This window comes from Conger conger, chromosome 5 (genome assembly GCF_963514075.1).
Source record: "Conger conger chromosome 5, fConCon1.1, whole genome shotgun sequence".
NCBI lineage: Eukaryota > Metazoa > Chordata > Actinopteri > Anguilliformes > Congridae > Conger > Conger conger.
The window spans coordinates 38,875,518-38,993,100 of NC_083764.1; the positions used below are offsets into that span (position 1 = coordinate 38,875,518).

A 117,583-nucleotide genomic window follows, 5' to 3' on the forward strand; every position below is an offset into this window, starting at 1 on the left:
CAACAGCCACAGCGTGGAGCTGCAAGTACTTGGCTTGGGTCCTCATGCGGTTACACGAGCATATGCTGAATATGTTTCGGCATTCAGCTGCGGCCAATCAAATGCACTTGTCTTTATTTCCCATTTGCCTGCGTTTATCTATTTAGGTGATCGCCCTGGGTGAATGAAACAAAAATGGGAGAGGGAGGTGGGGTGGGGTGAGGGCTGTTGGGGGTGTGTGGGGGGGTATGTTCCTATAAATGGCTGGAAACAGTCTCCCGTTGTTGTTGCCGAGCTGCGACGGCTTATCGCTGACATAGCGTACACGATGCGGCGGCCGCGATAAGGGATGTACAAACGCGGCCTTTATATCCGAGCTCAACGCTAAACCTCCACCAGGCCGTATGACTGGCAGGGACATTCTCGGACAACTTATGCATTATTCACAACCGAGTGCCCAATGGTCAGGGATCAATCTGTAGATAAAAGAAAACAGATTTCATCTTTAAAAATGTTTCTTTTCACGGCTACCTCTCGGCAATTCCGGTTTCTGCGTTGCGCTGTGCCCGACGATGCGGAGCCCACTTCTGGCGTAGCGCATACCCCTCTGTCAGCCTGAACACCTTTCCACTGAACATTTTTCCCGTCGTATGTAATTGTGCTATCTACAAACCAAACCCACAATTCCCCGCACTTCAGGTGTACAGGCATGCTAGAGTTTGAACGCATCTCGCCAGGTAATGCACTTCAACGCAGTCGCATTCAGTTAAGATTCAGAAAGTCGACGTGGCTAACCGAATGCTTCGAGAAAAGGGAAACACATTTGTAGTCTGTGGGGAGAGTCAGTGCTGGTAAGAAGGATTCTCGGGGCTTTGTTTCCGGGCCTTGATGTGTGACCAGTGGACCGTTGGGCACTCCTCAACCCCCTGCCCCCCCCACCCCCCCCCCCCGCCCAAACCAACCAACCTCACCCCCCCACCACCCCCCGCCCCCAATCCCGGGCCCATTCTGCCAGCACTCTGCCCACCCACACTGACACAGCAGGGGGAAGTGCTTCAGAGGAGATGGACTCAAAAGCAGGAGGAGGGGGAAAAAAACGCTTTTCAAAAGTTTGCTGTGTGGGAATCGAACAAGAGGCCTCGCTCAAATCCTGTCTCCAGGCAACGGTGGCGATATGCTGGGGGAATATCATTAAAGTTGGAAAACTAAGCAGTCTTTCTGAATTAGTAAACCTAATCACCATGGGGGGAAAAATCAAGGGGGGAGCGATGCCACATCATGTACCCCTGTCTCACTTCCTCCAGGGTATTCATTTTTCAGTTTCCCGTTTAATCGCTGGGTTATTTATTACTGTTTGGTTTTTTTCTAAATGTGATAATGAAAAACGGTTTATTAATCGTATCGTTCGGATTATAAATGATTATTTAAAAAGAAAATGTAAAAGAAAAGATGGGGCTATCCAGACACGGGCTGTTGGTGAACTGTGGGGGCTGCCACCGGTGCAGCTGGCCTTCTGTCAGAAGATTAATAAGGTGCCGTTTCCAGGCCGACCAGAGACTAGGGGCAACTATCCGATGCTGCGGTGACTTCTGGGTAATGGCCTCACTGCAAGCTGGCTCAGTTTACAGCCATGTTTTTGTCCGGTGCGCTTAACGTGCAGAAAACATCTGACAAGAATGATGTCACTACAAAGGGAAAGAGAGTGAGAGAGAGCGAGGGGGTTGGGGGGGGGGGGGGGGGTTGTGCAGGTTCAGCTGGCTAAATAACAGTTAGCTTCAAATGTCATTTAAACTTTTAAATTGACTTTTTTTTTCCATGTTCTACAGTGAGGTAATTGTCCTTGTTCTGAAAATAACTTCTTCTTCAAATACATTTTAATTTAATTCTGTAGTTAAGAAGACAGTAAATATAAAACAGACGTCCTGAAAACTGAATTTGTTATCAGAATGACCTAAATCTTTATATGTACAGTATATACCCCTAAACATAATAAAAGTGTGGCAAACCGATTACTAAAGTAAGAATATTTGAAGATTGGGTTGGGTTTTTACTTTTTAAATTTCTGTCCTCAGAATAAATGATTTACAGTATCAAATTAAATGACTAATTATGGTTGCAAACTCCATATGTGTACATGTTCTTTATTTATGAATTTAATACAGATTACTAAAGTTACAGGAGAAGTATAATGGACTCACGTCTAACTGGAAATATAAATACTTTGCTCTCAGTGGATGGCTAGTGTAATTGTGGTGTACTGTGTTGCTGCTAATGACACACTTCCTTTGTCAATATGGTAAAATATATTATTTCCTCCAAAATTGTTCAAAACTTTTATGATTTAGTGTGGGATTTTTGTTGTTGACTTCTGTCGACTCTTTCTAAGGGTATGCAGTGGTACTGCCCCCTAGTGATGGCTGCACAGAAGTGGTGATACATTCTTGCAAACTTGTTCTGAGTGAATGTGCCACAGTGCTGGCTTTTTGCTGTCTAGGCAAGGTTGGTAGCCCTTTACTTTAGTTAGATTTAGTTTGAATCATTCAGCTATAGGCCCCTGAGATCCTACAGGATCAGCTTACCAAATAAATCAGACATGCCTACATTTAGTCATTTAGAAACAGATTCACAGATATAACAAAACTTTAACAAATATAAATAAATAAACAAACAAGATTGTTTTAAAGCAAATCTTGAGTTCAAGCCACATTTAATTTAATTCAGGGACCATGTCTTTATAGAAGCTTCTTTTTTATAGTGAAAGGAGCTTTGAGTGAGCACAGTTTTTCTGAATCTAGAATAGATTTAACGGTGAAAGAAGGCCTTTGATTCAGGTTTCACTGTGCAGACATACAGTGGGGTAAATGAACCAGGACACAGGATAGATAAGTGGTTATACTGTAATCACGACTCCACAACAAGTATTATTTAACTGCAACACATACAGAAATCTTTAGCGATTAGAGCCCCTTTATAAGACCTTATCAGTACTTGAGCTTATTCAGCATATGCAGCAGACAAAGAAGACAGCAGTGGGCTCTTTAGTAAACTACCTACCTATCATATGGCAATCATATGGCAATATTGTGATAGGCAATCTTTTGACCACATCTTCAATCTACTTCAATTCTCAGTAACTGCTATCTTGGTAAATAATTCCAAACCTGACACAATTTTGCTAATATTTCAGATTTCCCCGGCATGATTTACCACCATTCTCAAATTGTCCCAGTCAGCATTCATGCTAACTCTTGAAAGAAAATGTCACTTTTAATTCGTGAATGCAGTTTGGGGTGGTTAGTTTGGTAATTTTGTAATGAGGTTTTTTCACCTTTTAATTTATGTTAATGTATCACTCAAATCAAGGCAAAACCAACAAACTGAAACATAAAAAAACACATTTAATAATGAGACAAGTTACGGACAAATATTGATTGGATCCCCAGTTACAAGGCGCATGGTCTGGGATATCTGCTGGTGTGTCCTCAGAACTGGTGAGACGGAGGGAAATTAGTGCATTTGCCTGTCAGCAAAGGGCTCGCTTTTCAATCTGGGCCCATGGCCTTGGAGCCATGTTTCTTTCCCCGTGGACACTCGATCCCTCTGGAGCTCAAAGAGAAAGCAAACAGGACTAACATGTAAACTGCACATGAATTCAATTGAGTGTCTATCTGTCACTTACATTGTACCGAGTTGAGATTAGGGCCGCCCTGTAATTATGAAGAAAGGATGGACAGAAAGCTGAATGTTGTACTTGTTGAAAATAAAATCCCAGCAAATTTTTGTCATAGCCCCTATCGTAACATTGAATTTGTGTTCTCTCTTGATACTTTTTAAGTTTAAGTTGTAAGATAATGTATGACTCCAAATCAGCAGGAGTATGCAACACTAGGGCACTTTCTGCATGCTGCTGTCTTAGTTTTTTAGGGGGAGAAACGTCCGATTTGGAGGGGGAGCAACGTCGCTGTTTTCAACATGTCTGAACCACACCTCTCGCACCACCTCAACACAAACAAACACGCACGCACGCAAACACACGCACACATGCACGCAGAGTAAGCACAACTTAGATCACATGACAGCGCTGTGCTCCAAAAGAACTTTCTAAACTGTGAGGGCAAATTAACAAAGGGATGTGGGAACAACAAATTGTTTGTACCTGTTAGGGACAGAAGCAGGGGCAGGGTTTGGTGGGGTGGGGATTGCAGTACACACTCGTGGGAAACAAATAGATGGACCATCCCATCTATTCTCAGGTGAAAGACTGCAGGGTAAATATTGTTTTAAATACTAAAAACCCACATAAAGATGCATAGATTGGACAGAAATGCACACAAAAGGCACAGCTTGAACAAAAATATGTTACTTTTAAATATCACTGTTAACAGTTGCTTCTTTGATTTAGCAAACACAATTCTACCTACAAGAGTAACAGCAGCTTATTGTATCCCACAACAGAGAAAGGTAGCATTTGTTCTCTTCACAACTGTTGATATAACTTTGCAGTTTTTCACGAGTTCAAAAAGGAGAGTACGTTTTTAAACTTGACCTATACGAATGGCGAACGTCATTCTACACCCTGAAAATCCTGTTGGTTCAACAGATCATATAGGTTGGATTACATGGAATAAGACACATTTGGAGTGGGAAGGAAGCTAATAAGTAGGAAGTACTGTAAGTAAACAAGAAGTATGTTTTGATTTTGGAGCAATGTCAAAGCAACAGACTTTGGCCAACGCACACTGAAGACCACCTCAGTTCCTCCTCTCTGTAGATCTTTTACCTAACCATAAAAGTGATTAGGTGTAACTTTTTTTTGTTTTCACAGGTTCTTTGTGGTTCTTTGCTGGTGTTTGTTTTATGTAGTTTATTGCTCATTAGTGGAGCTTTGATCTTGTTTGCATAACTTCCTTTAATGTTCAGCAGGGCTGTGGACAATGTGTCAACTGGGTCTGTACTCCGTGCCCTTGATGTATTTTTTGAGACTGTGCTTTCCCCCTGTAGGGAATTACTGCACGTTATTCCCTGGTCTTCGCTTTGTGTTTTCATTGTAAGTATAGAACAGCTGATGAGCAATATTTTCTGAGACTTTATATTGAACTGTTTACAGTGCAAAAACTAACCAAATTAGCCAAACATATATAAAAAAAGAAAATACACAAAAAAAGAAAATACATCTCCAACGACTAGATCCAAAATGCCAATATAAGACTGCCTGCTAAGCCAATAAACATGCCGTTAAAATGTATTTGTAACATATTAACCCCTTAAGTATTGCCCCTTTTTTGACACAAGCTTAAAAATGACATACCCAAAATAAAATGGTTATTATTCCCTTTTATTGAACCCTTTTGACTACAACAGCAACAGGTCTAGAAGATCATAAAAAATAAGTACAATAAACACAATGATGGTCATTGAGGTCCATTGATTGAAGTTTTTGTCAAATACCCAAATGGAACACATTTAATAATTTCAGTAGGTACTCAAGTCTTCAAGAATAGCCACTCAGGCTTGTCAAAGGATTTTGTTTTTTATCTTACTGCCAGTTTCATTAAAATGCATTTACAAGCAATGTTTCTTGTGAGCTCCTTTTGTGTATTTGCGTGTATGTGTTTCACATAATAATGATAATAATAATAATTAATTTTGATAAAAGTAGTAAGACATGGAATAACCCAAAAAATTTTGGTAAGATTTAACCCAGCAATGTAGTTATTTTCACTCAATGTATGGGTCAAATGATCAACCCAACAGTCCGGGTTAAAATTATACACCGTTGGAAACGTAATGTCATTAGCTAAAATGCTTTTCATCATCACTTCATTTCAATGCCCATAGTCGGTTTATTGATGAGCTGAAGCTATACTGAATTTTCTTACACACGGATGGGGTAACACATTTTCTCTGCAGCTCCATTACAAATGCTGGTCAGAGATGACTGTACTTCGGTTCATCATGTTAAAGAGAGCCTATAGAAAACGTAGATAATAAAATACTAAATAAAAGTACTTTTTTAGAAGTATACAATGGCGAAACGGTCAGCAATGTTAATTCTTCCAGAGAAATTATAACTAAACAATGGACATTCTATCAACGTTTGTTTGTTATGACATTACCTTATTTCTTGTATGTGGATTTCCAAAATGCAGGTGAGGTCCCCCTACACTTGTTTAAATAAGGAACTGTTGTCGCTAAAGCAATGGCATCTTCAAATAAGTTATACAGATACTGTAGGTTTTAATGCTTTCAAGCAGTATATCCTGTTACCATACTGATTGAAAATTACGCCCTGCACCTGCCTTGACCCAGTGAGACTTAATGGGCTACAACAACAACTTAAATTTAGTATTGAACATAGGTACACCTTTGCGTGAAACAGTTTTGCAGCTCATTTCTGGAAGCACAACACATTATTTTGTGGAAAGGATATCAAATTGTACCACAACATCTGCTGTTTCTAAAAATAGTTACTTAATAACAAAATATTTGTGACAGTTAATCATCCTTATAATCATATTAATCATAGGTAATTATTAAAACTTCAGCCCAATTATTCCAGTATAACCAGATTCTAAAATCTGCCAACAGACTGATCAAAAGAATGCTCTCAAACTTGTTCTGTCATTGAGCTATAATGATGTTTAATATGAGGATAATGAAAATGGCTTATGTGGGAAAACATTCTGTGAAATCAAAAATTAAGGTTTTGATTTCAGAAGGTTTCAGGTGCTGATAAAGATAAATTTTAACGGGACAGTTCAGCTGAAGGAGAGAATTGCCAATTAGCAGAAGGGGTTTTGAAGAAACATATGCTAATGTATATTTTCCGAAATGGCTGTCGCCATTTACCTGGGTGGGGCACCATTACACACATGCACACGTGCACACACACAGACACACACCAGTACTCACCGCCTCTAAAATTACAAAGGAAAGACTAAACAATGTAAATATTAATTATATATTACAAATATATCACAAAGCAGGAGTACTGAAGTTTACATTAGGTGACTGCATAAAGGAAAGGAAATCTGATACATTTTAAGATTTCTTGAGAAAAAACAGGTGCGCCGTCCACCAGGTTGAATCTCCAATAAACAAAACTGTCTGTGATTGTCCGGTTTTATTATTTGATGTATTTATTAAAAAGATTTTGCCAAAAACTGTATAGCCTGGGTGTCTCGGTGGCGCAGCCTGTAGAGCACTGACCGCATGCTCATTACGAGCTGCGACGTCGGCGGTTCGAATCCGACCGTCCGACATTTGTCGCATGTCTTCCCCTCTCCCTCGCTCCCATTCTTCCTGTCTCTCTATACTATATACCAGAGGTCACCAACCCTGGTCCTGGAGAGCTACTGGGTCTGCTGGTTTTTGTTTTCACCTTAAAATCAGCACCCTGCTGAGTACCAGGTAACCAGGTGAGGTGAGTTAGCTGTGTAATCATCTGCTCTAATTGATCAATTAAGTGCAGAGTAACAGCGAAAACCAGCAGACCCAGTAGCTCTCCAGGACCAGGGTTGGTGACCTCTGCTATATACTGTCCAATAAAGCTGAAAAAGGCCTAAAAAATATCTTAAAAAAAAAAAAGCATGTATAGCCTACAGATCAATTAATGAGAACATCATGTCCACTTTTAATGAATTTGAGACAGGACAGCCCTGTTCAACAGTGACTGTATAGGGAAGTAAACTTGCATGCCTGGGAAAGTCCAGGGTCTGGTGGGAATATGAATGGCAAGACCCGGGACATTCCCGGGACCATTATGTGGTGTGAACATGGTTCAACATCTTGTGTATATCCACAAGGGGTATGAGTCAAATTCACAAAACCTGGAACCATTACAATTTTATTGTAATTGTAATTTTTTAACCCTTAAAAACTGAAACATGGACTGAAGTGGGCTAAAAACAGCTGTTCTAAACTTATCCAACCCAGTGAACCTTTTTTGTGGTATCTAGGCTGCCTGCTGAACGGTACCTAAGGAAAATGGAAATGAAACACAAGTAATAGAAATGGCTAATAAAATTCCCTGCTGAAAGAAACATCTCACGCTAGGTTTTGAAACAGCTGGTAGCTGGTTGACCAGTTCAGACCAGCTCCGTGCTCAACATGGTTTGACCAGCTCAAGCTATGTTTCGCAAAAAGCTGGTAGCTGGTCATTTCAAGCAGGTCATAGCTGGATTCTACACCAGGGTGGGGACACCTCTCTTCCCTAAAAGCAAAAAAAACCTGAAACGACTGCCTAACCCAAATAACCCCCCGAGAGATTTAAAATTTACCAAAGTAAGTTTCAACACAATAAAGGAAACATAACAAAGCAAAATGAAGTAAAGTCGGTGGAAGGATTTTGCAATCCAGCTGGAATTACCCTAAATAACCAGAGTTACTAGATTCTACCTACTGCAAACGAGCTGGATCACTATCGTAGCCGGATAACGTTAGTTGGATCGTGAAAGAACGAGGTCGAACACACAAACTCTACAGGCTGCGGCAGTTTCGGCAAACCAACTCGGGGTGCTTTACCTTACTCGTTAGCCTTGTAAATTATGGGATTCTGACAGTAAAAACCCGCCCGGGGTGTTTTAGAGCAGGGAGGAGTGGAAAGTGGGTCGGTGACCGAAGCGGTTTGGAATGTGGCGCGGCTCCGGCTGCAGCTGCGTGCTAAACGTCCCAGAGTGCCACCCTGCCTGCTCAGTCGCATCACCATTACCTCTGCCTCTGTCGCCAGGGCGGGGTGGGGGGCCCCCTTCCTAGCCGCGTCCTCCCGTAGCCTCTCTCCTCTCCGCTCCCGGCTTGCTGGCACGGCCTGAGCGGGGGGCCCCCGCGGGCCCCTCGGGTTTGCCATGTGTGCTGACCCTCTGCTGACCCCAAACCATGATACAAACTACAGGACTGTAATTAATCTCTAATTACCCAGAATGCCCCTCTTCCCTTCAGCCTGCCCTCTCAGATGTTCGCCTAATGAATCCAGACACCGCCAGTCCGCTTTCCCGACCCATGGAGGGCAGAGAAAATTGGGAGTGGAGCATTTGAGCCTCATTAAAAAGCCCATGAGGTCCTGGAAATAGGGGGTGGGGGTGGAGGGAGTTTAAATTCAGCATTCACAGGTAAAATATTTTTAAGTTCATCTCATTCAATCACACACAGCAAGGCTGTCAAAAAAGTAAACAGGAGATAACTTAAACTCACAGGTTAACCTGACCTGGGCCAAATATGTATTTTAAATCTCAATAGATGCCAGCCAAATATGGAAATGTTCCGTAGCCCCTGGGAAACTATTCAATCATACGAGAGAAGGGTTTTACTGTGGATATCTCCAAAAACAGATGTTTTTTTTAAAGACTGTTAGTAATCCGTAGGAATTTTACTGGAGTCTAAAGGGTTAAAGGATTTAAGATCTGTATTTGACACTGGTCTGGGTGTAACAGCTCCTGGGAAAAATGCTATTCTGAGCTACGCATGAAGTATACAATTTTATACTTAGCATGCTTAAAGTATGATAACTAAAGTGCATATAATTACATTTTATATGGGAATGTGTCATGGTATATTAGTATGATTGACAGTTCTTCCACACTGGTGCCAACGTCTGTGCAGTGAGCAACATTGTACAGCCTGCACAGATAAAGATGAAGAGTTTTGGCCTCCCTGACAAACGCATATACGCCACTGTTTGCAAGCTGCCACTCCTTGAACCCTATGACCTGGTGTACCAAACAGTGGGTTATATGTACAGTGGGGCCCGTAAGTATTTGGACAGAGGTAGAATTTCTGTTTTTTTACTTCAGCACATTGGATTTAAACAATGAATAAGGTGTGGCAGCTCGCAAACAGTGGCTCGTTTAATCTGTTTTCACATTAATGAACTCAGGGAGGCCAAAGGCCAGGCACCACTCACCATACTGAATCCACTGAATTTTTAATCAGCCTCTCGTTTGAGTTATAAATGTGAAAAATATTTTTCACCAGAAATGGCGAAATTAAATATGGTATTTTTGGCCAAAATTTACCTGCTTATCAAACCAGAAGGCAAATAGCAAGGCTCCTATTTCCATTCATATTTCAAAAGTTATTTTTTCCGCTTTCTCTCATTTCTTTTTCAATCACCCTTCAAATAATTTGCCAATGTTTCCATAGGCCTGTTTGTGCTCTCATCAAAAATTCCAGCTCAGAGGGGAGTTATTCACTTCAGATTGGTTCTGATCTCTCTCACCGTATAAGACTCAGGGATAAAGTCCTTGCAATATCCTGATTTCGCAAAGTGAGGGAAATAGATATGTCTCTCGCATTTTAAATTGAAGATATAAGAGTCAGGTTTGGAATGGATACAGGATTTTGGGCCCCACTAAATTTCCTTTTCCCATAATTTAACGATATGAGACTGACATTATATATGGACCAGCTTGTACCCAGGCAGATATTTTCAACTTTAATCGGACGCTTCATGGAAATATCACCTCAGTGGAAAACACACTACCTGGGATGAATTTAGAATTGGGACTGAGGCTACAGCCAAGAGATTCCAGAGGAGGGGCGCACTCCAGGGCTTACAGTAAGACACGTAATCCACCTCTTGTGGACTCTCCTGTAAGAACAACACATCTCTTTTTCGCTAACAGCAACAGTTTGTTACAGTTCATTACCATTAATAACAAACTACCAACTATGTCAAAGGTGGCCAAAAGTGTAAATCACTACAAATAGATGTATAGATACAGAAACGGCTCAAACAGCTGTTTGGGCTGTTAGTTCTTCTTTCTTAGTTCATGAATATTATATTATATATATTATATATATATATTATATTATTCCTGTTTGGAATTTAACTTTGGGCAAAATAGCTTTCTTTGTTGTTGTATTTTCATGGATAGATACAGCTTATTTTGTGGGGAGAATAAAATATTGCCTGAAGCAAAATGTCACCTTATGCTACACACTGAATAAAAATAAAAAAAAGCTGGGTCATTGTTACCTGGACAACAGAGTCTCATTTTACCGCCAGCCCATTTCCAACCTGTTACCAAATTACTAGGTACTGGGAATGACACTGATAATGTAGGGAAACTGAACTCTCGTCTACTAAAACCAGGGAGTGCCAGCTTGGAAGTAAGATATCTGTTTTTTTTTCTTCATTTTTGCCCCTTTTGGCAAAATATCAATGTCCCAGAGCTTTCTTCTTGGCCAAAAGGTAAAGAATATTTTTTGTTTTTATAAAATTTGCCAAGCCATGCCATGTCACCACTCTAACCTTGCTTCATATTTAATATTAATAAACTTGTATCTAAAATATGTAACAGATTATCAGAAAACCATTGATGTATTCCTGTTAATGATAGCCCTTTGAATGCATTGCCCCCCCCCCCCCCCCCAAAAAAAACAAAACAAAATAAGGCCCTCAGACTAATGAAAAGTTCTTTCTTTCTTTCTTCTTAAAAAATAGTCTTAATCATACTCTTTTGTTTTCTTTGAATAGTTTTTGTTTGTGTCCTTGTACTTCCAGAATCACTGTCATTGAAGTTACTATAAGGTTGTTAATTAGATAGAAAACCAATATTTAGTTTTGCGCAACCTGACAAATAATATAAAATGAATGGTTCTATAATTCAGACAATGAAAATAGCGTAGGATGTGAACTCCTTTCTTTCAGTAAACTTGGGCAGAAGTAACTACAGTACACTGGCGTACTGTACATTTAACCAAATTCAAGGCCAAACTATTCAGAATAAATCTTTCTTACCCATGTCACACAATAATACAACAGCAAAAAATAAATACATAAATAAACATGAGGAGCAGAGCTTTTCGACACCAGAGACTTCCAGCTTATTATGAAGTTTGACAACTAATTTCCTCTCATAATTTCCTTCCTGACTTTTTGATATCAGTATCAGTGAATAATTAAGTCTGAGTGTCTGCTGAACAAATCTAAATTCCCCCAAAAATGCAGGAAGGAGTTGAAGGCCAAGGAAATGGTAGAAAACAATCTCTTTGCTTTAAGGAACATAGATGGCTATGTGCCATTCTCCCTCAAAGGCTCACGAGATTGGAAGTGGGAAGTAAGCTTTATAATCATAGGAACTGCTCAGTACAACACAAGTAAATGAACACTTTTCAGAACATCTAACAAACAAAATTTTAAAGTTATGCCTATGGCCTTGACAATAAGAACAATGCAAAAGACTATGGGAGAGAGAAAAGGTGACACAACCAGGACCGGGGCCAATTTCAGTTTAAATCCCTCAAATCAATAAATTAATTGAACTCAGTTGAATTGCATTTTTTTTTTTATGTTCAATGGCCATTTTTAATTTTCAAATTAAGTATTTCCTGAGCTATCTGGATTGAAATGGATTTGATCCCATCCATGAACAAAACACACAACAATTATAACGAGTGCCAGTGTTTGGGGTGGCCACTATCCTAATGAAATTTGGATAGTTCCGATGTATGAGCACTTGTCCCATGTCCTTAGAAATGAGCCCTTAGAAATGTGCCCCTGTGCTTGTGTTTGTGTGTGCCCGTGTGTTTGGGTGCACGTGTGTGTTGTTTTCAGAAGCCCCATATCCCATCTGGAAGTTTCCTTGCAGCAGTGCTGCTCATAAGTACAGGCTGCTGGGGCATGTCCTGGAGGCCTGGGAGCAGCTGGTGAGCAGGGAATCCAGCGCGGGACAGGGCGGAGAAGAGCGACTGTGTTAAAGCCCACCCACCCCCCTTAACCTGGCTCTGTCCTGTGATCCCAAGGCATCCTGTTCTCAAGATCAGCGCTTTCCCTCCCTCTGTTTAAGGCCGCAGTCTGGCCCCACCCAGTAATGCAACCTGTTCACCCCCACCTCCCCCCCTCCTCTTCCCACAGAGCCCGTGTGCATTGTTAGTCAATCCCCCTGGTAACTGACACATTTTTATTACCATAAGGTACACAGCAGCACCTCGTGTGCGCCTCACTCTATCCGACCTGTCAGTCGGCTAATTTAATACTTCCCATAGGGCGGATATGGTCTCTCCTGCCCATCCACTGACCTGGGGTTTGATTTCTGATAAATAAAATCCTGTAAAACGAGCCTCCGTTGCTCAGGGTGCGGGGGGGTGTGGGGTGGGGGGGCGGGGGTGTGGTTCCCCTTTTAGCAGCGAAATTAATGGACATTCCTGTAAAATATATTCCCAGCGGTGGAAATGTGTGCGCTGTGGTCGCCGGTGAGTCCTCTGGGATAGCACGGGATGTACCTGAGACCTGGCGCCCGTACCTCAGTCCGCTTCTCGTTAACCCCCTCGGCGACCGGTCCCACTTTCGCTTCTGGCTTTCACCCACCCAAACCACCGGTTGCTGCGGCTCTCAACGGGTCTCACTCCGGCTAATCCTCTTATTCTATTGGGGGGGGACGATCATAAGCTGTATTTTCTCCCCCCGGTGTTCGCCCGTTGCGGCGTGTAACACTTAGAAATGCTTTCACTCTTCCTGTTTGCGTTCCTTATATGGACGGCCTGACCGAGATGACGATCTGGGATGGGAGCCGTTTCTTTTCACAGGCTTGAAATCTCCCAGCCCAACTCGCAGCTGATTAATCTGGGTCACCTGGATCTCCATTGTGTTTCACGAGCGGCGGGCTTCCTGCCTGAGAGCGGGCTGAGGTGCAGGAAGTGTGATAAAGCTTTATTTTTACTGTTACAGTTGGCATGAACAATCATCGAGTTCAAGCCTATGGTATGTTCTGCCACACACACACACACACATGCAGACATACACACACACACACACACACATGCAGGCATACACACGCACATGCTCACACACACACACACACACACACACACACACGCAGGCATACACACGCACATGCTCACACACACATGCGGGCATACACACACACAAGCTCACACACACATACACACATGCGGGCGTAAACACGCACAAGCTCACGCGCACACACACACATGCGGGCATACACACAACACACGCATATGCTCACACACACACAGCTTCAAAAACAAACACATACACATACACAGACAAACACAGACAGATGGTTCTACAACCATATACTCATTTACTCAAACACACACACACACACACACACACCCACATTGGCACACACAAGTCCACCCACAGAGCACCTGAAAGACCCCCTTCCCTCCTTCCATCTTGAGAATCTTTCAGGTCTCTGATCACATGGACTGTCTGGAGGCTATAACAGAAAAACCTGAAATGAAAACAAGCCTATACAAACAGTATCTCGAGTGGCCTCAGATTCTAATCCAGAAACTCTAACACAGGGGTTCCCTAACATTGTTCTGATGTGACCCCAAATTAATGTTCACAAACTTATATGACCCCAACACCCCACCCACACATCTTGTGCTTAACACCACCCTTTAGCCATGACTATACTGGAAATATACCACAACCTCTCCTGCCTCATTGCTTTATTATACTTGGGTTGTTGTTGTAGGTGGCCTACATTCACATATTTTAAAGAGAAAGAAATGACATTTTATCTTTTTAAAGATTTTTGAGCGTCCGCATCCTGAAATCGAGCCACCCAACATGGGGACCGGACCCACAGTTTGGAAGTCACTGCTGTATGTTAGGGAAATGTCTGAGTAACACATTTGTTGTCCTCAGCAAATGACAACAGCTAAAATAAGTATTGAGATACAACTGGTTAGAACATTTCATTTTTGTTGAATCTGCGTGTTCAAGCATGTACGTGTGTGTCAGTGTGCGTGTGAGAGCATGTGAGTGTATGTGTGAGTGTGAGTGTGTGTGAGAGTGTGTATATTTGTGTGTGCTTGCCTGTGTGTGTGCACATGTCTGTGTGGGTTTGCATATGTGTGTGTGTGTGAGAGTGCGTGAGTGTGTGTGTGCGTGTGTGTGTGTGTGTACGTGTCTGTGTATGTGTGTGAGTGCGTATGTGTGTGCGTGCACGTGTGTGTGTGTGTGTGTGTGTGCATGTGTGTGTGTGTGTGTGTGTGTGTACGTGTCTGTGTATGTGTGTGCACACGCATGTGTGATGTGTGTCCCCTTCCAGCGGTGGAGAACTGCACTTTGATGCTGGTTCGGGTGACACAGGCTCCAGCACACAGGTAGAGGTATCCCCCAGACGCACAGGGTCCCAGGGGAGGTATCTGGTTGGTCAGAAAGCACGGCTCAGGCACCTGATATCTGCAGTGTGGTCTTTCAGCACAGCAGCCCGAGCATCATGTTCTGTCAACCCATCATTCCTCCCGTCCCCTTCAGCCAAGGCCTCCAGGAACTTCAGCATTCTCCATAAATCTTATGTACGCTACGGATTATGACTTTACGAGGCATAATGCTACAAGGCATCGGAGAAAGACAACAATGACAACATTGTCTTGAAATTTTTATTTTGAGATATGGAGAGGTCTTAGTCGGGGCCAGTTCATGTTTTCAATATTGCCATGTTTCCCACATGGTAATGTCAGGGTCATTTTAACATTTGCCTGGATTCAATCGAAATTTGTTAACTTTGACTTACGATTGAATGTGTCCATATACATTAGCAATGATATATAAACTTAAAAATATGTATTTTTTCATATACAGCTTTGTAAGTTTTGAAATTCAAATCTTTGATTTTTCACCACAAACAGTTTGTTAAGTTCACAAAGGAAGTCAAGGTTAACAGCAAATTTTGATTGAATCTATGGCAAATGTGGGAAAAAAAAACATTGCAATGTTGAAAGGAAGCCCCTATTTTTATTTTCAAGACATTCCAATTTTTCTCATTTTAATGTGGACTATTAGAAGGGCAAATTATATTAATAGTGGGATTCAGTCATTCTCTGTTGTTAAAACTTTGGAGAAAGTAAGAATGATCCAATGAAGTGAAAATGACCTCACTCAGACTTGGTTGTATACAATTGAATGGGCCCTAAATGAATGTATCTAAAAGTTGCCATTTCATATGAATCCAAATGGAGCTTTAAATTCTGTCTTCATGGAATATTTTTGTAATTGACTCCCTATACTCTCAGAAAGAATGGTATGGAGGGTGCCAAAAAAGGTACAAATGCTTGTCACTGGGGCTGTACCCTATAGGTACCCTAGGTACAGAAATTATACCCCTAGCCAGAAGTATATTATTAATTTGTACCTTTTTTGCCTGGAAAAGAGAACATTTCTCGACTTTCAAGGTAATTTGCAATTTGGAAAAATGTATCCTTCAAGAACAAAAATGTCCCTCCACTGTTATTTCTGGCAGTGTAGAAAAGTTGGAAAAGCACATGAGAAGTTTATAAATGATTGGTGCATCCAACCAAAAACTCTCGTTTTATCTCTAATTTTATTTGCCCATCTATCAGGCCTGTGTACCTTTTCTAGTGAATTCTGTCTGGTGGGTTCACCCCACTGTTTAATTACGAGGCAGATACCATCTAGTCTAAATAATTAAGACTGCTGTTTTTATCCTGCGGCCAAAGTTGCTTTGTGCAGATGGTGGGCAGAATTATTCATGCACAGGTAAATTAGGGTGGGGTGGGGGGGGGGCAGTAATCATGGTGCCAAAAATGCCCCAGGGCAGGTGCTGTTTGCCCCACAACAAGCCTATTCATCGTCACACCTGCGGGATAAAGATGTGTTTAACTAACTGCAGCTCACTTTCTTTCTTCACACAGATCATTCTCTTTAGTCCCTCTCTTATCGCACGTGAAGTGTAACCTGACATAATACAAGGATGAAAATCTTATAAGCATAATTGCAATACAAAACAGAGAGGATATTCCGTACAAACCAGCTATTTTCCCAAAACAAAACCCCTCTGCGAATACTAGCACTCCCTTTCAGGGAAAGTGTGTGTGGGGGGGTTGTGGTTTAGCCCTCCAAAATAAATATAATCCCATTGCATTTGCAATTGGCCTACTTCAGATGTTTTAGTTCTCGCCGAAAGCGACCGGCGCGCGCTTCTCATGGGAAAAGCCGTTTCCTGGCGCGAGAGAGGTGTCTGTCAGGAACGTGTGATCTGCGACAGGGCGAGAGCAAACAGCGCTCAAAGGGATGCTAAGCGCGCCTTGCGCAAACACCGGCGCGGAGAGCCGTAAACACCCTCGCTAAACCGCGGCCGCTAACGACCCGACGGTCACGTGGGACCGCGCGGAGCGGCCTCCGGCTACAGCTTCCCCCCTTCCCCTGTCGCTTTATCAACCGCCACAATTAGGTAAGTGAGACAGGCAGCGCATTTTCATCTCCCAGGCCCCAAGGAGGTATTAGGATGAGCGGGAAAGGGGCACTGCCACAGGCCTGCCATATGGTGGCCGGGCCGTAATTACCTCCATTTCCAAAACAGTCCTCTCCCCCAAAGTACTGTAGGTGTTTTTCTTCTTCTTCGTCACACTGTTTTGATATCTTGATAAGACGCTTAATTGCTTCTCAGATACATTTTGCTCCGATACTTCTACAATGTCTTGATAATTGAGTAGATACAGTACATTTATTTATTTATTTGTTTATATATTAATTGCGTGCAATATTTATAGAGTACATTTATAGAGTGCTTGTATTGCATTGGATCACTGCTTTTATTTTGCTTTTTTTTGTGCTTACAGTTCCCACCTGCCCGTCTGGCTTACTATCGCTTGCTGTTATGCAGGGAATCTTTCCTTTGGTGGCATCTCAAAACAAGAATTTAAATAATAATCAATATTCTATCTGAGTATATATTTATTGACTTTGCTGGTTTGAATATGAAGAACTGACATTATTTTCATTCCATAAATGTTTCTAAATAAGTATCAGTAAACTGATTGTATTGACAGTTCAATAATATCTTCAGCTGGATAACGCATAAGGTATACTCATTTTATTTTCATTTTTATAAGGTCACATTGAAAATATATATATCTCAACTCATGGATTTTGAATATCCTTAACAGAAGTTTTGAGGAAATATTCCTCAACGGGTCTACGCAACAAGTTAAGTCTTATATCTGCTACAAATCACAAAATGCGTTCTGATTTATTTCCCTTTGTCAAATCTAGGGTGTCAGGAAGCGTTCTTTTTTTGGGGGGGTGGGGTGGGGGTGGAGGTGTGGTGGATGGGGATAGTAATTTCTCATCCCTCTTATTCCTGCCGGCCTTTTATGTCCCATATTGGTTACAGGGGAACAATGGTGGAATATGAAAAAGGGAGGCTTCGTACACTGATATCAAGTTATTCCTCCATGGGTTCAGTCAGACAGGAGGGGCCTTCTGTCCTTCACGGGCCCCCAGGGGAGGGGGTGGAGACAGCTGAGGGGCCCCCACCCATCCCCAGGAGAACTGACTCGGACCTGGGCGCAGCGGCCCCGGGGCGAAGAGCGGCAGTGAGCCATTGGCTCGGCATCCATTCGACCGGTGTGAAAGCTCACGGCCCTGCCACTCGATCCGTCGGTGATTAACGTGCAGATGAGGGCCTCGGTGTGGAGGTACAGTAAGACCGCCAGGGCCTGTTATTGACTGTACTGAGGTTTTCACTGTTCAATTTAGGGCTTAAAGAGCTTTCAGCCATTCCCAAGCTTCATAAACTTAGCACCACTGGAAAGAGCTATTATAAAGACTTAATAAACAAGACAAGTTAGATGTATTGCCCCCTATAATCTCAGTGCTGAGAACGTTCTATTTTATATCAATTGCCATTTGGTTGGTTGTTGAATTTAACACACGTCTAAAAGCACTCATCTCTATGCTGATCATCAGGTTTGACCTCAATACATTTTTGAACCTTTAAAACCTCATCAGTAAATGTAATGTCTGCCTTGATGATTTTTGATGTGTGACATGCAATACTATGACATAGCAATGCAGTTACAGTTTTTTTCAATTGTTTACACATTTGTCTCTGTGAAATTTATCTCTGTTATAATTGTTTATCTCTGGCTAAATGCAACATTGCTGTCAAAAGCATATCACCTCTTCTCAAAATCAAATTTTTGTATACAAATTATATAAACATGCATCTTCTTCCTGTTTCACTTATTCAGTGTGTGTGGATTCCAGTCATAAACTTTCCATCACCATGCAAAGAAAAGTTCTTCAATTAGATTCAGAAATGGTGAATGTGGTGGGAGACAAATCTTGTGGCCAATAGGTGATCAGATGGGCAGTATTGCAGGGGCCAAGGTTGGCATGGTGTTGGAGAAGTCCTACCCCTCCTCCATGTCTTACTCTTACTCTGTCTCTCATTGTAGCATTGGCATCCATTGTTCACCAATACGGGAGAGCATATGTATCTGTGGCAGTTTTAAGCATGTGTAATTTGTGACTGCTAATCGAAAATGTATTCAACTAGTTTCTAAACTGGTGAGGAGGCAATGTGGTCAATTGGTAATTTGTGTTTAGCATTTTGAATAGTAGGACTTTCCATGTGAATACAAGAAATGACATTTATAAGTAAGTAGAGAATTGTGTGCAAAGTTTAGCAAAAGTGTAATTTAGAATTGTGATTTGAGTGGAAACAGAGAATGTGCTTATAGTTTTGCAGAAACGGTACAGTTTATGGGTTTGATACATGAGTGCAAGGTTTTGGTAATTGTGTTTCAAGTCCCTGTGTTAGTTTGTAAACATTTATTTTTTAATGTGGAAATACAGTTTAATGTGAGGGTGGTGGTGAAGTTCTGAAAGAACAATAAATGACTTCAATAAATGGAAGAAGTTAATCCATCCATCCACCCATTATCTGAACTCGCTTAACTTGAACAGGGTCACAGGGGGGCTGGAGCCTATCCCAGCATACATTGGGCGAAAGGCAGGAATACACCCTGGACAGGTCGCCAGTTCATCACAGGGCACACACACCATTCACTCACACACTCATACCTACGGGCAATTTAGACTCTCCAATCAGCCTAACCTGCATGTCTATGGACTGTAGGAGGAAACCGGAGTACCCGGAGGAAACCCACGCAGACACGGGAAGAACATGCAAACTCGGCCCCGGCCGACGGGGATTCGAACCCAGGACCTCCTTGCTGTGAGGCAGGAAGAAGTTCAGCACATTCTTATTTCATCAATCAAAATGAGGAAACCACCAAGCTGAGCTTCAGTTGTGGTTGGTTTATTTCTTAATAGTACTTATGTACTGTACACACATACATCACATGTATTGTATTAGACATAAATTGCACAAACCAGCATGACGTTGACAATAAAGAAGGATATTGCAATGCATTCCTTTCAAACATTGAAATTAGTGAGCACTTTATTCGGTAGTTCCATCCATCCATCCATCCATTATCTGAACCCGCTTATCCTGAACAGGGTCGCAGGGGGCTGGAGCCTATCCCAGCATACATTGGGCGAAAGGCAGGAATACACCCTGGACAGGTCGCCAGTCCATCGCAGGGCACACACCATTCACTCACACACTCATACCTACGGGCAATTTAGACTCTCCAATCAGCCTAACCTGCATGTCTTTGGACTGTGGGAGGAAACCGGAGTACCCGGAGGAAACCCACGCAGACACGGGGAGAACATGCAAACTCCGCACAGAGAGGCCCCGGCCGACGGGGATTCGAACCCAGGACCTCCTTGCTGTGAGGCGGCAGTGCTACCCACTGCGCCATCCGTGCCGCCTTATTCGGTAGTTATTAGACTTTTTTTTTTTTACTTATTAAGACTTCTGCTACTGTAGCCTATTCACTTAGAGGTTTGACGCATTGCGTGTTCAGAGATGCACTTTTGCATAGCACTGTTGTAATGTGAGGTTACTGTCACCTTCCTGTCATCTTCCAGTCTGGCCCTTCTCCTCTGACCTCTCTCATTAACAATACGTTTCTGCTCACTGGATTCTTTTTGTTTTTCGCACCATTTTCTGCAAACTCTAGAGATTATTGGGAGTGAAAATCCTGAGATACTCAAACCACCCTGTCTGGCACCAACAATCATTCCACGGTCAAAGTCACTCTTTGACCCCATTCTGACATTTGGTCTGAAAAACAGCTGAACCTCTTGACCACGTCTGCATGCTTTCATGCATTCTGTTGCTGCCACATGATTGGCTGATTAAATACTTGCATTAACCAGCTGGTGTACAGGTCGACCTAATAAAGCACTCACAGTGCAAATGCAGCACAACCTTTCCTTATAAACCTCAGCTGCATTTCATACACACAGGCGTATTCTGATTCCTTTAGGGTCAGAGGACTATGGGAGTAGATGGCAAAGTAGAGGTCGGGTGACCTCACGGCTCGAGGGCGTGGTAGAGGTGTGTCATCAAATTTCACTTCTGATTGCCAGGAGGCCTGTCACTCACTTGTTAACAGTACACTGACTGACGAGAGAACCCGACAAACAGAGACACATGAATCCCTCCGTAATACCGAGAACACGTTCAGTCTAATCCTCATGGCCTTTGTCTTGACTTGAGAGACATGCATTTCAACAAGCTTAGCAAAGTCTGGAGCACAGCAGCCATGTTGTATGGAATCTATTGCTTCTATCAATGTCATGAAACTTCTTGCGTTTGTCATTCTACTCCCTCTTGATTTTGACTGCGATCAAATACTGTAAACTGTGTTGAAAGTAACATCTCATTAGTGATAGAAATTCTAGTGGATGGAAACACCATTAATTGCTTGTGGTTTATCCTGCATTGTTGGTTCCCTCTAGTGCTCACAGAGTGCAATACTCACAACAAACCACAACATCTTGCCGTGGCTGTAACAGCCGTAAGATATTGGTCTATAAAAGCATTGCTGAGTCCCTACTACTACAAAATGCTCTTATTAGTATATCAAACTGAAAGTATAGTATAGTAAAGTATAGTATCTGTCAGTCATATCTTATCCGAAAAAGAAGAAAATTTGTCTGCGTGCTCATACCTGTTGGATGTCTAGCTTTCAGGTGTGGTATACCGCATGTTTGTATATCTGAAGGATTCATTTAGTATTGCAGGCATATCCAACTTCAAACACTGGGCCGGTTTCAAAGACACAGATTAAGCATAGTCCTTGGACTAAATTATGTTTTGTATATTTCCTTTCAAAATTTAATTTAGTCTGGGACTGGGCTTAACCTGTGTCTGTGAAACTGGCCGTGAGTCTCGTAACATCCCAATGATATACAATCAGTAAGCACTTTATTAGGTATGAATTTTTTTAGACTTATTAAGTCTTCTGCTGCTGCAGCCTATAAATATAGAGGTTTGACGTGTTGTCAGAGGTGCTCTTCTGCATACCACTGTTGGTAATGTGTGGTTATTTGCGTTACTGTCACCTTCCTGTCAGCTTTGACCAGTCTGGCCATTCTCCTCTGATGTCTTTCATTAACAAGTTGTTTCTGTCTGCAGAACTGCTGCTCACTGGATGTTTTTTGTTTTTCGAACCATTCTCTGCAAACTCTAGAGACTGTTGTGTGTGAAAATCCCAGGATATCAGCAGTTTCTGAGATACTCAAACCACCTTGTGAGGCACCAACAATCATTCCACGGTCAATGTCACTTAGATCATATTTTTCCCCCAATCTGACACATATCTGCATGATTTTATGCATTGCACTGCTGCCACACAAATATCTAGGTGTACAGGTGTTCCTAATAAAGTGCTCAGTGAGTTTATAATCATATAATAAATTAATTATCCATCTAATCCCATCTTTCTAAAAATTATTATATATTCAAATCTAACTAATGCATTTGCATTCCAATATATTACACAGTGCAATGGTGATTTGGATAACTCTTTCTCAGAGGATATCAGCATTCACTAAGTAAACTGTGATGAAAGCACATTACTATTGCATTGAATTATTATAAAAATTCAGTATGAATGTATACAGCCCTTTGTTTCCAAATATCCTTGTTAAAATAAAAATAATTTAACTGAATGCACTTGGCGAATCGGCAAAAATTAGACTCCTGCATTCTTTCCATTGTTCCCGTTTAACTACGTAATGGTATCCAGTGCTATATCAGTACGGAAAGTGCACTGGCACAGTATTGTGCAAGTCATTTGAAAGTTTAGGATTCAATGGCTGGGAAATAATCTTCAATGTGATGGACAGAGCTAAATATTATATTACACTTTATTCAGCAGATGCTTTTATCCAAGCAACATACAAAAACTTCCGAACAGGCAGGATAAGCTAAAATTAACAGATGAACATTTGCACAGTCATGAACATTATTTCCAGTGCACATGGCAAATAGGTCAAGTCAGTAAGGAATTAGGACTAACTACAGTGTGAAGTGGGTGAAAAAATAATGTTAGGTCAGTTATTTGTCACAGCGCCTAAGTGCTAAGCTTACACCAGCCCCCTAACACAGGCACATCCGCCTCTTGGATCCAACAGCTTAGGCCTGAAAGAGAAGGTGAAACGGGATCCCAAAATCGCGCCTTGCAGAGAGGAAGTGGCTCCCGGAGGGCCCCAGCTGAAACCACATCGCCCAGATAAGGTTTCTCCCGTGTTTTTCTTCCCTCGTCAGCTGACCGCGGCCCCAGGCTGGCATTGGTCGCCTGCCATAATGATGTAACCAGAGTGTGTGGGAACCAGCAGCAAGCGGCACAACAGTGTGAAAATTCAGCTCGGAAACACGGTGAACTAGAACAGGGGCTTCACCCCTTCTTCATTCAATTTCTTTTAAAATCTTTTATCTACACGTTTTCTTTTCTTCAATAAATGATTATATATTCAGTTATTGCTGTATTTCGCCATTTTGGGGCCACCAGATTTTGTATGGTTTCGAAAAATTTTAATATTTGTTGCAGGTTGTTACAATGCTAAAGATAATTTCAACAGATTTATTTTTACGTCACATAATTTCTTTGCCGTAATTAATTAAAAAACAAAACAAAATGTATCTGAAATCTTTTATGTATATTGTATAGAGGCATCCTTGTTAATGTTTCTCCTTCGTGGTGAGAATATTTTGTCCACCGCCACGAGACAAAGCCCAGAGCTTGCTGTCACAAGGTCTCCTTCATCATGCATTCAGCTTCAGCATAAAGGGCCATGATGCTGGGGTTTGGAGAGGGAGAATACCCTCTTAATTACTCAGTAGCCTTGGGTTGCTCTCCCAGTCTCTGGCACAAGTCAATTATGCAGGGCTTATACATTCGGGCTGTGCAGGGTCATTGTCTCTCTCTGCCTGCATCCAGATGTTGGCGGACAATAGTTCTGCTTCAACAGCTTCTTGCACTCCCTCATTGTTATTTCAAAACGTAAAAGCGTTTTATTCACCCGTGGAAAGTCCATTAGATCACACGTGTAGTATTAGGAATTTGGACCGCAGGCTTTAAAAAAAAAACATGATTATTTTCTATGAATATTTCATTGACATACAGGACAAATGGGTGTGGGTTTAAAGCACTATTGTACATTCAAGCGACTTTGATCAAGCCACAGCAGAGCATTTGCATTACAACCCTCCTTTGTCTCCACCTGAGAGGTGACACTCTTCTGAAGCTTGTGGCGTGGTGCAATGTCCAGGGAACACACCCGAACCCTAAAAACCAAAAGGCACTATTGTACTATTAGCAACAGGTGTGTATTTCATATAGTAACAAGAACCCACTGTTTCTGCATATGCAGCATTTCATACTTTCCATTTCTGTAAAGAACAGTGAACAAGTGTTGCTTTCTACATGTGCCTCTCTACTCGTCAAGGATTGTTCTCAATCCCCCGGGTAATTGTTTGCTTACCAAAATAACCATATTTCTTTCCATTACATATATTCATGACAGATAGAGGAGTAGAGACCTGGATTGGCAAAAAGTTAAATGCCTGTCGCTTGGTCGGGGAAGGACACCTGGTTGTTTGGGCCGGTCCAAATGAACACGTTCATAGGTGGTTGCAGGGTCGCGTCAAACTCTCAGTTTCTCAGAGGTACACCAGGACCCATCATCTGAGGGGGAGGGGCGATGTGGTGGTGGTGGAGGTGGGGGGAGGAGGGGTGGGGGTGAGTTGTGGCCCCTCAGTAAGACCCCCCTCCAAGCTGAGTAGAGCTGGCCCACTCTTGGACACCTGGTCATTAACATTGCTAATCAGCAGCCATCAATCAGAACTCTGGGTGTCTGGGGGTGTCTGAGAAAGGACTGTGAATGAAGCCCCCCCCCCTCTGGCCCCTCGAATCCATGCACCTCCAGAAGAGGTGGGATAAAAGAGTGTATGAGATGGATGGAGAAGCAGGTTAAGCAGGAGTTTCAGATGTGCAATAGAGGACGAGAGGAAAAGGGGAACAGAGTATGTCAGAATTATACTGAATAAAATATACTGTTACTGAGTTCTCAGTTTAGTAACTGCTTATAATGCAGAAAGTCTAACTTACTGCTCGCAAAACAAAAGTAAAAAGTCTCAAGTCATATCATGCAGCATAGCTTGTTCAGAATTCACTCCATTGCAATATTATGATTTCTTTACAGTATTTTCATTTTTTACAGTATTACTTTTCTTTCAAAACACTGTCAATATGACATACAATAACAGCAATAACCATAACCATTATTTAATGGCCATTAGATACAATAACAAGATTTTTTCCTTCATTAAATGGTGTTTCACTTTCACCTTTTTGTAAAAAAAAAAGAAAAAGATTCTCACTGTGTAAACATGCAATTGCATCTCCACACTATGCTTTGTGTTGCATGTTAAATTATCAATTATGGGTTTTCAAAAAGTCATTTCCCATGTGGACTCTCAACCCCCCCCCCCCCCCTTAAAACAAACTAATAAAATATTTTTCATCAACCATTTAATTTAACATTCACATTGTCATTACCATTTGGCATTTTTAAGGGTTCCTACTCTTTCTGAAATCACAAAATCACAAAGGCAGAATAGGAGGAGGACACAGTTCACGCTCAGGTCATAGAGTAATGTAAACAAAAATCGCAGATAAATTAAGAGACTAAAGACAGAGGAGTTAATTGTAAGAGAATGAGATATGCAGCAGGTGGCTGTCAGAGATAATAGATAAACTGATTCTTTCTGAATCAAACATAATTTTAAACCAACAAAGTACTATAGTATGTAGTTTATGTTTCTATGGTTCTATGGTGTTTATATGACAATTTGATTTGTTTTTAAACAAAGAAATTCACAAAGCAACAGTAATCAGTGCAGCCTAAATTGTTGCTGTAGATACATAGACATAAAATTTCTCATTAGAAAACAACTTCAGTTTGCAGCAGTCCATTTCTGACAGACAGCAGAAAAATGATACGCAGGCACATTTATTATATCGCCATTCATATTGACCTTCCGTCTATGCGAAAATAACTGCTCTGAATGGACTAAATTTTATAAGCTATTTTGTGTATGATATAAACATTTTGATCAGATTTTCAGTAGTCTTATGTAATTATATTTTGATATAGAAAGAGCAAAAGTCTGTATACATGTCAGTATAAAAGATGCACATATATAAGGTGACCAACATTTCACTGGCTAATGTTGGCAGTTTGTATCACTGTATTACCAGTGAAAATGAAATGAAAGATGTACTTGAACATTTTGTGCTGTTGTAGAAAAATGTAAGTTCATACTGACCACTTTTTCTTTCAATAACTTGGAATGAAAGAGCACATGAGTGAAATACTCATGAGTGAATATTAATAAGTCATAGAATTGTCTTATTCCAAAAAATCTAAAGCGGTCGAAAAAACTCAATCCAACAAAGATTTGTGAATTTTTAATAAACGGTGTTAATTTTATAGCAAAAATATGTTTTTCCAAAAAAGTTTTTAAAAAAGGTTAGAAAACATCATCATTACATCTGATAAACATGCCATGAAGAATTTAATGGAAAGGAGGCAAATTCATTCTCTGAAGGCCAAAGCTATTGTGTACCTCAATTTCACTTTACATAAATTCTTGGCTCACTTGCTAGATTTGAGGCTTCCAGCAAGAGGTAGAGTGTAGACTCTGTATCAACACCCTCATTTAATTAGCACTTCATAGAGTAAGACCTTGGAAGAAAAAAAGCTCTATTGTAGAAAATGACCCTCACTGCCAGCAGCCTACGTATGCATTAGGCTTCATCTCAAGTAGCTAATCCTGCCACGATCACAATTAGGAGCAGAATGGTGCAAAATTCCAGTTGCTCGACATCCAGGGAGTCCTTGGACAAGAAAGGGAAGCAAGAAACACACACCATGCTCACCCCCGCACACACACGCACACACACACACTCACACACACACAGCTTCAACGACAAAAAACGAAATGCCTGGCAGCACCAATTCAGACCAGTTGCATCTGACTAATTATTTTAGCTGTTGTCGTTTGCTGAAGACGCTGCCATTGATGTGGAGGGAGAAACCTGGCAGCTTGGATTGATGCAATTACAGAATGAACTGCATGAGCAGACAACATCATGCACCTGCTGACACCCTAGCCATTCTTACCTCATCTTTGGACGCAAGGCACAATTTCCTTTCCTTTTCCGCAATTCCCTCTACCAAAACCAAGAGTGAGGCGGAAAGAGAAATTAAAGTCATAAAGAAGATGTTTTATCAGAAGGAAAGGCAAGGTCTACATTCAATCAAAATGTGTTCTTAACTTTTTCTTTTAAATAACTGAAAGTGCTACAGAACTTCTTTGTTCACAAACACATGCATTTATTAGCGAATCAGCCTTAATGAAAAATGTTAATTGAGTTTGTAGCTGCGTGTTAAGCACCCAGAATTGAACCCAGCCTGGAACCAGCAGACATCTGGAAAGGCTTCTGGGTAAATGAGCAGCAGAACTGAATGGCAGAAATCAGCAGCGCATCCTTCTGCTTCCCCCGCTTCCTCCTCTCCTACATTCTGCCGATTGTGGAGAAGAATGCATGTATGGCAATGATGGAGTTCCTACAGAGAAGGGAGAGGAAAACTCCACGGCGGTGTCTACCAGCGTTGGCCTCAATTCCTTTTCAATTAGTTGAAATTCAATTAATCAGTTGAAAAGTCCTCACAGAACATTAAATAACTTTCAAATAATTAATTGAATTTTAATTCGATTAATGAACTGAATACATTAAAATGGATGCCACCCTGGTGCCGACAGCTTCAGCGCACCTGCACAAGCCAGGAGCACCTTGCTGGGTTATTCTCTGAAAGATTAATAGTATTATTCTCTCACGGATAGAATGTTAGACTGTCAACCCTGTTCCTGTGTTTTTATCCACCCAAACCCATAACTGCATTTTACTAATGATTCCCAGACGCTTGATGATCATTCAAATTTGGCAAGCAAGCTCAGATTAAATAAAAACCAGAAACATCTCTAGCACTCCAAATGAGAGTTAAAATGAAAACTCTTGCTGACGGGAACAGGGCCCGAACTTACTTTGCCCAAAAGTATTATCACACACCAAATTGGGACTTTGAATTCATCTAAAATTTTCTAGGACAGAATCAATAAATATGTAGAACTAAATTCCAGAGAAAGTATTTACATAGCATAGTATTTACATGTATACATAAAGTCGATGGCCCTTACACCATGTGGTAAACCTGAAGGAGCTAACCAAACCAACTCAACAAACTGCAAACATTGATACAGTGACCAGCACTGAGGCAGCCACTAATAAGCTTGTTCACAGCTGATGTTGAGATAATTAAAAAATATTTGAAATGTTGTTTTCAGATACGGTGTTCACAGGGTTTCGTAGAGGGGGGCTCACAGGTGTTAGAATCATCTTTAAAACAGCAAATCTCTACCCCACAGGGAGCAATCCTTTCAAACAACCCCAGATTTTATTCCCAGCCATTAAGGACAGGAAATTCTTCACGTGATTGGTCTTTACAAATCCTGGAGGAGCTTAACCCATAGCCCAGAGGGGTCATTTGTGGATGACTATGTGAATGACCTTGTTAAGTCCCATGGTTCTTTTCACACCCAGTTAAAACCACTGGTTACTGCTTCACACCTCCCCTAAAGGCCCAGTTTATTGGTATGTATTGAAAGCGTACTTCAGAAGCCCAGGGGCAACAACCACCCTCAAAACATTACTTGGTGTTGCGTCTTTGGCTCATTTGTGTTGTTTACTCTGACAATGTACACAAGCACAAATACACAAAACAGCCAGATTACGGAAACACACACGCTGACAAAAACATGCATGCACACACAAAGGCATAAGATACACGAACATACAGTACCTGCACATGAACATGCATGTACACAAGCGCATGTACACAGAAACACATATACAGCACATACTGATGCACAGTGACATAAGACTGAAGATATTAAGTCTGAGTAATGGGAATAAAATGTCATTTTAGACAACAAATTAAACATTGTATTGATTAAATACAGTATTGTGCAAAAGTCTTAGGCACCTGTATAACATTCTGTACAGAAAATACAAAAATAATTCACTGAAAATTTACGTACTATACATTTTACATGACATTTTACTAATTTGGCAGAATTGTTCAAAACTGAATCAAATCATTCTTTTTTGTGGCCACCCTTTTTCCATTAAAACTGCATCACTTCTCTGAGATAGCCAATGCTGTCCTGCAGTTCTATAAGACAATCAGCAGGGAGGTTGTTCCAAGCATGTCAGAGAACTTGCCAGAATTCTTCTGCAGACTTTGGTTGGCTCCTTGCTTCTGTTCTCAGACAGCCTTGATCAAGTTTTTATGTAATAAGTATTCAATTGCTTACAGTAATATGTTACTTTTTTAAATTAAATACAAAAATGTCTCTGTAAAATGTTATCTTTTGGAAAATGAATACTTGGAAATCTCAAATGTGTTCTTTTATAAACAAAATAAACGTACATATAATAAAGTCTAGGGTGCCTAAGACTTCTGCACAGTACTGTATTTGACAACAATAAGTGGCTATGAGAACATACAGTGCAGTCCATATGTATTTGGACAGTTGGTAGAATTTCTGTTCTTTTGACTCTCAGCACATTACATTTGAAATGAAATAAAATGTGAGGTTGAAGTACAGACTGTACCCTTTAATTTGAGGGTATTTACAGTAAACCCATATCAGGTGATGTGTGTAGGAAGAATCCTTTTTTTAGAGGACTAAAAGTAATAGGACGGTAGCTTCTGAAAGGGTGTATTAGATCACTTCCTGAGGCCAGGTATAAGAAAGCTTTCAGTATCTAGTCTTGATTCTAGGCTTTTGATTGCCTGTTATTGGTGTTTGTTAGCATGACGCCCAGAGTTGAGCCAATGACAGTCAAGGAAGACATTATGAGGATGAGAAATAATAACTGTCAGAGACATAGGCTAAACAACAGGCTGAATAGTTTATTTGTCACCATTTCCTCTTGTCACTCTAAGGTAGGAAACACAAATATATACACTCAGTGATCATGATTAGGTAGACCACTACACCAGCTTGTTAATGCAATTATTTAATCAGCCAATCATGTGGCAGCAACTAAATGCATAAAAGCATGCAGACATGATCAGGAGGTTCAGCTGTTTTTCAGACCAAAATTGTCAGAATGTGGAAGAAACGTGTTCTCAGTGACTTTGATCGTGGAATGATTGTTGGAGCAAGACAGGGTGGTTTGATTATCTCAGAAACGACTGATCTCCTGGGATTTACACTCAAATAGCTCTAGAGTTTGCAGAGAATGGTACGAATAACAAAAAACATCCAGTGAGCAGCAGTGCTGCAGGCAAAAATGCTTTGTTAATGAGGTCAGAGGAGAAGGGCCAGGCTGGTCAAAGCTGACAGGAAGGTGACAGTAACACAAATAACCACACATCACAACAGTGGCATGCAGAAGAGCATCTCTGAAAACACAACGCGTCAAACCTCTAAGTGGATCGGCTACAGTGGCAGAAAACTAATAAGTCTAAAAAAATAAGTCTAATAAATAACTAATAAAGAGTGTATGTCAATTGTGTATGGAATTTGAATGTTTGTCGATATCTTTACCAAATGTCGTACACAAGTTGACCTCAAGTGCAATAAATTGAGATATTCAATACTAAACTACAAAAACAAAACAACATGTTTTTTTTTATTTTTTTTTTATGTATCTTTTGTGTACACTGTATGTACATGCTCTGACAAATTTGTTGTCTCATCAAGCCTCTTCAACCATGTATATGCAGTAAAAAGATATTTACACTTTTATAGGACTAGTACAAAATAGGTGGAAATTGCCCTCTAGGGGGACAAAGTGGAAAGGGTTAAGCTCGCACAGTGGCTGGATTTTGAGGGAACTGCTGATTGTTTGGGGGACTGAGAGCCTTTAGACTTCAGGCTGAGAGGTCTCCGAGTGCTGTTGTAGAGGCTGCTGTATCTCCCTAGAGTTACAGAGAGCACTGTGCTAGCAAGGGTCATGACTCATCATTGTGCAGTTCATGAAACTATTGTATAAGTGATATACATTACTAATCAGTTCTTTCCTGTGGTTTAACATTTTTGCATAGATGTCCCTATGGTAATCCAGATTAAATATGTAACATCAAATTTATCAAACTCATCCTGCATTATGAAGAATCAGTGTGCTTATATTGAATAATTAAAGGTACAATAGGTAAGATTTTTGTGTTAAAACATTGTTACAAGACCATTGTAAATCCCTTCCTATCATTGAAAAATGCTCACTGACATATTGACTTGCAATCTGCCTGTGTTTATAGTCCTTAAATTCAGGTTTCAAAATATGCAGTTGACAGACCGACACTCTGTACCAAAACATTGGGGGGGGGGAGCTGGGGGTTCGATGCATTCACAGAGAAGGGGGAGGAATAAACAGTATTATGGTTTGAGGGTGTTTGTTGCTATCCTATTGTATCTTTCAGTGTGATTATACTGTTGCACAGGAAGTACCATTAATAACAGAAAAATTGACAATTTATGGTTCCAATCTGCCTCTGACTGTAGTCTCTGATAGTTTGGCCTGGTTAAGCCAACTTGAACACATTCTTTTGCATCTTTGTCTCGATTTTCAATGCTGATTCTGATATGATACATGCAACTGTTTTGGTGGCACCATTTTTTTCCCTTCCATATCTTCAAAATGCCATGCTGACATAGCCTACACATAATGTTTTCTTCATAGCATCTCCATGATAGTTTATCTAAAGTGTCCTTTCATGTTGCTATTGGCTGGTTCTAGTATTTTGTCTGTATGCCTTGATGGAGGTTAGTATTTTAGCCCGGTGGTGTACTACAGTATGCCCGCGGTCCGTTTTGAGTGACGTCATCGTCATCTTTATCTATTCATAGATAAGAAATGTGAATGCTTGGACCCAATAGGAGATATCGAATTGCCGTGTAATCAGTGTAGTTATCACCGAGACATGCTTCAGGTAATTCACCCCAGTAGAGATGTCACCACTGTGAGAGACTGTTGTCTTAAAACTCTAAAGATGGTAGGGATACCACCAATTTCCCTTGAGATAAGGCATTACATAAAGCATAAAATGCTATGTTTACTGTTAAATTCACTGACTTTTACTGTGTTGCCTACATTTTTAGACAAAGTCAAGGACAAACCATCAAGCAATCAACATCGAGAAGACTTACTGCTCTTTCAGTATGAACTACTGCTTCAACATATTGCCTTCATTTTGTTGGGAGCTCTTTAAATGCATGAAATGATATGGCACTTTAATAAAAGATGCTTTTGAAAGGTTGCAAACGTGAAACCAAAAATGTCAGCATCAAAATCAGCAGTAGATCGACAATGTAATGAAGCTGTTGCTTTCATCGGTGAGAGCTCCTCTTTGTTTACATATTGACGTAAAAGAGGTACAGGACCAGGTGAGCACACGGAAGCCGCCTGATATTTCTCAGTAACGAGGCACGGTACTTTTCTTTCATCACAATCCATATATCTTCAAAATGCCGCGCTGCCATAGCCTACACATGATCTTAAAACCTGAATGTAGGTGGTGCCTAGGGCTAGAGGGATAAAATAACAAGTGCCTTCAATTATCATTCAACATGTGCTGTACTGTGTGCCTGACTTGAGATTGAATTTTATTTGAAGTTTGCTGGAAACACTTAGAAAGTATCTGAAAATTAGCCCTTAGCACTTTTGATTAGCTTCATTTAAAAATATTTATTGAAAATGGCTTATAGCCTAAACAGAGACCACTTAACTGCATATTTTTCCGTGCATTTAAGTGGAAGCCTATTAAGGTACACATGTTGCATAACGTATACATATTACAGTATCTGTTGTACAGATATTGTTGTTGTTTAAAAGAAAATTAACATTGTAGACGAATGAGAGTGAGAATCCTCACTATACTGTACTGTAGCTTGCTGACCTTGTGCCAAAATGCTACTGTCATGTTTCTTTTATGACATGAGAAACTTGCACTCACTTTCAGGGGCTGTTCACAAAAGCAAGTGTGACCCCAGATTTTCAGGTTCATTGTTCATATGTGATTTGAAATGGGACAAAAAATTTTTTTAATGCACGTTGTCACAGTTTTTGTTTTCTAATTAAGAAGGTGCATTTGTGCCCTGGGTTTCTAATCATATTTTTGTGCACCTCAATTGTTTATGTTATCAGGAATTGGTGAATACCTGTAACCATGTTTCTGGAGGGTAACATCTACAGTTGAAAAAACATGAAAACGAATTTAATGTTCTTTATATAGCATTTTCTACATTTGTTTGTCGTTGCAAAACAACCGACCTCACTGTGAAAAGCATCAGGTATTTGAACATCACAATCTTTGTATGAATTCAATCTTTTGTTTGAAACATCAGCAAAATCAGTAATCCATTCCACTATTTCATATTTAAAATTACCTGAGAACCAAAATATGTCATACACATACATTTTTGGTCATAGGTTTCCTTCAACTCCCAATTATCAAAAACTTGAAATACACAAGTCCAAAGAGCTATATTAAATGAAACTGTAATTTAAAAGATACAGTGAATTAAGCATAATAACTATGATTAAAATCATCAAATTCCATGGCCTATTACATGAGAAAAATTCAAAGACATGACTAGTTCTATTTCAAAATTGTCAAACATGAATAGAGTAATTTCTTCAGGCTAATTTCAGAGTTTTAAGCATGTAAATGTATAAATAGGCAATGGGATTGTTTGACAAGCTGCTATTCCAGCTTGATATTAGAGCAGGCTTTTCACACTTCAATTAAATGAGGGCAGAAAAAAATTACAGATTTTAAAATATGAGAAAATGTAGTTCCGTCCTTTCTTGTCTTTCTCATGTTCCAGAAAATGATAAGATGTAGTTGACAATGGAGCCATAACACATAAGGGGAAAATATGTCTTGTCGTGTTCTCAAATTATAGGAAACACAGACCACATGTTATATTTTGCATAGCTCCACAGGACAAATCTATTTGGTTTGCCTTTATGGACACTCACTGAGCGCTTTATTAGGTAGACCTGTACACCAGCTTGTTAATACAAATATTTAATCTGCCAATCATGTGGCAGCAACTAAATGCATAAATGCATGCAGATGTGGTCAAGAGGATCAGCTGTTTTTCAGACCAAAAGTTTTTCTTATGGGGAAGAAATGTGATCTGAGTGACTTTGATCATGGAAGGATTGTTGATGCCAGGCAGGGTGGTTTAAGTATCTCAGAGACTGCTGATCTCCCGGGATTCCATGCACAACAGTCTCTAGAGTTTGCAGAGAATGGTGTGAAAAAAAAAAAAAAAAACAGTTTCCTACCCTCCCAGGACTCAAGTCAAGATATTGGCAAGTTGGCATAGTACACTGGACATTTTTTGAAATGTATATGGTTATAGCCTACATTTACATCAACACTGGTCTTTAGCTTTGACTTGTGGAAATGTTTTTTTTTTCTGCACAGTTTTTCAAGAAAATTCAGTGATTTCCAAAGCATGTTGGTGAAGATAAAGAGGAGAATTTACACTTAATTGTGAAGCATTATTGAAAATAATGTTTATTTATTCCAGATGTCATTCAAGTAAATTATTAATTGGTGTTATTTGTAAGATTCCTCTCACTCATGATTTATCATGAATTACATATATTGGAAGAGAAGCCGCAGAATCAACCACCATACCCAGTTGGAAAGCAGTGTGTTGACACCATTAGAACACCTGCTCCCACTGTCCCCTGTCCAGCCAATCAGAGCTCACTCCATACAGAGAAGTTCACTCTGGTCCCAGAATCCCACAGTTGCTGCTATAGACAGAGGCAATGTGGCAACCCACTCCATGTCTCTTAGAATAAACACCTTGGCAAGAACAAATGTTGAGTCCACTAAGGCTGACTGTGCATTGTAATCTAACATGTTAATTAGGAAAGAATGTGGCTCAACACAATCTGGGGCTGATCCAACATTTAAGTGCTGTGCTTCTCAAACCACAATATACCAATATATTCACGTTTATATTTTGTAAAATAAATGTTTGAATGTAATGGTATTGAACAAATACACGTGCATAAGTGCGCAATATATAATACATCATAATTACCTTAAATGTCCTGCATTTACTGAATTTCTATGCTTTATTCATACATTGACTATAATTCACACACTCATATTCTAGAGAGGAGAATGAATGGGCCATGAATCCAGCAATGTCGGAAAATACTATTTTATTCTTTCTTTATGGAAGCACATTTCACATTTCTGTGTTTTCTGTGTCAAATATGACAATTTTAAATAATATTTGTAAACACTTATCCATATGGATACTTTTTACAAAAGCTTCCCCCCTATTTTAAGGAAACACATTAATTAATATAATATTAATTCAAATCACTATTAATGACAAAACAGAGGCTTGAAAAAAGGCCCAAAAGCCCTTAAGCATGTCTGATGATGATCAAACATAATTCTCTCCCAATCCCCTTTTCTCTACCTCACTTGCACGCGCACACACACACACACACGCACACACACACAGACACAGAACTATCAATGACACATTGAGACTGTGACAAATCCTGTTGCTAGGTTTAACAAACTGGAAAGCATCCAAACGTTCTCTAACTCAGGAGCCATTTTGGTTCAGCCAGCACACAGTCCCACACATAACTAAACAGACATATTTAGAATGCACTGGAAAAAAAAACTCAGGGATGAACAAACACATGGGCTTTGACATTCGGAAGAACTTCAGAGGAAAAAGCTTAGGTGACTGCCCATTGAGACCCGTAAATCGATTTAACGCCCTTAATCTTTCATTGTAATATCTAATTACTCATCCTATTTATGTGTCATCAAACCGGTGACTGAACTCTCCATGGGAACAGTGGGCCCTTAGCAACCCCTTGGCCTGTACCTTCTCCATCACAACGGATCCTTCACCTGCCCAGCAGCAAGCTGCACTAAGAATGTTGTGAGCCTAACTATGGCCCTCCCTCTGAGCAGTGATTAATGTCCAAGCTTCCTGGGGTCTATGAACAATGTGGCCATCCTGGAATATAAGCAATAGTCCTCATCAAGTGTTTTCTTGTTCCCGCTTTGTACTGTATTGTTGTTAATTGTTTAGAAACACATACATCTTTATGAATTTTTATTTACAATTTTGGGGATTTTGGAGGAGTGTGGAAGTTCAGTTCAGCCGAAAATATGACGGAAAGCTTTATGAAGGTTCGAAATAGAATAAATATCAGAGAGCAAAGCAATTAAAAAAGACTTAGTGCTCTTAAAACAGAAAACAATTGTGGTGTTAATGCAATTGCAAGACAAACTTCTCTTCGGTGTCATCATTTTGAACATAATTTGTTTTATTCACAGTGACTAAACCCTTCCATCGGCACTGTTCTAGTCTCGTTCCCAGAGGTCTACCTATCACTAGTGTCTAGTGTGGGAAGCTGTAGTGGATTCCACAAAAATCTTGCAATCTAATTGGTTACAGGGAATTTTAACTCATGGTTGCGTTGGCTTGAATTGCTACCTCCAATTATAATCGGAGCCCCACTTACACATGAGCATGATTCACCAGAATAAGAAAATAAGAATAAGAAAATAAATACTGCCTAATGAACACAGCATACTGTATCCCCAGAGTTGGACAGACTTTTCTCACACCATTGCCTACTTCATGTTGTTGTTATTAATATTATTGGTAAATCATTATTTATTTCAGGAAATAATCATACGATCAAGTATATTTGAATGCAAATATAGTAGATTCTATGTATACTGTATGTGAAACTCATGTCATGGGCACATCTAGACATAGGGTTCTGGAATAATTTATTTTCATTTCATATCTGACTCATACCTTGTTGTTTTCAGAAGCATCATTAAGGGTTGATACTTAATGCAAAGTGATACTTTGTTGATTCATTATTAATTTTCTTGTTCTGCACCCTGTATTCTTTGGCTTTCTCCCACATCAACGAAAGACAAAGTGGCAAAGACATCTGACAAAGTGTCCATCATACTGACTCCTAAACAAAATAATTTATTCCCGTGACCCTGTGAACCAGCCCTGTGTGCAATCTAACTCACTAACACGTTCCTTGTGTCCTGTCCGCTTCCTGGCATCGCAGATCTCTGTGCACACGTCTTTTGTTTTGAGCCCGGCTCTGTTGTTGTATTGCGCTCTCTAACCCAGCTGGACACCTATTCACTGCCTGCTTCTCTTCTATAGGGCTTCAGCCTTGTGCTCAACAGACATGCTAATGCTGGAAAGGCCTGCTACATTCATTGCCAGCACAACGGCTCTTTAAGGATGAATCTTAACAGAACCCATAGAAAAATAGACAGTCTGGAAATATTATAGGCTTGAGGGACCACTCAACCATAAACAAGCTGAAACAAAATGTTTCCCTGCTGCACCTCTCTAAGTGAGAGGCTCCGAGTCTTTCTAATACCCTGTGTTGACACAGTGGATCTCTATTCTACCCGTGAAAGCTTTTGAAATGCAACAAACCTATGAAATGCAATTTGCCTATGAGGAAGGTCACTAGTTCAAGTTTTCTCGAAATGTCAGGTGTCCTTCCTGAGGCTGGAGCTCGCTGAAAAAAACCCCCAAAAAAAACAAGATGCACCCAAACTTCTGTCATCCCAGAATTACAGGAGGAGTGCGAGGTTTAACGGGAGATTTCGTTAAGCGCCCCGTGGGAGATGTCGGAATTTCCGCCAGCATCAGCGAGGGATTAGCGCGTCTTACGGAACGTGCCCGTTTGCTCAGCGGCACAAAAGCACAGCAATGAGTTTGTTCCCATTCGCACGGCCGCCTCTCCCCGAGCGGCTGGTGTAGTCACGCAAGTACCAGAAACCACAACCTGTCCACCGACCACATCAATACGCCCTGCCGATTGTTAGCGTACACCTGTATGCAGCACTCTCACACACACCTGACTGGAGGGCTAAACAAACAGCTTGCTCATTTGAGCAGGATAAGTAGGCTAGGCTATAGTCGTCCTGCATGTTTTGTAAAATTGGACAAATCCATAAATATGCCGTGGTAGTATATAATCTTCTTTAAAAGGATATGGTAAGCTGTGGCTAGCAGCAGGCTGTTCTTAAATTGAACATTCAAAATTGTGAGAAATATTTGGGTTCTAAACTGTGCTATATACAATCCATGTGTGTATGTTCCTGTTCATGTTTTTTTTTTAAAGAGAATTCCTCTCTTATTAACTTTCAATCTCATTCTATGGATGAAGCTCATTATCTCTATTTTTGTTAGGCATTCATTCTTTGGAAATGACCTTTTTCATTTTTTTACATTTATTTCTGAAGGAAATATAAATGTAATTGCTTTATGCCAAAACAAGTTTACTACTTGATCCTATACACCCTTATTAAATGAATAAATGATCAAGGATAATGTTTTTAGATGTTTGATTAAAAGACTCATCTGATCTCTTGTCCCGAAGTATCTACTGAACATAAAATAAATTAGAAAAATAAGTTTCCAACATTTTCTCAACATCCAGACATAAGCACATAAACAGCAAAAACTTGAGCAAAGTTTGCGCAATATTTTTCCTCATACTTACTTTCCTATCCTAGTTGATCGTGCTAGATTGATTAATGTGTACACAGTGACCTTTGGTGGTGAGGAGTTGTATTGCAGACTGGTTGCATACAGGCACAATCCCTGAGTCATTTACTTTTCTCAATTCATGGTGAGAGCAACCATACCACATGTACATGTTTCACACAGCAGACATTAAAAGTTACGAGAAATATGATAAATAAATGTTAATACTAAATGAGAATCTCAGAGAATAAAGACATGTACATGTTTAAAGGATATATACTGCGCAGAACGTAATTCGATTCCATTTCAATTTTTATTTGTATAGCTTTTCACAGTAGTTACCTCAAAATAAACACTGGTCATGTATGGATTTTTAAATGTGCACGATTGCACCTACCATCCATCTCCAGAACTATATACCATTTAGCTATTAGATTGACTAAAGACATTCGTTTTGAGCGTACATTTGAAGATAGAGAGTGTGTCTCAAGTGTGAATATGCCTGGGGTGATTATTCCATAAAATAGTAACTCTAGAAGAGAAGGCTCTTCCTCCCATCATAATTTTAGATATACTTGGAATTTTTAAATAGCCTGTATCTTGAGAGCAAAGTAATCTTGGAGGAGAGTTCGGAATAAGTAACTCACTGAAATATTCTGGAGTATTATAAGATAATAACAGGATCTTATAATCAATTTTGAATTTAACAGGCAGCCAATAAAGGGTTTTCAGACTGATATGCTCCTAAGTTGGAGGCGTTTCAGAGCTGAATTAGTGCAGTCATACAGTAAAACCTTACAGTAATCCAGCTGTAAGGTAACAAATGCATGTTCAGCATCAACATCTTTCTGAATTTGGAAATGTTCCTCAGGTGGTAGAAACTCACTCAGTATGCTTACACTAATTTGGGATCAATTACCAGTATATCAGTCTTCAAGTTTTGGGTCATCCAAGCCTGAACAACTTTTACATTACATGGCATTTAGCAGACGCTCTTATCCAGAGCGCCATACAACAAAGTGCAAACCAAACACAAGAACAAGTGCAAAGAGGACCTGAGAAGACAGTACAGTACAGTACAGTATAGTACAGTTCCATTTAGGTACAATTAGGTACAATTAGGCTAGCTGGACAGCTTCATCTGGCCTAAAATATATGAAAAGTTGTGTATTATCTGTGTAGTATTCTGCTTATGATGTTCCCGAGAGGACCTGGATTGGTGTCCTGATTTATCAGGAAGCAGCACGTGCTCTGCTGTACACGTAGGTATCACATAATGTTAGAATGACCAGTGTCTGATCCAGGATCACTGCTTGTGTCATGATGGGGGATATTGGTATGGTCATCCTGATCTATCAGGAAGCTGCAGGTGCTCTGTGGTACACATAGTATCCATCCCTCCCACCATCCACTGTCACCTGTCGGCGCAACCTACGCCACCTGTCTACCTCCACCCTCTCATCTGCAATCCTCTCCTGTCTCCCAGCTTGTGCCATCAAGCCCCTCCAGCTGGTCCAGAATGGCATTTCAGGCTGCTAAGGGGACTGCTCCACTTTACATACAATCTTTAATTGCTCCCTATTCCCCAGCAAGACCACTCCGATCCGCCAGCTCTGGTTGCCTTGTGATTCCCAAACTACAAGCACCTGGCAGTCGAGCTGCACATTCAATGACTTGCCTATCACTGTCAGGACAGCAGAATCCCTCCCCATATTTCGATGCAGACTAAAAACACACCTTTTCAAACTATATTTTAGTCCGCCCTCCTGATTTCCTCCCCACCCTTCTGAAATCTTTCTTGTCTAATTGTAAAAAAGAAAATTAAAACAATGCACTTACGATGATTGTCTTTTTGTTTAGAACAGCCCTTCATGCTTATTTTACTAGTTGTGGATTTGATGCTTTAACCTGTGGAAGAACCTATGCACTTGTAAGTCGCTTTGGATTAAAAGTGTCTGCCAAATGACTAAAATGTAAAATGTAAAATGTAATATAGGGCTTTGGCAACTGGATGATCTGCTGTGTTGGGGCTTCCGATACTCCCCGTTTAGTACGGGAGATGTATTGTGATAGGGTTGTGCTCATGGAAGCATGCATGGAGGTACCTGAGCAGATTCATTCAGCGGCAAACCTAAAATAATTTAAGGTATAATAGGTATATTACCTAACAGTCAAAAGAGGAATAGCAGCAACAGACACCATCAAACCACAACACTGTTTATCCCTCCCCCTTCTCTGTGAATGCGCTGATGTTAAAATCCCCCGCTCGTCCATGTTCTCATGCACTGTTTTGGAAAGCTGACAGTCTCAAACGGCAATAGCTGGAAGGCCTGAGCCTGCCGTCTTTTTTCGTAATGTTCTAGTAAGAAAATATTCGCCGAACAGGTGACTTCAAATGTTGACTTTATTGCTACACAATACTATTTCGATTTTTTGTCCTGTTTTAGCTAACTAACTATATTATGAGAAAGCAAGTTATTGACTATGTAACTAGCTGGCTATATAACTAAGACATGATTGTCTGAGCAAACATATATAGGTTTAGCTAGACATGCATGAGGCGGCACGGATGGTGCAGTGGGTAGCACTGCCGCCTCACAGCAAGGAGGTCCTCGGTTTGAATCCCCGTCGGCCGGGGCCTCTCTGTGCGGAGTTTGCATGTCCTCCCCGTGTTTTCGTGGGTTTCCTCCGGGTACTCCGGTTTCCTCCCACAGTCCAAAGACATGCAGGTTAGGCTGATTGGAGAGTTTAAATTGCCCGCGGGTATGAGTGTGTGAGTGAATGGTGTGTGTGCCCTGCGATGGACTGGCGACCTGTCCAGGGTGTATTCCTGCCATTCGCCCAATGTATGCTGGGATAGGCTCCAGCCCCCCTGCGACCCTGTTCAGGATAAGCAGGTTCAGATAATGGATGGATGAATAGACATGCGTGATTGAACAGGTAAAGAGATACAAGCAAAACATGTAGCTGCCCAAATATTCATGCCTCTTTACGTATATAATACATTGTTATTGCTCACATATGGATGGTAGTCCCCCAAATCAGTCGTGTCATTTCAGCTAAACCTAAGGCATGGCAAGGTGCCATGCACATAAAAGGTGCACATAAAAGTAATAGCTGATAAAAAAGTCATTTGAAAAGGAGATGTATGGACAACCACCATCTAAAGCTCAACCCAGGCAAGACTGAAATGATACTCATCCCTGCTAATACCTCTCCTCATCTGGATCTCTCCATTTCCCTCGGGGATACCACACTAACGCCATCACCCAGTGCAAGAAACCTCGGCGTGGTGATGGACAGCAGACTGTCCCTTTCCGATAACATTGCGGCGGTGACCCGGTCTTGCAGGTTCTTCCTATACAACATACGGAGAATCCGCCCCTTTCTCACCCCCAACTCGACCCAGCTCCTGGTCCAAGCGATGGTTCTATCCCGCCTGGACTATTCCCTCTTGGCTGGCCTCCCAGCGTCCGCCATCAGACCCCTCCAACTTATCCAGAATGCAGCAGCTCGTCTGGTCTTCAACCTTCCCAAACACTCACACGTCACCCCCCTGCTTACTTCCCTCCACTGGCTGCCTGTCATGGCTCGCATCAAATTCAAAACATTGGTGCTAGCCTTCCAAGCAGTTAAGGGGTCTTCCCCAGCTTATCTACAAACAATCATCAGACCCTACACTCCTACCAGACCTCTTCGTTCAGCCTCCACAGGCCGCTTGGCACCTCCCCCTCTCCGAACCTCCACCTCACGCTCACGACTACTGTCTGTTCTGGCTCCACGGTGGTGGAACGAACTCCCCGTTGAGGTCAGAACTGAAGAATCTCTCCCCACCTTCAATCGCAAGCTGAAGACACACCTCTTCAAGCAGCACCTCTCCCCATCCCTCCCTCCCTGTGAACCTTAATTGTTGTCTCTGTGACTTGCTTTGTGTATCGGTATTTTTAGTTAGCTAGGTAAGCAGTGTTTGGATAGTGAACTTTGGTCACTTTTGCTCAGTTGTTTGTTTCTTTGTTCAAAAAAAAAAAAAATTGGCCCTCGTCCTTACCATTGTTGTACAGGTAGCAGTTGAAATTGTACTTCCCTCTAGGGTCTTTCAGCGAACTTATCCCTGGTTATGGGTATGCACTTTGTTGTACGTCGCTCTGGATAAGAGCGTCTGCCAAATGCCAATAATGTAATGTAATGTAATGTAAGTAGGTGTAATAAAGTAAAAATGTTCATAATAAAGTGTTCAGTGAGTGTATATAAGTATTGTGTCTGCCCATGTTAAGTCTATGAACAATTCATTTTCAAAGATCTCATTCATTTTGAGGTCTCATTAAAATTTCATAAATCTTCCGCCGTTGAAGTATAAAAAGCATGTATGTCTCAAAATGACCAACAGAATGAGGAGTCCTGTGTTAGAATTAGTTGGATTTTGATTGAGTTAAACACACATTGACTCCGGGTTATATCACTGATTATGTGTTCAGGAGCATCTAGTGATGTATTTGTCAACAAACCAGTGGCCACCAGGAACACAGTGATTGGCAACCAAGAACAGGTTGGTGACAACTGGAGAGACAGCTGACAGCTTGGAAAGACTACAAGCAGGGCAGGGCAGGTTGGCAGCCCAAACCGCATTCTCTGGGAGGAAGAGACCCAAAGCTTCGACTCATGGCAAAATACCCCCAGGGGGCCCGAGAGAAGGGGAGGATGAACATCCTAATCGGACAAACAAAACAAATAGTACTGAATAACTGACTACTAGGATGGAATACAGATGTGGTATGGTCTGCAAGAAGAGCCGAGGCCTTAAGATTCACGAGACCTGGATGACGAGTCTTTGATAGAGAGGGAGCATCACAATAAACAGGCTCCTGATGAGGAGGAGCCAGGTCCAGAAGCACCGCATAGAGCCTGGAGCCTCCACAAGGATGTAGATAAGGTGCTAGAAGCAACAGCAAAGGGAGATGTGGATCAGAGGATGCAGGCGATGATAACAGTTATCATCAGCATAGCTATGGAGAGATTTGGTGCAGCGGTGAAGAGGCTAGCTAGTAAACAGTATCTGACAGGAGCTGAAGTCCCTCAAGAAGCAGTACAAAGAGGCAGGTGAAGAGCAATGTCCCCCCCCTTGGCTGAGCTGCAAACCATCCTGAAGAAGAAGCTGATGACCCTCCATCAAGCTGAATGGCACAGAAGTTGCCGAAAGGAAAGAGCCAGAAAGCAAATGTCCTTCAAAGCAACCCCTCAGCTTCACAAAAAAACTGCTGAGGCAGCTTGGATTGCTTGAAGGTGGGGATGGACTTAGGAATCCAAACCACCTACAGTGACCCTGACAGGCAGCAGGAGCTGGGTGAGTGCAGTATCTTCATAGATCCACCACCACCTGTCAAAGATTTTGACACCAGAGAGCCACTCCTGAAGAAGGTCCAGAATGTTGTGAAGAGGGCAAGATCTAGCTCAGCTGCTCCCATACAAGGTCTACAAATACTGTCCCTCGTTACTGAAATGGCTCTGAAAAATCCTGAAAGTCATCTGGAGGACAGGGAAAGTGGCACACCAGTGGAGATTCGCTGAATGAGTCTGGATGTTATGGGGATGCCGGTAAAGGATCCAAGTGCAGACCAGAAATGGAGTGCAAAAACAGGTCCTCAAAAATGGACAATGCACAACAGCCACCACAGGGAAAAAGTAAAACACAAAAAATCCAAAGCTCAGAAGTTACAGGAAACGTGGAACAAAAATATCCTCCAAAAATCAGAACAAGTAAAACACAAATATCCAAAGCTCAGAAGTACAGGGAACGTGAACAAAAATATTCTCTAAACAGAACAGCGCAAAGGTAAGCAGAGCAAAAGTTTGACAGCGTTTCTCACCAGCCTTACGGGCAGATACTCGTACGATCTGACAAAGACTGAACAGAAGGGAAGAACTTAAATAACAGAGGGAGGCTAATAATGGGCAGGAGACAACGAGGAACAGGGGGAACCAATCAGGGCAATGATTATGTAAATGAACCGAAGGGGGCGTGGCTAACAGAGGCAGGTGAGGGCGGGGTCAGGACAAGGAAAACAAGAGCACATGGTGAGGCAGACAATCACAGGCAATACTAAGACAGTCATGACAAACATGAATATGAAAAATAATAAATTACAAAAATAAAGGATAATAAACAATGAAATTAATTCACAAAACACCGATCATGACACTGGATCCCAAAGGAAGATTAGAAGAGAATCAACCAGTTAAGGTTCATCTCCCTGAATTATTATTGAAGGAAAGATTTTCTTCAGTATCGCAGAGAGTCAGCTGACTGTCTTCCTCTCTACAAACGGCTACATTGACACCTCAGTGCAGAAGGGAGGCTTCCCTGGAGTGACGGGGTATCTAGAGTACACAGGAGTGGTGACCCAGCTATGAGAAGCCCATGGGAACAAAGGAGACCTCACAGTGCTCTGGGCCGACCTGTCCAATGTTATGGCTCCATCCTGCACAAGCTGGTCAAGAATAACATGGTGGAATTACATCCTGGAATATTACATTACATTACATTATTGGCATTTGGCAGACACTCTTATCTAGAGCGACGTACAGTTGATTAGATTGATTAGACTAAGCAGGAGACAATCCCCCCTTGAGACAGGTGCGTGGGGGTTGGACCCAAAATGCATGACTCAGAAACAATAGTTAGATAAAGTCCCGTCAGGGCTTTATTCGGGACGAATCCCAGGAGCGTAGTCAAAACAAGCAAAGTCCATACACGTAGCCAAACAAACAGTAAACAAACAAAAAGCACGGTGCCGAGGGAAGAGGCAAACTCGTAGTCGGTAGACGTGCAGGGAGGTCTGGTAGCAGGAGAGCTGTCAGCGGGGCAGAAGTACAGGTGGACGGCAGGCAGGGTCGTAGTCGAGGGTGATGCGGAAGTCGAAACCATGAAACAATCAGCGAGGCAAAGGTACAAAAACGGTAGGCGAGGACGTGGTCAAAAACAAACGATGGTCAACGAAAAATCAATATCAAAGAAATCAATAATCAATGGTCGGTAAACAGGCTTGGATCTTAACGTGTAATCTATGCCGGTAATGCTCAAGCGTTGCTTTGACGTACAAGAGGCAGACAATTTCGCGAAGAACAGTAGTGCGACTGGGCTATAAATGCAGGTGTAGACAGGTGTAGACAATTGGTTAGAGAGCAGCAAGGGAATGGAAAACAGGTGTGATGGATGACAAGTTTAACAAGGTAATTAGTAATCATTAGTAATAAACCTATCCTGCCCTAGCATTAGTAAATTAGTAAATGACATGCACGAGAAACGTAAGGTAACATGAACACATGATTAGTTTGTTAGTTTTACCCAATCCTGATCTAGCCTTAGTAGTTTTAGTAAATAGACAAATGGAAACAATTAGGGTGTGAGTGACAGAAAGAGAGAGAGAGAAAGCCGGAAGGCAAGGTTTGCAGAAAGACATGTAAAAGTGTATGTTTAAACAACGACCAGTCAGCGTAAAAATAAACATAAATCAAAACATAACACTAAACGAACTAAGACGATAACCACTCAACATAACAAGGTAAAATAATCGTAACTAAACATAACTAGACATGACAAGAAAATAAATCGTAACAAGAAACAAACAACATGACGAACCTAGACTAACATAATACAAGAGAAGACAATACGTGACTAAGACAAAATGAATAAACATAAAACATGGCAAGACAAACCTGAAACGTGACACCCCTGTAGCAATGCAGAGTGGGCCCAACAGCTTGCTCAAGGGCCCAACGGCTGTGCGGATAATATTGTGGCTACACCGGGATTAGAACCACCGACCTTGCGTGGACGCTACAGGCCGGCCCACAATATTACAATATTACAACCAGTTCAGCATGAGAGTCGCAATGGGGTCAGTCACATCTGAATGGGCAGTCAGGGCAGTCATGGGCAGTCAGGGCTTCCTGGCAATATTTACCAGCATGGTGTTCTACCAAGGATATTTTTGCTGCTGCTTGTCCACAAAGTCCCCATCTCTACCGTAGAAAGCTTGGAGAGGAAGGTCCGCAATTTCTTCAGGACATGGCTGGGATTACCCAGGAGCCTCAGCAGCATCTACCTCTATGGGAAGAACACCAAGCTTTAGCTGTCCCTGAAGTCCTTGGAGGAGGAGTTCAAGGTGACTCAGGCCAGAGATGCTATAGAGGGACTCTAGCGACCCAAAGGTGGTCCAGGCAGGGGTGCTGGTCAAAGAGGGTGAAAGATCCAACAAAGCTGTCGGCTTGAGAGAGCAGGGGGTCTGGACAAGGTGGGAGCAGGACCATAAAATCACACGGACTGATCGCTGGCAGGTAGAACGCTTGCATTAATTTCCTGGTCCCAGCTGTGAACGATGTCAAATCAAAACTCTTCAGTTAGGGCAAAGTGGAGTCCCCCAATTCCCCGCAATGCCCAAGGGAGAGAGATGGCGGAACACATCCTGAGCTGTTGTCCAAAGGCTCTAGGGCAAGGATGATATACATTGGGCAGATCAGAGCAAAGCCTGACTCTGGACTCCTGCGGCCTCATGCATAAATAAGTCGTACCACTACATTTCACCGTAAATTGTGCCAACAACGAAATGCGCTAAACATTGAGATTTATAAACTTGAAATTATCGTGAAAATGTCCATACCTGTACACGTGCTCCAGATTAGCCACACAAACTATTCCTTGTGGCTGTTCAGATGTTTCAAGGCATGAGATATTATCTCACAACATTCTCCATCTGTCAACAGCCATGATATTTGAAGAGCATAAATGTGTGGCCTACGATCTAGGCAATATATCAGTTTGGCTGTTTAAAACGACAGAAATACACTCACCGAGAAAGAAACTCACTAAGCACTTTACTAGGATTTTTAAATTTACTTTATTACACCTACTTATTCATGTGATTATCTAATCAGCAAATTGTGTGGCAGCAGTGCAATGCATACGAGTCAGGAGCTTCAGTTAATGTTCACATCAACCATCAGAATGGGAAAAAATTGTGATCTAAGTGACTTTGACCATAGAATGATTGTTAGTGGCAGACAGGGTGGTTTGAGTATCTCAGAAACTGAAATCTCCGGAATTTTCACACACACTCGTCTCTAGAATTTTCAAAGAATGGTGGAAAAAAGTTAAAAACATTTTTAGTGCAGACAGAGAGATGTCAGAGGAGAATGGCCAGACTGGTCAAAGCTGACAGGAAGGTGACAGTAACCCAAGTAACCACACATTAGAACAGTGGTATGCAGAAGAGCATCTCTGAACACACTAACATCATAACTCTAAGTGGATAGGCTACAGCAGTTGAAGTCTAAAAAAATGAGTCTAATAAATACCTAATAAAGTGCTCTGTGAGTGTATGTGAATAATATAGACAACATTTCAACAATTATTGAGAAAAAGCCAAGTTTAGACTAGCCAAGTCAAACCATTTCCAAACCATAACCAAATTGAGCATGCATTTCACCTCCTGAAGAAGAGATTGAAGAGAAAACACCCCCGAAACAACAGAAGAGGCTGCAGTAAAAGCCTGGAAAAGCATCTCAAAAGAAGAATGCAACAGTTTGGTGAGGTCAGTGGGTCACAGGCTTGATGAAGTTATTGCAAGCAAGGGATATACTACCAAATATTAACTGTTATTTACTTTAATTTACTTAAATACTCTCTGTTCCAATACTTTTGCTCACCTAAAAATGTGGTGGTCTGACACCAAAGGTGATATGTTCTAACTAGTTTAACACATCTAGGTGTAATTACCAGGAACTAAAAGCTGAAATTCACCTTTTCAGGTGTTTATCTTTTTATCTCAACCACAAATGCATTCAGTGTATTGCAAAAACAAAGGAATTGGCCCTGCTGTTCCAATACTTTTGGAGGGGACTGTAATTTACCAGTAATGAAAAACCTATACATACTGTGTGTGTGTGTGTGTGTACGCGCACAAATTTGTGCTTGTTTGTGTGCGTGAAAATAAACCTAACTACAGGCAGCAGGGCTGCTCAATCCTGTTCCTGGAGATCTACCATCCTGTAGGTTTGCATTTCATCCATAATTTGTCACACCTGCCTCTACTAATTAGCATTTCAACTATATTCCTAGCTGTTCATTAGGATTGGAATGAAAACCTACAGGACAGTAGATCTCCAGTAGATTTCCTTGCCCCTAGCTCCACCCATTGGGAGAGGTTAAGAAAAGATGAAAGAAAAATAAGTAAAGACTGGGAAATCGAGAAAACATGAATTTGTCCTAGCTCCAACATTAGTTTGAAGCCACGTCAGTTACAGACGTGGCAGATCAGTGGCAGACGGAGAGTTGGATCCACAGGTCAATCATTTATTTGTCAGGCTTTCAAAAAAAAACTTCCGCAAAGGATGCACTGATGTTTTCTTGCACAAAGGAAAGATTGGTAGTTCATAACTTCTACTTCTAGCTCCTAGGAGGAACATTTCAGTGGTTGGAATGTCCTTAAAAATGGTGGACATCGATCAATTTCTGGGTGAGGAGCAAGGAAAGGAAAAAGTGGAGAACAATAAGCGATTGGAATGAGCCCGTCTTGTCTTGGACACAATCCCTTTAGCTGTATTTCTATTTACTTCCACTAGAGGGACATCAATGACCATGAAAAGAAAAGTATCATCTTACTGAAAATATTTGTATATTTGTCTAATGTGGAATTTAAGAGTTTATTGTCTGATGATGTACATACGATGATGATATAAAAACATCTGTATCTTGTACAGGAGCTACAAACACACACATGTGCCCACACACAAAATTAAGTACCATGTATGATTCACTGAGGAATCTTTCAGGTAATCGATTTCATATATTTTTAACAGTATGAGAATGTGTCATGTCATTGATCAGTATGAGAATGTGTCATGTTATTGATCACTATGAGAATGTGTCACATTAGCGATGATCTACTTTGCTATATGTATAACCTCTGTATAGCGATAATCTCCAAGTGACAGTCATTAGTGTGCCTTTAAGACGATGGACTATTTTTTCTGTCCTGGGGGTAGACATGGAATTGCCTACTCTCAGGAGATTTGCTCTTCTAGGTCGGAGTTCAATTAGGCCTTTCAGATTTGGCTCCGGATGGATACTGTAGGTCCCTCCTGCTCTATCTTTCTCAATGAGATATGGTGATAGGAATCCAGGCAAGACATAATTTTAAACACACCCCAAAAATATTTGTGGAGCAGCCTACACAAGGAGAACCCACATGTTACTCTGAACAACAATATGCCTATCCCTCTGCTAATCAGTACGGATCCAGATTTATTTCCTTGGTTGCCACAACAAATGTGAATTGTCATACCTTTCATACCTTATTATGTTTGACCCAAAAAGTAAAATCGTCATTGTAAAATTTGTTAATGGTTTAACAGCACACAATTGCTGATTGACGTATGTCTTTCTTGACTCATTCTATGCTATGCTACAAGATTGCAGGCTTCATGCATGCCTCTATATATCACTTATCTCACTTTCTTATTTTTTTGCATGTTTGTCACACTTAAATGTTTCAGATCAAACAAATTTAAATATTAGTCAAAGACAACACAAGTAAACACAAAATGCAGTTTTTAAATGAAGGTTTTTATTATTAAGGGAGAAAAAAAATCCAAACCTATATGGCCCTGTGATTGCCCCCTAAACCTAATAACTGGTTGGGCCACCCTTAGCAGCAACAACTGCAATCAAGCGTTTGCGATAGCTTGCAATGAGTCTCTTACAGCGCTGTGGAGGAATTTTGGCCCACTCATCTTTGCAGAATTGTTGTAATTCAGCCACATTGGAGGGTTTTCGAGCATGAACCGCCTTTTTAAGGTCATGCCACAGCATCTCAATAGGATTCAGGTCAGGACTTTGACTGGGCCACTCCGCAGTTCTTTGGATGTTGTTGTGGGGTAACCTCTTGGATGAGTCGTTGCTGCACTCCTGGGATTCACCACTGTTCCATGTTTTTGCCATTTGTGGATAATGGCTCTCACTGTGGTTCGCTGGAGTCCCAAAGCTTTAGAAATGGCTTCATAACCTTTTCCAGACTGATAGATCTCAATGACTTTCTTTCTCATTTGTTCCTGAATTTCTTTAGCTCTCGGCATGATGTCTAGCTTTTGAGGATCATTTGGTCTACTTCACTTTGTCAGGCAGGTCCTATTTAAGTGATTTCTTGATTGAGAACAGGTGTGGCAGTAATCAGGCCTGGGTGTGGCTAGAGAAATTTTACTCAGGTTTGATAAACCACAGTTAAGTTATGTTTTAACAGGAGGGGTGCAATCACTTTTTCACACAGGGCCATGTATTAATAATAAAAACCTTCACTTAAGAACTGCATTTTGTGTTTACTTGTGTTGTCTTTGAATAATATTTTAATTTGCTTGATGATCTGAAACATTTAAGTGTGACAAACATGCAAAAAAATAAGAAATCAGGAAGGATGCAAACACTTTTTTCACACCACTGTATATGTTTTTTTAACATACTGTACAGAAATAATATTTACTTAAAAATTGTGAGATTAATATTTTAGTATTCATATACAGTACAATTTTAAGGTGCACATAATTATATTCATGAGTTGAAATAAATAACAAAATGAATAAATAAATAAATAAATAAATACCATTTCTGAATTGTTACCTTGAGAAAATCACAAGCTCAAAATTAACAATATTGTTTTTCAAGTTAATTCTTTTGCAATAGGTTGCCTACTGTTTAAAGAAGACAAGGGGCAAATCAGCAATTGTAACCTTCTGCTGATGCACATTAACCAGCTGATATATGTATCCCCTTTCCTATAAGTTACTATTTCATTGAAAAAGAAAGGTTGTTCCTTGCTTTTAGTGTCATTGGTTCAATTCATATTGATTGAGGATGGTAGATTAAATTCCTGGGTCCCCAGTGTGCCGTTTCAATGATGCAGGGAGAGAAGGAAATGAATGTGTAGCTAATGAGACCTGGCACACATGGCATTGAAGCCCACAGCAGAAATTCATATTTCATCTCATCAGCCACTGGGCGATGTTGTTGTGCTGCACTGATATATTAATTCCAGTGCAACTTGCATTTAAATAAGTTTGTTATTCAGACCCAACGCCACTATATTGAAAGTAAAACATTTAATGTTGTCATGTTGTCATGTTCCAGATATTCAACAAATAATGTTTCACTTTTTGAAAACTATTAAAGGCATATAATATGTTTCAACCATCAAAACAGATTTTTACCCTGAACTCCCTGACACACATTTTGCTATTTACCTGGGAGCACTTTATATTTAATTGAGTTTATCCATCCATCCATCATCTTAACCCGGCCCCCCTACGATCCTGAAGAGGGTTGTAGGGGGGCTGGAGCCTATCCCAGCATACATTGGGCGAAAGGCAGGAATACACCCTGGACAGTTCGCCAATCCATCGCAGGGCACACACACCATTCACTCACACACTCATACCCTACCAATTTAGACTCTTCAATCAGCCTAACCTGCATGTCTTTGGACTGTGGGAGGAAACCGGAGTACCCAGAGGAAACCCACACGAACACGGGGAGAACATGCAAACTCCACACAGAGAGGCCCCGGCCGACCGGGATTCGAACCCAGGACCTCCTTGCTGTGAGGCGGCAGTGCTACCCACTGCACAATCCGTGCTGCCCCTAAGTAGCAGAGTAGCAGACTTTGCACCATTGGACTCCACAATAGTTACTACTGTACATTAAATGAATGGCATTTGGCAGACGCTCTTATCCAAAGCGATGTACAGTTGATTAGACTAAGCAGGAGACAATCCTCCCCTTTAGCAATGCAGGGTTAAGGGCCTTGCTCAAGGGCCCAGTGGCTGTACGGATCTTATTGTGGCTACACCGGGGATCGAAACACCTTGCAGATCCCAGTCATGTACCTTAACCACTACGCTATTATTAAGCACATTTTATTGTTGACTTTGTGGGTATCACTTGCATGGGGAACTGACTTTTTTATATCACTTGCACCAGTATGAGGTTTTTTTATGCAATTGTTGCCCAACACATTGTGTATGTAAGAACATAATAATGTAATAGCCTGAAATGCCAGTCACGAGGGTGTCATTCTGATTCATTCTGATTTTAATAATGTTTAAATAGTGTTTAGCAGTGGTCTATAATAATTTTTTTAAATACGTGGGCTTTGTATTATATTAAACCATTAACCTGTTCAGCTGCCCAACCATTTGAAGTGAATACCACACACCACATGCAATAGTCTCAGTTTATTTATGTCACCATAAATGCATGGGAAGGGATAGTTTTACTAGGCAATAGGACTTAACAAACTCCCAATATTTCACAATGAAAGCTCTGAAAGATCCCACAGCTAAAACAAGTTGCTTTGTTCATTCAATCATTCAATCAACAGGATGTATGTAAGTGCTAAGGATTATGAATGTTGATTTCCTTCATAGCCTATGTAATTGCTTACTTTAGTAATTAAGATTGGGAGCTGTGGTGCCTGGGGAAGTCTGGTTTCCTGTCATTCTTGCCAATATGTTCAGATGCGAATGGTGCTTCCCGTATTAAACATAGCCCAGCACACGATTAGCTCATCACCATGTGCAATCCTCCAAATTTTGTGAGATGAGCAAACAATTATTCACATGACAATGACATTTGCATTGAATCAGAGAATACAATGTTTTCTTTCTGAAAAAACGCACGGAGACACATCTTCAAATAGGGTCAGTTAGATGTTTTCATTGTTGGAGTAAATGCTACAATTGCTCATCGCACAATGTATGTTCAATGTCATAATGGAAAGTGTTAGAAGCTCAGTGAATTACATTCCAGAGCTTCCATTGTTTACCCTGAAATGATAGACCGTTGCCATAGTTCCTCCACATATATTAAATGTCCTGATAGACCAAGCATAAATAAACCCCTGATCTGTTAGCATTTCAAAAAATATTTAAAGTAATTAAAGAACATTTTGGACCAGAAAACTTTCATATTTTGATGAGGATCATTGTAACTTAATTCTCATGCGCATTCTAGTATTTCTTGACATGGGTTTTGATGTGTTATCACTTGCACTTTGCTTGAAAGTTAAGCTGCTTATGTAATTACACCTTAGGAAATTTAGCTGCTGCTTGTTATGTTATGTCTAGTTGAACAAGTTCTCAAAATTGCACATACGGTGCCCTCCATAATGTTTGGGACAAAGAATCATCATTTATTTATCTGTAGTCCATAGTCTGAGATTTGTAATAAATAAAAAATCTCATCTGTATACAACTGTTGCAATGTGTGGTTATTTGCGTTACTGTCACCTTCCTGTCAGCTCTGTCTGCAGAACTGCTGCACACTGGATTTTAAACATTTTTTGCACAATTCTTTGCAAACTGTAGAGACTAGTGTGTATGAAAATCCCAGGAGATTTCAGTTTCTGAGATATTCAAACCACCCTGTCTGCCACCAACAATCATTCCACGGTCACTTAGATCACATTTTTTTCCCATTCTCATGGTTGATGGTTGTGAACATTAACAGAAGCTCCTGACCCGTATGCATTGCAATGCTGCCACGCAATTGGCTGATTAGATAATCACATGAATAAGTAGGTGTAATAAAGTTCCTAATAAAGTGCTCGGTGAGTGTATATAGACACCCCATTTCAGGGCACCACAATGTTTTTGACACAGCAATGATATGTAAATTAAACTAGTAAAGTTTAGTATTTTGTTGCATACCTTTTGCATGCAATGACTACTTGAAGTCTGCAATTCATGAATATCATCAGTCGCAGGGTGTCTTCTCTGGTTATTCTCTGCCAGGTCTGCTCATTTGTGTTCAGATCAGGTAATTGACTTGGCCACTGAAGAATTGACCATTTTCTGGCTTTGAAAAACTCATTTGTCATTTGGCATTCGTTGAACTTGTGCAGATAGAACATGTCTATACGCTACAGAATTCATTTTGGTTCTACCATCTGCAGTTATATCATCAATCAAGATAAGTAAGCCAGCACCTTCTGCAGCCATACATGCCCAGGCCATAACACCTCCACCACCATGTTTCACAGATAAGGTGGTATGCTTTCAAATCTTGGGCAGTTCTTATATTCTCATCCATATTTTGCTCTTGCCACCACCCTGATATAAGTCCATCTTCATCTCATCTGTCCACCAGACCTTTTCCAGAACTGTGCTCTTTTAAGTCCTTCTTGGCTAACTGTAACCTAAGAGTGTTTCTGATCTGTTGGACAGGTGGGGATTTTTCTTTATTATGGCGATAATTCTTCTGTCATTAGCTGTGGAGGTCTTCCTTGGCCTGCCAGCCCCTTTGTGAATTGTAAGCTCTCCAGTTGTCTATTTCTTCCAAATAGTTGGTAAGCTAAAGGTTTGGTTGATGTCTCTAACCGTTTTATTCTTGTTTCTCAGTCATAATGGCTTCTTTGATTTGCATTGGCACAACTTTGGTTCTCATATTGATAAACAGCAATAATAGTACCTGAGCAATTACAAAAACCTGTGAATCCATGTGTCCCAAACGTTATGGTGCCCTGAAATGCGAGGACTTTGTATAAACTTTAACAACACTGTAATTTCTAAATGGTTAAACCAAAATGTATTTTTAAAAATCCCCTTTAATAAAATCTGAGAATGTGCACTTCCAAATCTAAAATTGAGGCAAATCAGAGGCAAATCAAAGGCAAATCAAGACATAAATGGGTCTTTGTGCACGTTATGGAGGGTACTGTATATTCTACCACATTCTTCCAATCCTGGTGATCCATCATTAAAAATGTGACATCCTGCCTGCTCGGCCAGATAGCCCAGTAGCTGTCAGAGCAAGACAATGGCGTCATTTCCTGCATGTTGTCAGCCTGCGGTGGAACGGCTACGAGGGGAGCTGTGGCGCAAGCAGAAGGGAAGGCGAGAAAACGCGACCGACAGTACATTCCATCTACCGAGTAAAAAGCCGAAGGGGGATTCCCACGCAACTGCGAAGAAGGGATATGAGAAGAGAAAATGGTTTCTTTAACGCGTATGAGAACAGCCTCTTGACGGAGTAAAATTTTAGCCAGCTGTATGAATTACGAAAGTTTAGCTTTATATTTTTGGAGTTGCGGAGCGATATCGCCGGGATGCTACGCTGGATACGGCAACAGCTGGTAAGCAGTCGTTAGTGTCATTAGTGTTGCCAACTGGGTAACCGACTTCGAAGTAAAAGAAAAAAACTTAGTTCGCGCAAGTTAATGTTTGGCTAGCTAGTTAAGTTAGCTGACTCCGCTGACCACTTAGTCTAGTGTGCTGGGAATAGGGAAAGTTAAACAGTAAGTTAACAGCAAAGCTGTAACGTTAGTTAACGTATATCCACTAACTAGTACTAGCAGTTACGCTTAGAGCTAACCTAATCGCTAGTTAACGTACGATTAAGGCTTTAATGTTCACTAGGTTCTCCTCAAAACACTTCTGCTTAACAGCGTGTTTTTGTGAAACTGCCAACGTTGGAGTAACGTCATTTAGTTTATCTAATATAACTGTTAAGTTATCGTCTAGGTAGAACCTCTACACTACAGCTTGTGAAGTGGCAAATCAGACTAGCTAATAGTTAGCTACTTCATTCAGTTTGCGAAGTCTAGCTGAACATAGAACTGTATGGCAGTGACACGAAACTAATAACGAGTTATTAGTTACGTTAACGTTGCCTGTCAATTGTGCTGAATATTTCAGTGTATTTGTTTGATATTTTTATTTTTTAATTATTATTAACGTTTGCCGTCTAGCTAGGCTGGGTAACCAGCTTCTAAGCTAGTCAACAAACAGAAAGACGCCTTACAGTTATAGCAATGTTACTTTCGTATGAGAAATAACTGCTCTGCTTTTAGAGTAAGTGAGGTGGAAGATTTGTCTCAAACGAACCAATCAAAAACGGTTACGATTCAAGTAGCTAGCTACACGACAGCCGACAACGTTCACTTGAACTCTTGGACGTACAGTACGACCATATTGACACGTCTGTATTTTTCACTGTCAGAGCTGTCCTTTTACTATGAGGCCTCCTTTAAACTTTTGTCATGATAACTACGAGGCCTACTGAAAGTGAAAAGGGAGTAAAATATCAAATGTAGTCAATTAAACTCTGAGGATATATGAGTCCAATAGGGACAATTATAACACAGTGCAAATTATACAAGCTAGATTGTCTGAGCTGCAATTACCATATCTGTGTTCCTTCTAAAAATTAAACTGCCATTTCCTATATAGTGCTATGTAATCAAACAGTATTGCAAACATTGGAAACAGACCCTCAAAATTAGGACAATATAATAGGCAACTTATTTCATGGTGTTAATTTATACCAGCCCAAAGTATTGCACCCACTAAAGCATGGCAGGCCTGTCATTCTGGATTATACATTTGACCTCATTCCATTGATTTTTGCCTCTTGAGTCATTCCACACCAAGTGAACCAATGGCTCTCACCTTATGTTCTCAGATTTAACTCTAAACGGGCATACACATTGTTTTATTTGAGTTATGAAAGATTGCCGTGCTTTCTCCTTTAATTTGTATTATTTTATTTGTTATGCCTCTTTAAAAACGCAGAAATAATAGCAAAAAATACACTCGCATTTTTCATTTTAGAGCATTTTCAGCACCCTGTAAATCCTGTTCTAATAAAGGTATCATCACCAAAATTGGTGGGGGTGTACATCTCCACCCATAGAAGCCATGCATGCCCAATGCTAAAATATGCTGTTATGTTTAGCATATTTATTATGCTAATTGGGGGTTTTAAGTATTTTAGGAAGTGCATAGAGTGAACAATTGTATACATGGGACATACAAATAACGGGATTTATTGACTTGTAGAAGGTACAGTTGTAAAACTGACCTTCGCTGAAGTTGGCACCAGCAACAAATAGACAGAACTTGAGGTGCCTGGATGGCAACGTGGGATAAGTTATATATTATATAAAGCTATAGTAGGGCTGTCTCTTGGTGTAAAGTTCATTTTGCTGCAAATAATCTTTCTGTCTTAACAGACAGCTTGAAAATCTTCATATTTTAGTGTTCGAGGCTCTGTTTATAATATTAACACAAGAATAGGCAAATTCAACACCCTTTTCTAACATCGAGAAAATATTTTGATGCATAGTTTTGGTTGGCTATATATCTCAGTTATGTAGTTTTAATGAAATACAAATTTCCATTACATTACATTAATGGCTTTTGGCAGACACTCTTATCCAGAGCGACGTACAGTTGATTAGACTAAGCAGACCATCATCCTCCCCTGGAGCAATGCAGGGTTAAGGGCCTTGCTCAAGGGCCCAATGGCTGTGTGGATCTTACTGTAGCTACACCAGGGATCGAACCACTGACCTTGCGTGTCCCAGTCATGTACCTTATCCACTACGCTACAGGCTTCCCCCAATATGATTTTATGCAGCGTGAGTCATACAGGTTCACCATTATACTGGAGAAAAAATACAGCCATCTAAAAAAAACAAAAAACATCTCAAATAAGAAAAGTGGCCCTCTATCCTAATATATCTGAGCATGTAGGTTTAACTGCAAGTTCTCAGATCAATGAGTGAGCTTCTATTCAGGGCATCTCCTAGAATTAGTAAGTAGGCTACAGCATGGGTACATGTAAAAACTGTAAATTAACATTGAATACATTTGAGTGTTCTCAGTCTTATTAATTTACTATTCAGTGTATAGCATGATCTGTAATTATAAGTTATATTTCCAAGATAAAGGCATTGTATACACTGGTATAGGCTAACTCAACAGTAGTCTGAGGACCAAAAATATTACGATTTTCAAGCTGTCGGTTAGGTAATTTAGGACATCAGGGAATTTGGGACACCTTAAGTATTTTGAGTTTTTTTCCATAACTAATAACTCATTCAGCATTTTCACCACAAAGGCCTTACATATAAACATATAAGTTATCATGATGACATGGCATTCATAATGTGACCTCATTGCAGTGGGCATGGTGAAGGTCACCCCGGAAGTAGGCAGGAGACAGGGTGCAATAAGTGCAGGGACATTGCATTTGGACCTGTTGTTTGTTAAGATGATAAAAATGTCATGCATGATACAGCCTGTCTTATTATGATGTATATAAAAAATATAATGTATTAATGCAACAAAATAAAGAACAAATATTTGAATTTGATCATTCTGAGACTGTCCCAAATGTATGGTAATTTGGGACATTCAAAAAGTACTGTCTTACACTACCAGTATACCAGTAGTGTTTTTGCAAGGCTGTCGCCACACTTTCCTTACACTGTTTGTTTAAATCAAACCGTTGACACTGTTCTGTCCAAGAAAGCTCCTGTACACAATGACCTTCAAGAGAACACGCTTGGGATAAACATTACAGAGTTGACTCGTCTGTGGAACGAGTAGACCACTTGTGTGAAGCCTCCATGGAGTAAGGTTGTTTGTAATTACTTATTTTGATGTTATGCAATAAGTGTACGATTCAAAATGGGCCATGTAAACTCTATAAAAATTAAACCCAGTGAAACACCAGTCTGTTGTTTTCACAGGTGAAACTTCATTTTGTTTTCAAATGCATTACGGGGAACCTTCACAAAAAATGGAGAATGATAATGGTAATATTAAGAATATCTCTGATTTGGTTCCTGACAAAAAAAATGTAAAATTTTTGTTTCCAAATACAATGGAACAGTGCCCTTGGTGGTAGTTGGGTGCTGGGTCTCTGTTTGCACAGCACTGCAGTATCCTGGGGTGTGGTTGTATTTGCATTCATGCGGATTCCATCGACTGCATGCATCACAGGCGAGGGGGGTGTCTAGGATGCTGCTGCAGGTGTTCTGAACTGTCGGATATCAACAACGTGTTCAAACTCGAATGAAGCAGATTTCTCTGCAGCCGGGGTCCAGAAAAGAGAGAAGTGGGGGGCAGAGAAGATTCATCTGAAGGAGGGTCAGGAAGCGGCAGCTGAAAACAGACATACAGCAGTGCGCCATAGATTCATTCTATATAAATTTGGTCTTTGCTGTCGTGTGTAAGTAAAGGAGCAAATTGGAGATTTCCAAAGTAAAAAAATAAATAAAATTAATAATAATAATGTTACACAGAAATTGGTGAATGAAATACCATATCAAGTAATAGACCACTTTTCAGATACAAACTTGATCAAGCTGTCTGGGATCACGTGGAGAGCAAGCCGAGGAAGAACTGGCAAGTTTTCCAATATGTTTTGGACAACCGGCCAGCCGATTTTCTTATAGAACTGCAGGACAGTGTACCAAGGAGAATTGATGCAGTTTTAAAGGTGAAGGGTGGTCACAACAAATATTGATTTAGTTTTCAACAGTTTACTGTTCTTCATAGCATATTTAGAAACATCTAATTGCGTTACTCGTGAATACTTCTTTGCGTTATTGACAGACAGGTCCATACATATTTGGACATTGACAAAGTAATTGTTATTTTAGCTGTCTTCCACAGGATATTGGAGTTAGAAGTAAATAATTAATATGAGCTCAAAGTGCAGACTTTCAGCTTTAATTTGAGGGTAAATCCAGTGAATGGTTTTATACATAGTTCCCCACATTTTTGGGGCTCCAAAATAATTGGACAAATGAACATAATCATAGATTAAATAGTAATGTTTTTATACTTGGTTGCATATCCTTTGCATGCCATGACTTCCTGATGTCCGTGACCTATCAACATCATCAGAGGCTAATATTTTCAGGTTGTCCTACAAGCGATGCTAAAACTCTTTGCATTCGAATGGATCTCTATGGGAACTCGGGGGTGGGACTAGATTCAGCTGTAAATTATGCTGATACAGTATAGAACACATTTCTTTCTAAATGGCTTTACGTCATCAAGGGTCCAAGGTATGAAATGAGCTTCAAACCGTCATGCTGTTGTCAGATATGCAGCAGATATGGATGGATCACGTCAAGGGTTGTTTCTCCTGAATTATTTTTCCATTGGGTTCAGTAGGACAATTATTCAGGAGAAACAACCCTGGAAGTGATCCATCCTTATCTACTGCATATCTGGCGGCAGCATGACATACTGTACAGCATGCACAGTACAGCTTGATCTCTTTCTGTGCAAAATGCAGTAAGGCACCATCAGAGAAAGAATGTGTCTGCTGAGCTTTCTACTTGTATTACTCGTGGTGGAGCCACTGCAATTTAACTTTGTTAAAGAAATGTTTGCTTACACTCAAATCAATTAATTATGGATAGTGGTTGCACTGAAGGCACAAAGTATTTGTGACTTCAGTTGATTAAGTACTTGTAATAATATTGTGTGCAACCACCATCCATAATTTTATTCAGTAAATCCAACTATAAATCTTTGGAGCGTAAATCTAAAACCATAACCCCATCATGAGCGAAATTGTATGTCATCATAGTTATAGCGTATTTAGAAAAAAACTAGTTTCCTCTGAAGTTGGAAAGCCCAGTTGTGGTCACACGTGATCATGTTCATGATAATTTCAGCTGTGAATTCAGCAGAGAATGTGCTCCTTCAAACAGCTGATGTCAGAGGTGCAACTGTTTCTCATCACATTGCAGTTTCCTGGCTAGCTTAGCACAGGGAGGAGCCAGTAGAGTACACTTCATGTGCAGCTCAATGGATAGACTTCCTTCCAAATCTTGGGCCATGGTAGAGCCAACTATGTGACTCCCTCCAATCCTGGAGCCCACAGCTGGAGCTAGCCCGATCCAGACTCGGTATCAGACCACATGGGGCAGGGCCTATCTAGAGCTGGGCAATAAATGATAGCAATAACTATCAAATATTTTTTTCGCTGCAATAACAATCCTGGCCATCGTGCAGGTTTCTTTTAGTTTTTTCTTCAATCATAACTAGGGTGACCAGATTTCCTTGAGGACCGTGAGGAGAATGCAATGGTAACTTACGATAATGACAGCTAGAATTTGAAACCCCGATGAAAAGTCCCATATTGTAGGTTACAAATATTTATTTTAGGTCCTGATAACTATAAGAAAATATTTGTGTGGTGTTAAGTACCAAAAACAATATCCATCCAGTTTTCCAGAGCCTCTCATGAGCTTTACCAGGAGCAGGCTTTTAGTGACTGTGCCATCACTAAAATACAGGAAAATCTATATTTATCTAGAATAATTCGGACATGTGAAAAGGGGCTGAAATGTGTGCTTTCCTGGGACAAATTGGTCACCCTAATCATAACTCACGTGGTAGTAAACCTCCAAAGTTCATGTGAAGTGATTCCTAGAAAAACAAAATATCACATGTATCTTTTGGGTGTTGATATAGCATCCAATCAGCAGCAAGGCCATGCTGCTTCCATGTGTTTTGTCCACCGTAGAAGGCCTTGGGCATGTTTTAAAGAAAAAGCATACCATAAATGAATACCATAAAATTAACCAGGCACTCTCATCTGTTTATTTATTTCAATTTATAATGAGCATGCCCAAGTCAACAGTTTGGTTGACTTTTAACAAGAAAAAAACACCTGGTGAACTCAATTATGTCAAAAGACCCAGTAGACCGAGGAAGACCACTGTATGACCACTGGATGACCGAAGAATATGCTCTATGGTGAGGAAAACCCCCCTGACAATGACCAAATAGATCACACACACTCCTGGATGCAGGTGTAGATGTGTTAGTCGTATACCTGCTGGTATAGAAGACTACACCAGCAGGACTACAGAGGGTGCACTACAAGATGCAACCCACTGATAAGCCTGAAGAACAGGAAGGTGAGATTACAGTTTGCTAAAAAGCACCTAAAATGATCCCAAGCATACCTCCTTGTTTGTGAAACATGGTGGAGGGGGTGTTATGGCTTGGGCCTGTATGGCTGCCAGTGGAACGGGCTTACTTGTCTTCATCGATGTGACTGCTGACACAAGTGGAACAATTCTGAAGTCGACAGAAATACTTTATACTTTAAAACCAAATGCCTCCAGACTTATTGGACGACACTTCATCATGCAACAAGACAATGACCCAAAACATACTGCTAGAGCAACTAAGGGGGTTTTGACAGCCAAAAAGTTGAAAATCCTTGACTGGCTGAGTCAATCACTGAACCTCAATCCAAATGAATATGCAGTTTACATGCTGAAGAAAAGACTGAAGGAAAAAGGTCCCCTAAACAAGCAGGAACTGAAGCTGGCTGCTGTGTAGGCCAGGGAAGATATCCAGAATCTAGTGTTGCATTCAAAGGATATATGACCAAGTAAACGATTACTTTATTCTACATTACGTTAAACTGTCCAATATTTTTGATGCCCCAATATGGGGTGAGTATGTACAAAAGGTTCTTTAATTTCTAAACCATTCATCCGTTATGGATGAATATACCCTGAAATTAAAGCTGACAGTCTGCCTCGTTGTCATTGTATCCTTTCACACTAAAAAGTACTAGTGTACAGAACCAAAGTGAACCAAAGAACAAAAAATGTGTCACTACCCAATGAATTATGGTGCTCACTGTATTATTTAGTTTTGGGATTTATGTTTTGTCTGTTGTTGGTTTTAGTTATATTTCTATTGAATTGTTTTGATGACGTGCCAAATTATTGTCAATTTGTAATGATATTTTCAAGATGAACTCTATTGTGAACTAGCAGTTTTTTTGGGCCGACAAATTTGTTGTGGTTTCCGCACAATATAAGTTGTTTAACTGATGCTGCCTCTTTCTTCTGTTTTCCAGGGCTTTGCCCCTCCACACCAGAGTGACACAAGAACAGTTTACATTGCCAACAGGTTTCCCCAGCAGGACCATTATGTGCCACAGAGATTTGCAGACAACAAAATCATTTCATCCAAGGTAAACCAGTTTGATGAGCCTGTCCACTCTATACAATAGAGCAGCCACCCAGACTGACTAATACAGCTTGTTTGTTTGTAAATGTACACATCAATTATCTGGATATTTAAGAAAGTAATTTGTGTCACGTGTGTTGCTCAAGGATGCAAGCCGTTGGAATCAACCTTTGAGTTAAAAGTTATTTTCCCTAACGGTTGCAATAGACTAATTGAGCAATAATTGAGCTGAAAACCAGCTTAAGAGTCCAGTGGCTTATGAAACATGTATAAAATATCCTTAGCATACCCTGCCAGTATGCCCCTGAGAAGAGATTTATTCGTAGATTCTTATTTAAAAGTAATTTGTCTTGCACCTCGCCCCAAACCCGCCTCCCTTTCTCTCTTCCTTACAGTACACCATCTGGAATTTTGTCCCGAAGAATTTATTCGAGCAGTTCAGAAGAATAGCCAACTTTTATTTTCTCATCATTTTTCTGGTCCAGGTAGGCGCACTGCCTCAAACTGCTCTGAGTCACTGCCGCACTGGGCAGGCTTGCAGAAGTTTGTTCTTTCAGTCAGGTGATCGACCACAGCGGTCATGCAGCCATCCTTCAGTATGCATTCGGTTTCTCTCTCAGAGAGTTTTACTTCCAAAAACACAGAAGCAGCCTTTTATTTCTCTCTGGTACTTTATCCATTGAGCTGCACATGAAGTCTCTGCAGGAAGTTAGGTTCATGGCGCGGCTTGTAGCGTAGTGGTTAAGGTACATAGTGGTTAAGGTACATGACTGGGACACGCAAGGCACAGCTCTTGAGCGAAGCCCTTAACCCTGCATTGCTCCAGGGGAGGATTGTCTCCTGCTTTGTCTCATCAACTGTATGTCGCTCTGGATAAGAGCATCTACCAAATGCCAGTAATGTAATGTAATTCATACTGCTCAGCGATGTGTCTGTCAGACCTGGGTCAGATACGTAATTTGAAAAATAGGTTGACTGTTCATGTGCCAGCACAATTTTGAAGTACTTGCTAATTCCTGAGAATTTTCAGCAAATAAGGTTCAAGGTATTGGTTAAAGTGGATGTGTCTTTAAAAAATTGCAGTGATATGCGGGAATTCTACTGTGCGAGGGGTCTTAAATAAAGCATTTGGTCTTGGTACGGTATCTGCACAGGAAGGATGTGATACACAGTTTGACACACGTCAAACGTTTATGTCTTCCAGCTCATGGTAGACACGCCTACTTCCCCTGTGACCAGTGGACTTCCTTTATTCTTCGTCATTACTATAACCGCCATAAAGCAGGTAAGAGCTCCTTAATGTGAAGCCGTGGTCCTGTTTGTAACCTTTCAGTACACGTCTAGTACTGAGGCCACATGTCACATGTTTTGCTGTTAACTGAAACTGCTAATCAAAACATGGCTTCGAGGCAAAAACTGTTGTTTTAACTTGCCCAGAATATATGAATGAATTATCTTCATGTCTGTGATTTTAACAAGGCCCAGGAAGGAGTTACAATATCAAGTGTATTACAATATCAGTAGATTTGCTCCAATTGTTCTAACCTGTGTGAACTTTGCAGAACACTGCCTGTAATAGTAATAATAATAATGATGATAATAATAATAATAATAATAATAATGTTATTATGAACAGTAATTATTATAAAGAATTTATTGCCACAGTACATTTCAATATAACTGGAAATATTAGAGTACTGTATGTGGGAAATGTAGTCCTTTTACATGATAAAATGCACACAGAACACGGGTTGTTTTTCTAACCTCAGGGCTATGAGGATTGGCTGCGGCACAAAGCAGACAACGAGGTGAATGGGGCCCCCGTGTTCGTGGTACGGAGCGGGAGCTTGGTGCAGACCAGGTCGAAGAACATCCGTGTGAGTGACCTAGAGGCCCCTGACATGTCACCACAACTCCCTGGCTTTCACTTACAATCTCTCTGTCATTGCAATGAGGAATAAGCCTTAAGATTTACTAGGATAAGATTTTACTGGACGAAAGTTTGCAATGTTTTCCACATGTTATAAAAGTAACATTTTTGGAGTGGCCTTGTACACAAAAATGAGTCCCAGAACTACAAGGAATTTTAAAGGCCATTTCTAATGAAAAAGTCGATTATAGAGTTTGGTAATACCCTGACATTTAATTTTCATTTGATAATGCCATTATATTTGTGGCAGTATTGAGTTTCAGGTTTAGTGAAAATGAGGCACGCCAATGTTTCTCTGAGGTATTATTAACATAACTGATATCAGTAGCAGTGTTTTTGGAGTTTCCATTTCAGTCACACTTTACAATATATGAATTGACACTAATTAATGTCGTTAATTGAATTAATTCATGTACAAATGCATTAGTTAAGAATGAAATATTTTCATTGCTTAATGTATTTAGTTACATGAAAATGTATTTATGCAAAGGTTTGGATGAACTTATAATTATTAACCATCAACCAACCAACAGTAAATTGGCATTAAATAATGTATTTAATATAGTTAATGTTATTAACATGAATTGTATAATGTACAAATAGGCTACATAGACAAAGCTGAACAGTTGAAGTTAAGTAGTTAGTTACCAGCTCCAATACTGTAGTTCATGCTGATTAAGTGTTACCTCCATTTCACTTTTAATTTTGCCTGTCTCTGGCGTTGGCGTGCTTTTTTCACTTTTAATTTGGAAGATTTTGCCTGTCCCTGGCAGGTTGGCGATATCGTGAGGGTGGCCAAAGACGAGACATTCCCCGTAGACTTGGTTCTCTTGTCGTCTGACAGGCCGGAGGGGACTTGTCACATCACCACTGCCAGCCTTGATGGAGAGACCAATCTGAAGGTTTGGAGCTTTTCTGGGCTTAGCCTTAAAAAAACATTTTACTTCCGTCTTCCAGAGGGCTATCAAAACCAGTGGAGTGTCAGAAGCTTTCAGTGTCTGAAATAGCTCTGTGATCATCTCTGCATAAGAATGCAGAATTTTGTTTTCAGGTCACAAGTGTTTCTGTTACAATACACTGTCATTTTAGAGTTTGTCAATGTTTTACTAACGATGGCTTTTGATTACAAGAGCATTCTAGGTGCAGCTAGACTGCCAAAATAAGATTGAGATTTTACTATTGTACAGTCACTTTGGTAATGAGTGTGTGGGATTCAGTTCCTTGCTGCCTTCCACAAAGGGATTTCTCTGTGACAGTTTGTGATGGGGCTGGTACTCAACACAGTTTATTTCATTTCTGTAGTTTAATGTTATTTTATTCACATTAGTGTTCATTTTGGTTGGTACATCCCAATGATATACTGTGCAGTAATTTTACTGCCACCTTAGGGTTTGAATATGTATTTTGCTGGTAATTGCCGACTTTGCAGGAGATGCATTGTTTGTATGCACCGATGAGCCAAAACACTATGACCACCTGCCTAATATGCATGCCGCCAAAACAGCTCTGACCCACTGAGGCATGGACCCGACCTCTGAAGGTGCCCTGTGGTATCTGGCCCTTGTCAAACCAGCTCAGGTCCTTACGCCTGCCCATTTCTCCCGCATCCAACACGACAACGAGAACCAACTGTTCACTTACCGTCTAATATATCCCAGACCTTGACATGAGCCATTGTCACGAGATATGTTATTGGCTTCATCTGTGAGAGGCCATAATGTTTTTTGGTCATTGGTGTTGCAGCAGACCTGGGTCAATTACATAATTGTTTTGTATTAAAATACTTTTCTACGCTTTCCTGAGCTATTCTAGCGAATTGGAACCTATAAAATACACTGCGTCTCAGAGGCAGAAAATGCTGCCTTCTTAGGCAGTATTCTGAGGCAGTAAGGCATTGAGTGCTGTCCCATTCGAAAGTGTGCAAAAAACAATTATGTCTTCTAAGGTGCCTTCATTTGGCCTTCATTATTATCCTTAGGCCTCTTACTTCTGTGAAATGAATGCTTGCTAAACTGTGCACAGAACTGTAAAAGAGCTCGTCCACAAATGCTAGTGTACAGTGAGCTTAATACATTTTAATTACTTAACACACTGAAATAATGTATTTAAATTTTTTAAGCATCCTTGAGCTTTCCATCATCTAGCCAGCTAAATTGCTTGTAATCACTTTACTCCGACATCTTTCTACCTTCAAAGTGTGTCTCATTACCTGCTGTCTAAGCTCCTTCAAAGACGACTTTGAAGGACAGTTGACTCATCGGGCAGCAAGGCAACAAGGCATCAAGGCGCAAGCGCCTTCGATTTGAGACGCAGCAATGCTCTCAAAAAAGTGCAAACCCCACCTTCCGGTCCTCTTGGTCAGTTCAGTTGTGCCAGGCATGATCAAATGAGCACAGAAAAGTATTTGAATCCAGAACGATTACGTAATAACCCGTGGTTTGCAGGAAAACATCAGATTGCGTCATCCCTTGTCCCTCTCGGCAGACTCACCATTCCGTTCCGGAGACGGCCGTGTGCCGGGACGTGTCCCAGCTGGAGTCTCTGTGTGCCGTGGTGGAGTGCCAGGAGCCCGAGGCAGACCTCTACAGGTACATGACATTCCCCACAAAAATAACACCGGGAGTTTAACCCCTGAAAATTTAACCCCTTATGGGTGGATGCGACCTGCGCGTTACATCTCCCTTAACAGACGGATGTGACACCAACGTTGTATTTGATCACATGACCGTTGAAATGCATTGTTATTCCTTGGCCTTTCTCTGGATTTTCTAAAGGGTGCTTTAGTCCATAATAGGTTCAATGTTTTATTAATTTTCTCAAGTATCGCTCAACAACCCCAGCCCTACCTCACACGTCACCCCAAAACCCCACATATTTTTGTCTTATTTAACAAAAACGTTAAGAAATAAGTCTCAGTATCAGTACTAAAATACTTGAGATAGACTTAATTCTTGTTTTTTTGCAGCGTGACCTCTGCAGCATTGTGCAGTTTCGCTAATCCCCTCTGCTTTGTCACTGTCCCGCTCTGTCACATTGTCTGGTGATACATGGGTGCAGGCCGTATTTTTAGATTGGTAGATTAGCCCACCGGCAGTCTCTCGCCTCGTCTTTGTTAATGGTTTACGTCATCGCATAATTTCCATTTCTGCTCTCAGGTTTGTTGGACGGATGATGGTGATGCAGCAAGGGGAAGAGATTGTAAGGTAGGACCTGTTATTCTGCAGTTTTACTGGTAATGAGTTGTGGTAGCCATCCATTTTGGTGAAATTTTTCAGTGAACACAAATTAGCCCATACTAGTTTATCAGCAGAGGTTGAGCAGTGCACCCCCACATGGTTGCAGTTGTGCACTGTAATACTCAAAAACATAAACAATTGCATCTCTTTAGACCCTTAGGACCAGAAAATGTCCTTCTGCGTGGAGCAAGATTGAAGAACACCAAGGAAATCTATGGTATGTGTTCATTTTCTGTCTTGTTGTTCTATGCAAATAGTCCTGCATTATATTCTAATTCAATTGTAAGCTGACCTGGGTCAAATACATAATTGTTTTGGTTTCAAATATTTCTTTTTTGAGCGTGTCTGGTGTATTATGAAAATATTATGAAATACTCAAAAAGTGCAAACCCTGCTTTCTGGTCCCCTTGGTTGGCTCAATTGCACCAGGCAAGATCAATCAAGTATTTGAATCCAACACAATTGCGTATTTGATCCAGGTCTGTAAGTGAGTGTGCTGTCTGCCACTGGATTCTCCATTCAGAGGACTACAAAATGTTTCATATTGTTATTTATATCTTACATTATATTTTGACTTAATTTTTGACGCTTTATTGGCAGTGTAACAACAGCAACATAGCAACAGCATGTCATCGCAGTGTTCGTAGTGTACCTGTCCCAGGGTTCCTCCTAGGAAAATAGCTAGGGGAGAGGGATGTGCCTTCGGGGGTAAGCACTGGTGATGTGGAGCACATTTTATGCATATATAAGCACTCACTCCTTGCACTCCTCCTGGGAATTTTCTAGGTGTGGCAGTCTATACGGGAATGGAGTCCAAGATGGCCCTGAACTACAAGTGCAAGTCTCAGAAACGCTCTGCAGTGGAGAAGTATGTGGAATGGGGCTATGAATTTTAACATGCATACAGCCTGCATTTTTTTTTTAACAGTGCTGTACAATGCTCCCATTTTAGGGGCATTTGATGTGTGCTAACTAGAAAAATACTAATTGGCATGCATTAGTGTTTCCTATTTTCTTTGTCTTATAAGCACGTGCTCCTTGTAAAAAATATTAGAGTACAGCCCTGTCTAAACATCATGTAATCATTCCTTGATAACATCTGCATCAAGACCAACCTCAGCAAAAAACAATATATGCATGACACATGAATACCTGCATTTGCTTTCCATTTTTTAAATTCTTTTAGAGTTGCAATGCAGAGTCTCAGGGTGTGTGTCCGGTTGTCCTAGATGTAGTTTATTGCATAGACCAAATCAATATTTCTTTCAATTTTGCAGAAAGACTAAGAGTGATCCATTATTTTTATTTGCCCTTTGCCTAATTTTTCCACACATCAATAGGTATTTTTATTTTTATTTTTTTATTGTGCCCATGAAAAGAGAAGGAAATGCATTAGGGGAGATTGTAATTTAATTGAGCTGAACAGAAGGTTGTAGAGAACTGTTTTGTTCTGACCGTGGCAAAATCTTTGTTTTGGCTATGTAAAACACATTGGATTTGAAATTAAATTATGAATATTAGGTTAGTGTGCGGACAGTCAGCTTTAGTGTAAGGGGTATTTGCCTCTGTATCCAGTTAACCATGTAGTAATTACAGCCCTTTGTACATAGTCCCCCCATTTTAACAGACCAAAAGTACTTGGACAAATTAGCATAATCCTACATAAATTCATATTTAGTCCTTGGTTGTAAATTCTTTGCATTCGAAGATTGGGTGAAGTCTGCAACCCATAGACATCACCAGGCGCTGGGTATCTTCCATGGTGATGCTCTGCCTAGTCTGTACTGCAGCCATCTTGTTCAGGGACTTTTTGCCTTCAGTTTGGTTGGATCTGACCTGATGAGATGTATATGTACACTTTTTTTTGCGAGCTCAAACCTGGCTCTTCTGTTCTTAAAGCTTACCAGCAATCTGCAGTGAACCCTCTGAGGTTATGCTGGTGTAGTCTCTTTATTTTTTGTCCTTAACACATCTACGCCTACATGTTCTTGATCTGTTTGACAGTTGAAGAGGGGTTTTTCCTGACAACTCAAAGTATAATTTGGTCATCCCCTGCAGTGATATGGATGTACATACCCTGAAATTAAAGCTGACAGACCCTTCAACTGATACTACAATCAGTGTAAAACAGTGACAGTGTAGAAAATATGGTGTGGGTACAATTCTCTTTTTCCATGTTTCAGGTCCATGAACACATATCTGCTCATCTACCTGGGAATCTTGCTGTTTGAGGCCGTTCTCAGCACCATCCTGAAGTACGCCTGGCAAGCCGAGGGCAAGTGGGACGAGCCTTTCTACAACCAAAAGACTGAGCAGGAGAGGAACAGCAGCCAAGTATGCTCCACAGCAGGGCTCACTATAGCATGCACTGTCCACTGACCAGTCATGTTAGCCACTGCATCAGTTGCATGTGCTGTACAGGCAGCTGTTTCAGGGAATAGCAAAAGTATTTCAGGCTACATTTGCTCCTTTATTAGTCTATGATCGCTGAGCCAATGTTGGGGCGACATTGGCTCAGGCAGTAAGGCCGGTGCGATCCCACCCTGGGAGTGTCAAAGTGTCCCTGAGCAAGATACCTAACCCCCTAATGCTCGTGACGAGCTGGTTGGTGTCTTGCATGGCAACCAATCGGCAGTGGTGTGTGAGTGTGTGAATGGGTGAATGAGAAGCATCAGTTGTACAGCGGTTTGGATAAAGGCGCTATATAAATGTCAACCATTTACGATTTGTTGTTTCTATATGGATATTTGTCATACCTCGGTATTTCGTGTTGCAATATCGATCCAATTTGTTAGTGTTCTGTAATCGCTCGTCACATGATATTGGTGGTTTCGGGTGATGACACTCACAATGCTGAATGTGAAAGCAGAAGCATCTAAAATCCAAAAGATATCTTCAAAATTAGGTTTGATATGTGGCTGAATATTACCATGTCATTCTTGGTTGTCTCTTGGCAGTATTCTTTATTCAATACACTATCGCTGGATTATCTTTTAAAATAGGCACTCAACTGAACTCCAATTCTAATCCAGATTAGGAATAGACGCTTTGAAGCAGTTGATAACACAGATAACTGATTGCTTAGTTTCTTGGGTCTGATGTGGTTGCATTTGGTTTTTAACATGTAAACATCCACCTGACACCGTGGCTCTCCATAACAGGAGTTGATGAACATAGTTCTTAGGGATCCCTGTGTGTGTTGGTTTTTGTTACTGCCAGACTTTGTATCACTTAAGGTTGCTGAAGAATATTTTATTTTAGGACATGGTGCAGAAAAAGGGGTTGCAATTGTGGTTGATTTGAAAATGTATTCTCCAGGGTGGGTAACCACGATAGAGTTCCCATGGATCCTTGAAAACCTTGAAAGTTCTCGATATTGAACATGAAAAATTAATTGTAGTGCTGTATTACCCTGGAGAGTAGTTTGGGCATTTAAAAAAAAAAAAAAAAACCTTTTACTATTTTAAGACATTATAACATTATTAATTTGCTTTAATGTATGTTACCTGAACAGTTATAAAATTGTACTTGAGGAATCCTTTATTGTGTAATCAAACCCTAAAAGAACACTGATTCCAGGACAGTAGTTCTGCAGGTTTTACAGGTAACACTGCCCAACACTACTGGGGTCTGAAGCTATTTGAGAGGAATCAATACAGTGATAAACTGAGTTTCTGTCAGGGGTACTGCAGGTCTCACAGGCCAAGTTTGAGTTAGCCTTGCTATCAGCTCTGCAGGGAGTTTCATTCAGTCAGCCAAGTGGTGCCAGTGGGAGTGCCTTGGATATTTGCTGTTTTTTTTTCTTTTTCGATTAGTGGTTGCAGTAGGGTGGCTGGCTGTGAGCTAACACATCAGTGGCAGGCTTCCACTAAGCACAATTGGAGGCTCTCACCCACACAGAAGGCTCAGGAAATTACTCACAAATATTATGACCCTTTTCTCCTCTCAGATTTTGAAGTTTATTGCCGACTTTCTGGCCTTCATGGTTCTGTACAACTTCATCATCCCCATTTCGCTGTACGTGACTGTGGAGATGCAGAAGTTCTTGGGCTCGTTCTTCATAAGTTGGGACCTGGACCTCTACCACAAGGAGAGTGACCAGAATGCCGAGGTCAACACCTCAGACCTTAACGAAGAGCTGGGACAGGTGCCTAATGGCTAATTATCTCATTGTAATTTTCTCTGCCTGACCGGATGGCTGTAGATTGTCACTCCACGTCACCCTGCTTGTCTTCCAGGTGGAGTATGTGTTCACCGACAAAACGGGCACTCTAACCGAGAACGAGATGCAGTTCCGCGAGTGCTCCATCAACGGCGGAAAGTTTGTGGAGGTCAACGGCAAGCTCATACCAGAAGGAATGATGGCCGACTGTCTGGATGGCCCTGTGCCTCAATTGGTAATAGCTGTCTTCCCTGTGCAACTCTTCGGCAAGGACTTCATTATCTAGCAATGTTACAGCCACTAAATCCATATAGCTTAAAGAACTGGAAAGTATAATATAAAGAAAAAATCCGTTATGCAAAGGTGCTCAAAAATTATGAAATAGTTTCAAATATCAAAAAATTGACTATAAAGAGAGCAGTTAACCGTTAAACTAAATCAAATCAATATTTGTTGTGATGACCTTTCGTCTTTAAAACTGCATCAGTTCTCTTATAAAACTGCAGGACAGTTTACCTAAGGAAATTAGCTGGCAGGTTTTTCCCAGGAGAACATTCCTCTGGTCTTCTGTACAGTTTTGTTGTCGCGCTTGTTTCCGGCTCTCCAGGTAATCCCAGATGCCCTCAATTAAGTTTTTAATCTGAAAAGTGGTCTGTTACTTAATATGTCATTTTTTGTATTTTGTTAAATAAAGTATCTCGAGCATTCATTTAAAAAAAACCCCACACAACATACACCAGAGACCAAATTTATACAAAACAATTCTAGAGTGTCTCAGACTAAGGCACTAGCTACTTAAATACCATTATTAGCCTTTTGCGTCAGGTGTCCATCGTGTACTGAGGAGACCTTTGTGTTGGAGGGCGAGCCTGTTCGCTGTGATTTAAGCCTGCTGGTTTCCTGCCTCGCAGGGACAGGAGGAGCAGCTCTTCCTGAAGGCCGTGGCACTTTGTCACACGGTGCAGATCAGCTACGATCAGGTGGACGGACGGAAGGACAGTCCCCAGCACGCCAACGGGGCCTCGTCCCACATGGAGTACTACGCTTCCTCTCCGGACGAGAAGGCTTTAGTGGAAGCTATGAAAAGGTAATGACACGAAACTGGCAATAACTGGGGAAAACATAGCATTCCTCATGGATTATGGAGCTTTTCTATCAGTCTGACTCGATTGTTAGTCAGTGTTGCAATATGGAGGTAGTGCCTCTCTCCACAAATGAAAACCTGTGATGAGATTTAGGTAGAATCGGGGATTGATGTCTTGCATGTTACTTGTAACGTGACTCAGTGGGCAGGAATGTGATGTTTGTGCTTTTTTTAAATGCAGGGTGGGTGTTGCCTTTATGGGAAGCAATGGTGAAAACATGGAAATCCACACTGTAGGAGGATCAGAGAAGTAAGGACCTTTATCGCTTCCTCTGCATGTACACAGGGCTGTATACTGTGAAAACACGACAGATAAAACGTTAGTAGAGGTAGACAGATTGACAGAACGTGACAGTATGTGTGATTAATGGTCATAGTTCAGGCTACATTTATTTTAATGAATGATAGTTTCCAGTACTATCTGATATGTTGTTTTTGTGCAATGTTTTTTTTTTTGGTGCCCAGTCACTAGCTCAAACCATTTTACTTGTGGCAGGTATAAACTGCTCCACGTTTTAGAGTTTGATGCAAACAGAAGAAGAATGAGTGTGATTGTAGAAACCCCGTCAGGTACGTGTGAACTTCGCTTGAGCATTGTTGTGAATATGAGCTCACTGTGTGCGTACGCGTTCATCCATTGGTATGTCCTTGCTTTTAGGGGAAAAGGTGTTGTTCACTAAAGGAGCAGAGTCATCAGTTTTTCCTCACACCAAGAGTGGAGAAATAGCTAAAACACGAGCCCATGTCGATGAGTTTGCAATGGTAAGAAATAATGACAATGGGAGTGAAATTCAGCTAACACTGCAAAAACCTAAAAATAGGTTAATCTCAACAAGTATTTTGGTCTTATATTGAGACTTAAAATCTTATTTCTTTCACTTTTCTGCTAAATAAGACAAAACAATTGCCAATGAGGTAAGACGATTTGACTAATTTCAAGATTTGCCAATGGGGTAACTGAAAGCAAGCAAACAGTAACTGAAAGTAAGCTAATATTTTTCTTCTTGAAAGAAATAAAATAAAGTCAGGTTACAAGACTAAAGCACTTGTTAAGACAGTCATTGTTTTGCAGTGCATCTGTGCTCATTTTCCATTCAGTCCTGTCAACATGTCAGGCAACTCTTTCATAACCTTAACCATAAACACGTTTGTTTATTGCTTGTTTATTTGTGTATATATATATTATCCAAGAATATTAATGCTTGTGGTCTGTTTACGTATTAGCACGTGTGAAACACTGAGCCATGGGTCAAATATACCCAGGACATTTTTGCTATTTTAAAGCAATACAGAGATAAAAATGTATGCAAAGCTACTCAATTGATTATCTTTATCTCCCTTCCAAACAATATGAACTATATATAGTTAACGGTTGCCAATTACTTTTGCTAGGTAAATCATATTTAACAAATAAAGTGTAATTCATTTGTGAAAAAGATGTGATTTGTTTTGTTTTTTAATCCACTATAAGGAAGGCAGGTGGGGCATAAATTATGTTTATTTGTCAAATATTGGACTAAGACCAGGATTCTTGTTTTCGAACTGACATTCTCAATTATTTTTCATCTTTTTCTTAATGTAGTCAAAGAGAAACTTCTGAGACATAAAGCAATTACAGATGGTTGATAACAAATAGAAACACAAAATAAGAACCAGATGTACACTGGGTTAGTCACTGGTTAAGAAATACATATCTCAAATGTGTCACTCCTCTTTTACTAAAAGTTTAAAACAGGTCATTTTGACCCAAACCAATCACAAGGTTTAATGTGGTATAGTAAGAACTATGCTCTTCATATTAGTGTGATGTTGCAGGCAGATAATGCATTAGTTTATAAAAGACAACAAGGGCTCTCAAAATTACTCTGGCAACCCTTCCAGTCACAAAATATTTCTTAGATTGGCTCATTATGAAATAAATTCTTAGACGCCCCCCCAAATAATTCAGAGAAGGGAATCCATTCATCTGCAGCAGCCAGCAGTGTAATTCCAGGCGTATTAAGGAAATCATTAGGCTCTTAAAATAAATGGTGATTAATCTCTCTACTAAGAGCAGAGGTGGAAAATCCAGGTCCAGAAAGTAAAAGTCAGCCCCAGTATTTTGTTCGAATCACCTGGATTTGCTAATTTGCACAATTCTTCAGCCAGGAGGTAGAAGGAGTTAGTGAAACCAGCTCTTTGAGTAAATTGGTGGAATTTTTTTTTTAGCAGGTACTTTCTTAATTGCTACTTCTTCGGGCCCTAAGTTAAGTCATATTTACGAAAGAAATTTTTTTCTTGAATCGAATCGTTTCATTGAATGGTCCGGCTGGATTCGATCGGGTCCTCACCTCCTCGCCCTTGTGTTTCCCATCAGAAAGGCTTACGCACCTTGGTGGTGGCCTGCAGGCGATTCGGCGAGCAGGAGTACCAGGACGTGGAGAAGAGGCTCCACCGGGCCCGCACTGCCCTGCAGCAGAGGGAGGAGAAGCTGGCTGAGGTCTTCAGCTTCATTGAGAGGGACCTGGAGCTGCTCGGGGCCACCGGCGTGGAGGACAAGTGCGTGTGCAGTAGGGGCCGTAGGGGAGAGCAGAGCGGAACTGGGCTGGCAAGGCTGTGCAGTGGTTCCTCTGGGAATCACAACCAAAATGTTATCAAGGGATATTATTATTATTATTATTATTATTATTATTATTATTTTTATTATTATTTTTATTATTATTATTATTATTTTTATTATTATTGTTATTATTTACTTGCTTAAGGACCCAACAGCTTGAACTGCCAACCTTCCGGTCATGCACCTTAGCCACTAGGCTATAGGCTGCTCACAGTAAATGACCAGTAACACTGAATGCTTTAAATGGCATTTTAAAAAGAAAAGCAGATACATTTTTCATACCACTAAAAATTTAATCAAGTGTGTTCAATTGGTTCTTTAGTGCAGGATTAAGAGAGCTTTCAGTATCTAGTCTTGATTCTTTTGATTGCCTTTGGAGTCTGTTTCTGGTATTTGTCAACTCAAGGACCAGAGTTGACAGTCAAGGATGCATTGAGGGTGAATCAAGGGCCCAACAGCTTGAACTGCCAACCATCCATGTCCCAATCAAGCACCTTAACCAATACGCTATAGGCTAAAGACGTTTAAATGGCATTTAAAAAAGAAAAGCATGTACATTTTTAATGCCAACAACTTCTCTAAATTGTGTTAAAATGCAAATCAGTTAAAATGCAAATCAGTTGCAAAAGTATACTTTCACGTTCCGCTTTCAGGGTCGGTATCTGGCTTCCGAATGGCGCGAATGCAATCCTCATTACCCATTGTGCTAGTTATCGTAGCGAGACACATTCAAAGCAGACTACAGTACATTGTTTCCAGTCCATCAAATTATGTTCTTCGATTCTGATAGGTGAGATGATTGTGAAAATTCAGCTTTAGGACACAAATAAGGAGCATGCCTTGGTATACTGAGGTTTACTCTGTTTTAGTTGTGTTCATAGAAAGGGAGATTCAGCTCTGCGGTAAAGGGCAGGCCGTCTGTTATTTCTGCAGCCGCGACAGGGTCAAGGAGCTGCTAATGAGGGAAACAAAAGAGCTGTAATTTACAGTTACCGTTTAAACTCTTAGTTTAAAGTCTTGGCCGAAAACGTAACGGGCTCAAGGGTCTGGGGTGCGTTTTGGAGACGAGCCTGTCGTCAGCGGTGCCAGGAGGGCGGGGTGCAGGCGACAGAGCAACGCCGTGCCGTCAGCGCTAATCCAGTTTAGATCCCGAAGTGAGCTGTGATTAGATCAGCCCCGCCCTCCTTAAAGAGCAGCCAGTGCCCCCGGCCCTGCCGCTGGCAGACGGGTGGAGCCAAATCAATCGAATTACCAGCGTCTAGCATCCTCGCCGTCTGCAAAGCATGACGTCATTTTGTCATGTGCACAGCTTATGCGGCAGCCGGGAGAGTTGCGACAGAGGCAGTACGGTGTAACCCTTTTGAAGATGCGGTTTTCTGGAAGGTTCTTGGAAGTTTCGAGTCCGTGTTTTAGAACTCTGTTGCTTTCATTTGGCAGGAGTGCTCGTTACATCAGTGTTAGGATGTTCAGTTCAGAACATTCTGATTACATGCAGCTAACTCCATAATGTTTGGGACTTAGATGTAGTCTTTCTTGATTTGGCTCTGTACTCCACAATTATAGATTTGTTATCAAACAATTCACATGTGGTTTAATACATATTGGTTTCACCCTGTAGAAATTATAGCTTGTATAGTTTTTATACATACCCCCCCATTTCAAGGCACCAAAATGTTTTGGACAAATGGCATCACTAGCGTTTCTGAATAGTCAAGTGTGTTCAATTGCTTCCTTAGTGCAGGTTTAAGAGAGCTTTCAGTATCTAATCCCGAGTCTTGGCTTTTGAGTGCCTTTGCAGTCTGTTATTGCAATTTGTCAACATGAGGACCAGAGTTGTGCCAGTGAAAGTCCATGATGCCATTATGAGGCTGTGAAATCATAAAAAACAGATGCATATGCCAAACATTAGACTTAATAAGATCAAGTGTTAGGAATGTCATTAAGAAGAAAAAGCACTGGTGAACCTAGTAATCTCAAAGGAGCTGAGTAATTGCAAAGGAGCTGGTCGGCCATGGAAGACCAAAGAATTGTCACTCTGATGAACAAAAACCCCCAAACACCTGTCAGATAGATCTGTCAGCCACAAAATCAGGGTTTCCGCAATTTGCTAAGAAGTAACTAAAAGAGCCTGCATAGTGATGGCAAGAGCAAAGTGTGGAGAGCAAAGGAACTGCCCAAGATCCAAAGCACCCCCCTCCTCTGTGAAACATGATGGTGGGGGAGTTATGGTTTGGGCATCTGTGACTGCCACAAGTGCTGGCTCACTTGTCGTCACTGATGTAACTGATGATAGCAGCAAAATGTGTGCAGAAGCATCTTATCTGCTAAACACAATTAAGTGCATCCAAACTCATTGGGTGCGTGATGTTAGTACTCATTTATGCATCTATACTTCTCCCTAGATAGCCTTAAAACTTAATTTTGGCGAGGTTCCAAAAATGAACGTGAGTGAATTGGGAGCCAGGCGGAAGCTAATGTTGTTAGCTTGCAAATACAATGGTGTAAGCTCCACAAAATGATCCAAAAGTTAAGTGAGTTGAGTGTCTTTGTTTAAAGACATCACTGCAGTGGCCTTCGAGGGATGTGAACCTTTTTGTAACCTTTTTCTTTTGAAGTGAAACCTACCTAAACCTGATAACGGGGGGGGGGGGGGGGTCCAGTCTTATCAGACAATAGCTGACACTTGATCCGGCTAATCGTCGTCTTTAATCAGCAACTTGATTTGTTGAATCAAATGTTTTAGAGCTGGAAGAAAAGCCTGTGGCCAAACTGCCCTTCTCGCATAAGATTGGACAGCCCCATTACTGCCCAGGCTGCATTGTGCTGAAATCCAAAAAGCAGCAAGTGCTTCCGTTTTCTCTCCCTGTGTAATTATTTTTTCCTCAGATGTGAGTCATCATATAATTCTCTTGTGGTGCCCAGCACCTGCTCACAGTCTGAAGAAAATCAGAACATTTTTATAAATATAGAGTTAGTGTTGCTGGATTGTGACAATGATCTGGGCTGTATTATACATGGCAGTGCTCTCTGCCAAAAAAGTTAATTCTGCTGGTTTGTTAGCTGACTTGCGATTGCTTCAGCTGAATGAAAAGAAGTCATTCACAATAGCTGTAGCTCCTGAATGTAACTCTTTATTGCGTGTTCTGAAGAATGCATTGTGGTTGGTAAGGGCAGTTCGTGCATTAAAATGGTCTTACTTTTTTCCAAGTTATTCTTGCCAAAGTATCTTGCCCAAAACAAGCCTCTTTAACTTGGCTGTGCATTGGTACGACATTGTGGGTAGGTATAGCTGACCGTGTATTGCAAAATGCAGTTTTCTTTAAAGGGAAAATTATGCTTTAAATGTAATATTCTTTGGGCCATATTACTGGTCAGATCAATATACAATATCAGTGAGATTTTCAGGTGAAAATACGAAGGAGTATTAAAGGCGTACTATGCAGAATTTTAGCCTTACTGTAGCCGTGTTTACAGAGTCTACTCTGAAAGGTAAAATGGTTGACCGTTAAAGAGCCCTATTTTCAGGTAAAATGGTTGACCGTTAAAGAGTCCTATTTTCAGGTTAAATGGTTGACCGTGGTTGACCACATGGTCCTTCTCAGGCTGCAGGAAAAAGTTCAGGAGACCATCGAGGCGCTGCGCCTGGCAGGGATCAAGATTTGGGTGCTGACCGGGGACAAGCACGAAACGGCAGTCAGCGTCAGCCTGTCCTGTGGCCACTTCTACCGCACCATGAACGTTCTGGAGCTGCTGCAGCAGAAGTCGGACAGAGACTGCGCCGAGCAGCTGAGGGGGCTGGCCAGGAGGTGGGCCCCTGCCTCTGCACCCCTCCCTCCTCCATGGTTTACTCCTCTACTCGCTCTCTGTAAACACGCAGGGTCCGACAGCCCTGCTCCGCCGGAAGTATTCACTGAGGAATCCTTCATTAAACGGGAGAGCTCTAATTAATATCCGTGGGGAATCTGTGGGGAAGTTGTTATTAGGTGCGCTTAGCCACTGTTGTCATGGCGGTGCGGATAACACACAACACAATATAAGCCTGTCGCGAGCTAAGCGAAGGATACTGCTAAGAGGCCATTGTGTCGTGAAACTAATCCTTGAAATTTGCACGGAGGGGTGTGATTGTACATGCTATCTATAGTTGGCCAGATAATATTAGCTCACGCTAGTTTGACAGAATAAGATCGTTTTTTTATCGTCTAAACCACAGGTGTCAAACTGCGGTCCTGGAGGGCTGCAGCATTTTTGGGGTGTTCTGGGCACCCTTGGTTCAGACACTGCGGCCCCCTGGGAATTCAATTTGACACCCCTGGTCTAAGCCACTAAGCCAAAATACTAACTTGGGAAAAGTGACCAGGAACTATATCCTGTGCCATCATGATATCCCATGCTTGAATAGTAAATGTCATTATCAATATATATTTTGTCACAAATCTGAATAGTCTTAGTACTGATGGGGCACTTGCGAGACTAGCAGGTCAAGGGGTGGGCTTTATTTGCAAAGACGGTACATTTTGATTTTGAATCTCGTTTCAGCCTTAAATCCACACCTGGGGTGGATTATTACCTAATTCACTGCTTAAACATTTCTAATTCACTAAAACAAAACAAATAACCGTAGTGTCGCTCATAGGAGCTGATCTCACAGTGAAGCTGTGTACCGTGCAGTTCCCTTGTGTCCCAGAGCGCAGAGACTGTAATGTTGGCTCCCTGTTGCCCCCTGCAGGATCCACGAGGATCACGTGGTCCAGCACGGGCTGGTGGTGGATGGGGCCAGCCTCTCTCTCGCCTTGAGGCAGCATGAGAAGCTCTTCATGGAGGTGTGCAGAAACTGCTCGGCCGTGCTGTGCTGTCGCATGGCGCCGCTGCAGAAGGCCAAGGTATGTCACCTCTGAGCCCAGGCACCGCCCTAAACCACAGCCCCTTCCACAACTCCACCCCGGGCCTAGAGAGGTCCAAAGCCACATCCACATATGATCATTTTAATACTTATTTCTGAACACGGATTTGATAGTGTGTCATTCACTGTCATTTCTTTCTATGTTTATGTATATAATGAGAGAGGTCAGAGGAGAAAGGCCAGACTGGTCGAAGGTGACAGTTCAAATGTAATAAATGTAATAAATACCTAATAAAGTGTATATCTGTGCTAAGGTGCATGGAGTTTGGTGGTTTAAACCCCAGTGTAACCACAATAACCCTAAACCCTGCTTAGTCAAATCAACTGTAAGTCGCTAAGGATAAAACTGTTAAGTAACTGTAATATAATGTCATATTTTATCTGATAATTATTGAATGAAAAATAGATCTCATGGAAGTTTCGGGACAGCCAGTGAAATTTGGCTTCCGAACAATTTGTGTTGCTGTAGTTTGTAAAAATATCAGTGTGATACCTCAGGAATAATTTGATGATAATTCTGTTGTTAATTTGGCAGGTGGTGCGACTGATTAAGACATCCCCTGAGAAGCCCATTACATTAGCAATCGGGGATGGATCTAATGATGTCAGTATGATCCAAGAAGCTAACGTCGGTATCGGTGAGTGTGGAAACTCAATGTCACTTTTGGGAAAAATTATTCACAGGCTGATAAACCTGTTCATATGCTCCTGAAGTTAGAATTGGAGAGATTTCTAATATTATTGTACAGAAAAAACATTAGTTTAACTGAAATGAAACAATGAATATGGTGCAGACAGCACCGTCACCAGTAATTTCAGGGTATTTACATCCATATCGGCTGATATGTTTAGGAATTGCATCCCTTTTTAAACATTGTCCCCCCATTTTAGGGGACCGAAAATAATTGGATAGTTGGCTTCTCGGCTTTTTCTTCCTTAGTGTAGGTAGAAGAAAGCTTTCAGTATCTAGTCTTGATTCTAGGCTTTTGATTGCCTTTAGAGACTGTTATTGGTGTTCGTCAACGTGAGGACTGCCAAGGCCAGTAAAGGAAGCCATTGACTGATAAAAACAGTCAGCGATATAGGCAAAACATTAATGTAATAGCAAAGTTAATAAAAGACAAATGTGAACAGCTACCTCCGCCAAGGAGGATATGTAATGATGTCTATTTGTTCGCTTGTTCGATGTGCTTGTGACATATTGTATCTGGAAAAGCAATGGTCATACTGCCATGAAATATCATGCCATGAAAAATCATGTTCCAAAGATTAAGAAACCTATTGATTTTGGTGACCCCATGACCTTTCCTCTAGTGTCAACATCCGGCCAAACTTTCAAATGTTTATCAACTTATCCCAAAAAGTAATGGCCGGTTTGCTATGAAACCTGCTGGGCCCATTCATGTTCCAGAGAGGAAGAAACCTATCTATGTTGGTCACCTCACAACCTTTCCTTTTAGCATCACCATTAGTCCAAACATCTCAAACAGTAATGACTGTATTGCCCTTTGCTGTGCACATTCATATTGCTGCACTTTCATGGAGGTCTGCACTCAACTGAGTGCATTCTTTCCGGTTTGAAAACAATGCAATTATTTTCAGGTATCATGGGCAAGGAGGGAAGACAAGCTGTGAGGAACAGCGATTATGCAATTGCAAGGTTCAGATTCCTGGCCAAATTACTGCTTGTCCATGGTCATGTTTACTACATCAGAATAGCAACACTTGTACAGTACTTTTTCTACAAGGTAAGTAATAGATTCTCTCTCTTAAGTGATTATTGCCCAGGAACAATTCCAGCTGTATCTGAGCACAACGTTTGATTAATTTAAATATTTTTTGACTTTATAATTATTTGTTTTCCAGAACGTGTGTTTTATAACACCCCAGTTTTTATACCAGTTCTTCTGTCTGTTCTCACAACAAGTAAGTGTCTAAATGCATCACTATCTGTGTCTAAATGTATTACTGTTCTTGTTTATAAAGGCATCACTATGTTACCTATTCATTTCTGTTTCTAAGTATTACAATACATTCTCATCAAAATGTTGCACTATTTCTGTGTCTAAATGTATTACTGTTGAATTTTCTGTGCTTTATTGAATGCGGGTGAACACACTCTATGTGTACATGGCCAAGGACCACAGGATTAAAGTGTTTCAAGGATTATGACAATCCTTGTGGCCTACTGTTGATTTAAATTTTGTTGCAAATCAAATTATTACTTCACCTTGGTACCAAAACCAAGTTTATGACCTAGTGCTTGGTAAATATAACCAATATCTGTACCCCTATTTTATTGAATGTATGAATTTGAGTTTTAATTGGTGTAACATATACACAAAGGCTGAGCAATCGAAAGCAGTTGGCGTTTCACTCTGTAAGCCTTCACACATTAGGAAGGTCTCAGTACATAAGGGACAGTGGGTAGCAGGCAACACTCTCTCACAGTGCCACGGCTGCCTAGCTCAGTTTAGCTGACTGCTGTCGCCAGCTGTACTCAGCCATTCCTGACACAGCCAGTAATTGAGCCTGGCCTGTGAGTAGCAGGCATCCGCTGAACAGGAGACAGGGCTCTACAGTGGTTCCATTTCACAAGTATTTGCTCCTGAAAATTGAAAATCGATGATGCTATCTGGAAAAATTATCATTTTGGAGCACATCTACTAATCGGGATGCATTAGTGTGATCCTACATTTTTCAGCTTAGAAGTACATGCTCTCCTTGAAAAGAAAATATTTGCATAGAGCCCTGGGAGAGCTTGATATGGTCCTCGACTCCAGTCATTGGAGAGTTGCCTGAAATCACCATCCAGGCCAGACCAACGAAAACGAGTTTTACCGAGTCGCTAATTCATCAACTGAGTTTAGTAATAGAGTAGCGGAGCAGCAATTGAATCATGCGGCTTTCCAGGACCAGGCTGTGGGCAGTCGGTTTCGACGAAGCTGAACGAACATGCTCTCCTCCTTCCCCAGACGCTGTATGACAGCGTGTACCTGACGCTGTACAACATCTGCTTCACCTCTCTGCCTGTGCTGGTGTACAGCCTGTTTGAGCAACTGCTCCATCCGCACCTGCTGCAGAGCAAACCAGCACTCTACAGGTAGGACAGTCACGCCATGGGCCTTCACACTGAACTTCCCCGTGTCAGAGTACAGGGAGAAATGGGCCTTATTCTTTAAAAGAGAGGCTTATCTTTGATTGTTCCTGTTTGTCGCACATGGTATGTGGATGAACAGTTGTCCAAGCAGACATTTAAACAGGCAGTGTTTCAACCAGTCGATAGACTGCCTATTCTGATCACGTTTGCTCATGGATATTGGGCTGTTATAAATATTTTTCCTTGACAATTATATGTGCATTTTTGTGTTTTTTCTTTTACATTTTCGATTTCAGTCAGTGATCATCATTTATTCACCGAGGGCTTTATCCACCTACTCAAATACAACCAAGCACTGTATTGTGTCACAATGCTGCTACTGATAGCCTGTTTTAAACTGAAACATTACATGTGCATATGGCTGTAATCTACAGATTATCTCTATATCTTCTCTTCTTCATTCCTCAAATTATGTGTTCTGTTAGATATTTTCACATGGACAATGTAGAATGTTTGCAGCCATGTTGGTCTGGCACTGCAGGGACACTAGCGTTTGGAACAACACTGATTTACTGCTCCAGAACACTGGCATTGAATGGATAAATCCCCGCATTGGAATTGCTGGACATTTTTCGACCTATATATTGCAATGCATTTGATTTCTATAATTTTGCTGATGCTTAATACAAAGCATAATAACCCCACAGAATGTCTGTAGTCTGAATCCGTTCACAGATTTGCTTTTAACTTTTTTCCTTTTTGTGTTTCCCCCACCAGAGACATCAGTAAAAACTCCCTCCTTTCCTTCAGAAGCTTTCTGTACTGGACGCTTTTGGGCTTCTTCCACGCCTTCGTCTTCTTTTTTGGTTCTTACCTTCTGATGGGAGAGGAGACCTCAGTATTGGGCAATGGACAGGTGAGTAGGGTGGGGCTTGGGTACGCCAAGCAATGCGCTGTTCCACGACACCCGACCTCCAATCGACCTTGTACAATGTTGATTCCAAACCCACAGTCTCTCTTGTATTAAGAAGCTCAGTTCCTGCTAAGACCTGACGTGATTGGTCTTCACAGGACACAAGGCTGAGTGCTTAATTGGCAGGATTCTTGGAATCACTGCTTGCCTGTGTGTCTTCCATGTAGACTGAGCTTCTGGTAATTGCATTTCTGATAACGGCATACTCCGTTTTATTACACAGTATGAAGCTGGTCCCATTTTAATCTATCTTAGAGCTAGCAACTGAGCTATCAGAGAATGACTTTCAGTCCTCTGAACTGCATCTGGTAATGAATTGGCCCTGTTGTGGATGCAATGCTATGACCGGTTCTTTACAGAATGTATTTGATTCTGTCTTTTGTTGTTCTCATATTGAGTACATAGTTGTTTTGATTGGCACATAAAAACATTTATCCAGGCAACAGTGTCACTAGGTTTTTTGTTTTTTTTTCTCACAGTCTATTTGCAATAGATGTTGTTTGTTAACCAGGAGTGAACATTTACTTAAGAGCTATAGCCTCACTGTGTCACCCGTCTCTTCTTCTTTTACCCCGCTCTTCCTCCCTGCTGTTGTGACCGGATTTTGAAATCTAGCAGAGAGCTGCTGTGAGAGGATTTATGCATAGCTACAGCAGCCGTCGACGTCTGCGACTCTCACTTTCCCACACGATGCCTCGGGCTTAACTATTTGAAGTCACACATGCACTTCAATTTCTGCCAGCTCTGTGTGACGAGAAACGCTATCAGGTTGTCTTCAGTTTCAGCTGAGACTTAAATTACCCAGATGCTTTATAATCTTATTCCAGGCCAGCTGTAAATCTTGCGGTTTCTTCTCTTAAAGAACCAAATATTGTATTTTTCATTAATGTTCAACTATACTAAGGTGAAGTGTAATGGAAGTAATCTATTCCTGGCTATCAAGGTTTTATTGAATTTTTCTTAATTGTAGATGTCTGGAAACTGGACGTTTGGCACACTGGTTTTCACTGTAATGGTCATTACGGTCACGCTGAAGGTAAGCGTGTTTTCTCTTCACGTTCACGCATGTATACCAGGATGTACAACGTATACCGGGAGATGATATCACATGCCATCACCATCATATATACACGGATTATGTCACATCCGTACAGGGCAGGTGGAATATTATTCAGCTCTCCAGTAATTCCCAGCGAGGTCTCCAGGCCTGCATGTTAATTGTGCTGTATAAACAGCCCCCTTGTGTAACTGCCTGCAGCTGGCCCTGGAGACGCACTTCTGGACCTGGATGAATCATTTTGTCACATGGGGATCCGTCGCCTTCTACTTCATCTTCTCCTTCTTCTACGGAGGAATCATCTGGCAAGTGTCACGCCAATATCATAATTTGAAATAATCTTGGGCAAAAATAAATACTTAAATAAGTGGGGCTTGCATGGTCTTGTTCCACATCCTTAATAACTTAATAAGCTTTTCTAGAAAGATTTGGTACTCAGTGGGTTTTGTTCAATACAACACTTCCATCTATCCTCATTTCATACCTGTAACACCCCTATTATCTTAAAATGTAATATTTTCAATAGCATTTTGAGTGATACCATATTTTTTGAAGTTGATCAACGGATGTATGCAGCAATAGATGAAACCCTGTTTAAAAAGTGTAATAGTCCACAATGGCAATTGGGCACTTCCATCTGAGCTTATAGGGGTGTTACATGTATGTAAAGATTCATGAAGTTAGGATAGTTTGAAGTGTTGTATAAACAAAACAAAACACTGAGTACCAAAGTTAGTTCTTTCTGTAAAGGTTGATTAAGGTTGATCCAAAGACATATCTGAAGTCGAGAGACGAAAATTTCTGACACTGGTTTCCGGGTGGGTATAAATGGCCAAATTGAATATTCCATGGGTCAATTCTCACATATCGGTAATCTGTTTGTCTTCACACAATGAGAAGGTGCTCTCAGATGACTCATTTACAAATACAATGACACTAAAAGTATGTTTTGGAAAAATGTTGATACAGGAGAGATACAAATTCTACATACAAACGTATCCCTACATACAAATTCTCAAAGATTTAGGGCTTTTCTTTACAAATTTATGGACCTGCCACCATCTGTTTCAAACTTTAAATGGCTCTACAAGGCTCTGTGGTGTAACCTCCTGGAGTTGGCATGGAATGGCTGAGAACATAACCGCTTTGAGATAACAGTAGCACTCTATATGAAGCTTGTTTTTCCCCTCTCCACCAGGCCCTTCCTCCACACTCAGGACATGTACAGCGTCTTCGCCAAGCTACTGTCCAGTGGCTCAGCCTGGTTCTCCTTCATCGTCATCATCGTCACCTGTCTGTTCCCTGACATCATCAAAAAGGTCTTCTACAGACAGCTCAAGCCCACCAGCACCCAGAAGTCCCAGGTAGGTCCTCCTTACCGCTCTGTACACTCCATACAAAACGACACCGTCTGCAGGACAAGGAGTGCTGATCTAGGATCAGCTTTGCTATTTTGCTAATAATGGATAAGGTTTGGAAAAACTGATCTTAGACCAGCATTCCTACTATTAGATGCTTCATGAATGCACTTACCCAGTTGCACTTCGTTATTATTAGTGCTGTCAATCGATTAAAAAAATTAATCGAATTAATTACAGGCTTTGTAATTAATTAATCTAATTAATCGAAATTAATCGCACATAATATTTGCCGTGAGAAGCAAAAAAATGTTGTAAAAATGTTTGAATGCAAATGGATTTTAGTAGATGAGTGAATAAATGAACATAATAGACATTATTTACTTTAAAAGATCAACATATTTTATTTCACATCTTTTATTTCACAAACGGCCATAATATTGAAACTAAGATATGACCTAATGCCCATGCAATAGACCGTTCCCCTTATCGCAATGCATCCTGGGTCTTGTATCCAGGAAGCAAGAAAACCCATTGGGTTATATGGGAGTTTGACGACAAATTATGGAAAATCAAATTACATCTTGTGAAAAATCTTTACGTCTTTCAACTCAACCTGACCCCAAGACTCATCCATGAGGTCCGGGTCTAGTTTTGAAGTGTTGCAGAGGCAAGAAATCGCTGCAGAAGTTGCAGATAAATGCACGCATCCCCGCCGGCGGCAGGCGGGGCCGGGGGAGGACGCCCTTACCCAGGCAGCCGGTCTTATGGGGCTCCACCGGAGCTCGCTACAAGAGGGTCGGCGGCAGAGGAGGACCCCGCGCGTTCCTCCTCTGTGCCGACCCTCTCGTAGCGAGCTCCGATGGAGCTACAAGACCCAGTGCCCGGGGAAGAGCATCCTCCCTCGGCCCCGCCAAATTCAACTTCTGCAGCGATTTCTTGCCTCTGCAACACTTCAAAACTAGACCCGGACCTCATGGATGAGTCAGGTTGAGTTGAAAGACGTAAAGATTTTTGCAAGATGTAACTTGATTTTCCATAATTTGTTGTCAAAACTCCCGTTTTTCCACCGGGCTCACTGCTATGTGTTTTGCGTTGAGGTGATATTTTAGGCTCGAGTTACTCCGATGGTACGCGAATTCCTTGCTGCACAAATTGCACAGAACCGTACTCCTGTCAACAGTTCCATCCGGCCGTTTTTTGAATGTATATTTCCCATTCAATACGCCAAGCAACGTGTTCTCATCAGCCTCCATCTTGTTTGCAAAGCTACTGGCCAGTGACGTACGGGGTCAAGGGCATCACAGCGCATAATTAATTGCGTTAATTTTTTTAACGCGTTATTTACTCTATAATTAATTAATCGAAATTAACGCGTTATTTTGACAGCCCTAGTTATTATTATTATATTATTCTATTATATGATTTGTTATTATTATATTCATAGTATTTCTGTAGTAATGTTCATATGATGAAATTATTTTTTATTGTACACCTAAGCTTTTTCCACGTCTTTCAAAATGGGACAAAGTGCATTGTGGTTACATTTAAACAGGGCTTAATTGGTAACTTATCATATTAGGCAAAGTCTGACATTTCTCACCAGCAATGAATGCGTGTCAAGGTGGATTGCACACAAACACTTTACGTGCCGTTAAAGCAGCCATGCAGTTTCCGGAAACGATTCCATGGAACGTTTTAAATCATAAAATCGTACGAGAGAGCAATTTGCTCTGAACGTTGCCGAAGATGGATGTTTCTTTTTACAACTGCCCGCAATCTGCAGAAACATAACCGGCCTCCAGAGGGTTAAAGTAAATGTAATTAGACCCGAGTCTGCCATTTCATTATGTGCCGTGATCCCTGAAGAGCGGTGTGATTTGGTCATGAATTAGAGACGGAGCTCTTTCTCATTCAGACGACAGACAGGAGAGCCAGCTGCCATGTTCAAACAACAGGAACCAAAAGCAAGCAGCTGCAGATGTTATCCCAGTATGTTGGGATGAGACATGATACATATTGAGTCTCTTAGGCATGTTGTAAGAAGAACATACTGTAAGATATGTTTTTTGGAAATTGCTGTAAGCACTACCAAAGCATGTACAGCGCAAACCTGAAAGGGAGGCAGGAAAAGGAATTTTAACATCGTTGTTCAAACAAATGACTCTTAAGTTTCATTTTTCACAAGCTATTTAATTAAAGGGAATGGCTACTCGGTGATTGGATTGCCTGATATTTATGAAGTCATTAAAACTGGGCCTTTTGGGTTCAGTAGCAGCAGTAGGGTAATAGCACTGGTGGTTTAAAATAATCTGGCCTTCAGCTGTTGGGTGGGTTTAAGTCCATTGTACTGGTTATACCTAACCAGTACGCTGGGTTGTTTGCTTGTGCACACGTGTCTTTGTGTGTGTGATAGGTTTCCGAAATTGAAATTTACTACTGCAAATTGAGGTACAAATTTTAAAATTTAGGGGTGGAACAACAACAGAACAAAATCAGTTCAAGCTAGGTTTTGAAACCGCTGGTTGCTGGTTGACCAGTTCAGACTAGCTCTCAGCTTATCATGCTTTGACCAGCTCAAGCTATGTTTTGAAACAGTTGACCAACTACTAGCTCAGACAAGCTAGCTGGTTGACTAGCTCATACCCAGCTAGACCAGCTTTAGGACCAGCCATGCTGGTTTTTACAGCAGGGATACATAATGGTATGGAGGCAAAGCATCTTACCATCACCAGCCTGGTCACATCCAGCATGGAGTCGGAGACATTATCCCCAGTGTAATTTCAGGGCCTGCAATAAATTTGCTGAAGATATGCAAAAGTTTCATGTGGTTACAGTTCCAGCTTAATAAACATATCATTAACATTGTTTTTTATTCTGGGTAAAAAGCTGCCCCAACAATCCCCCCACCTCCCCAAACGGCATCTCCCCCAAAAATAGAAAGAGTTTCTGAATACTTTAAAATGTTGAGAAAGCATCGAATCAACTAATTTGTTTGTGCCATTACGTATCTTACTAAATACTAGTTTTTATACATACTGTATGTCTGCGTACATAATGTATGCTTGTAATTGTGTGTGTACTACATATGTTTGCATGTTTGTATGTTATGCGCTTATGTGTGTTCCATACTACGGTCAGGTGCATATATAGATGCGCACAAATAAGACCGATGGACACACGCGGGTGCAGCCGCGTGATTCCGTACTTCACGTGTACGTTCTGTATGTGTGTATCCGTGCACTGGTTTGCCGTGTTTGTGTGTGCTTGCTTACGTGTGCGTACACGCCTATGTTCACCTGCGCTTACATGCTTGCCTGTACACTGAATGCACTGACTCTGTCCGTCTGCCTGTGTCTATGTGCGCACATATATCTGCCCACGTGCGTCTGACCTGCGGTGTCTCTCTCCCTCCCGTGCTTTCCCGCTCCTCAGACGCACTCCGACGCCGTTGCCATAGGCGACGACCTCATCGCCCTGCAGCCGCTGTCCAGAGCCAGGATTCAGCTGGGGAAGATTAGGTAGAGTCTGACAGCCCCATTACCCCTCCGAGCCCGCCCGAGCGTGCGCGCAGGGACCACAGGGCTGGAACCACGCCCCCCCCCCCCCTTTTCGCGGCGCCGTTTGGACGTCTGGTAGAGGGTTTTGTGCCAGACCTGGGTTAATTGTGTAACTAAATAAGTCATCATTCAAATACTTTTCAGTGCTCAGTTGATCCTGCCGGTGCAATTGAGAGCAGAAGGCGGGGTTTGCACTTTTAAGAGTGTATTTCATAGGTTCAGATACACCAGACAAACTCAGTAAAGCAGAGAAGTATTTCGAAACAATTAAATAGAGTGCAGTCTGTAAGTATTTGGACAGTGATGCTTTGTTTTGGCTCTGTAGTCCAGCACATTGAATTTTCAATTGAGGAATTGTAGCCCTTTTATACATATACATTTGCAACAAAATATTGAATATGATGACTTTATTTCAGTTTGTGTTAATTCGTCCAATTACTTTTGGTCCCCTAAAATTGGGGGGGAAATGCATAAAAAGGGCTTTAATTCCGATGTGGATGTAAAATCCCTCAAATTAAAGCTGAAAGTCTGCGCCTTAACCACATAGTGATTGTTTTATTTCATCTGTGACAGAGTGAAAACAACAAAGTCCTTGTCCAAATACTTACGGACTGTACTGTATCTTACCCAGGTCTGCTGTATGAACATGCTGCCCGGCGTGTTAAAACGCCATTCGGCCCCACTTGCCGACGCACCGTGGCGCAGGCTAACGGGCCGGGTCACGGCTTCCCTGTTCCTTTACATTGTTACAGCGCCCCGTGAAAGCAGGCTAACCTGCCGTATTTAAAAAGAAAGACTGCTCGTCTCAACCCCTGAGGCTCCGTCTCCACAGCATCTGAAAATGGAAGTTACAGTTTGCGAAACTGATTTCCTGCAGTCTGATTGGTTCTACTCCGCTTTAGTGAGCGTCATGTCATAGGTCAGCGGTTCTGCTAGCTTGAGTCGTCACGCTGAATTAGAGCCCCACCTTCACAAGATGGCCGCTCAACGGAGGAACTGACCCTCAGATGCCCGTAGACTTATCTCACATAAGCGGGTCATCTTGGTTAATTGAAGCTTAGGCGTCACATATTGAATCAGAATTTTGTATTCATTTGAAATATGCACTGAAAATGGGCATCACTCTCTGCAATAAGAGCATCTTCAATGTTAATAATTCAGCTTGTGGCAAATGGGAGGTAGTGCTCTCCTGTAGTTTTATTTAGTTTAACATGATTTCAAAACATGTCAAATTATTTGTCTTTAGCTTTATTCATTTTATTGAATTACATACTCATACTCATGCTCTATAAATACTGGTGTGTTTGCTTTGAAAATGAGCTTCCCAGTCATAGATTGTATTTTTACTTGCACATTACAGCTGTGTTGTATGGTGCAACCCCTTTGAATTGATTAAATTATAAATGCTATAAAAATATGGAACCATATAGACCAGGCCCCTGTGTACCAGTCACTTCATTGCCATTAGAGCAAATATTTACATTTTAACCCTTTAAGTTGTAAGATCACATTATTTAATTTGAATATTCTTTATTGGACAGTATCACTACTGGCAATTTAAAGTAATGGATTGACCTTTGCAGAAAAAGAAAAAAACATTCCAAAAAATCCTTTTCAAAGGGTTAAAGAGGTATTACTGATGGAGTTCCTTATGGCTGTATGGAGACTCACCGGTTTTTCGTCCCTCCAGATGGAAGAGTGACAGGTGTCAGTCAGCTCAGAATGTGACTCTGCTGAAAGCAGGGGTTGAGGGGAAGACCGGCAGCAGCTGCTAGCGCCCTCTTCCAGTCGAACTAGGTAGTGCTGCCTGCCAGGTCTGGTGTCTGTGTGCATGTACGTAGGTTGCTGTGCGTACATATCTGTGTGTGTGCGTGTGCGTGTGTGTGCGTGTCCGTGCGGCCTGTTCCCATGCTGCAAATGCATGTGAGCTGCCACTAGGTGAGCCACTGTAGGATCCTTTGCATCCGTTCCCTGCCTACATCGTATTCCCCATTCTACCTCATGTTGCATGCTTATTTTTATTTTCCATTTTCGAGCCAACCCAAAGGGTATCCTCCAGGTTTTGTTTGAAGGCGGCTGTACATTTTAGCCAAATGGAGTCAAACAAGATTTAGCCTTGCATTCATGTATTTGGATCAATAGCTATTTGTAGGTCACCAGCAGTAGACCAGCATATATCACCTGATTAGCAGGGACATATTGTGCTTAAGCCTTTGTGCCTTCAGACATTGTGCTCCAACTGAGTTAGTCTCGTACTGCATTTGAATGCATAAGATAACATAACAAAATTGTCAAGCACTTGTCCTGAGGGTGGGATCCAGCTTAGACTTGAGCTTCAGACAGCGAGTGAAATTGATATTGCTGAAGCAGAATCTTTTTCGAGCTGTTATAGAGCTGTCCTTTATGGTCCATATTCCAGGTACAAATGAAACAAATGAAAAATTACGGGACTTGAGCAGCAAGCCTTATGGAGAGTCGAGGTTCCTCAGTACACAGTGCAGATGCAAGGGCGTTTTCCATTCTGCCACCTCATCTGGAGCAGCTCTCTAACGAATGCCTCTGACAGCTCAAGAAAATATGTCCTCTCGCCGGGAAAAAAATGATAAACGGTTGGACGGCGTTGCCAGTCTGTCATCTTGAATAACCGGGATGTGACGTGCTTCAGGCCGTTATTCCCATAGTTCGTACCACTCTGAATGGGACCGAATTGGATAGAGGTGAGACGTTGTTCAGCGGGGGGGGGGGACATCTATCACGGTAATCTGATTGATTTCCTTGGAGAATCAACGCACCCACCCGCTGCATCGCAAACAAACATAGCCTTACTCAGGGCTCTGCGGTGCTCCCATTAAGACGGAAATGCTCCTGGAAATTGATGTGTGTTAACTGTAAAAATAATTTAAGAGCACATCTGCTAATTGGAATGCATTTGTGTGGTCCTAAATTTTTCAGCTTGGGAGCGCATGTGTTCGTTGGAAAAATAAGTCCTGCTTTTGAATTGTGCTGTAGAGCAGACCGAGTATGAAACTGCACTGAATACTTCTCAAATGTGTAACTTCAATGTACGGTTAGACACATAGGTCTAGTGCAGGGGTCAGCAACCCTGGTCCTGGAGAGCCGCAGGGTGTACTGGCTTGTGTTGTTACTCAATTAATGCTTTTAATGAATGAAAGCAATCGATTACACGGTTAACTCGCATCACCTTGTTTCTAGGGTCTGAATTGTACATCGGTGCTTCTTAAATGGCTTTTACTCCAATATGGTAATTAGCCACACACTTTTTCAAGAGAAGCCTCCTTGGAAAAAAAACAATTACATTGTTCTCCATTTTTCTTTTTGCCATTCATACATGTGTTGTGTCAAGTGCTTGTGTCGTGCCTAGTTCAGACCTTTACCATTTTGTGAGAACTGTGGAGGAGGACTGTGGTGAACATTCAGTGAAACTGCAGTGGCACACGTGAATTGGAGATACATTTTGCACAATTAAATTATTTTAACGAAGGTGGAATCCCCTAAACCGGGGATAACTAGGCAACCTTGGTGCCGAGGGCCAGTAGGTTTCTGGTTTCTGTTTCATTTGAGTTTGATCACAAAAGTTTGATGCATGATTAAATAAATCAAATCCAGTTAAGGTACTCTCCGAGAAAGGAGGTATGAAAAGTGCCAAAAAAGGTTGTTGCTGGGGCAGTACCTACAGGAAGATAAAATTGTACCCCTAGCCAGTGATATGTAATGCATTTTTACTTAAAGGTATAATCAATACCTTTTTTGCTTGGAAAATGTACTCATTTGTACCCAAAGAGAATATTACTGTACTTTCAAGGTACATTTGAGAAATTTGATCCTTGAACAAAAATGTACCTCCACTGTCACTTTAAACCTATTACAGTGTAGTAATAGGTTTTCTGCACTCTAGAACCAGGGTTGCCTACCCCTGCTCTAATGTCATGCACAAAACTTAAAAAAAAAAAAAAAGATGAAAACGAATCGGTCATTACTCGATGCGACGCACACTGCGGTCGAACTGAATCGGCGGGGGGTCGTCCCTGTCCATGGAGCCTAACTGCGCCTCTGTCTCTCCGTAGCTCCTGGACGCCTATCAGCGCGGCGGCGGGCTGGATACGGCGCACCCTTTCCCGGGCCTGCGTGAGCGGATGGGACGGGCGGCAGAGCGAGTGAAGGGCATGCGTGACCCCGCCCTTTCCCTCGACTGCCTCTGCTGCAGGTGCCACGCCCTGGAGGGGGACGAGCTGGGCGCCTGACCCCGCCCTGACTGGAGGAAACCGGCCACGCCGCTGGGCTTCTCGGAAAAAGAGAGATTCTGTGCTGTTCTGGAGTCAGGTGCATAACGTGTGGCAGTAGAGGTCCATGTGGCACTTTTATCATGCGCTTTATACAGTGCGGACCTGGGTCAGATAATTATTTGAATACTTCTGTCGAATTGCCATAGACCCCAGCAGGAATTTTGGTGAAAGTTTTGGTTATTGACGTATTTCTTTTGAATCCCTATGGATTACCAGCACCTGAAGAAGTATTTCAGACATATGTGACCTAGGTCTGGACCTGCTTGCAGGGACCAGCGAACTTTGGGTCTGATTGTAATGCAATTGTAATGTATTGATTGTGTCTGACCAGATCTTTTCCTCATTTACCTTTCTTTACTTGTCTACCAGGGATTGTTTTGGTGTCTCTGGTCATCTGAGCCAATCAGCTTGCTTATATTTTCTCCCATAGACCTTTAGAAGAGTCACGGTTTAAAACATAAAATCTACACTGCACATTGTATTCTTAAAATCAAGGCTACTACTGTTTGTCTGTGTCGTTTCATAGTTCTTAGCTTTAACTGAGAACTGGGCTGATGCCCTTGTTTAATGAGAACTGAGACGCCCTTTAATGAGCTTTGTGAGAGGTTTTCCACTTCGGTGGATGAAGGAAACGTGGCGCGGCTTTTTGGTGCTTTAAAACCGTCATGGCTATCGTCCTTGGCCCTCGGTCAAGTTTTGTGTTTCTTTGCCATTCGTGGGTCGGGAGGAAGTCATAACGCTGAGTCACTGCCAAGAAAACATTGTGAAACCACAGTAATCCCATTAACACTCGGTAGTCTAGAAGTGCCTTAGCGTGCTGTAGCCATTGAGCTGATAGGCACGTGAAAGAACCGACGTTTTTTGCTGGATACAACAGGCATTTATAAATCAACCTCGTAAAGCCCATGTCTTGTATGTGCTGCACGCTTGGAACATCGCAAACATTATTGCCTTGGCTTATGTTTGCCCAATATCATTTGTCCCAGAGAAGTGTAACAATAAAAAAAAGCTTATCTATGGATATGAAAATATAAAATGGTAGCTTCCTAAAGTGGTGATGCTGTTGACAGAAATGCCTTGGTGGCTTTTAAATGCTACAGTAGTGTTTCACAGCCTAAATTAGGGACCATGCTAAGGAGATGCACAGGAAAGCTGTCTCTGAAAGAGTACATTTGTACCTTGAACTTTAAGCCTTATTTATAATGAAAAGGCCAATCACATAGCCTTTGGTGCTATATGTGTTGGTTGGTCAGAAGTTCTTCCTTGCTGTATTTTATTTATTTTTTCAGAGAAATACTTAGATTTGGCTATTTTTCTCCAAGCAGAATGGTAATCACATGAAATTCTTTCTCCTGATACAGTCTTGTATGTTTTCTATTAATGTCTCATCAGTAGCATCATTTGTATGTACTGTGTGTATAATTAATTTGAGTTGATTGGCTGGGTTTCACCTGGGAAGGTCTTTACACTGTGTAGTCAGTTTAGACAATGTTACAGACCACATAAGCAGATATAAACTGAGAAGGGCAGTTGAATTCCCTTTCAAAACGTCATTATATTTTAGCTGTGGGGTCAGCACTTTATCTTGAGAGTTCTGAAAATACACCAACTCTCATACATTATAGTAATTACCATCACCACCTGAAACATATTGTGAATGTAATGGGCTTAAATGTAGTATATGTAAAAATGTAAGAAATGTAGTTGAGGTTCAGTTTTGAATAGGTCATATTCCCTCTGGTGGTCTAAACTGGTATTGACATTTTTCCCTGGTGCCTTACCACTATCCTTGTGGCTTATAACATATTAAATAGAAACGTGTGTGTGTGTGTGTGAGAGAAATACATTTTAGGTAGATGTATTCTGTTTTTAAAGGCATAATTTAATAAAATCATGTATTAGTATTTTTATATTGGCTGTAGTTTATATTTGTATTTCACAGCTGGGACCAATTGCCTTTAAGGCTGATATTTTAAAGATGTGTGAATGTCTTAGGTGACAGATTTCTTTTTTTCTTCTTTTTTTATGACAGAAGATAAGGGTGCATTTCATATTACCAGTAGCGGAATGACACAGACACAGATTAACCATCCTGTACTAACAACCAGCAATGCTCAACTCATTAAATCATCCTCACACACAGGCCTCAATTCAGACCCCTTTCTGTTTGTTTTTCAATAGGCTATCTCATTTCAGCAAGTAGTCAGATTTATTTTGTTCTTACAATACTATGTGTTTGCAGACTGTTGGAAAGAACTCAAAAACTTCCTTGAAGTTATATGTGCTATTTGTAATGTTCACCTCCAGGCCTTCATATGCTCCAATCCTCTTATATACTGAAGGGTTTCAATAGCCTCAGACCTGTTCTGCCTGAAAGACTGGCTCATCCTGGTACCCTTTTGCTGTAGAGGCCATTCATTGCCTGTGTGCATTTGGGCACTCACGTAACCTGCTTGTGTCTCTTGACTGTTGTCTTTTGGGCTTGAAACCCCCTTCAGCCAGTTGCTGAGATTGTGATGCCCTTTGCTGGCACATGCCAAAGCTATTCCTCACCTTTGTTATAGCTGAATGGAAGTTTTTTTTGCAGGAGCGTTTTCATATAAAGGCCCTCAGTCTAGGAGAGATGCGTTGCGTTGCATTTATTGCGTTGGGACCAAGTCACTGTAATGAGCCTCATTTCATAACGACTGTTAAGGATTTTTAGCTTTTAACATGAAAACCACTGCCAGCCACACCCAATGCTGCCAGATACTAAAGATTTAGGTTCCCACAGTGCAGGAGATTTCAACGCTCGTATTGTGGGATATGTGGTAGTTTAATGTTATATACCTCTGATATTTAAGTGTGAAGTCACTTAACGATGCTGCTCAATCAGTAACATGATTCCAGTCACACTTCTGTGTGCTTTATGTACCAAAATTTTCATAAAGCTTTTGTGGTTTGATTTTTTTTCACATGAATATAGCATATCAATCGAATCTATAAATTGTTAGACAACCTGTGTTTAAGGATGTTAAGATTGTAAGTGTATGGCTTAAGTGCTAGATATATTAGCAATAAGTCAACCAGGACAGGTTTTTGACATAATGCTCTGCTTTTTATTTCCCGTTCCATTCATGAGAACAGCTGTATTTATGGAATGAACTTGAATAAAATGTTACTTTGTGGAAACTCACAACTAAATGTCTACTCGTACCACTTTGTATGCATTCATAACAAATGTGTAGACCGCTGTAGTTGCTTTTTACTTGATAAAGCGGTTTTGTCCTTTTTCTTTTAACGATTCCGTACGGGGATGAAACTGCAAAAGATCAAGTGGATAATACAGTGGCTTCAGAAAGTATTCAGACCCCTTTGTGTCGTCAATTATTTTAAATGGATAGAATTTCCATTTTTGCCCATTAATCTACACTCAATAACCCATAATGACAATGAGTGAAAACATATTTTTAGACATTTTTGCAAAGCATTCAGGCACTCCAAATTGTGGTCAGGTGCATCCGGTTTGCTTTTATCCTTGATGATTTATCCTTGAGATGTGTCTAGAACCTGGGAGTCCACCTGTGGCAAATTTAATTGATTGGACATAGTTTAGAAAGGCACACACCTGTGTATATAAGGTCCCACAATTCACACTGCATGTCAGGACAAAAAACTAAGCCATAAAGTCCAAGGAAAACTCTGCAATAAAATTGGTGGTGAGGCATGGACCAGGGCAAACATTTCTAAAGTTTTGAGTGTTCCCAGGAGCACATATAAATGTGAAATGGATTATGTTTGGAAACAACAGCACTCTTCCTAGAGGGCCTTTGGTCAGGGAGGTGACGAAGAACCCAACGGCCACTCGGAAGTCTTCTGCAGTGATGGGAGAACCTGCTGGGAGGATGACCATCTCAGCAGCACTCTACCATAAAGGCCCGCTTGATGGAGTGGCTAGACGGAAGCCACTCTTGAGTAAAAGGGATCAGACAGCCTGCATGGAGTTGATGCTAAATGGCATTTAAAGGACTCGATTCTCCGGTCTGATGAGACAATAATATAACTCTGGGCAGAACTCCAAGTACCATGTCTGCTGAACACCAGGCACTGCTCATCACCTGGCTAATACCATCCCTGCGGTAAGCATGGTGGCGGCAGCATCATGCTATGGGGGGCGCTTCTCGGCAGCAGGGACAGGACTGCTCAGGGTGAATGCAGCCAAATACAGAGAGGTCCTTGAAGAAAACCTGTTCCAGAGTGCACACAACGTCAGACTGGGGCGGCTGTTCTCCTTTCGGCACGATGATGACCCGAAGCATACAGCAAAGACAATGCTAGAGTGGCTTCAGGACAAGTCTCTGACAGTCTTTGAATGGCCCAGCCAAAGCCCAGACTAAACCTCAGACCATCTGTGGAGAGACCTGAAAATAGTAGCTCACAGATGCTTCCCATCCACCCTGATAGAGCTCGAGAGGATCTGCCAGGAAGAATGGGATCAATAGACCAAATTTGGTGTGCAAAGCTCGTAGAGATTTACCCAAGAAGACTCGAAGCAGTAATTAATGCCAAAGGGGCTTCTACAAATTTCTGATTTAAGGCTCTGGATACTTGTAGAAATGAGAGATTTCAGTTTTAGATTTTTCTTAAATGTCTAAACATGTCTTCACTTCGTCTTTAAAGGTTAGAGGGCAAATGTTGATTGATGGGCAAAAAAGTGCAAAATGGGGAGGGGTCTGAACACTTTCTGAAGCCGCTGCAACACTCGTTTAAAAATGTTTACCTGCTTTTAAAAAATCTGCTTTATTCAAAACCTTTGATCTTTGAATAGACTCATTATTTTCTACTTATCTAGGCCTACAATTTCTTTTGCGTTATTTTCAGTAACTTTGTAATGTTGATTCCTATTTTTGTGCAACTTTTGGAAATGAGTGTTGGGCAAGTAAGCTGTCACTTGACCTCAAAAATACAAAGCAGTGCAATTGTATGGTACAACAGTACTAAAAAAGTGCTGCAGTACCAAAATGTTAAAATGGTACACCCCATGTACGTGATAATTTATGAAAACAAATTCACACTTGTCTACTAGTCATTGCCCACTGCTCTGCTCTACACTTCCTTAATAAAGATATGCATAAAAATGTGAACTTATTTTTTTATAAAAGAATATCCAGGAAAGTGGAACAATTCCTTGTAGAGTTACCATTCCTGTATTGATTGCCAGAAACCCTTAACTGAAATGTACTCTCAATAGGATTTGGTTAGGCTTTCACCCAAATGTCCTAGATTATTCAGGATGCTCACCAATTGAACTTTCACCACAAAGTAGGCAATTATTCTGAATGTTTAAGCTCACTAAAAAAATGTAAAGGTACAATAGGTAATGTCAGACTTCTGAAGGTCAAGAAAGGAATAGCAGCAACAGGCCGTTTCAAACCACAATACTGTTTATCCCTCCCCCTTCTCTGTAAACGCGCTGTTGAAATGGCATTGGCTGTGGCAATTTTCAACCAATGAGCTTGAATTATTGTACAGAGATACAATGTTTTGGCATAGAGTGTCGGGCAGTCAACTGAATTTAAGGACTATAAACACAGGCATAGGGTGAGTCAACAAGTCAGTGAGCCTTTCTCAATTATAGGAAGTGGTTTACAATGGTCTTGTAACAATGTTTTAACACAAAAATCTTACCTATTATACCTTTAAGATTTAAGAGTTAATTTGTGTTAACCATGCTCAACAAACCATAAAACATGCATTGTCTAATTGGCCACTGGAAAGGGTGCTTTAAAACCTTGTATTCCCTTTCAAATGGACATTGCTGCTAAGCTTCGACTGCAATCAGATACACACATGAACAGCACGCACGATATTTGACAGTTTTATTTGTCTTCCTTAAAACTTGAAAAACAATTTAAAAAAGATAACTTAAGTGATTTGCTTTCCTGTCATACATAAAGATGTCGGGTTGACCATTTAATTTAAGCACCCAGGCCTTCAATCTTCAACTGAGCCTACTCTGAAGAGAATGTCCATCATATCCAAAAGTGATCTTCACAAATACTATATCGATTCAGCAGGTGGAATTTTCAATTCACTGTGCAACAAACTGCAGTTTAATAGCATTTAGCAGCGGGTGCTGTATCAAAACAGTATTTACCTATTGTTGTTTGCAAAAATTAATATTCTAAAAGGTACAAATTCATAATTCTCTTTTGTACATATCAAGTAATGTTAAAACACATGATTCTAGGTTTAGTTACAGAAAGGCTCTGACAGAAACTCTTAGGCCTGGTTACACTTAACCACAATGCTCTCTGTACTTGACTGAGTAACAGTAAAGCTTTTCTTCATCCCTTAATACATCACGGCAGCTGCAGCTACTTAACACTTATGACATTTGCTTAAATTCATCGCTCAAAATTAAGCACAAAGTACAGTGTTGTTAAATTTAACCCGGGCCTAAGATTCACACAAGCACAAAAATAACTACAGTAGGGTGACAATACACTGTGTCATTTCAGATATGCCAAATTAAAGCATCACCTACACAAACGATGGATTTACTCCGATGATGTTCGTTCAAAACAAGAATGGTACAATCAATGTTCTATCACTTAAATATTTTATATATTTTCATTAAAAACATGGAGGAAAAAAAAAACAAAAAAAACTCCAGAATGCACTTAGAGTACTGAAAGGAAATTACTGTACGTGACATTCATTAACAGGACCTTGTTTTTCGAAAAACACACGGTTGTGCTTTGTAAATGTGGGACGGGCGACTCCAGTCCTGGAGGGGCCCAGAGTCCAGCAGGTTATACACTCATCTTCAATTTAGAATCAGTCACACCTTGAACAAGTGGCACATCGAGTCCCTATCAAAATGACGAGGTGGGGGGGGGGGGGGGGGGGCGTGAATCCCTGCAGCCCTGGAGGACTGGAGAAGCCAAAATCCGGTGTAAATAATACAAGCCGCGGACATTGGCAAACAAATGCTAAAACAAACGCCGAACAAACGCCAAAGGAACGTTGGTAAAGAACGAGGGATGGTCCGGAAGTGTCTCCAGCAGGCTGTGTGATCTAAAAAAAACGCCCCGTTCTGAAGACTGAAGCCCAAACCACCGTTAGATGACTGAGGAGATATGCCTTTAAAAATGTCTTTCGTTTAGTCTCGCCCTTGAGGCTGAAAAGGCAGGACTTGTTTTCCCCTTAGTCCAGTCCTCTTTTCTTTACTGATGTCTAGATCGATCTATGTACACGGTATGTACATGCCTACAGAAGGCTTCACCGGCGCTAGACCGTCGTGCTTTTTGTCCCAACTTGAGGTCGCGCAAACTCCACAAAATCATCGATGAGAACCGGCCATGCCCCTACGGGTGACAGACAACGGGGGTTAGACAGTAACCACACCCGGGTGAAATACATATTTCATATATTTCCATTCTTACGATGCTGGGAAAACATTTTGAACCCTTTATGCATAATCATTTTCAATGAAGCGTGTTATTAAATACATAATCTTTTGAGGAAAAAAATGTCTAATTATTTAATTTTAACCTGCCACTCATAACTGAATAATTTACGACTTCTTCTACTGATACTATTATGTCTGCATATCAACTGGCCTGTTTCAATTCAGGTTAGAACAACCAACTGATCAAGACAGTGTGACTTGCAATTGGGACAAATTTTTAAAAAAACATACACATAATACGCTTCTATGTTAAGATTGTGCACCGGTCCCCAAAGTGGGAGACCAAGGAGAACGTGAACATCATACAAACCTTCTTCATCATAATTGGACATGTCATCAGTTATCATTGTGCTAAAATCTAACAGGAGGTTCCAGGTGTCTTTTGGTATTGATCTTTTATGGTGTTCCTGGGTGAGGGGGGAAAGAATTGATGGATTTAGTCATGGATTTCATTTATACCTTTGACCTTTCATTGTCATTGCATTGCCAGGGAACCTAAAAAGTGGTTCTGTATCTACAGTTCATAAAATACATAAATGTTTGTCACATGCATCAAACAATATTTGCACACAATGATAGGATATGGGGTGAACAGTGTTTGTTGAGTAGAGAATGACAGGGATTCTCAAAACCTGTTTCTATAGAGACGGATTACCAGTCGTTTGTTTTTTGAACAATTAAAGCACTTGATTACACAATGAAGTGACCTCATCTGCTTTCTTAGGTCATAGGTCTTAGTTATTTGATGGTGAGTTTAAGTGGAAAATAAAAACCTGCAGAACTTGAGCGACCTTCAGGATGCTTATATCCTAAATGTAACACTCAACAACAAAGAGTGAATGCAAAATTTCAAGTGTTCATAGATCCAGCCATGGTAACAGCTATTCCTTCAAACATGTTATTGTGCAGCTATTTGTTAAACTAGCAAAAGTGACTTACACTCTAATAAGATCACCATGAGGACACACCAATAGCAACTCTTAGGCAAATATAAAACTTTGAGGCAAAAAGGAAATCTATTTTTGAATCTATTGTAATGGAAAGCCCATAAACTCCTTGCAAGTGACAGAGGATTCATTTGCTGCATAGTTCAAATCAATGAATCAATACATTTAACAGAATTAATTATTCTACTTTGATGAAGACAAGTGAGCCTGTTTCACTGCCATAACACCCCTTTCACAATGTTTCACGGATTAAGTGGTATGCTATGGATCATGGTAATTTCAATTTTTTCTTTCCTCTTGACTCTGGTACATGTCAATCTTTGTCGCATCGGTCCACAGGACTTTGTTCCAGAACTCTTGGGGCTCTTTTAGGTACTTTTTAGTGGACTAATCTCGCCTTTCTGTTCTTCAGTTTTATCAGTGGGTTGCATCTTGTAGTGCACCCTCTGTAGTCCTGCTGGTGTAGTCTTCCATGTATGGAAGACTTTGGCACATCTACACCTGCATCCAGGAAAGTGTTTTTGATCTGTTGGGCAGTTGTCAGGGAGTATTCTCAGGTCATCCACTACAGTGGTCTTCCTCAGTCTACCGGGTCTTTTGACATAATTGAGTTCATCAGAAGTTTTTTCTTGTTAATAATGAAGCAAACTCTTCACTTGGGCATGCCCAGGTTTTTGCAATGTTCTGGTTGATTGATTTTCATTTCTGAGCCTTATGACAGCCAGGTTAATTTGCCTTGACACTGCCGTCTTGCTGTAGTCACACCCCAACAACACTCCAAAAGCAATTACAAATCTAGAATCAAGTACTAGACATCCACAGCTCTCTTCTGCATTCACTAACGACACAAATTAATAGACCTGCCTTGTGAAACACATCTGTGAAGCCAATTTAACAAATACTTGTAGTACCTTAAAATGGGGGGACCATGTACAAAAGGTGCTGTCATTTCTAAACGGTTCATCCGATATGGATGAAAATACCCTCAAATTAAAGCTGACAGTCTGCACTTCAATGTCATTGTCACTGCATCCTTTAAAAAGATCTAGAGTACAGAACCAAAATAACAAAAAATGTGTCATTGTGAAATAAATTATAGTGCTCAATATATAGTCGTAGTGTTTGATTTCGGACGCAGCCTGCAAACGTGATTGCAATTGGTCCATCCAAATATCGCATTGGTTGTGTCACAGTGGACTGGCCGGGGGGCAGAGGTTAAATTTATTTCCCAGTTAATTTCCTCACTGTACTGAGCCGTGGTAGCAGGTCTTGTCTAGATATAGGCTATGGCAGATTTCAGGGAGTGCTGTCAGTTAAGTTCAACATGACTTAAGAATTAAATTGTACATTTTCCTGCCTTCTAGGAGGAAAGTTTTAACTCATTTGTTGGCCAAACTAAACACATAATATTGGGGACACTGAATAATAGCCAAGTAAAAGATAGGGTAAATAGGAGTGCTAGCCAGCTACCTAGCATTACTGGCTGCAAGAATGACACAAGTGCTGTAAAACAACTGAGATCTTTCAAAAATAATGTACAAGAGAATGTGTGATGGACTTACCAACAAAAATGTGTTCCACAGGTCAAGGAATTTGAATCTTCCTGCAAGTACTAAATTCCAATATGCAATAGCCATTTCTAAATCTGAAAAATATATAAACTTAATGAAAAACTACCCATGAAATACAATATTTCCACTGTGCAAATCTTTTAGATAAACAATGGCAAGGGCAAAAAAATACATACCTAAACCTTTCTGTCCAGGATTCTTTGCAAAGTTAAATGTAAACTGATAAAAGTCCTTAAATTTCCCTTGGTCTTTTAACTCTTGCTCCATTTTTGGCAGCTGCGCTTTTAGTTTTTCTATGCTGTCACACCTTAGGAAGAGAATAGGTCACATAAGTGCTTACTAGGCGATTAAGGGTCTACAAAGACAAATACTAGTAAGCGGGAACGTTAACCGTAAAGTTCAAAAACTGCTCTGAACATGCATAAATCGCAAGTATGAAACGGATTAAGGCTTTCAGAGAAGAAATCACAGAGACTGTGAATCTCTCTCACCATCATCCCTGCCTACAGACTCACCCTTGCTCAGCCATTCCATCCATGAATTCCTGCTTGGAGAACTCGCATTGTGTCGCTGCCCGAAACTTCCAGGCAATGAGCAGCACGCTTATACTGGCAGGGTCCAGGCCTAGGTCATCGCAGAACTGCTGAATCCCGTCAATCCCTATCTTGTTATCATCCTGGGGATCTGGTTGAACAATGGCAAAAGAACATTTTAACAATTATTGTTTGTATCGCTTTCTCCGTATTGGACAATATAAAAGCTGTTTGAATAGCAAAAACACCAAAAAAAATTTGCAGAGAATCATGTTCCTTGAGAAAAACACAATCAACTTAACACAAGTTCTGTTTCATTAGTTATATCATTAACTTTGCAAACTTTTTCACATTGCAGTTATCCATAATCTATATTATGGATATTATGTAAATAATCATTTACAGTTGTACTGCATTTTTTTTATTTTTTATTCCCAAGTGATGTTATGAAAATAAATATGTTTTCCCATGTACACATTCTTTTACTTTTTTTTGTCAAAATGATTCATAACTATTATACCAGGCCATAATAGCTACCTTTTTTTTTTTAACATCATTAAACATAATTTTCTGAATGCAGATACATTGTTTCTCCAAGGCATGTTCAGTATGTCAGGGAAAATACCCTATGAATGAGTCAGTTACGAGAATATGTCCTCATAACTGACTCGTTCATAGGGTATTATCCCACTTATACCATGGCTAACTTGTCAAAGTAATGTAGCTATGGACAACACTTGTAGCAAGGGAGAAAAATTGTCCCTGTTGCTGAGAAACAAATTGCTTCGCAATTTCAGTGCCATGCAACTGAATGGAGCCCTTCCCATTTTAAACTGAAGCATAGGAAGACCTTTTTAGAGCCAAAAAAAAAACTTGTGTTGTTCATGCAACCAGTCCCGCAAAACGACTTCACACCATATTTACAGAGAATATTCAGTGTACTGAATATATTTTAGCCTCAGTCGTTCCATGTCTAAGTATATTCCTCTACGCTTGCAGCACTGTCTGTTGCAATAGTTTGCATATTGCTCTCAAAGCAGCGAAATGTGCAGAAAATTGTGAGCTCTGTGCAATGATTTAAATCTTTTACAACACTGAACTTTACCTTGTTCAAGTTCTCTAACATGACTTGCAGAATGTGAATGCTACAGATGGATGCAATTCATCAAATATTGATGAGCAACAAAGAAAACCAGGTTGAGACCAATGAACAGCCTTAAGATAAGATGTTGAATTTCACGAGTGACCAGATTTCATGCCATTGCCATTTTATACTTCTGCTTGTATTTTGATGTACTTCTGTGTAATTAATGGCTTAACATTTGTGAGTCTGTTCTCCAAAAACAAACCAATCTCATTTTATATCATTTGATGCACTCAGTTGAAATTGATGACTATGTATGAATGCACACTGTCTCTTCAATACCTCACAGCTGTGTCATTAACAACCCAATACTCAAGATTGTGGCGAGACACATAGATTGAGTACTTGCCTCTATATCTGTTGTACAGCTGTTCTAACTTTTTTCTGTCCAGCACTCCCTTTAAACTTTGTAAGTATAAATCAGGATTTTGGAAAAAATTGTCTGTTGCAACGTCTAATTTCCAGTCATTTTGCGACAAACAGCTCAGTGCAGTCTTTTCACTAGATTGCGTGAAGATCATGAACTGACGCACTTTATCCTTCTGCGAGGACTTCAGCTTGTTCTGCGGAGACACAACTGGATGTTAGTGAATAGCATTTACCACAGTTCCTACTGATGCTAGTTGGTTAGTTTTTAAAAACAGACATGTGAAGTTACACACAATGATACATTCACTAAGTTGGATGAATGCAAAGTATTCACACTACTATTCTCTCTCTCTCTCTCTCACACACACACACACACACACACACACACACAAGCAGTCCTATTATCGATGAGCAGTAGCATGAGCTTACTGCATAACCTTAGACGTCTTAATGGAGCAAGCAAACATAACGGTCACACTATGGCACTGCATCTGTAATATCTAACTTAGACAAACGTGTATGCTACATGGTGTGTTAGAGAACATCATTTGAGTTATACAACAGCTGGCTGTTTCGTAAAATTACACTCCGGTAACCTACCTCAAAATCAAAATGCAGTCTGTTTTAACGTTAGACTACGGTCAATCGTGTAGCTAACTCCAAGACAGCTAACGTGTTAGCTGTATATCAAAAAGGTTTAGCTAGCTCTACTCTAAGTAAGTTAATGTAACGTTAGCTAAGTTAGCAAGGATAGGCATACAGTGACAATCTGTTAACTAGCTAGAGTATAAACTGGTTCGACTAGCTAAATAACGTTAGCCATCTAGCAGGTTCTAGTCAAGAACATGACGTTTAAATCGGTCAGTAACAAGTTAAGAGTAATAATGTTTCAAAACTCATTAGCTCGCTAACAACCACTGCTCGGGTAGCGCAATCAGCTGGTCTATATCCAGTTCTAGCTATCCGTGCAGCGAGCTAGGTAGAAATGGACTATCGCTACCTAGCTAAATGGGCAACAAGCTCAGGAGACATTTTTGCTAGCGAGTACCAAGCTACCTAATAATGTCTCAACAACCTTGCAGCTGGATAGCTGTTAACTACAGCGTAGATGCACAGAAAAATAGCTAGGTGCCGTAAAGCTATTAGCTAGCTACTTGATTTGCTAAAGCTAAACAGAAGTGCATTAGCTAGCTAGCTAGCTAGCTAGCTAGGTTAGCCTCCACCGCTGTACCAAAATGCTAGCTTGCTAGCCAGAATACTGCCTAGTAGATAATTTGCCAACCCAAATTTACCGTCAACTACTCATCCCGTGGATGCTGTCAACAGTAAAACGATAGCTACATGAAATACAATAATAGACACATAGTTTGCTACACAGACATAGCGAACTACCTATCATTTAGCGCAAGTCTAACAAACAGTAGCTAACGTCACATGTTATCCGTGTGTCTAGCTAGCGTTAGCCATTCCAACTAGCTAGGCCCAGCAACCACGATCATCGATTACGCAATGACGGCGGGGGCCTCTCACTTTCTTCCGACCGGTGGCACAGATGTCCTGGGTGCAACCGGCGCCTTCTGCTTTTCAGGTTTTACAAGCCAGCTGAAGTAGCCTGGCCAGCGCTCAATGGATTTTAACCAGCAGATGTAATTTCAATCCTCTAAATTGTACAAATCGATATGAAATAAACATATTTTATTGTTTGTTTATACATGTCGTGACTGGCCAATATAGTCAGGATTGGGAGGTCCAACCATACGAAACAAAATAGAATAATTTTTCCACTTACCATGTTTGTAATTAACAGACTCCCTCTTCCCCCTCTCTCCTCCACTCTTCCTGCTCATGCGCAGCCAGACGAGGTAGCTGCCCTCCTACCGAACACTGCAATTTCGATTGTGGTCTCATAAGAAAGCGTTCTTGTTGCAAACAGAGCTCCACGACCGTGAATTTGACACCTCATTTTCAAAGTATCCGATGTAAAGTAATGCAATTCTGCATATATTTAGGGGCAAACAGTTGAGTCTAATAGCGTTAATGTTCTGGTGCAGAATATTGACGGGAAAGAGCAAATTAAAAGAAATAGGCCTAGATATTATTGTTGCAAGTAATTATTCGATAAAAAAAATTTTTTTTTTGGGTTGCTTCCTTTATAAGCATACGCATAACACATTTGTCTTTAAAATGTAAACATGCATAATGTTTAGATTAATAGATTAAGCCCGGTTTTGAGGGGAAATAAACAACACCATGACAAAAGTGGGATCTCCTCTTTAATTACTTTGCCACTGTTGCTCTTGCTGAATGGTTCAGTCTAGTATGAGGGGCTATGGTGAATTTATAGGCTGTCCCATTTCTCCACACTTTTTTGGTGACGTATGTAGAACGGAAATTAGTGTGCAAGTATATTAAGTGCACTGTGATTTCTAAAACAATTGGGCACACTTTCTCATGGTCCCTATTTCAAATAATTTATATTTAGCCCTGCCACTATAGTAAACGAATAGCTGTGCAACACCTGATGTGGACTTGCTAACTACATAACAATGAACAAGCTTGCTATGGTTATATTCACATTAACACTACCATCATGATGCAAACAACTTAAATATTTATTGCTGCCATTTTTCGCCAGTAAACACATAAACCAGCAACCTTGCGATGGGTGTCAACAATTCATTGCATGAACTTGCATTGTGGGCCTGTGTACTTGGCCAAATTCTGCTTTAGAATCAGCTTCACATTCAGCTTTATTGGTCAAGTGGGCTGACACACTCAAGGAATTTGACGTGTCTACCAGTGCCCTAGAAAGTAGAATACAAGAAATACACACACGGTTATGCCCGTTGCTAGACTCTGGATGTGGGCAGAGGAGTGCCAATGATTCTCTCAGTGGTCCTAACTGTCCACTGCAGCCTTCTCTTGTGCCATTTGGTGGCTGAAACAAACCAGACAGAAATGGGACACAATTGCTAACAAATGCTAAGCACTTATGCTAAGCGCATGAATTTGCAAGCCAATTGCTCAACAGCCTCTTAGTGTATAGACATAAGTCCACCTACTAATGCCTTCCTACTAATGCCTTCCTTTCCAGACTATCCAACTCATCGTTTTGTGGTAAATCTGTGCAGTTAAGGAAGCCAGCTAGCTTGCCCTTGACCATTTGGCCAAGAAGCAAGCTTATTTGAGAGACCAGAACTTAATTAGAATTAGAAACCTTATTGTAACCAAGCAAGCCATTTGCTTTTGGAAGTAAAAGTCCTGCCATGTTTTTGTTCCACCCATGAACTCAGCCATCTGATTTCAGTAATTAGTTCTACCGCCTGGCTGAAAATTTATGCTGACTAACAAATCCAGGTGATTAGAACAAAATAGTAAGGAAGATTTTAACTTTCTGAATCTGGATTTTCTACCTCTGGGTAACAGACAATTACCCAGAGGTAATGAGATATTTGCATAGTCAATTTACACAGCAGAAAAATGTCAACTTGCTTAACAGTTGCCAAACCCAATTCCCTAACAATTATACTAAACTCTATAGAGTTATAGTTATCATTCAGATGCAGCCCCAAAAGGCACTTCCTTATAATATTATTATTAGTAGTAGTAGTATTATTATGTTTTTCATTATAACAACAATACTTTCTTCTTCTTCTTCTTCTTCTTCTTCTTCTTCTTCTTCTTCTTCTTCTTCTTCTTCTTCTTCTTCTTCTTCTTCTTCTTCTTCTTCTTATTATTATTATTATTCTTACTCAGAGGAGCAGCACCTTTTGGGGAGCCCTGTCTCAGAGGATTCCACTGTTCAGTGTCTGTCTAACGTAGAGCAGCAGGGAGGAGGAGAATCTCAGCCTTTCATTGCAGGCAGCATCTGCGCTGCCGGGGGACCACACAAACAGCGGGGCACAGAGCGCTTCTGTTCGCCATGCCAGTAGTCAGGCAGATGATCAACATGAAACAAGGCAGGAGTGTGCTGCCAGCCAAGCTGCACTGTTACACTCAGGTGGACAGGGAAGCCCCAAGCCCCGAGCTGGGCTCCATGGGGCTGGGGCAGGGCATAATCTCTGGTTTAGTCTCAACCGCAGACACTCTTATCTCTAGATTTTTTGGAAAGGGAAGTTACAGTCTATGAGATCGGGTCCTGCATCCTGATTGGCTTGAATATTCTCCCCCCCCCCCACCTGAAGCTCCTCCAGCATGAGGTTGTGATTCCTCAAAAGTAGACTACCATTGGTTTATTAGATTAACCTTGATGGGCATGGTAAATCCTTTCCGCAGGAGACACAATTTCATCCTCAATCAGGGCCAACTGTGATGGCTCACACCACCCAGGAAGCTTGGCTAGAAGAGTAGAGGGATCTCAGAGGGTCACAGCACCCAGCTCTGCAGTACTTAAAGATAGAGTACATGAAGACATTTCAGCCTCATGGAAATAATTTACAGCAGGCCAGATGTGTCAGCTTCACGTTCTAACACAGTGCAACTCAACTCCATGTCCTGCGGGCTGCAATATCGGCAGGTATTCGCTTCTACCATGCAAGGTCAAGAGGTTCAGCTATTTTTCAGACCAAATGTCAGAATAGGGAAGAAATTTGATCTAAGTGACTTTGACCATGGGATGATGTTGGTGCCAGGGTGGCTTGAATATCTCAGAAACTACTGATCTCCTGGGATTGTCAAGTACAACAGCCTCTACAGTTTGTGTAGTATGGTGCAAAAAACAAAAACCATCCAGTGAGCAGCAGTTCTGCAGGCAAAAATGTGTTCTTAATGAGAGAGGTCAGAGGAGAAGGGCCAGACTGGTTCAAGGTGACAGGAAGGTGATTGTAACACAATTAATCACACATTACAGCAGAAGTATGCAGAAGAGCATCTCTGAACACACAACTCGTCAAACCTCTTAAGTAGTCTTCTTGCAGCAGCAGAAGACCAATAAGTCTAGAAAATAAGTTTAATAAATACCTAATAAAGTGCTCACTGAGTGTATGACCTCTTGAAATCTGCATTGAAATTAAATACCCTTTGTACTACAGGGCTAGATTTTGATCATGGTTTTATTTGCAAGCAGCTGGTATATCAGAACAGTTTGTGGAGATTTCCAAGACATCGTACAAAGCACAGTGGAGTGCAATCTGTCTTGTCTTCACAATCCAGGCAGGGGTGGGGTGTCTGGGCTCATGGTGGAGCGAAACGAAGCTTTGCTCGCTTCTGGGTGACAAAAAGAAGAATAGAGAGTCACAAGACTGGAACCGGAATAAAGACTCTTGTAAAAAAAAAAAAAAAAGGGTCGAAAGAGGTACAAAACCACAGCCTGCCAGAGCCATTGAGTCTGGTTGCCATGGAAACCTGAGCTGAATTTACAGAGAGGCCAAATGCTCCTTTGAGAAACCACCTGTGGAAAGAAGGGCTGTCCTCCACTGAGACCTTCAAATACAATATACTGAGAATTTTATGGTCTGTTTTTACAAACTGATGATTTTTGCCAGAAACAAGAGAGGCAAATCAACCAAATTAGTAAATAAGTTGTAAATAAATACTGACAAACCTGCTTTTTAAAATAGGGGCTTATACAGTATGTTTCAGTGCAAGAGTCACATATTTGCTCATTTACCTTTGGTTTATTAGAGCCTGACAATATATTGTAACAATTACAGACATGAATTATTATAATATCCATGTGGTCCAACACACACGCACACGCACTGTAATTGCCTGCCTCTAGTCAGTCACCCTCAGCTGTCCTTCCATCAGCTGCATGTGACTATCTCTGATATTATTGTTCATCTCCAGGAAACACTGTCATTGAGAACTCAAAAACTCAAGCAATGCTATACTCAGCCCTTGGATATCACTGAAAATATTTGTCATGCCAATTGCAGTAGCCATAGTAAATGTTGTAGTAGACTGTATATCCAGTGGAGGGAGACAAAGTCTACCAAGAGCTTGTGTGGGAATATTACTTGCTTACGTGCTTATGTTGCTATCTAAAGGAATGCTGAGTATTATGTCATTTTTCCTACTTACATAACAACATACAACAGAAGGTCTTCAAAGTTTATACCTGAATGAATCCTTATATGCATGTGTGTGATTTGTAAACAAACTAAAGATTTGAGTCTCAACTATTTGCACACATTGGCTTCCCTAAGCTTTCCTTGGAATTCCGAATAGTATTTTTAGGCTTATTATACCAGCGTCACTTTGGAGTGTGTACTTCTTACATTGCAGCTGTGTAGATTTTACATTAACTCTACTTGTGTACTTACACTTGTGTAGATGTTCTTTTATTACTCACTGGTTATAAAGGTTTGACAAAACTGGTCACAGGCAACATCACTGCACCAAGAACTAGTGCATCAGCTATATGAGCCAAATTGTCTTTGTGTTACAGTCTAGCTCCTTATCCCAGTGAACTGTTATCAAATTAGTCGTGCTAGGGGTTTGCAAAGTAAAACTAAGGAAATGGTCAAATGAGGTAGAAATCTCAATTTCAGTAAGTGTATTGAGAACCCACAGTCATTTATCTTAACTGAGTCCATTATATGGATGGGAGATCACAGTATATGGTTATCATAAGATCTTTGCTGTTGTTTTCACATTAGCTCTAATCCCATTGAAAAGATAGTTAACTTTTGAACCTGATACACAATTTCTTTTTATAATTGAGCAAGTGTACGTTGTTATCAAAGCACATACCAGTTTGTGTGGTGTTATATTGCTTATTTATTTTCCATTCCTCTGTGTGAATTTGTAGCTGCCATATGTTCAAATAAATGACTAAAATGTTTTTACTGATGTCAAAATTATTTAAAGTAAACTGTAACTATTTCATGCAACAGCCCGCCATACTTCACAAATATGTTTTTCAAGTCATATTTTTGACAAGGCAATTGGCGACCTGACAATCTGGAAACTGCTGTTCAAAAATAACAGACTCACCAATAAAATAAAGCCATGAAAGAGAAGGAGGGGAATGTGTACATTTAGTGTTATGTGAGATTTAAACACGTTTTCAAAATACCAGTAGCTATCTCGACAGTTGTGGGTAAACTGATGCTCATCCAGCTACGCCTTTAAACATGCGAGGCATCACATGTCTGGTAACCAGGCTGCAGTGAATGATGAAATATGACCATAAAAGATCTATTTTTGATCCAAGGCTTATCCGGACCTGGCCTTTTACCGACAGGTGGTAACATGTGCATGCTTTGAAGGATTTTCTGGGACACATATGCTGTACTTTTCAGACCTATATTGTAGTTATTGTATATTCTTGGGAATTTGCTTGGGCAACAGAAGGATGAAAGCTGAAGAAGCACTCTACGTGTATTCTCGGGCAACATCAGAGGCGGAAAAGTGATAAATGCGGTACTTTTAGAGATATTCCACGCACCTGTTGTCGCTTCATCCAGTCTAGAGTTTTATTCCAAGATGCCAATGCTGTAAATCTGGAGCACTTGACATTATTCAAGGGGCATATCCCCGGGTAAGTCGTTGAAACCACTTAAGGCAAGCTGATTTGGTTCTGTCACAACAATGATTAGTTGAGTTTAAGTGAAGCTAAGTGAGCAGCTGAAGTGAAGAGGGACTGTTGTCTTCCTACTTAAGTAATTTGTAGTCTGACCTTAATTTAAGTGTATGGTTATTTAGGCCTTGAGGCTACAGATTTGATTTGCATGTACTGTAATGTCTGATTAATGCATGGAGCATAATTTCTCCTGGTCCATGCTGCCTGTGCTCTTAAATGGCCTCAAACAAGGAAACAGGAAAATTCTCTACATTTGGTAGTCAACTGTCACTGTAACTGTCAACTTTATTAATATGATACCGTACATTGTTGCAATTGAACAAACTGCACCAAACCCAACTGTTTTAATTACATTTAATTCAATTTTATTTGCACTTTCCCCAAAGATGTTTGACAATAGACAAACACAAGGGGAAAAAAGAGGAAATATCAGCCCTCAGCCCCCAAAGAGCTAAACGACTCCCTAGTGGATGAAAAACCAGTGGTGAGAAAAAAAACTCCCAGATGGGAAAAAGTCTTGAGAGGAACCCGGATATAGGCGGATGCCCATCCTCTGCTGGCCTATAGGTTGTGATGGTAATAATTCAGGTATTATTAGACTAGCAGGTAATCTGGAACGGATGGTTATAGAGTATACAACCTCAGCCATTTCTGCTATTTTGAGGCTTTATAAATCTGCAAGAATCACAGAGACTTCAAATGGCTTTAATGAAGAAAGACACTTGATCCATTTACTTTATTTAATGTAGTTTATTTTAATGATTCAGTTTATACAGTTTATAACAGGTAATAGTTAAACATATACACTCAGTGAGCACTTCATTAGGTATTTTTTAGACTTCTACTGCTGTAGCCAATCCACTTAGAGTTATGATGTGTTCAGAGATGCTCTTCTGCATACTGCTGTTGTAATGTGTGGTTATTTGCGTTACTGTCACCTTCCTGTCAGCTTCAACCAGTCTGGCCATTCTTCTCTGACATCTCTCATTAACAAGGCGTTTCTGTCTGCAGAACTGCTACTCACTAGATTCTTTGCAAACTCTAGAGGTTAGTGTGCGTGAAAATCCCAGGAGATCAGCAGTTTCTGAGATACTCAAACCACCCGGTCTGCCACCAACAATCATTCCACAGTCAAAGTCACTTAGATCACATTTATTCCCCATTCTGACAGTTGTGAACATTACCTGAAGCTCCTTACCCGTATCTACGTTGTATGCATTTCACTGCTGCCACACAATCGGCTGATTGGATAATCGCATGAATAAGTAGGCGTAATAATGTAAATAAAGTGCTCGGCAAGTGTATATCAATAAAGAAATAACTGAAATGCTACAAGCAGTAACGCGCGCATCTTCGCCATGGTCACGGTACCCCTTGAGTTCATACTTCCTCATAATGTCCATTAACACTGGACGTTATACTACATAGAGCAGGGGCGGACTGACAAGGGAAGGCCGTGACACGACAGAGCCGGCCGCGTTGACAGCAAGTACCTCCCGGTCGCCGCTGTGCAGCCAGTCAGGCGTGACGTAAACCGCAGCGCCGCTAGCCTGCCCACCTCTGTAGCTCCAGGAGCCCTTTGCGTGCTCGTTCTGTAATTCCGCCGTGTATCTGGAGCATCCGTACCGTAGGGAAGCAGCACACAGCCTCACAGTCCTGCCCCTCAGCAATTCCACAGGCCTCCCCACTGGCTCACAGCGTGACTGGTACTGCAGGCGAGCAGTGGAAAAATAAACGGTCTGTTACCCAAACAGGAGCTGTGTGAAGGACGGTGAAACCGGCGTTGTGCGTGAATCATTTCGGACAGATGAGCTGTGTCAGGACTGCAGCGTGAAGCGGTTTTGAGTAGAAATGGATGATTTGCCGGTCTTCGGAGGAGTTATATCCTATGACTGTGAGTTGGAAAGGGACCTACCCATAACCCCAAAAAAGTTATCTTCTCTGGAGCATTGCCTGTCCTCAAGAAGTCAACCATGAACCTTATATTTTAGGAGAGAGAGACACGGTCATTTTTTTTTTGTCAGAATTAGTTGACTGACAGAACTATGAATTCTGCTCTGAAAATATTCACATG

General features: G+C 40.9%; 2 protein-coding genes and 1 pseudogene across 5 annotated transcripts; 2 read left to right on the forward strand and 1 right to left on the reverse strand.

Annotated features, from left to right (window-relative positions):
- Positions 1-13,480: 13,480 nt before the first annotated feature.
- On the forward strand, positions 13,481-47,299 carry LOC133128862 (uncharacterized; annotated as a pseudogene).
- Positions 47,300-55,725: 8,426 nt separating this feature from the next.
- On the forward strand, positions 55,726-99,150 carry LOC133128338 (phospholipid-transporting ATPase IF-like). 3 transcript variants are annotated; one of them, XM_061241753.1, is made up of 31 exons: positions 55,726-55,975; positions 63,532-63,648; positions 64,040-64,129; positions 64,849-64,929; positions 65,414-65,521; positions 66,348-66,476; positions 68,059-68,162; positions 68,730-68,777; positions 68,963-69,027; positions 69,597-69,678; positions 70,994-71,144; positions 72,760-72,957; positions 73,049-73,207; positions 73,884-74,059; positions 74,298-74,366; positions 74,613-74,686; positions 74,775-74,878; positions 76,473-76,654; positions 80,318-80,521; positions 81,442-81,595; positions 82,151-82,253; positions 83,218-83,363; positions 83,482-83,541; positions 84,591-84,718; positions 85,493-85,631; positions 86,659-86,724; positions 86,947-87,047; positions 87,941-88,109; positions 91,539-91,624; positions 93,354-93,460; positions 95,749-95,792. In XM_061241753.1, exons 1-30 carry the CDS (start codon positions 55,949-55,951, stop codon positions 93,436-93,438), a joined length of 3,405 nt encoding a protein of 1,134 aa, XP_061097737.1. In that variant the 5' UTR covers positions 55,726-55,948; the 3' UTR covers positions 93,439-93,460; positions 95,749-95,792. The 3 variants fall into 3 exon arrangements, with proteins under 3 accessions (XP_061097737.1, XP_061097733.1, XP_061097736.1); XM_061241749.1 differs by lacking the exon at positions 93,354-93,460 and having other exon boundaries at positions 95,749-99,150; XM_061241752.1 differs by lacking the exons at positions 91,539-91,624; positions 93,354-93,460 and having other exon boundaries at positions 95,749-99,150.
- A 2,658-nt stretch (positions 99,151-101,808) lies between these two features.
- LOC133129483 (DCN1-like protein 1) lies at positions 101,809-109,923 on the reverse strand. 2 transcript variants are annotated; one of them, XM_061243610.1, is made up of 7 exons: positions 109,774-109,923; positions 107,965-108,178; positions 106,454-106,622; positions 106,115-106,245; positions 105,930-106,012; positions 103,731-103,827; positions 101,809-103,316 (listed from the first exon to the last, which is right to left on the reverse strand). In XM_061243610.1, exons 1-7 carry the CDS (start codon positions 109,774-109,776, stop codon positions 103,240-103,242), a joined length of 774 nt encoding a protein of 257 aa, XP_061099594.1. In that variant the 5' UTR covers positions 109,777-109,923; the 3' UTR covers positions 101,809-103,239. The 2 variants fall into 2 exon arrangements, with proteins under 2 accessions (XP_061099594.1, XP_061099596.1); XM_061243612.1 differs by lacking the exon at positions 109,774-109,923 and adding an exon at positions 109,515-109,702.
- Between the last annotated feature and the right edge of the window lie 7,660 nt (positions 109,924-117,583).

What these genes read in the sequence shown, in the direction of transcription:
- LOC133128338 (XM_061241749.1), top strand. Translation starts at nt 55,949, where the DNA reads ATGCTACGCTGGATACGGCAACAGCTG. An exon ending in ACAAAATCATTTCATCCAAG is followed by an intron (nt 63,649 to 64,039) that starts GTAAACCAGTTT and finishes TCTTCCTTACAG; the next exon opens with TACACCATCTGGAATTTTGT. An exon ending in AGAAGCTAACGTCGGTATCG is followed by an intron (nt 82,254 to 83,217) that starts GTGAGTGTGGAA and finishes AATTATTTTCAG; the next exon opens with GTATCATGGGCAAGGAGGGA.
- LOC133129483 (XM_061243610.1), bottom strand. An exon ending in GCTGTACAACAGATATAGAG is followed by an intron (nt 106,623 to 107,964) that starts GCAAGTACTCAA and finishes TTGTTCAACCAG; the next exon opens with ATCCCCAGGATGATAACAAG. An exon ending in GTCCAATTATGATGAAGAAG is followed by an intron (nt 103,317 to 103,730) that starts GTTTGTATGATG and finishes TGTCACCCGTAG; the next exon opens with GGGCATGGCCGGTTCTCATC.